The sequence below is a fragment of the Hyla sarda genome, unplaced genomic scaffold (genome assembly GCF_029499605.1).
Source record: "Hyla sarda isolate aHylSar1 unplaced genomic scaffold, aHylSar1.hap1 scaffold_377, whole genome shotgun sequence".
NCBI classification, from domain to species: domain Eukaryota; kingdom Metazoa; phylum Chordata; class Amphibia; order Anura; family Hylidae; genus Hyla; species Hyla sarda.
The window spans coordinates 90466-234644 of NW_026610396.1; the positions used below are offsets into that span (position 1 = coordinate 90466).

The 144179-nt window shown below is 44.9% G+C and overlaps 1 protein-coding gene across 1 annotated transcript; it reads left to right on the forward strand.

The window, feature by feature from the left end:
* Window positions 1–2218: 2218 nt before the first annotated feature.
* GBX1 (gastrulation brain homeobox 1) lies at window positions 2219–102281 on the forward strand. Its single transcript, XM_056553740.1, has 2 exons — window positions 2219–2690; window positions 99679–102281. Exons 1-2 carry the CDS (start codon window positions 2231–2233, stop codon window positions 100188–100190), a joined length of 972 nt encoding a protein of 323 aa, XP_056409715.1. The 5' UTR covers window positions 2219–2230; the 3' UTR covers window positions 100191–102281.
* The last annotated feature ends 41898 nt before the right edge of the window (window positions 102282–144179 follow it).

A 144179-nucleotide genomic window follows, 5' to 3' on the forward strand; every position in this document is an offset into this window, starting at 1 on the left:
CCTGACCCCAGGAGATCACAATCTAATCTCCTATCATACAATGTATCACTCCCATCATCCCTGACCCCAGGAGATCACAATCTAATCTCCTATCATACAATGTATCACTCCCATCATCCCTGACCCCAGGAGATCACAATCTAATCTCCTATCATACAATGTATCACTCCCATCATCCCTGACCCCAGGAGCTCACAATCTAATCTCCTATCATACAATGTATCACTCCCATCATCCCTGACCCCAGGAGCTCACAATCTAATCTCCTATCATACAATGTATCACTCCCATCATCCCTGACCCCAGGAGCTCACAATCTAATCTCCTATCATACAATGTATCACTCCCATCATCCCTGACCCCAGGAGATCACAATCTAATCTCCTATCATACAATGTATCACTCCCATCATCCCTGACCCCAGGAGATCACAATCTAATCTTCTATCATACCATGTATCACCCCCATCATCCCTGACCCTAGGAGATCACAATCTAATCTCCTATCACATACAATGTATCACTCCCATCATCCCTGACCCCAGGAGCTCACAATCTAATCTCCTATCACATACAATGTATCACTCCCATCATCCCTGACCCCAGGAGATCACAATCTAATCTCCTATCATACAATGTATCACTCCTATCATCCCTGACCCCAGGAGATCACAATCTAATCTCCTATCATACAATGTATCACTCCCATCATCCCTGACCCCAGGAGCTCACAATCTAATCTCCTATCATACAATGTATCACTCCCATCATCCCTGACCCTAGGAGATCACAATCTAATCTCCTATCATACAATGTATCACTCCCACCATCCCTGACCCCAGGAGATCACAATCTAATCTCCTATCATACAATGTATCACTCCCATCATCCCTGACCCCAGGAGCTCACAATCTAATCTCCTATCATACAATGTATCACTCCCATCATCCCTGACCCTAGGAGATCACAATCTAATCTCCTATCATACAATGTATCACTCCCACCATCCCTGACCCCAGGAGATCACAATCTAATCTCCTATCATACAACGTATCACTCCCATCATCCCTGACCCCAGGAGATCACAATCTAATCTCCTATCATACAATGTATCACTCCCATCATCCCTGACCCTAGGAGATCACAATCTAATCTCCTATCATACAATGTATCACTCCCATCATCCCTGACCCCAGGAGCTGACAATCTAATCTATCATACAATGTATCACTCCCATCATCCCTGACCCCAGGAGCTCACAATCTAATCTCCTATCATACAATGTATCACTCCCATCATCCCTGACCCCAGGAGATCACAATCTAATCTCCTATCATACAATGTATCACTCCCATCATCCCTGACCCCAGGAGATCACAATCTAATCTCCTATCATACAATTAATCATCACTCCCATCATCCCTGACCCCAGGAGATCACAATCTAATCTCCTATCATACAATGTATCACTCCCATCATCCCTGACCCCAGGAGATCACAATCTAATCTCCTATCATACAATGTATCACTCCCATCATCCCTGACCCCAGGAGATCACAATCTAATCTCCTATCATACAATGTATCACTCCCATTATCCCTGACCCCAGGAGATCACAATCTAATCTCCTATCATACAATGTATCACTCCCATCATCCCTGACCCCAGGAGATCACAATCTAATCTCCTATCATACAATGTATCACTCCCATCATCCCTGACCCAAGGAGATCACAATCTATTCTCCTATCATACAATGTATCACTCCCATCATCCCTGACCCCAGGAGCTCACAATCTAATCTCCTATCATACAATGTATCACTCCCATCATCCCTGACCCCAGGAGATCACAATCTAATCTCCTATCATACAATGTATCACTCCCATCACCCCTGACCCCAGGAGATCACAATCTAATCTCCTATCACATACAATGTATCACTCCCATCATCCCTGACCCCAGGAGCTCACAATCTAATCTCCTATCATACAATGTATCACTCCCACCATCCCTGACCCCAGGAGCTGACAATCTAATCTCACACTAGGGGTAACTCTATTCCCTCCTGGTTGGTCTTCTTTTTGTTGCCCCCCCCCTTCTCCTTGGTCGGGGGAATCTCAGGGGGTTGAGTGCTTCGCTCTGGAGCTTCCTCCCCCACTGTCACCTCCCTGATGAGACTCCAGCTGCTCACATGCTGTCAGTTGCCTCCACAGACGGGGACCTTTTGTATGTTTGCCCCCTTTACTGCCCACTGGAGGGCAACAAGGACAATGCATCGACCTAGTGGGGTGGGCAGCACCTTCTCCATAGACTCTCTGATTGGGACCCCAGCGGTGAGACCGGGGCAGGTTCTGTACACTGGGTACCCCATGTTCATGCCCTACAGACCCCTGGTGATCCCTCAGAGTCTCTCTCCATCCCCGCTGCCCCCCATGGCTCCTATGCCCTCATACTCTGAACGCCTGAATAACACTTTCTGTGCCAGTCTGGGGCAGGGGCTGCCCTCCATGGTTGCTCTCACCACAGCTCTGCCCAGCTTCAGAGACCTGCCCGATGGATTTTACACTCAGGAACCTCAGAGCAGATCCCCCGACTCTGCAGATGGAACCAGACAGCAAGAACCCCACAAGACGGAGGAGAAGAGTCCAGAGCGAGGGAACTACTCCGAGCCCTACCCCAGCCTGACAGGTCAGTGACTAAGAAACCTAATTGTACAGCCACAATGCTGGGGGGGGGAGCTAGGACACAGGTAAGGGTCAGCCAGAAGAGAGGTGAGGGTCAGCCAGAAGAGAGGTGAGGGTCAGCCAGAAGAGAGGTGAGGGTCAGCCAGAAGAGAGGTGAGGGTCAGCCAGAAGAGAGGTGAGGGTCAACTACAAGAGAGGTGAGGGTCAGCCAGAAGAGAGGTGAGGGTCAGCCAGAAGAGAGGTGAGGGTCAGCCAGAAGAGAGGTGAGGGTCAGCCAGAAGAGAGGTGAGGGTCAGCCAGAAGAGAGGTGAGGGTCAACTACAAGAGAGGTGAGGGTCAGCTAGAAGAGAGGTGAGGGTCAGCCAGAAGAGAGGTGAGAGTCAACTACAAGAGAGGTGTGGGTCAACTACAAGAGAGGTGAGGGTCAGCCAGAAGAGAGGTGAGGGTCAACTACAAGAGAGGTGAGGGTCAGCCAGAAGAGAGGTGAGGGTCAGCCAGAAGAGAGGTGAGGGTCAACTACAAGAGAGGTGAGGGTCAGCTATAAGAGAGGTGAGGGTCAGCCAGAAGAGAGGTGAGGGTCAACTACAAGAGAGGTGAGGGTCAGCCAGAAGAGAGGTGAGGGTCAGCCAGAAGAGAGGTGAGGGTCAACTACAAGAGAGGTGAGGGTCAGCCAGAAGAGAGGTGAGGGTCAGCCAGAAGAGAGGTGAGGGTCAACTACAAGAGAGGTGAGGGTCAGCCAGAAGAGAGGTGAGGGTCAGCCAGAAGAGAGGTGAGGGTCAGCCAGAAGAGAGGTGAGGGTCAACTACAAGAGAGGTGAGGGTCAGCCAGAAGAGGTGAGGGTTAGCCAGAAGAGAGGTGAGGGTCAACTACAAGAGAGGTGAGGGTCAGCCAGAAGAGAGGTGAGGGTCAACTACAAGAGAGGTGAGGGTCAACTACAAGAGAGGTGAGGGTCAGCCAGAAGAGAGGTGAGGGTCAGCCAGAAGAGAGGTGAGGGTCAGCCAGAAGAGAGGTGAGGGTCAGCCAGAAGGGAGGTGAGGGTCAGCCAGAAGAGAGGTGAGGGTCAACTACAAGAGAGGTGAGGGTCAGCCAGAAGAGAGGTGAGGGTCAACTACAAGAGAGGTGAGGGTCAGCCAGAAGAGAGGTGAGGGTCAGCCAGAAGAGAGGTGAGGGTCAACTACAGGAGAGGTGAGGGTCAGCCAGAAGAGAGGTGAGGGTCAGCCAGAAGAAAGGTGAGGGTCAGCCAGAAGAGAGGTAAGGGTCAGCCAGAAGAGAGGTGAGGGTCAACTACAAGAGAGGTGAGGGTCAACTACAAGAGAGGTGAGGGTCAGCCAGAAGAGAGGTGAGGGTCAACTACAAGAGAGGTGAGGGTCAGCCAGAAGAGAGGTGAGGGTCAGCCAGAAGAGAGGTGAGGGTCAACTACACGAGAGGTGAGGGTCAGCCAGAAGAGAGGTGAGGGTCAGCCAGAAGAGAGGTGAGGGTCAACTACAAGAGAGGTGAGGGTCAACTACAAGAGAGGTGAGGGTCAGCCAGAAGAGAGGTGAGGGTCAGCCAGAAGAGAGGTGAGGGTCAGCCAGAAGAGAGGTGAGAGTCAACTGCAAGAGAGGTGAGGGTCAGCCAGAAGAGAGGTGAGGGTCAGCCAGAAGAGAGGTGAGAGTCAACTGAAAGAGAGGTGAGGGTCAGCCAGAAGAGAGGTGAGGGTCAACTACAAGAGAGGTGAGGGTCAACTACAAGAGAGGTGAGGGTCAGCCAGAAGAGAGGTGAGGGTCAACTACAAGAGAGGTGAGGGTCAACTACAAGAGAGGTGAGGGTCAGCCAGAAGAGAGGTGAATGTTCAACTACAAGAGAGGTGAGGGTCAGCCAGAAGAGAGGTGAATGTTCAACTACAAGAGAGGTGAGGGTCAACTCTGAGACAGGTGAGGGTCAGGTAGGAGACAGGTGGGGATCAGCTACGAGAGAGGTGAGGGTCAGCTAGGAGACAGGCTACGAGAGGTGAGGGTCAGCAAGGAAAGAGGTGAGGTCAGCTACGAGAGGTGAGGGTCAGCTAGAAAAGAGGTCAGGATCAGTTAGAAGAGAGGTGTGGGTCAACTAGAAGAGAGTTGAGGGTCAAGTATGAGAGAGGTGAGAACCAGCTAGAAGACAGGTGAGGATCAGCTACAAGAGGTGAGGGTCAGCTAGAAGACAGGTAAGGATCAGCTACGAAAGAGGTGAGGACCAGCTATGAGAGGGGTGAGGGTCAGCTGGGAGAGTAGTGAGGGTCAACTACAAGAGTGGTGAGGGTCAGCTACAGCCATGAGACAGGTGAGGGTCAGCCATGAGACAGGTTAAGCTCAGCTATTAGAGAGGTGAGGGTCAGCCATGAGACAGGTGAGGGTCAGCCATGAGACAGGTTAAGCTCAGCTATTAGAGAGGTGAGGGTCAGCCATGAGACAGGTGAGGGTCAGCCATGAGACAGGTGAGGGTCAGCCATGAGACAGGTGAGGGTAAGCCATGAGACAGGTGAGGGTAAGCCATGAGACAGGTGAGGGTAAGCCATGAGACAGGTGAGGGTAAGTCATGAGACAGGTGAGGGTCAGCCATGAGACAGGTGAGGGTCAGCCATGAGACAGGTGAGGGTAAGCCATGAGACAGGTGAGGGTCAGCCATGAGACAGGTGATGGTCAGCCATGAGACAGGTGAGGGTCAGCCATGAGACAGGTGAGGGTCAGCCATGAGACAGGTGAAGGTCAGCCATGAGACAGGTGAGGGTCAGCCATGAGACAGGTGAAGGTCAGCCATGAGACAGGTGAGGGTCAGCCATGAGACAGGTGAGGGTCAGCCATGAGACAGGTGAGGGTCAGTCATGAGACAGGTGAAGGTCAGCCATGAGACAGGTGAGGGTCAGCCATGAGACAGGTGAAGGTCAGCCATGAGACAGGTGAGGGTCAGCCATGAGACAGGTGAGGATCAGCCATGAGACAGGTGAGGGTCAGCCATGAGACAGGTGAAGGTCAGCCATGAGACAGGTGAGGGTCAGCCATGAGACAGGTGAAGGTCAGCCATGAGACAGGCGAGGGTCAGCCATGAGACAGGTGAGGGTCAGCCATGAGACAGGTGAAGGTCAGCCATGAGACAGGCGAGGGTCAGCCATGAGACAGGTGAGGGTCAGCCATGAGACAGGTGAGGGTCAGCCATGAGACAGGTGAGGGTCAGCCATGAGACAGGTGAGGGTCAGCCATGAGACAGGTTAAGCTCAGCTATTAGAGAGGTGAGGGTTACTTTTGAGAAAAGTGAGGGTTAACTATGAGACAGATGAGCATCACATAACCACCAAGAGCAGGATGTCTCCCGCCACTGCTGGGGTGAGTGGTTGTGGCATAAAGAGTGCACACAATAAGACAGAGGCACGAGACAGCGGAGGACACTGGTGTGATAATCTGTAGTCTGGAAAAACACAGGAAGTTTTGGTGCAGTCTGTGGTCAAAATTTTGATGTAGTTGAACCTAACAGGAAATAGCATAATAATGTCAGACATAACATAATAATATTATCAGATACGGTATATTATATAGTAATAGTGTCAGGTATAAAATATAATAATAGTATCAGATATATAATATAGTAATAGTGTCAGATATATAATATAATAATAGTATCAGATATGTAATATAGTAATAGTGTCAGATATATAATATAATAATAGTATCAGATATGTAATATAGTAATAGTGTCAGATATATAATATAATAATAGTGTCAGGGATATAATATAATAATAGTGTCAGATATATAATATAATAATAGTATCAGATATGTAATATAGTAATAGTGTCAGATATATAATATAATAATAGTGTCAGGGATATAATATAATAATAGTGTCAGATATATAATATAATAATAGTATCAGATATATAATATAATAATAGTGTCAGATATGTAATATAGTAATAGTGTCAGATATATAATATAGTAATAGTGTCAGATATATAATATAATAATAGTGTCAGGGATATAATATAATAATAGTGTCAGGGATATAATATAATAATAGTATCAGATATATAATATAATAATAGTATCAGATATATAATATAATAATAGTATCAGATATATAATATAATAATAGTGTCAGATATATAATATAATAATAGTATCAGATATATAATATAATAATAGTGTCAGATATATAATATAATAATAGTGTCAGATATATAATATAATAATAGTATCAGATATATAATATAATAATAGTATCAGATATGTAATATAGTAATAGTGTCAGATATATAATATAGTAATAGTGTCAGATATATAATATAATAATAGTGTCAGGGATATAATATAATAATAGTGTCAGGGATATAATATAATAATAGTATCAGATATATAATATAATAATAGTGTCATATATATAATATAATAATAGTGTCAGATATATAATATAATAATAGTGTCAGATATATAATATAATAATAGTATCAGATATGTAATATAGTAATAGTGTCAGATATATAATATAATAATAGTATCAGATATGTAATATAGTAATAGTGTCAGATATATAATATAATAATAGTGTCAGGGATATAATATAATAATAGTGTCAGGGATATAATATAATAATAGTATCAGATATATAATATAATAATAGTATCAGATATATAATATAATAATAGTGTCAGGGATATAATATAATAATAGGATCAGATATATAATATAATAATAGTGTCAGGGATATAATATAATAATAGTATCAGATATATAATATAGTAATAGTGTCAGATATATAATATAATAATAGTGTCAGGGATATAATATAATAATAGTGTCAGATATATAATATAATGATAGTATCAGGTATATAATTTAATAATAGTGTCAGATATATAATATAATAATAGTATCAGATATATAATATAGTAATAGTGTCAGATATATAATATAATAATAGTGTCAGATATATAATATAATAATAGTGTCAGATATATAATATAATAATAGTGTCAGATATACAATATAATAATAGTATCAGATATATAATATAATAATAGTGTCAGATATATAATATAATAATAGTATCAGATATATAATATAATAATAGTATCGAGATATATAATATAATAATAGTGTCAGATATATAATATAATAATAGTATCAGATATATAATATAATAATAGTGTCACATATATAATATAATAATAGTATCAGATATATAATATAATAATAGTATCAGATATATAATATAATAATAGTGTCAGATATATAATATAATAATAGTGTCAGATATATAATATAATAATAGTGTCAGATATATAATATAATAATAGTGTCAGATATATAATATAATAATAGTGTCAGATATATAATATAGTAATAGTATCAGATATATAATATAATAATAGTGTCAGATATATAATATAATAATAGTGTCAGATATATAATATAATAATAGTATCAGATATATAATATAATAATAGTATCAGATATATAATATAATAATAGTGTCAGATATATAATATAATAATAGTGTCAGATATATAATATAATAATAGTGTCAGATATATAATATAATAATAGTATCAGATATATAATATAATAATAGTGTCAGATATATAATATAATAATAGTGTCAGATATATAATATAATAATAGTATCAGATATATAATATAATAATAGTATCAGATATATAATATAATAATAGTGTCAGATATATAATATAATAATAGTGTCAGATATATAATATAATAATAGTGTCAGATATATAATATAATAATAGTATCAGATATATAATATAATAATAGTGTCAGATATATAATATAATAATAGTATCAGGGATATAATATAATAATAGTATCAAATATATAATATAATAATAGTGTCAGATATATAATATAATAATAGTATCAGATATATAATATAATAATAGTGTCAGATATATAATATAATAATAGTGTCAGATATATAATATAATAATAGTATCAGGGATATAATATAATAATAGTATCAAATATATAATATAATAATAGTGTCAGATATATAATATAATAATAGTGTCAGATATATAATATAATAATAGTATCAGATATATAATATAATAATAGTGTCAGATATATAATATAATAATAGTGTCAGATATATAATATAATAATAGTATCAGATATATAATATAATAAAAGTGTCAGATATATAATATAATAATAGTATCAGATATATAATATAATAATAGTGTCAGATATATAATATAATAATAGTATCAGATATATAATATAGTAATAGTGTCAGATATATAATATAATGATAGTATCAGGTATATAATATAATAATAGTATCAGATATATAATATAATAATAGTGTCAGATATATAATATAATAATAGTATCAGATATATAATATAATAAAAGTATCAGATATATAATATAATAAAAGTGTCAGATATATAATATAATAATAGTATCAGATATATAATATAGTAATAGTGTCAGATATATAATATAATGATAGTATCAGGTATATAATATAATAATAGTATCAGATATATAATATAATAATAGTGTCAGATATATAATATAATAATAGTATCAGATATATAATATAATAAAAGTATCAGATATATAATATAATAAAAGTGTCAGATATATAATATAATAATAGTATCAGATATATAATATAATAATAGTGTCAGATATATAATATAATAATAGTATCAGATATATAATATTGTAATAGTGTCAGATATATAATATAATGATAGTATCAGGTATATAATATAATAATAGTATCAGATATATAATATAATAATAGTGTCAGATATATAATATAATAATAGTATCAGATATATAATATAATAAAAGTGTCAGATATATAATATAATAATAGTATCAGATATATAATATAATAATAGTGTCAGATATATAATATAATAATGGTGTCAGATATATAATATAATAATAGTATCAGGGATATAATATAATAATAGTGTCAGATATAGAATATAGTAATAGTATCAGATATATAATATAATAATAGTGTCAGATATATAATATAATAATAGTATCAGATATGTAATATAATAATAGTGTCAGGTATATAAGATAATTGTTACGCCGAGCGCTCCGGGTCCCCGCTCCTCCCCGGAGCGCTCGCAGCATCCTCTCATTCGCAGCTCCCCGGTCAGACCTGCTGACCGGGTGCGCTGCAATATCACTCCAAGCCGGGATGTGATTCGCGATGCGGGAGGCGCCCGCTCGCGATGCGCATCCCGGCTCCCGTACCTGACCCGTTCCCCGTCTGTCTTGTCCCGGCGCGCGCGGCCCCGCTCCTTAGGGCGCGCGCGCCGGGTCTCTGCAATTTAAATGGCCACTGCGCCACTGATTGGCGCAGCAGGCTTAATCAGTATGTTCACCTGTGCACTCCCTACTTATACCTCACTTCCCCTGCACTCCCTACTTATACCTCACTTCCCCTGCACTCCCTCGCCGGATCTTGTTGCCATTGTGCCAGTGAAAGCGTTTCCTTGTGTGTTCCTAGCCTGTGTTCCAGACCTCCTGCCATTGCCCCTGACTACGACCCTTGCTGCCTGCCCTGACCTTCTGCTACGTCCGACCTTGCTCTTGTCTACTCCCTTGTACCGCGCCTATCTTCAGCAGTCAGAGAGGTTGAGCCGTTGCTGGTGGATACGACCTGGTTGCTACCGCCTCTGCAAGACCATCCCGCTTTGCGGCGGGCTCTGGTGAATACCAGTAGCAACTTAGAACCGGTCTACCAACACGGTCCACGCCAATCCCTCTCTGCCACAGAGGATCCACCTCCTGCCAGCCGAATCGTGACAGTAGATCCGGCCATGGATCCCGCTGAAGTCCCACTGCCAGTTGTCGCCGACCTCACCACGGTGGTCGCCCAGCAGTCACAACAGATAGCGCAACAAGGCCACCAGCTGTCTCAACTGACCGTGATGCTACAGCAGCTACTACCACAGCTTCAGCAATCATCTCCTCCGCCAGCTCCTGCACCTCCTCCGCAGCCAGTGGCCGCTTCCGGCCTACGATTATCCTTGCCGGATAAATTTGATGGGGACTCTAAGTTTTGCCGTGGCTTTCTTTCACAATGTTCCCTGCACTTGGAGATGATGTCGGACCAGTTTCCTACTGAAAGGTCTAAGGTGGCTTTCGTAGTCAGCCTTCTGTCTGGAAAAGCTCTGTCATGGGCCACACCGCTCTGGGACCGCAATGATCCTGTCACTGCCTCTGTACACTCCTTCTTCACGGAGATTCGAAGTGTCTTTGAGGAACCTGCCCAAGCCTCTTCTGCTGAGACTGCCCTGCTGAACCTGGTCCAGGGTAATTCTTCTGTTGGCGAGTACGCCATCCAATTCCGTACTCTTGCCTCCGAATTATCCTGGAATAATGAGGCCCTCTGCGCGACCTTTAAAAAAGGCCTATCCAGCAACATTAAAGATGTTCTGGCCGCACAAGAAATTCCTGCTAACCTGCATGAACTTTTTCATCTTGCCACTCGCATTGACATGCGTTTTTCCGAAAGGCGTCAGGAGCTCCGCCAGGATATGGACTTTGTTCGCACGAGGCGGTTTCTCTCCCCGGCTCCTCTCTCCTCTGGTCCTCTGCAATCCGTTCCTGTGCCTCCCGCCGTGGAGGCTATGCAAGTTGACCGGTCTCGCTTGACACCTCAAGAGAGGACACGACGCCGCATGGAGAATCTTTGCCTGTACTGTGCCGGTACCGAACACTTCTTGAAGGATTGTCCTATCCGTCCTCCCCGCCTGGAAAGACGTACGCTGACTCCGCACAAAGATGAGACAGCTCTAGATGTGAACTCTGCTTCTCCACGCCTTACTGTGCCTGTGCGGATATCTTCCTCTGCCTTCTCCTTCCCTGCTGTGGCCTTCTTGGATTCCGGATCTGCAGGAAATTTTATTTTAGCCTCTCTCATCAACAGGTTCAACATCCCGGTGACCAGTCTCGCCAGACCCCTCTACATCAATTCTGTTAACAATGAAAGATTGGCCTGTACCGTGCGTTACCGCACGGAACCTCTCCTAATGTGCATCGGACCCCATCACGAAAAAATTTAATTTTTGGTCCTCTCCAACTGCACTTCTGAAATTCTTCTTGGATTACCGTGGCTTCAACGCCATTCCCCAACCCTTGATTGGTCCACAGGAGAAATCAAGAACTGGGGTACTTCTTGTCTCAGGGACTGTCTTAAACCGGTTCCCAGTACTCCCTGTCGTGACCCTGTGGTTCCCCCGGTATCCGGTCTTCCTAAGGCTTATATGGACTATGCTGATGTTTTTTGCAAAAAGCAAGCAGAGACTCTACCTCCTCACAGGCCTTATGACTGTCCTATTGACCTCCTCCCGGGTACTACTCCACCCCGGGGCAGAATCTATCCTCTGTCTGCTCCAGAGACTCTTGCCATGTCGGAGTACATCCAGGAGAATTTAAAAAAGGGGTTTATCCGCAAGTCCTCCTCTCCTGCCGGAGCTGGATTTTTTTTTTGTGTCCAAAAAAGACGGCTCCCTACGCCCTTGCATTGATTACCGCGGACTTAATAAAATCACGGTAAAAAACCGCTACCCCTTACCTCTTATCTCGGAACTCTTTGATCACCTACAAGGCGCCCACATCTTTACCAAACTGGACTTAAGAGGTGCTTATAATCTCATCCGCATCAGGGAGGGGGACGAATGGAAAACGGCATTTAACACCAGAGATGGACACTTTGAGTATCTGGTCATGCCCTTTTGCCTGTGCAACGCCCCTGCCATCTTCCAAGACTTTGTTAATGAAATTTTTCGTGATCTGCTATATTCTTGTGTTGTGGTTTATTTGGACGATATTCTGATTTTTTCTGCCAACTTAGAAGAACACCGCCAGCATGTCCGCATGGTTCTTCAGAGACTTCGTGACAATCAACTTTATGCCAAAATGGAGAAATGTCTCTTTGAATGTCAATCTCTTCCTTTCCTAGGATACTTGGTCTCTGGCCAGGGACTACAAATGGACCCAGATAAACTTTCTGCCGTCTTAGATTGGCCACGCCCCTCCGGACTCCGTGCTATCCAACGTTTTTTGGGGTTCGCCAATTATTACAGACAATTCATTCCACACTTCTCCACTATTGTGGCCCCTATCGTGGCTTTAACCAAGAAAAATGCCAATCCTAAGTCCTGGTCTCCCCAAGCGGAAGACGCATTTAAACATCTCAAGTCTGCCTTTTCTTCTGCTCCCGTGCTCTCCAGACCTGACCCATCTAAACCCTTCCTATTGGAGGTAGATGCCTCCTCAGTGGGAGCTGGAGCTGTCCTTCTACAAAAAAATTCTTCCGGCATGCTGTTACTTGTGGGTTTTTTTCTAGGACCTTCTCTCCGGCGGAGAGAAACTACTCCATTGGTGATCGAGAACTACTGGCCATTAAATTGGCGCTTGAGGAATGGAGGCACCTGCTGGAGGGATCCAAATATCCAGTTATTATATACACTGATCACAAGAATCTCTCCTATCTCCAGTCTGCCCAACGACTGAACCCTCGCCAGGCTAGGTGGTCGTTGTTCTTTGCCCGTTTTAACTTTGAAATCCATTTTCGCCCTGCTGACAAGAACATTAGGGCCGATGCCCTCTCTCGTTCTTCTGATGCCTCTGAAGTAGAGGTCTCTCCGCAACATATCATTCCTCCTGACTTTCTGATCTCCACTTCTCCAGCTTCCATCAGGCAAACTCCTCCAGGGAAGACCTTCGTTTCTCCACGCCAGCGTCTCGGGATTCTCAAATGGGGACACTCCTCCCACCTCGCAGGCCATGCGGGCATCAAAAAATCCTTGCAACTCATCTCTCGTTTTTATTGGTGGCCGACTCTGGAGACTGATGTTGTTGATTTCGTGCGGGCCTGTACTGTCTGTGCCCGGGATAAGACTCCTCGCCAGAAGCCTGCTGGTCTCCTTCATCCTCTGCCTGTTCCTGAACAGCCTTGGTCACAGATTGGTATGGACTTTATTACGGACTTGCCCTCATCCCGTGGCAACACTGTTGTTTGGGTGGTCGTTGATCGATTTTCCAAGATGGCACATTTTATTCCTCTTCCTGGTCTTCCTTCAGCGCCTCAGTTGGCAAAGCAATTTTTTGTACACATTTTTCGCCTTCACGGTTTGCCCACGCATATTGTCTCGGATAGAGGCGTCCAATTCGTGTCTAAATTCTGGAGGGCCCTCTGTAAACAGCTCAAAATCAAATTAAACTTCTCTTCTTCTTATCATCCCCAATTCAATGGGCAAGTAGAAATAATTAATCAGGTCCTGGGTGACTATTTACGGCATTTTGTTTCCTCCCGCCAGGATGACTGGGCAGATCTTCTACCATGGGCCGAATTCTCAAACAACTTCAGAGTCTCCGAATCTTCTGCTAAATCCCCATTTTTCGTGGTGTACGGCCGTCACCCTCTTCCCCCCCTCCCTACTCCCTTGCCCTCTGGTTTGCCCGCTGTTGATGAAGTGACTCGTGATCTTTCCACCATATGGAAAGAGACCCAAAATTCTCTTTTACAGGCTTCATCCCGGATGAAAAGATTTGCTGATAAGAAAAGAAGAACTCCCCCCATTTTTGCTCCCGGAGACAAGGTATGGCTCTCCGCTAAATATGTCCGCTTTCGTGTCCCCAGTTACAAACTGGGACCACGCTATCTTGGCCCTTTCAAAGTCTTGTGCCAGATTAACCCTGTCACTTACAAACTCCTTCTTCCTCCTTCTCTTCGTATTCCCAATGCCTTCCATGTCTCTCTCCTTAAACCACTCATCATTAACCGCTTCTCTCCCAAAGTTGTTTCTCCCACTCCTGTTTCCGGTTCATCTGACGTCTTCTCTGTGAAGGAGATTCTGGCCTCCAAAACTGTCAGAGGGAAAAGATTTTTTTGGGTGGATTGGGAGGGCTGTGGTCCAGAGGAGAGATCCTGGGAACCTGAGGACAACATCCTAGACAAAAGTCTTGTCCTCAGGTTCTCAGGCTCCAAGAAGAGGGGGAGACCCAAGGGGGTGGGGGGTACTGTTACGCCGAGCGCTCCGGGTCCCCGCTCCTCCCCGGAGCGCTCGCAGCATCCTCTCATTCGCAGCGCCCCGGTCAGACCTGCTGACCGGGTGCGCTGCAATATCACTCCCAGCCGGAATGCGATTCGCGATGCGGGAGGCGCCCGCTCGCGATGCGCATCCCTGCTCCCGTACCTGACCCGTTCCCCGTCTGTCTTGTCCCGGCGCGCGCGGCCCCGCTCCTTGGGGCGCGCGCGCGCCGGGTCTCTGCAATTTAAAGGGCCACTGATTGGCGCAGCAGGCTTAATCAGTATGTTCACCTGTGCACTCCCTACTTATACCTCACTTCCCCTGCACTCCCCACTTATACCTCACTTCCTCTGCACTCCCTCGCCGGATCTTGTTGCCATTGTGCCAGTGAAAGCGTTTCCTTGTGTGTTCCTAGCCTGTGTTCCAGACCTCTTGCTGTTGCCCCTGACTACGATCCTTGCTGCCTGCCCTGACCTTCTGCTACGTCCTACCTTGCTCTTGTCTACTCCCTTGTACCGCGCTTATCTCAGCAGTCAGAGAGGTTGAGCCGTTGCTGGTGGATTCGACCTGGTTGCTACCACCGCTGCAAGACCATCCCGCTTTGCGGCGGGCTCTGGTGAATACCAGTAGCAACTAAGAACCGGTCCACCAGCACGGTCCACGCCAATCCCTCTCTGGCACAGAGGATCCACCTCCAGCAAGCCGAATCGTGACAGCAGATTTGCTAACAGGGATGTTATCATATGCCAGAGACTTTGGGACTCTAGACCCTAGCGAGCCATGTCTGATCTTATTCTAGACCCTAGCGAGCCATGTCTGATCTTACTCTAGAGCCTAGCGAGCCATCTCTGATCACACTCTAGACCCTAGCGAGCCATCTCTGATCACAAGCTAGACGCTAGCGAGCCATCTCTGATCTCACTCTAGACCCTAGCGAGCCATCTCTGATCACACTCTAGACCCTAGCGAGCCATGTCTGATCTTACACTAGACCCTAGCCAGCCATGTCTGATCTTACTCTAGACCCTTGCGAGCCATCTCTGATCCCACTTTAGAACCTAGCGAGCCATCTCTGATCTCACTCTAGACCCTAGCGAGCCATCTCTGATCACACTCTAGACCCTAGCGGGCCATCTCTGATCACACTCTAGACCCTAGCGATCCATGTCTGATCTTACTCTAGACCCTAGTGAGCCATCTCTGATCACACTCTAGACCCTAGCGAGCCATGTCTGATCTTACTCTAGACCCTAGCGAGCCATGTCTGATCTTACTCTAGACCCTAGCAAGCCATGTCTGATCTTACTCTAGACCCTAGCGAGCCATGTCTGATCTTACTCTAGACCCTAGTGAGCCATCTCTGATCACACTTTAGACCCTAGCGAGCCATGTCTGATCTTACTCTAGACCCTAGTGAGCCATCTCTGATCACACTCTAGACCCTAGCGAGCCATGTCTGATCTTACTCTAGACCCTAGCGAGCCATGTCGGATCTTACTCCAGACCCAAGCTAGCCATCTCTGATCACACTCTAGACCCTAGCGATCCCTCTCTGATCTCTCTCTAGACCCTAGCGAGCCATGTCTGATCTTACTCTAGACCCTAGCGAGCCATCTCTGATCACACTCTAGACCCTAGCGAGCCATGTCTGATCACACTCTAGACCCTAGCGAGCCATGTCTGATCTTACTCTAGACCCTAGCGAGCCATCTCTGATCACACTCTAGACCCTAGCGAGCCATCTCTGATCACACTCTAGACCCTAGTGAGCCATGTCTGATCTCACTCTAGACCCTAGTGAGCCATCTCTGATCTCACTCTAGACCCTAGCGAGCCATCTCTGATCTCACTCTAGACCCTAGCGAGCCATCTCTGATCTCACTCTAGACCCTAGCGAGCCATCTCTGATCTCACTCTAGACCCTAGCGAGCCATCTGTGATCTCTGTCTAGACCCTAGTGAGCCATGTCTGATCTCTCTCTAGACCCTAGCGAGCCATCTCTGATCACACTCTAGACCCTAGCGAGCCATCTCTGATCTCACTCTAGACCCTAGCGAGCCATCTATGATCACACTCTAGACCCTAGCGAGCCATGTCTGATCTTATTCTAGACCCTAGCGAGCCATGTCTGATCTTACTCTAGACCCTAGCGAGCCATGTCTGATCTTACTCTAGACCCTAGCGAGCCATCTCTGATCACACTCTAGACCCTAGCAAGCCATCTCTGATCTCACTCTAGACCCTAGCGATCCATCTCTGATCACACTCTAGACCCTAGCGAGCCATCTCTGATCATACTCTAGACCATAGAGAACCATCTCTGATCTCACTGTATCTTATTCTAAACCTTAGCAATCCACCTTTTATCTTACTGTAGACCCTAGTGAGCCATGTTTGATCTTACTCTAGACCCTAGTGAGCCATCTCTGATCTCACTCTAGACCCTAGCGAGCCATGTCTGATCTCACTCCAGACCCTAGTGAGCCATCTCTGATCACACTCTAAACCCTAGCGAGCCATGTCTGATCTTACTCTAGACCCTAGCGAGCCATGTCTGATCTTACTCCAGACCCTAGCTAGCCATCTCTGATCACACTCTAGACCCTAGCGAGCCCTCTCTGATCTCTCTCTAGACCCTAGCGAGCCATGTCTGATCTTACTCTAGACCCTAGCGAGCCATCTCTGATCACACTCTAGACCCTAGCGAGCCATCTCTGATCTCACTCTAGACCCTAGCGAGCCATGTCTGATCACACTCTAGACCCTAGCGAGCCATGTCTGATCTTACTCTAGACCCTAGCAAGCCATGTCTGATCTTACTCTAGACCCTAGCGAGCCATCTCTGATCACACTCTAGACCCTAGCGAGCCATCTCTGATCACACTCTAGACCCTAGCGAGCCATCTCTGATCACACTCTAGACCCTAGCGAGCCATCTATGATCACACTCTAGACCCTAGCGAGCCATGTCTGTTCTCACTCTAGACCCTAGTGAGCCATCTATGATCTCACTCTAGACCCTAGCGAGCCATCTCTGATCTCACTCTAGACCCTAGCGAGCCATCTCTGATCTCACTCTAGACCCTAGCGAGCCATCTCTGATCTCACTCTAGACCCTAGCGAGCCATCTCTGATCTCTGTCTAGACCAAAGTGAGCCATGTCTGATCTCTCTCTAGACCCTAGCGAGCCATCTCTGATCACACTCTAGACCCTAGCGAGCCATCTCTGATCTCACTCTAGACCCTAGCGAGCCATCTCTGATCACACTCTAGACCCTAGCGAGCCATGTCTGATCTTATTCTAGACCCTAGCGAGCCATGTCTGATCTTACTCTAGACCCTAGCGAGCCATGTCTGATCTTACTCTAGACCCTAGCGAACCATCTCTGATCACACTCTAGACCCTAGCAAGCCATCTCTGATTTCACTCTAGACCCTAGCGAGCCATCTCTGATCACACTCTAGACCCTAGCGAGCCATCTCTGATCATACTCTAGACCATAGAGAACCATCTCTAATCTCACTGTATCTTATTGTAAACCTTAGCAATCCACCTATTATCTTACTGTAGACCCTAGCGAGCCATCTCTGATCACACTCTAGACCCTAGCGAGCCATCTCTGATCACACTCTAGACCCTAGCGAGCCATCTCTGATCACACTCTAGACCCTAGCGAGCCATGTCTGATCTCACTCTAGACCCTAGTGAGCCATCTATGATCTCACTCTAGACCCTAGCGAGCCATCTCTGATCTCACTCTAGACCCTAGCGAGCCATCTCTAATCTCACTCTAGACCCTAGCGAGCCATCTCTGATCACACTCTAGACCCTAGCGAGCCATCTCTGATCACACTCTAGACCCTAGCGAGCCATGTCTGATCTTATTCTAGACCCTAGCGAGCCATGTCTGATCTTACTCTAGACCCTAGCGAGCCATCTCTGATCACACATCACACTCTAGACCCTAGCGAGCCATCTCTGATCACACTCTAGACTCTAGCGAGCCATCTCTGATCTCACTCTAGACCCTAGTGAGCCATCTCTGATCACACTCTAGACCCTAGCGAGCCATCTCTGATCTCACTCTAGACCTTAGCGAGCCATCTCTGATCACACTCTAGACCCTAGCGAGCCATCTCTGATCACACTCTAGACCCTAGTGAGCCATCTCTGATCACACTCTAGACCCTAGCGAGCCATGTCTGATCTTACTCTAGACCCTAGCGAGCCATGTCGGATCTTACTCCAGACCCTAGCTAGCCATCTCTGATCACACACTAGACCCTAGCGATCCCTCTCTGATCTCTCTCTAGACCCTAGCGAGCCATGTCTGATCTTACTCTAGACCCTAGCGAGCCATCTCTGATCACACTCTAGACCCTAGCGAGCCATGTCTGATCACACTCTAGACCCTAGCGAGCCATGTCTGATCTTACTCTAGACCCTAGCAAGCCATGTCTGATCTTACTCTAGACCCTAGCGAGCCATCTCTGATCACACTCTAGACCCTAGCGAGCCATGTCTGATCTCACTCTAGACCCTAGTGAGCCATCTCTGATCACACTCTAGACCCTAGCGAGCCATCTCTGATCTCACTCTAGACCCTAGCAAGCCATCTCTGATCACACTCTAGACTCTAGCGAGCCATCTCTAATCTCACTCTAGACCCTAGCGAGCCATCTCTGATCACACTCTAGACCCTAGCGAGCCATCTCTGATCACACTCTAGACCCTAGCGAGCCATGTCTGATCTTATTCTAGACCCTAGCGAGCCATGTCTGATCTTACTCTAGACCCTAGCGAGCCATCTCTGATCACACTCTAGACCCTAGCGAGCCATCTCTGATCACACTCTAGACCCTAGCGAGCCATCTCTGATCACACTCTAGACCCTAGCGAGCCATCTCTGATCACACTCTAGACCCTAGCGAGCCATCTCTGATCTCACTCTAGACCCTAGCAAGCCATCTCTGATCACACTCTAGACTCTAGCGAGCCATCTCTAATCTCACTCTAGAACCTAGCGAGCCATCTCTGATCACACTCTAGACCCTAGCGAGCCATCTCTGATCACATTCTAGACCCTAGCGAGCCATGTCTTATCTTATTCTAGACCCTAGCGAGCCATGTCTGATCTTACTCTAGACCCTAGCGAGCCATCTCTGATCACACTCTAGACCCTAGCGAGCCATCTCTGATCACACTCTAGACCCTAGCGAGCCATCTCTGATCTCACTCTAGACCCTAGCGAGCCATCTCTGATCACACTCTAGACTCTAGCGAGCCATCTCTAATCTCACTCTAGACCCTAGCGAGCCATCTCTGATCACACTCTAGACCCTAGCGAGCCATCTCTGATCACACTCTAGACCCTAGCGAGCCATCTCTGATCTCACTCTAGACCCTAGCAAGCCATCTCTGATCACACTCTAGACCCTAGCGAGCCATCTCTGATCTCACTCTAGACCCTAGCGAGCCATCTCTGATCACACTCTAGACTCTAGCGAGCCATCTCTGATCTCACTCTAGACCCTAGCGAGCCATCTCTGATCACACTCTAGACCCTAGCGAGCCATGTCTGATCTTACTCTAGACCCTAGCGAGCCATCTCTGATCACACTCTAGACCCTAGCGAGCCATGTCTGATCTTATTCTAGACCCTAGCGAGCCATGTCTGATCTTACTCTAGACCCTAGCGAGCCATCTCTGATCACACTCTAGACCCTAGCGAGCCATCTCTGATCACACTCTAGACCCTAGCGAGCCATCTCTGATCTCACTCTAGACCCTAGCGAGCCATCTCTGATCACACTCTAGACTCTAGCGAGCCATCTCTAATCTCACTCTAGACCCTAGCGAGCCATCTCTGATCACACTCTAGACCCTAGCGAGCCATCTCTGATCACACTCTAGACCCTAGCGAGCCATCTCTGATCTCACTCTAGACCCTAGCGAGCCATCTCTGATCACACTCTAGACCCTAGCGAGCCATCTCTGATCTCACTCTAGACCCTAGCGAGCCATCTCTGATCACACTCTAGACTCTAGCAAGCCATCTCTGATCTCACTCTAGACCCTAGCGAGCCATCTCTGATCACACTCTAGACCCTAGCGAGCCATGTCTGATCTTACTCTAGACCCTAGCGAGCCATGTCTGATCTTACTCTAGACCCTAGCGAGCCATGTCTGATCTTACTCTAGACCCTAGTGAGCCATCTCTGATCACACTCTAGACCCTAGCGAGCCATGTCTGATCTTACTCTAGACCCTAGCGAGCCATGTCGGATCTTACTCCAGACCCTAGCTAGCCATCTCTGATCACACTCTAGACCCTAGCGATCCCTCTCTGATCTCTCTCTAGACCCTAGCGAGCCATGTCTGATCTTACTCTAGACCCTAGCGAGCCATCTCTGATCACACTCTAGACCCTAGCGAGCCATGTCTGATCACACTCTAGACCCTAGCGAGCGATGTCTGATCTTACTCTAGACCCTAGCAAGCCATGTCTGATCTTACTCTAGACCCTAGCGAGCCATCTCTGATCACACTCTAGACCCTAGCGAGCCATCTCTGATCACACTCTAGACCCTAGCGAGCCATCTCTGATCACACTCTAGACCCGAGCGAGCCATCTCTGATCACACTCTAGACCCTAGCGAGCCATGTCTGATCTCACTCTAGACCCTAGCGAGCCATCTATGATCTCACTCTAGACCCTAGCGAGCCATCTCTGAACTCATTCTAGACCCTAGCGAGCCATCTCTGATCTCACTCTAGACCCTAGCGAGCCATCTCTGATCTCACTCTAGACCCTAGCGAGCCATCTCTGATCTCTGTCTAGACCCTAGTGAGCCATGTCTCATCTCTCTCTAGACCCTAGCGAGCCATCTCTGATCACACTCTAGACCCTAGCGAGCCATCTCTGACCTCACTCTAGACCCTAGCGAGCCATCTCTGATCACACTCTAGACCCTAGCGAGCCATGTCTGATCCTATTCTAGACCCTAGCAATCCATGTCTGATCTTACTCTAGACCCTAGCGAGCCATGTCTGATCTTACTCTAGACCCTAGCGAGCCATGTCTGATCTTATTCTACACCCTAGCGAGCCATGTCTGATCTTACTCTAGACCCTAGTGAGCCATCTCTGATCACACTCTAGACCCTAGCAAGCCATCTCTGATCTCACTCTAGACCCTAGCGAGCCATCTCTGATCACACTCTAGACCCTAGCGAGCAATCTCTGATCATACTCTAGACCATAGAGAACCATCTCTGATCTCACTGTATCTTATTCTAAACCTTAGCAATCCACCTATTATCTTACTGTAGACCCTAGTGAGCCATGTCTGATCTCACTCTAGACCCTAGTGAGCCATCTCTGATCACACTCTAAACCCTAGCGAGCCATGTCTGATCTTACTCTAGACCCTAGCGAGCCATGTCTGATCTTACTCCAGACCCTAGCTAGCCATCTCTGATCACACTCTAGACCCTAGCGAGCCCTCTCTGATCTCTCTCTAGACCCTAGCGAGCCATGTCTGATCTTACTCTATACCCTAGCGAGCCATCTCTGATCACACTCTAGACCCTAGCGAGCCATGTCTGATCACACTCTAGACCCTAGCGAGCCATGTCTGATCTTACTCTAGACCCTAGCAAGCCATGTCTGATCTTATTCTAGACCCTAGCGAGCCATCTCTGATCACACTCTAGACCCTAGCGAGCCATCTCTGATCACACTCTAGACCCTAGCGAGCCATCTCTGATCACACTCTAGACCCTAGCGAGCCATGTCTGTTCTCACTCTAGACCCTAGTGAGCCATCTATGATCTCACTCTAGACCCTAGCGAGCCATCTCTGATCTCACTCTAGACCCTAGCGAGCCATCTCTGATCTCACTCTAGACCCTAGCTAGCCATCTCTGATCACACTCTAGACCCTAGCGAGCCCTCTCTGATCTCTCTCTAGACCCTAGCGAACCATGTCTGATCTTACTCTAGACCCTAGCGAGCCATCTCTGATCACACTCTAGACCCTAGCGAGCCATGTCTGATCACACTCTAGACCCTAGCGAGCCATGTCTGATCTTTTTCTAGACCCTAGTGAGCCATGTCTGATCTTACTCTAGACCCTTGCGAGCCATGTCTGATCACACTCTAGACCCTAGCGAGCCATCTCTGATCACACTCTAGACCCTAGCGAGCCATCTCTGATCACACTCTAGACCCTAGCGAGCCATCTCTGATCACACTCTAGACCCTAGCGAGCCATGTCTGATCTCACTCTAGACCCTAGTGAGCCATCTATGATCTCACTCTAGACCCTAGCGAGCCATCTCTGATCTCATTCTAAACCCTAGCGAGCCATCTCTGATCTCACTCTAGACCCTAGCGAGCCATCTCTGATCTCTCTCTAGACCCTAGTGAGCCATGTCTAATCTCTCTCTAGACCCTAGCGAGCCATGTCTGATCTTACTCTAGACCCTAACGAGCCATGCCTGATCTCAATCTAGACCCTAGCGAGCCATCTCTGATCACACTCTAGACCCTAGCGAGCCATGTCTGATCTTATTCTAGACCCTAGCGAGCCATGTCTGATCTTACTCTAGACCCTAGCGAGCCATCTCTGATCACACTCTAGACCCTAGCGAACCATGTCTGATCACACTCTAGACCCTAGCGAGCCATCTCTGATCTCTCTCTAGACCCTAGTGAGCCATGTCTGATCTTACTCTAGACCCTAGCGAGCCATGTCTGATCTTACTCTAGACCCTAGCGAGCCATGTCTGATCTTACTCTAGACCCTAGCGAGTCATGTCTGATCTTACTCTAGACCCTAGTGAGCCATCTCTGGACACACTCTAGACCCTAGCGAGCCATGTCTGATCTTACTCTAGACCCTAGCGAGCCATGTCTGATCTTACTCTAGACCCTAGCTAGCCATCTCTGATCACACTCTAGACCCTAGCGAGCCCTCTCTGATTTCTCTCTAGACCCTAGCGAGCCATGTCTGATATTACTCTAGACCCTAGCGAGCCACTCTGATCACACTCTAGACCCTAGCGAGCCATGTCTGATCACACTCTAGACCCTAGCGAGCCATGTCTAATCTTACTCTAGACCCTAGCGAGCCATGTCTGATCTTACTCTAGTCCCTAGCGAGCCATCTCTGATCACACTCTAGACCCTAGCGAGCCATCTCTGATCACACTCTAGACATTAGCGAGCCATCTCTGATCACACTCTAGACCCTAGCGAGCCATCTTTGATCACACTCTAGACCCTAGTGAGCCATCTATGATCTCACTCTAGACCCTAGCGAGCCATCTCTGATCTCACTCTAAATCCTAGCGAGCCATCTCTGATCTCACTCTAGACCCTAGCGAGCCATCTCTGATCTCACTCTAGACCCTAGCGCGCCATCTCTGATCTCTCTCTAGACCCTAGTGAGCCATGTCTGATCTCTCTCTAGACCCTAGCGAGCCACTCTAGACCCTAGCGAGCCATCTCTGATCTCACTCTAGACCCTAGCGAGCCATCTCTGATCTCTCTCTAGACCCTAGTGAGCCATGTCTGATCTCTCTCTAGACCCTAGCGAGCCATGTCTGATCTTACTCTAGACCCTAGCGAGCCATCTCTGATCTCTCTCTAGACCCTAGTGAGCCATGTCTGATCTCTCTCTAGACCCTAGCGAGCCATGTCTGATCTTACTCTAGACCCTAGCGAGCCATCTCTGATCACACTCTAGACCCTAGCGAGCCATGCCTGATCTCACTCTAGACCCTAGCGAGCCATGTCTGATCTCACTCTAGACCCTAGCGAGCCATCTCTGATCTCTGTCTAGACCCTAGTGAGCCATGTCTCATCTCTCTCTAGACCCTAGCGAGCCATCTCTGATCACACTCTAGACCCTAGCGAGCCATCTCTGACCTCACTCTAGACCCTAGCGAGCCATCTCTGATCACACTCTAGACCCTAGCGAGCCATGTCTCATCCTATTCTAGACCCTAGCAATCCATGTCTGATCTTACTCTAGACCCTAGCGAGCCATGTCTGATCTTACTCTAGACCCTAGCGAGCCATGTCTGATCTTATTCTACACCCTAGCGAGCCATGTCTGATCTTACTCTAGACCCTAGTGAGCCATCTCTGATCACACTCTAGACCCTAGCAAGCCATCTCTGATCTCACTCTAGACCCTAGCGAGCCATCTCTGATCACACTCTAGACCCTAGCGAGCAATCTCTGATCATACTCTAGACCATAGAGAACCATCTCTGATCTCACTGTATCTTATTCTAAACCTTAGCAATCCACCTATTATCTTACTGTAGACCCTAGTGAGCCATGTCTGATCTCACTCTAGACCCTAGTGAGCCATCTCTGATCACACTCTAAACCCTAGCGAGCCATGTCTGATCTTACTCTAGACCCTAGCGAGCCATGTCTGATCTTACTCCAGACCCTAGCTAGCCATCTCTGATCACACTCTAGACCCTAGCGAGCCCTCTCTGATCTCTCTCTAGACCCTAGCGAGCCATGTCTGATCTTACTCTATACCCTAGCGAGCCATCTCTGATCACACTCTAGACCCTAGCGAGCCATGTCTGATCACACTCTAGACCCTAGCGAGCCATGTCTGATCTTACTCTAGACCCTAGCAAGCCATGTCTGATCTTATTCTAGACCCTAGCGAGCCATCTCTGATCACACTCTAGACCCTAGCGAGCCATCTCTGATCACACTCTAGACCCTAGCGAGCCATCTCTGATCACACTCTAGACCCTAGCGAGCCATCTCTGATCACACTCTAGACCCTAGCGAGCCATGTCTGTTCTCACTCTAGACCCTAGTGAGCCATCTATGATCTCACTCTAGACCCTAGCGAGCCATCTCTGATCTCACTCTAGACCCTAGCGAGCCATCTCTGATCTCACTCTAGACCCTAGCTAGCCATCTCTGATCACACTCTAGACCCTAGCGAGCCCTCTCTGATCTCTCTCTAGACCCTAGCGAACCATGTCTGATCTTACTCTAGACCCTAGCGAGCCATCTCTGATCACACTCTAGACCCTAGCGAGCCATGTCTGATCACACTCTAGACCCTAGCGAGCCATGTCTGATCTTTTTCTAGACCCTAGTGAGCCATGTCTGATCTTACTCTAGACCCTTGCGAGCCATGTCTGATCACACTCTAGACCCTAGCGAGCCATCTCTGATCACACTCTAGACCCTAGCGAGCCATCTCTGATCACACTCTAGACCCTAGCGAGCCATCTCTGATCACACTCTAGACCCTAGCGAGCCATGTCTGATCTCACTCTAGACCCTAGTGAGCCATCTATGATCTCACTCTAGACCCTAGCGAGCCATCTCTGATCTCACTCTAGACCCTAGCGAGCCATCTCTGATCTCACTCTAAACCCTAGCGAGCCATCTCTGATCTCACTCTAGACCCTAGCGAGCCATCTCTGATCTCTCTCTAGACCCTAGTGAGCCATGTCTAATCTCTCTCTAGACCCTAGCGAGCCATGTCTGATCTTACTCTAGACCCTAACGAGCCATGCCTGATCTCAATCTAGACCCTAGCGAGCCATCTCTGATCACACTCTAGACCCTAGCGAGCCATGTCTGATCTTATTCTAGACCCTAGCGAGCCATGTCTGATCTTACTCTAGACCCTAGCGAGCCATCTCTGATCACACTCTAGACCCTAGCGAACCATGTCTGATCACACTCTAGACCCTAGCGAGCCATCTCTGATCTCTCTCTAGACCCTAGTGAGCCATGTCTGATCTTACTCTAGACCCTAGCGAGCCATGTCTGATCTTACTCTAGACCCTAGCGAGCCATGTCTGATCTTACTCTAGACCCTAGCGAGTCATGTCTGATCTTACTCTAGACCCTAGTGAGCCATCTCTGGACACACTCTAGACCCTAGCGAGCCATGTCTGATCTTACTCTAGACCCTAGCGAGCCATGTCTGATCTTACTCTAGACCCTAGCTTGCCATCTCTGATCACACTCTAGACCCTAGCGAGCCCTCTCTGATTTCTCTCTAGACCCTAGCGAGCCATGTCTGATATTACTCTAGACCCTAGCGAGCCACTCTGATCACACTCTAGACCCTAGCGAGCCATGTCTGATCACACTCTAGACCCTAGCGAGCCATGTCTAATCTTACTCTAGACCCTAGCGAGCCATGTCTGATCTTACTCTAGTCCCTAGCGAGCCATCTCTGATCACACTCTAGACCCTAGCGAGCCATCTCTGATCACACTCTAGACATTAGCGAGCCATCTCTGATCACACTCTAGACCCTAGCGAGCCATCTTTGATCACACTCTAGACCCTAGTGAGCCATCTATGATCTCACTCTAGACCCTAGCGAGCCATCTCTGATCTCACTCTAAATCCTAGCGAGCCATCTCTGATCTCACTCTAGACCCTAGCGAGCCATCTCTGATCTCACTCTAGACCCTAGCGCGCCATCTCTGATCTCTCTCTAGACCCTAGTGAGCCATGTCTGATCTCTCTCTAGACCCTAGCGAGCCACTCTAGACCCTAGCGAGCCATCTCTGATCTCACTCTAGACCCTAGCGAGCCATCTCTGATCTCTCTCTAGACCCTAGTGAGCCATGTCTGATCTCTCTCTAGACCCTAGCGAGCCATGTCTGATCTTACTCTAGACCCTAGCGAGCCATCTCTGATCACACTCTAGACCCTAGCGAGCCATGCCTGATCTCACTCTAGACCCTAGCGAGCCATGTCTGATCACACTCTAGACCCTAGCAAGCCATGTCTGATCTTATTCTAGACCCTAGCAAGCCATGTCTGATCTTACTCTAGACCCTAGCGAGCCATCTCTGATCACACTCTAGACCCTAGCGAGCCATCTCTGATCACACTCTAGACTCTAGCGAGCCATCTCTGATCACACTCTAGACCCTAGCGAGCCATCTCTGATCACACTCTAGACCCTAGCAAGCCTTCTCTGATCACACTCTAGACTCTAGCGAGCCATCTCTGATCACACTCTAGACTCTAGCGAGCCATGCCTGATCTCACTCTACACCCTAGCGAGCCATCTCTGATCACACTCTAGACCCTAGCGAGCCATGTCTGATCTTATTCTAGACCCTAGCGAGCCATCTCTGATCACACTCTAGACCCTAGCGAGCCATCTCTGATCACACTCGAGACCCTAGCAAGCCTTCTCTGATCACATTCTAGACTCTAGCGAGCCATCTCTGTTCTCACTCTAGACCCTAGCGAGCCATCTCTGATCTCACTCTAGACCCTAGCGAGCCATCTCTGATCTCACTCTAGACCCTAGCGAGCCATCTCTGATCTCACTCTAGACCCTAGCGAGCCATCTCTGATCTCACTCTAGACCCTAGCGAGCCATCTCTGATCTCTGTCTAGACCCTAGTGAGCCATTTCTGATCTCTCTCTAGACCCTAGCGAGCCATCTCTGATCACACTCTAGACCCTAGCGAGCCATCTCTGACCTCACTCTAGACCCTAGCGAGCCATCTCTGATCACACTCTAGACCCTAGCGAGCCATGTCTGATCCTATTCTAGACCCTAGCGATCCATGTCTGATCTTACTCTAGACCCTAGCGAGCCATGTCTGATCTTACTCTAGACCCTAGCGAGCCATGTCTGATCTTATTCTAGACCCTAGCGAGCCATGTCTGATCTTACTCTAGACCCTAGCGAGCCATCTCTGATCACACTCTAGACCCTAGCAAGCCATCTCTGATCTCACTCTAGACCCTAGCGAGCCATCTCTGATCACACGCTAGACCCTAGCGAGCCATCTCTGATCATACTCTAGACCATAGAGAACCATCTCTGATCTCACTGTATCTTATTCTAAACCTTAGCAATCCACCTATTATCTTACTGTAGACCCTAGTGAGCCATGTCTGATCTCACTCTAGACCCTAGTGAGCCATCTCTGATCACACTCTAAACCCTAGCGAGCCATGTCTGATCTTACTCTAGACCCTAGCGAGCCATGTCTGATCTTACTCCAGACCCTAGAAAGCCATCTCTGATCACACTCTAGACCCTAGCGAGCCCTCTCTGATCTCTCTCTAGACCCTAGCGAGCCATGTCTGATCTTACTCTAGACCCTAGCGAGCCATCTCTGATCACACTCTAGACCCTAGCGAGCCATGTCTGATCACACTCTAGACCCTAGCGAGCCATGTCTGATCTTACTCTAGACCCTAGCAAGCCATGTCTGATCTTACTCTAGACCCTAGCGAGCCATCTCTGATCACACTCTAGTCCCTAGCGAGCCATCTCTGATCACACTCTAGACCCTAGCGAGCCATCTCTGATCACACTCTAGACCCTAGCGAGCCATCTCTGATCACACTCTAGACCCTAGCGAGCCATGTCTGTTCTCACTCTAGACCCTAGTGAGCCATCTATGATCTCACTCTAGACCCTAGCGAGCCATCTCTGATCTCACTCTAGACCCTAGCGAGCCATCTCTGATCTCACTCTAGACCCTAGCTAGCCATCTCTGATCACACTCTAGACCCTAGCGAGCCCTCTCTGATCTCTCTCTAGACCCTAGCGAACCATGTCTGATCTTACTCTAGACCATAGCGAGCCATCTCTGATCACACTCTAGACCCTAGCGAGCCATGTCTGATCACACTCTAGACCCTAGCGAGCCATGTCTGATCTTACTCTAGACCCTAGTGAGCCATGTCTGATCTTACTCTAGACCCTTGCGAGCCATGTCTGATCACACTCTAGACCCTAGCGAGCCATCTCTGATCACACTCTAGACCCTAGCGAGCCATCTCTGATCACACTCTAGACCCTAGCGAGCCATCTCTGATCACACTCTAGACCCTAGCGAGCCATATCTGATCTCACTCTAGACCCTAGTGAGCCATTTATGATCTCACTCTAGACCCTAGCGAGCCATCTCTGATCTCACTCTAGACCCTAGCGAGCCATCTCTGATCTCACTCTAAACCCTAGCGAGTCATCTCTGATCTCACTCTAGACCCTAGCGAGCCATCTCTGATCTCTCTCTCTAGACCCTAGTGAGCCATGTCTGATCTCTCTCTAGACCCTAGCGAGCCATCTCTGATCACACTCTAGACCCTAGCGAGCCATGCCTGATCTCACTCTAGACCCTAGCGAGCCATCTCTGATCACACTCTAGACCCTAGCGAGCCATGTCTGATCTTATTCTAGACCCTAGCGAGCCATGTCTGATCTTACTCTAGACCCTAGCGAGCCATCTCTGATCACACTCTAGACCCTAGCGAACCATGTCTGATCACACTCTAGACCCTAGCGAGCCATCTCTGATCTCTCTCTAGAGCCTAGTGAGCCATGTCTGATCTTACTCTAGACCCTAGCGAGCCATGTCTGATCTTACTCTAGACCCCAGCGAGCCATGTCTGATCTTACTCTAGACCCTAGCGAGCCATGTCTGATCTTACTCTAGACCCCAGCGAGCCATGTCTGATCTTACTCTAGACCCTAGCGAGTCATATCTGATCTTACTCTAGACCCTAGTGAGCCATCTCTGATCACACTCAAGACCCTAGCGAGCCATGTCTGATCTTACTCTAGACCCTAGCGAGCCATGTCTGATCTTACTCTAGACCCTAACTAGCCATCTCTGATCACACTCTAGACCCTAGCGAGCCCTCTCTGATCTCTCTCTAGACCCTAGCGAGCCATGTCTGATCTTACTCTAGACCCTAGCGAGCCACTCTGATCACACTCTAGACCCTAGCGAGCCATGTCTGATCACACTCTAGACCCTAGCGAGCCATGTCTGATCTTACTCTAGACCCTAGGGAGCCATGTCTGATCTTACTCTAGTCCCTAGCGAGCCATCTCTGATCACACTCTAGACCCTAGCGAGCCATCTCTGATCACACTCTAGACATTAGCGAGCCATCTCTGATCACACTCTAGACCCTAGCGAGCCATCTCTGATCACACTCTAGACCCTAGTGAGCCATCTATGATCTCACTCTAGACCCTAGCGAGCCATCTCCGATCTCACTCTAAATCCTAGCGAGCCATCTCTGATCTCACTCTAGACCCTAGCGAGCCATCTCTGATCTCACTCTAGACCCTAGAGCGCCATCTCTGATCTCTCTCTAGACCCTAGTGAGCCATGTCTGATCTCTCTCTAGACCCTAGCGAGCCACTCTAGACCCTAGCGAGACATCTCTGATCTCACTCTAGACCCTAGCGAGCCATCTCTGATCTCTCTCTAGACCCTAGTGAGCCATGTCTGATCTCTCTCTAGACCCTAGCGAGCCATGTCTGATCTTACTCTAGACCCTAGCGAGCCACTCTGATCACACTCTAGACCCTAGCGAGCCATGTCTGATCACACTCTAGACCCTAGCGAGCCATGTCTGATCTTAGTCTAGACCCTAGCGAGCCATGTCTGATCTTACTCTAGTCCCTAGCGAGCCATCTCTGATCACACTCTAGACCCTAGCGAGCCATCTCTAATCACACTCTAGACATTAGCGAGCCATCTCTGATCACACTCTAGACCCTAGCAAGCCATCTCTGATCTCACTCTAAATCCTAGCGAGCCATCTCTGATCTCACTCTAGACCCTAGCGAGCCATCTCTGATCTCACTCTAGACCCTAGAGCGCCATCTCTGATCTCTCTCTAGACCCTAGTGAGCCATGTCTGATCTCTCTCTAGACCCTAGCGAGCCACTCTAGACCCTAGCGAGCCATCTCTGATCTCACTCTAGACCCTAGCGAGCCATCTCTGATCTCTCTCTAGACCCTAGTGAGCCATGTCTGATCTCTCTCTAGATCCTAGTGAGCCATGTCTGATCTTACTCTAGACCCTAGCGAGCCATCTCTGATCACACTCTAGACTCTAGCGAGCCATGTCTGATCTCACTCTACACCCTAGCGAGCCATCTCTGATCACATTCTAGACCCTAGCGAGCCATGTCTGATCTTATTCTAGACCCTAGCGAGCCATCTCTGATCACACTCTAGACCCTAGCGAGCCATCTCTGATCACACTCTAGACCCTAGCGAGCCATCTCTGATCACAATCTAGACCCTAGCGAGCCATCTCTGATCACACTCTAGACCCTAGCGAGCCATCTCTGATCACACTCTAGACCCTAGCGAGCCATGTCTGATCTCACTCTAGACCCTAGTGAGCCATCTATGATCTCACTCTAGACCCTAGCGAGCCATCTCTGATCTCACTCTAGACCCTAGGGAGCCATCTCTGATCACACTCTAGACCCTAGCGAGCCATCTCTGATCACACTCTAGACCCTAGCAAGCCATCTCTGATCACACTCTAGACTCTAGCGAGCCATCTCTGTTCTCACTCTAGACCCTAGCGAGCCATCTCTGATCTCACTCTAGACCCTAGCGAGCCATCTCTGATCTCTCTCTAGACCCTAGTGAGCCATGTCTGATCTCTCTCTAGACCCTAGCGAGCCATGTCTGATCTTACTCTAGACCCTAGCGAGCCATGTCTGATCTTACTCTAGACCCTAGCGAGCCATCTCTGATCACACTCTAGACCCTAGCGAGCCATCTCTGATCACACTCTAGACCCTAGCGAGCCATGTCTGATCTTACTCTAGACCCTAGTGAGCCATCTCTGATCACACTCTAGACCCTAGCGAGCCATGTCTGATCTTACTCTAGACCCTAGCAAGCCACGTCTGATCTTACTCTAGACCCTAGCGAGCCATGTCTGATCTTACTCTAGAACCTAGCGAGCCATATCTGATATCATATCCCTGACTATGACCCTAACAGCAGATAATCACCAGCCTCAGGGTATCTAGAGATCTCAAATAACCCTGAGCTAAGTGCGGCACTAGGACCCTGGGACAAGAACAATGCTGAGCAGGAATTGATGAAACTAGAGAAGGTACAAAATCCAGACCCAAAACAGAAGAGAACAACAAAAACTACTGGGAACGCGTCCAAAGCCTTTGATCTGCATATTACTGCCACAGGGAGAGGCTAACCAATCACAGCCTCTGATCTAAATGGGCCCTGAGCTGATCAGCAAGAGAAGCTGATCCAGAGTAAGAATTCAGCTATAGATCAACGGAGGATCCCTGCAATACTTCACAATCACAGCTGCTGGGATATAAAGAGTCCCTAGAATCACTCCCCACTCAGTCCTGCTCTTCACTATAGCTCCCCACTCATTCCTGATCTTCACTATAGCTCCCCACTCCTTCTTGCTCTTCACTATAGCTCCCCACTCATTCCTGGTCTTCACTATAGCTCCCCACTCATTCCTGCTCTTCACTATAGCTCCCCACTCAGTCCTGCTCTTCACTATAGCTCCCCACTCATTCCTGCTCTTCACTATAGCTCCCCACTCAGTCCTGCTCTTCACTATAGCTCCCCACTCATTCCTGCTTTTCACTATAGCCCCCCACTCAGTCCTGCTCTTCACTATAGCTCCCCACTCAGTCCTGCTCTTCACTATAGCTCCTCACTCATTCCTGCTCTTCACTATAGCTCCTCACTCATTCCTGCTCTTCACTATAGCTCCCCACTCAGTCCTGCTCTTCACTATAGCTCCTCACTCAGTCCTGATCTTCACTATAGCTCCCCACTCAGTCCTGATCTTCACTATAGCTCCCCACTAATTCCTGCTCTTCACTATAGCTCCCCACTAATTCCTGATCTTCACTATAGCTCCCCACTCATTCCTGCTCTTCACTATAGCTCCCCACTCATTCCTGCTCTTCACTATAGCTCCTCACTCATTCCTGCTCTTCACTATAGCTCCCCACTCAGTCCTGCTCTTCACTATAGCTCCTCACTCAGTCCTGCTCTTCACTATAGCTCCCCACTCATTCCTGCTCTTCACTATAGCTCCCCACTCATTCCTGCTCTTCACTATAGCTCCCCACTCAGTCCTGATCTTCACTATAGCTCCCCACTAATTCCTGCTCTTCACTATAGCTCCCCACTAATTCCTGATCTTCACTATAGCTCCCCACTCATTCCTGCTCTTCACTATAGCTCCCCACTCATTCCTGCTCTTCACTATAGCTCCCCACTCATTCCTGCTCTTCACTATAGCTCCTCACTCATTCCTGCTCTTCACTATAGCTCCCCACTCAGTCCTGCTCTTCACTATAGCTCCTCACTCAGTCCTGATCTTCACTATAGCTCCCCACTCATTCCTGCTCTTCACTATAGCTCCCCACTCAGTCCTGATCTTCACTATAGCTCCCCACTCAGTCCTGCTCTTCACTATAGCTCCCCACTCAGTCCTGCTCCTCACTATAGCTCCCCACTCAGTCCTGCTCTTCACTATAGCTCCCCACTCATTCCTGATCTTCACTATAGCTCCCCACTCAGTCCTGATCTTCACTATAGCTCCCCACTCAGTCCTGATCTTCACTATAGCTCCTCACTCAGTCCTGCTCTTCACTATAGCTCCCCACTCATTCCTGATCTTCACTATAGCTCCCCACTCAGTCCTGCTCTTCACTATAGCTCCCCACTCAGTCCTGATCTTCACTATAGCTCCCCACTCATTCCTGCTCTTCACTATAGCTCCCCACTCATTCCTGCTCTTCACTATAGCCCCCCACTCAGTCCTGATCTTCACTATAGCTCCCCACTCAGTCCTGATCTTCACTATAGCTCCTCACTCAGTCCTGCTCTTCACTATAGCTCCCCACTCATTCCTGATCTTCACTATAGCTCCCCACTCAGTCCTGCTCTTCACTATAGCTCCCCACTCAGTCCTGATCTTCACTATAGCTCCCCACTCATTCCTGCTCTTCACTATAGCTCCCCACTCATTCCTGATCTTCACTATAGCTCCCCACTCATTCCTGCTCTTCACTATAGCTCCCCACTAATTCCTGATCTTCACTATAGCTCCCCACTCATTCCTGCTCTTCACTATAGCTCCCCACTCATTCCTGCTCTTCACTATAGCTCCCCACTCATTCCTGCTCTTCACTATAGCCCCCCACTCATTCCTGCTCTTCACTATAGCTCCCCACTCATTCCTGCTCTTCACTATAGCTCCCCACTCATTCCTGCTCTTCACTATAGCTCCCCACTCAGTCCTGCTCTTCACTATAGCTCCCCACTCAGTCCTGATCTTCACTATAGCTCCCCACTCAGTCCTGATCTTCACTATAGCTCCCCACTCATTCCTGCTCTTCACTATAGCTCCCCACTCATTCCTGGTCTTCACTATAGCTCCCCACTCATTCCTGCTCTTCACTATAGCTCCCCACTCATTCCTGTTCTTCACTATAGCTCCCCACTCAGTCCTGCTCTTCACTATAGCTCCCCACTCAGTCCTGGTCTTCACTATAGCTCCCCACTCAATCCTGATCTTCACTATAGCTCCCCACTCATTCCTGGTCTTCACTATAGCTCCCCACTCATTCCTGCTCTTCACTATAGCTCCCCACTCATTCCTGCTCTTCACTATAGCTCCCCACTCATTCCTGCTCTTCACTATAGCCCCCCACTCATTCCTGCTCTTCACTATAGCTCCCCACTCATTCCTGCTCTTCACTATAGCTCCCCACTCATTCCTGCTCTTCACTATAGCTCCCCACTCAGTCCTGCTCTTCACTATAGCTCCCCACTCAGTCCTGATCTTCACTATAGCTCCCCACTCAGTCCTGATCTTCACTATAGCTCCCCACTCATTCCTGCTCTTCACTATAGCTCCCCACTCATTCCTGGTCTTCACTATAGCTCCCCACTCATTCCTGCTCTTCACTATAGCTCCCCACTCATTCCTGTTCTTCACTATAGCTCCCCACTCAGTCCTGCTCTTCACTATAGCTCCCCACTCAGTCCTGGTCTTCACTATAGCTCCCCACTCAATCCTGATCTTCACTATAGCTCCCCACTCATTCCTGGTCTTCACTATAGCTCCCCACTCATTCCTGCTCTTCACTATAGCTCCCCACTCAGTCCTGCTCTTCACTATAGCTCCCCACTCAGTCCTGATCTTCACTATAGCTCCCCACTCAGTCCTGATCTTCACTATAGCTCCCCACTCATTCCTGCTCTTCACTATAGCTCCCCACTCATTCCTGGTCTTCACTATAGCTCCCCACTCAGTCCTGGTCTTCACTATAGCTCCCCACTCAGTCCTGATCTTCACTATAGCACCGTACTCATTCCTGGTCTTCACTATAGCTCCCCACTCATTCCTGCTCTTCACTATAGCTCCCCACTCAGTCCTGCTCTTCACTATAGCTCCCCACTCATTCCTGCTCTTCACTATAGCTCCCCACTCAGTCCTGATCTTCACTATAGCTCCCCACTCATTCCTGATCTTCACTATAGCTCCCCACTCATTCCTGCTCTTCACTATAGCTCCCCACTCATTCCTGCTCTTCACTATAGCTCCCCACTCATTCCTGATCGTCACTTTAGCTCCCCACTCAGTCCTGCTCTTCACTATAGCTCCTCACTCATTCCTGATCTTCACTATAGCTCCCCACTCAGTCCTGCTCCTCACTATAGCTCCCCACTCATTCCTGATCTTCACTATAGCTCCCCCAATCATTCCTGCTCTTCACTATAGCCCCCCACTCATTCCTGGTCTTCACTATAGCTCCCCACTCATTCCTGATCTTCACTATAGCTCCCCACTCAGTCCTGATCTTCACTATAGCTCCCCACTCAGTCCTGATCTTCACTATAGCTCCCCACTCATTCCTGCTCCTCACTATAGCTCCCCACTCATTCCTGCTCCTCACTATAGCTCCCCACTCATTCCTGGTCTTCACTATAGCTCCCCACTCAGTCCTGGTCTTCACTATAGCTCCCCACTAATTCCTGCTCTTCACTATAGCTCCCCACTCAGTCCTGCTCTTCACTATAGCTCCCCACTCAGTCCTGGTCTTCACTATAGCTCCCCACTCATTCCTGCTCTTCACTATAGCTCCCCACTCATTCCTGCTCTTCACTATAGCTCCCCACTCAGTCCTGATCTTCACTATAGCTCCCCACTCATTCCTGCTCTTCACTATAGCTCCCCACTCAGTCCTGATCTTCACTATAGCTCCCCACTCATTCCTGCTCTTCACTACAGCTCCCCACTCAGTCCTGATCTTCACTATAGCTCCCCACTCAGTCCTGATCTTCACTATAGCTCCCCACTCAGTCCTGCTCCTCACTATAGCTCCCCACTCAGTCCTGCTCCTCACTATAGCTCCCCACTCAGTCCTGCTCTTCACTATAGCTCCCCACTCATTCCTGGTCTTCACTATAGCTCCTCACTCATTCCTGCTCTTCACTATAGCTCCCCACTAATTCCTGCTCTTCACTATAGCTCCCCACTCAGTCCTGCTCATCACTATAGCTCCCCACTCATTCCTGCTCTTCACTATAGCTCCCCACTCATTCCTGCTCTTCACTATAGCTCCCCACTCATTCCTGCTCTTCACTATAGCCCCCCCACTCATTCCTGGTCTTCACTATAGCTCCCCACTCATTCCTGCTCTTCACTATAGCTCCCCACTCATTCCTGCTCTTCACTATGGCTCCCCACTCAGTCCTGATCTTCACTATAGCTCCCCACTCATTCCTGCTCTTCACTATAGCTCCCCACTCAGTCCTGATCTTCACTATAGCTCCCCACTCAGTCCTGCTCTTCACTATAGCTCCCCACTCATTCCTGATCTTCACTATAGCTCCCCACTCAGTCCTGCTCTTCACTATAGCTCCCCACTCATTCCTGCTCTTCACTATAGCTCCCCACTCAGTCCTGATCTTCACTATAGCTCCCCACTCATTCCTGATCTTCACTATAGCTCCCCACTCATTCCTGCTCTTCACTATAGCTCCCCACTCAGTCCTGCTCTTCACTATAGCTCCCCACTCATTCCTGATCTTCACTATAGCTCCCCACTCATTCCTGATCTTCACTATAGCTCCCCACTCAGTCTTGCTCTTCACTATAGATCCCCACTCATTCCTGCTCTTCACTATAGCTCCCCACTCATTCCTGCTCTTCACTATAGCTCCCCACTCAGTCCTGGTCTTCACTATAGCTCCCCACTCATTCCTGCTCTTCACTATAGCTCCCCACTCATTCCTGCTCTTCACTATAGCTCCCCACTCAGTCCTGATCTTCACTATAGCTCCCCACTCATTCCTGCTCTTCACTATAGCTCCCCACTCAGTCCTGATCTTCACTATAGCTCCCCACTCATTCCTGCTCTTCACTACAGCTCCCCACTCAGTCCTGATCTTCACTATAGCTCCCCACTCAGTCCTGATCTTCACTATAGCTCCCCACTCAGTCCTGCTCCTCCCTATAGCTCCCCACTCAGTCCTGGTCTTCACTATAGCTCCCCACTCAGTCCTGATCTTCACTATAGCTCCCCACTCAGTCCTGGTCTTCGCTATAGCTCCTCACTCAGTCCTGCTCTTCACTATAGCTCCCCCACTAATTCCTGCTCTTCACTATAGCTCCCCACTAATTCCTGCTCTTCACTATAGCTCCCCACTCAGTCCTGCTCCTCACTATAGCTCCCCACTCAGTCCTGATCTTCACTATAGCTCCCCACTCAGTCCTGCTCTTCACTATAGCTCCCCACTCAGTCCTGATCTTCACTATAGCTCCCCACTCATTCCTGGTCTTCACTATAGCTCCCCACTCAGTCCTGGTCTTCACTATAGCTCCCCACTCATTCCTGCTCTTCACTATAGCTCCCCACTCATTCCTGCTCTTCACTATAGCTCCCCACTCATTCCTGCTCTTCACTATAGCTCCCCACTCATTCCTGCTCTTCACTATAGCTCCTCACTCAGTCCTGATCTTCACTATAGCTCCCCACTCATTCCTGCTCTTCACTATAGCTCCCCACTCATTCCTGGTCTTCACTATAGCTCCTCACTCATTCCTGCTCTTCACTATAGCTCCCCACTAATTCCTGCTCTTCACTATAGCTCCCCACTCAGTCCTGCTCATCACTATAGCTCCCCACTCATTCCTGCTCTTCACTATAGCTCCCCACTCATTCCTGCTCTTCACTATAGCTCCCCACTCATTCCTGCTCTTCACTATAGCCCCCCCACTCATTCCTGGTCTTCACTATAGCTCCCCACTCATTCCTGCTCTTCACTATAGCTCCCCACTCATTCCTGCTCTTCACTATGGCTCCCGACTCAGTCCTGATCTTCACTATAGCTCCCCACTCATTCCTGCTCTTCACTATAGCTCCCCACTCAGTCCTGATCTTCACTATAGCTCCCCACTCAGTCCTGCTCTTCACTATAGCTCCCCACTCATTCCTGATCTTCACTATAGCTCCCCACTCAGTCCTGCTCTTCACTATAGCTCCCCACTCATTCCTGCTCTTCACTATAGCTCCCCACTCAGTCCTGATCTTCACTATAGCTCCCCACTCATTCCTGATCTTCACTATAGCTCCCCACTCATTCCTGCTCTTCACTATAGCTCCCCACTCAGTCCTGCTCTTCACTATAGCTCCCCACTCATTCCTGATCTTCACTATAGCTCCCCACTCATTCCTGATCTTCACTATAGCTCCCCACTCAGTCCTGCTCTTCACTATAGATCCCCACTCATTCCTGCTCTTCACTATAGCTCCCCACTCATTCCTGCTCTTCACTATAGCTCCCCACTCAGTCCTGCTCTTCACTATAGCTCCCCACTCAGTCCTGATCTTCACTATAGCTCCCCACTCATTCCTGCTCTTCACTATAGCTCCCCACTCAGTCCTGATCTTCACTATAGCTCCCCACTCATTCCTGCTCTTCACTATAGCTCCCCCACTCATTCCTGCTCTTCACTATAGCCCCCCACTCATTCCTGGTCTTCACTATAGCTCCCCACTCAGTCCTGCTCTTCACTATAGCTCCCCACTCAGTCCTGCTCTTCACTATAGCTCCCCACTCACTCCTGCTCTTCACTATAGCTCCCCACTCATTCCTGGTCTTCACTATAGCTCCCCACTCAGTCCTGGTCTTCACTATAGCTCCCCACTCAGTCCTGGTCTTCACTATAGCTCCCCACTCATTCCTGCTCTTCACTATAGCTCCCCACTCAGTCCTGGTCTTCACTATAGCTCCCCACTCAGTCCTGCTCTTCACTATAGCTCCCCACTCAGTCCTGCTCTTCACTATAGCTCCCCACTCAGTCCTGATATTCACTATAGCTCCCCACTCAGTCCTGATCTTCACTATAGCTCCCCACTCAGTCCTGATCTTCACTATAGCTCCCCACTCAGTCCTGGTCTTCACTATAGCTCCCCACTCCTTCTTGCTCTTCACTATAGCTCCCCACTCATTCCTGGTCTTCACTATAGCTCCCCACTCATTCCTGGTCTTCACTATAGCTCCCCACTAATTCCTGGTCTTCACTATAGCTCCCCACTCATTCCTGGTCTTCACTATAGCTCCCCACTCAGTCCTGCTCTTCACTATAGCTCCCCACTCATTCCTGGTCTTCACTATAGCTCCCCACTCATTCCTGCTCTTCACTATAGCTCCCCACTAATTCCTGGTGTTCACTATAGCTCCCCACTAATTCCTGGTCTTCACTATAGCTCCTCACTCATTCCTGCTCTTCACTATAGCTCCTCACTCATTCCTGCTCTTCACTATAGCTCCCCACTAACTCCTGGTCTTCATGATAGCTCCCCACTCATTCCTGGTCTTCACTATAGCTCCCCACTCATTCCTGGTCTTCACTATAGCTCCTCACTCATTCCTGGTCTTCACTATAGCTCCTCACTCATTCCTGGTCTTCACTATAGCTCCCCACTAGTTCCTTGTCTTCACTATAGCTCCCCACTCATTCCTTGTCTTCACTATAGCTCCCCACTCATTCCTGCTCTTCACTATAGCTCCCCACTCAATCCTGGTCTTCATGGTAGCTCCCCACTCATTCCTGGTCTTCACTATAGCTCCCCACTCAGTCCTGCTCTTCACTATAGCTCCCCACTCAGTCCTGCTCTTCACTATAGCTCCCCACTCAGTCCTGCTCTTCACTATAGCTCCCCACTCAGTCCTGATCTTCACTATAGCTCCCCACTCAGTCCTGCTCTTCACTATAGCTCTCCACTCAATCCTGATCTTCACTATAGCTCCCCACTCATTCCTGCTCTTCACTATAGCTCCCCACTCATTCCTGGTCTTCACTATAGCTCCCCACTCAGTCCTGGTCTTCACTATAGCTCCCCACTCATTCCTGCTCTTCACTATAGCTCCCCACTCATTCCTGCTCTTCACTATAGCTCCCCACTCATTCCTGCTCTTCACTATAGCTCCCCACTCATTCCTGCTCTTCACTACAGCTCCTCACTCAGTCCTGATCTTCACTATAGCTCCCCACTCATTCCTGCTCTTCACTATAGCTCCCCACTCATTCCTGGTCTTCACTATAGCTCCTCACTCATTCCTGCTCTTCACTATAGCTCCCCACTAATTCCTGCTCTTCACTATAGCTCCCCACTCAGTCCTGCTCTTCACTATAGCTCCCCACTAATTCCTGCTCTTCACTATAGCTCCCCACTCATTCTTGCTCTTCACTATAGCTCCCCACTCATTCCTGCTCTTCACTATAGCCCCCCTCTCATTCCTGCTCTTCACTATAGCTCCCCACTCATTCCTGCTCTTCACTATAGCTCCCCACTCATTCCTGCTCTTCACCCAACCCCCCCCCCCCCCACTCAGTCCTGATCTTCACTATAGCTCCCCACTCATTCCTGCTCTTCACTATAGCTCCCCACTCAGTCCTGCTCTTCACTATAGCTCCCCACTCATTCCTGATCTTCACTATAGCTCCCCACTCAGTCCTGCTCTTCACTATAGCTCCCCACTCATTCCTGATCTTCACTATAGCTCCCCACTCATTCCTGATCTTCACTATAGCTCCCCACTCAGTCCTGCTCTTCACTATAGCTCCCCACTCATTCCTGCTCTTCACTATAGCTCCCCACTCATTCCTGCTCTTCACTATAGCTCCCCACTCAGTCCTGCTCTTCACTATAGCTCCCCACTCAGTCCTGCTCTTCACTATAGCTCCCCACTCAGTCCTGATCTTCACTATAGCTCCCCACTCATTCCTGCTCTACACTATAGCTCCCCACTCAGTCCTGATCTTCACTATAGCTCCCCACTCATTCCTGCTCTTCACTATAGCTCCTCACTCAGTCCTGCTCTTCACTATAGCTCCCCACTCATTCCTGCTCTTCACTATAGCTCCTCACTCAGTCCTGCTCTTCACTATAGCTCCCCACTCATTCCTGGTCTTCACTATAGCTCCCCACTCATTCCTGGTCTTCACTATAGCTCCCCACTAATTCCTGCTCTTCACTATAGCTCCCCACTCATTCCTGCTCTTCACTATAGCTCCCCACTCATTCCTGCTCTTCACTATAGCTCCCCACTCAGTCCTGCTCTTCACTATAGCTCCCCACTCAGTCCTGCTCTTCACTATAGCTCCTCACTCACTCCTGCTCTTCACTATAGCTCCCCACTCATTCCTGGTCTTCACTATAGCTCCCCACTCAGTCCTGGTCTTCACTATAGCTCCCCACTCAGTCCTGGTCTTCACTATAGCTCCCCACTCATTCCTGCTCTTCACTATAGCTCCCCACTCAGTCCTGGTCTTCACTATAGCTCCTCACTCATTCCTGGTCTTCACTATAGCTCCCCACTAATTCCTTGTCTTCACTATAGCTCCCCACTCATTCCTGCTCTTCACTATAGCTCCCCACTCATTCCTGGTCTTCACTATAGCTCCCCACTCATTCCTGCTATTCACTATAGCTCCCCACTAATTCCTTGTCTTCACTATAGCTCCCCACTCATTCCTGCTCTTCACTATAGCTCCCACTAATTCCTTGTCTTCACTATAGCTCCCCACTCAATCCTGGTCTTCATGGCAGCTCCCCACTCATTCCTGGTCTTCACTATAGCTCCCCACTCATTCCTGCTCTTCACTATAGCTCCCCACTAATTCCTGCTCTTCACTATAGCTCCCCACTAATTCCTTGTCTTCACTATAGCTCCCCACTCAATCCTGGTCTTCATGGTAGCTCCCCACTCATTCCTGCTCTTCACTATATCTCCCCACTCATTCCTGCTCTTCACTATAGCTCCCACTAATTCCTTGTCTTCACTATAGCTCCCCACTCATTCCTGCTCTTCACTATAGCTCCCCACTCAATCCTGGTCTTCATGGTAGCTCCCCACACATTCCTGCTCTTCACTATAGCTCCCCACTCATTCCTGCTCTTAACTATAGCTCCCACTAATTCCTTGTCTTCACTATAGCTCCCCACTCATTCCTGCTCTTCACTATAGCTCCCCACTATTTCCTGCTCTTCACTATAGCTCCCACTAATTCCTTGTCTTCACTATAGCTCCCCACTCATTCCTGCTCTTCACTATAGCTCCCCACTATTTCCTGCTCTTCACTATAGCTCCCACTAATTCCTTGTCTTCACTATAGCTCCCCACTCAGTCATGGTCATCAGTATATCTCCTTACTCATTCCTAGTCCACAGCATCACCCCACAGTAATTCCTGGTCTTCACTATAGCTCCCCACTCATTGCTAGTTCTCTGCATGACTTTCCACTCATTCGTAGTCCCCAGCATCACTCCCCACTCATTTCTGTTCGTCACTATACCTTCCCACTCATTTTTGGTATTTCCTTTAGTCCCTGGCATCACTCCTCAATTATTACTGGTCTTTCATTAGATCCTTCATGGTGAACAGCACGGCTACTCTTATCATTCCTAGTCCCCAGCACAACTCCCTTCTCATTCCTAGTCCACAGCATGTCTCCCTTTCATTCCTAGTCCACAGCACATCTCCCTTCTCATTCCTAGTCCACAGCATGTCTCCCTTTCATTCCTAGTCCACAGCACGGCTCCCCTTTCAATCCTAGAACACAGAACAGCTCCCCTTCCATTCCTAGTCCATATTACAGCTCCCCTTTTATTACCGGTCCACAAAAGGGCTCCCCTCTCATTCCTAGTCCTCAGTAGGACTCCCCTTTAATTTCTAGTCCACAGCACAGCTCCCTTTTAATTTCTAGCCCACAGCATGGCTCCCATTTCATTCCCTGTCCACAGTATGGCTCTCCATTCATTCTAAGTCCACAGCATGGTTCTTTTTTTTATTCTAAGTCCACATCACGGCTCCCTTTTCAATCCTAGTCCACATCACGGCTCGCCTTTAAATTCTAGTTACAGCACTGCTCCCCTTTAATTTCTAGTCCACAGCATGGCTCCCTTTTACTTTCTAATCCACAGAACGGCTCCCCTTTAATTTCTAGTCCACAGCACTGCTCCCATTTCAGTTTCAGTCCACAGCACGGCTCCTCTTTCATTCCTACTCCACAGCACTTCTCCCCTTCATTCCTAGTCCACAGCACGTCTCCCCTTCATTCCTAGTCCACAGCACGTCTTCCCTTCATTCCTAGTCCACAGCACGTCTTCCCTTCATTCCTAGTCCACAGCATGTCTCCTTTCTCATTCCTAGTCCACAGCACGTCTTCCCTTCATTCCTAGTCCACAGCACATCTTCCCTTCATTCCTAGTCCACAGCACATCTCCCTTCTCATTCCTAGTCCACAGCCCGTCTCCCTTTCATTCCTAGTCCACAGCACATCTCCCTTCTCATTCCTAGTCCACAGCATGTCTCCCTTTCATTTCTAGTCCACAGCACGTCTCCCTTTCATTCCTAGTCCACAGCACGTCTCCCTATCATTCCTAGTCCACAGCACGTCTCCCTTCTCATTCCTAGTCCACAGCACGTCTCCCTTTCGTTCCTAGTCCACAGCACGTCTCCCTTCTCATTCCTAGTCCACAGCACGTCTCCCTTCTCATTCCTAGTCCACAGCACGTCTCCCTTCTCATTCCTAGTCCACAGCACGTCTCCCGTTCATTCCTAGTCCACAGCACATCTCCCTTTCATTCCTAGTCCACAGCACGTCTCCTTTCTCATTCCTAGTCCACAGTATGACTCTCCCTCCTGGTCCCTAGAATGTTTTTTCTTTTTAATCCTGGCCTTCAGCAATGGCTTCACTCTCATTCCTGGTCCTAGCATGACTGCTCTCTTATTCCCAGACCCAAGCAAGCCCCCCCCCCCCCATTCCTAGCATAGCCCCTCACCCTTTCCTTGTCTCCATCATGATTCTCCTCTCATTCGCGGTTTCTAGAGTGGTTACCCATCTAATTCTGGCCTCCAGCACGGCTCACTCTAATTCCTGATTTCTAGTGTGACTTTCCTTTTATTCTAAGACCCAAGCATGGATCCCCCTCTCATTCTTGATCCACACCATGGCTCCCCATCTCATTCCTAGTCATCAGCATGGTTATCTATTCTCCAGCTTAACTACCTTCTCAGTACTGGCCTCTTGCAGTACACCCCTCTCATTCCTTAGTCCCTTGAACGACTTTCCGCTCATTACCAGCATAGTTACCCAACTCTACAGAGCCGAACCCTTGTCCCCACAATGGCTCCACCTTCATTTCTAATTTTCACCATGGCTCCTCACTCATTACTGGTCCCCGCCATGGTTCAATACAGGAACTTAAGTCACTACTGTGGTAGATGTATACAATGAAATTGGCTAACCCTCAACACTGATGTTAAAATTGAGACATTATCGAGTATATTCTTGTATGAACGACATGCCTTAGCCCGCACCAATGACAAGGATTCTCAAGTGGAGGGGGACCTAACACTGACCTACCTGTGCGTGATAAAAACAAGACTTCAAAGGGATACCAGGATTTTCGGCGCTGACCATAGAAAAGGTATCGGAGCCCAGGTAAGAGAAGGAGGTTTATTAGCAACGCGTTTCACTGCGCTTGCGCGGCTTCATCAGGCTTAACACATGGCAGTTGTAACAGGGTTATACACCCACACGGGATTAACCCATGGAGTGCATGATTAAAATATATATTACAAACCATAACAAATGGACAATATAAAATAGGTAGTAGTAGTAGCAGCCCACTATAGGTAGTAGTAGTAGTATTATCCTCCTTTAGGTAGTAGTAGTAGTAGCCCACTATAGGTAGTAGTAGCAGTAGCCCACTATAGGTAGTAGTAGTAGTAGCCCACTATAGGTAGTAGTAGTAGTAGCCCACTATAGGTAGTAGTAGCAGTAGCCCACTATAGGTAGTAGTAGTAGCAGCCCACTATAGGTAGTAGTAGCAGTAGCCCACTATAGGTAGTAGTAGTAGTAGCCCACTATAGGTAGTAGTAGTAGTATTATCCTCCTTTAGGTAGTAGTAGTAGCCCACTATAGGTAGTAGTAGTAGTAGCCCACTATAGGTAGTAGTAGTAGTATTATCCTCCTTTAGGTAGTAGTAGTAGCCCACTATAGGTAGTAGTAGTAGCCCACTATAGGTAGTAGTAGTAGTAGCCCACTATAGGTAGTAGTAGTAGCCCACTATAGGTAGTAGTAGTAGTAGCCCACTATAGGTAGTAGTAGTAGCCCACTATAGGTAGTAGTAGTAGTATTATCCTCCTTTAGGTAGTAGTAGTAGCCCACTATAGGTAGTAGTAGTAGCCCACTATAGGTAGTAGTAGTAGTAGCCCACTATAGGTAGTAGTAGTAGCCCACTATAGGTAGTAGTAGTAGTAGCCCACTATAGGTAGTAGTAGTAGCCCACTATAGGTAGTAGTAGTAGTATTATCCTCCTTTAGGTAGTAGTAGTAGCAGAGCCCCCTATAGTCAGTGATATCATCAGCAACCACACGCATATAGTAGTAGCAGGTTCCCTTTACATAGTAATATCAGCAGCACCTATAGATAGTAATATCAGCAGCACCTATAGATAGTAATATCAGCAGCACCTATAGATAGTCATATCAGTAGTCCTCTTTAGGAAGTAACAGAAGCAGCCAAATTTAGCTAGTAATAACAGAAGCCCCCTTTAGGTAGTAACAGCAGCAGTCCCCTTAAAGGTAGTAGTAATAGCGGAAGCCCCCTTTAGGTAGTAACAGCAGCAGCCCCCGTTAGATAGTAGCAGCAGCCCCCTTTAGATAGTAGCAGCAGTCCCCTTTAGATAGTTGCAGCAGTCCCCTTTAGATAGTAGCAGCAGTCCCCTTTAGATAGTTGCAGCAGTCCCCTTTAGATAGTAGCAGCAGTCCCCTTTAGATAGTTGCAGCAGTCCCCTTTAGATAGTAGCAGCAGTCCCCTTTAGATAGTTGCAGCAGTCCCCTTTAGATAGTAGCAGCAGTCCCCTTTAGATAGTTGCAGCAGTCCCCTTTAGATAGTAGCAGCAGTCCCCTTTAGATAGTAGCAGCAGTCCCCTTTAGATAGTTGCAGCAGTCCCCTTTAGATAGTTGCAGCAGTCCCCTTTAGATAGTTGCAGCAGTCCCCTTTAGATAGTTGCAGCAGTCCCCTTTAGATAGTTGCAGCAGTCCCCTTTAGATAGTAGCAGCAGTCCCCTTTAGATAGTAGCAGCAGTCCCCTTTAGATAGTTGCAGCAGTCCCCTTTAGATAGTTGCAGCAGTCCCCTTTAGATAGTAGCAGCAGTTCCCTTTAGATAGTTGCAGCAGTCCCCTTTAGATAGTAGCAGCAGTCCCCTTTAGATAGTAGCAGCAGCCCCCTTTAGATAGTTGCAGCAGTCCCCTTTAGATAGTAGCAGCAGTCCCCTTTAGATAGTAGCAGCAGTCCCCTTTAGATAGTAGCAGCAGCCCCCGTTAGATAGTAGCAGCAGTCCCCTTTAGATAGTAGCAGCAGTCCCCTTTAGATAGTAGCAGCAGTCCCCTTTAGATAGTAGCAGCAGTCCCCTTTAGATAGTTGCAGCAGTCCCCTTTAGATAGTAGCAGCAGTCCCCTTTAGATAGTTGCAGCAGTCCCCTTTAGATAGTAGCAGCAGTCCCCTTTAGATAGTAGCAGCAGTCCCCTTTAGATAGTTGCAGCAGTCCCCTTTAGATAGTAGCAGCAGTCCCCTTTAGATAGTTGCAGCAGTCCCCTTTAGATAGTTGCAGCAGTCCCCTTTAGATAGTAGCAGCAGTCCCCTTTAGATAGTAGCAGCAGTCCCCTTTAGATAGTTGCAGCAGTCCCCTTTAGATAGTTGCAGCAGTCCCCTTTAGATAGTTGCAGCAGTCCCCTTTAGATAGTTGCAGCAGTCCCCTTTAGATAGTAGCAGCAGTCCCCTTTAGATAGTAGCAGCAGTCCCCTTTAGATAGTTGCAGCAGTCCCCTTTAGATAGTTGCAGCAGTCCCCTTTAGATAGTAGCAGCAGTTCCCTTTAGATAGTTGCAGCAGTCCCCTTTAGATAGTAGCAGCAGTCCCCTTTAGATAGTAGCAGCAGCCCCCTTTAGATAGTTGCAGCAGTCCCCTTTAGATAGTAGCAGCAGTCCCCTTTAGATAGTAGCAGCAGTCCCCTTTAGATAGTAGCAGCAGCCCCCGTTAGATAGTAGCAGCAGTCCCCTTTAGATAGTAGCAGCAGTCCCCTTTAGATAGTAGCAGCAGTCCCCTTTAGATAGTAGCAGCAGTCCCCTTTAGATAGTTGCAGCAGTCCCCTTTAGATAGTAGCAGCAGTCCCCTTTAGATAGTTGCAGCAGTCCCCTTTAGATAGTAGCAGCAGTCCCCTTTAGATAGTAGCAGCAGTCCCCTTTAGATAGTTGCAGCAGTCCCCTTTAGATAGTAGCAGCAGTCCCCTTTAGATAGTTGCAGCAGTCCCCTTTAGATAGTTGCAGCAGTCCCCTTTAGATAGTAGCAGCAGTCCCCTTTAGATAGTAGCAGCAGTCCCCTTTAGATAGTTGCAGCAGTCCCCTTTAGATAGTTGCAGCAGTCCCCTTTAGATAGTAGCAGCAGTCCCCTTTAGATAGTTGCAGCAGTCCCCTTTAGATAGTTGCAGCAGTCCCCTTTAGATAGTTGCAGCAGTCCCCTTTAGATAGTAGCAGCAGTCCCCTTTAGATAGTAGCAGCAGTCCCCTTTAGATAGTTGCAGCAGTCCCCTTTAGATAGTTGCAGCAGTCCCCTTTAGATAGTAGCAGCAGTTCCCTTTAGATAGTTGCAGCAGTCCCCTTTAGATAGTAGCAGCAGTCCCCTTTAGATAGTAGCAGCAGCCCCCTTTAGATAGTTGCAGCAGTCCCCTTTAGATAGTAGCAGCAGTCCCCTTTAGATAGTAGCAGCAGTCCCCTTTAGATAGTAGCAGCAGCCCCCGTTAGATAGTAGCAGCAGTCCCCTTTAGATAGTAGCAGCAGTCCCCTTTAGATAGTAGCAGCAGTCCCCTTTAGATAGTAGCAGCAGTCCCCTTTAGATAGTTGCAGCAGTCCCCTTTAGATAGTAGCAGCAGTCCCCTTTAGATAGTTGCAGCAGTCCCCTTTAGATAGTAGCAGCAGCCCCCTTTAGATAGTTGCAGCAGTCCCCTTTAGATAGTTGCAGCAGTCCCCTTTAGATAGTAGCAGCAGTCCCCTTTAGATAGTAGCAGCAGCCCCCTTTAGATAGTTGCAGCAGTCCCCTTTAGATAGTAGCAGCAGCCCCCGTTAGATAGTAGCAGCAGTCCCCTTTAGATAGTTGCAGCAGTCCCCTTTAGATAGTTGCAGCAGTCCCCTTTAGATAGTAGCAGCAGTCCCCTTTAGATAGTAGCAGCAGTCCCCTTTAGATAGTAGCAGCAGTCCCCTTTAGATAGTTGCAGCAGTCCCCTTTAGATAGTAGCAGCAGTCCCCTTTAGATAGTAGCAGCAGTCCCCTTTAGATAGTAGCAGCAGTCCCCTTTAGATAGTAGCAGCAGCCCCCTTTAGATAGTTGCAGCAGTCCCATTTAGATAGTAGCAGCAGTCCCCTTTAGATAGTTGCAGCAGTCCCCTTTTTGATAGTTGCAGCAGTCCCCTTTAGATAGTAGCAGCAGTCCCCTTTAGATAGTAGCAGCAGTCCCCTTTAGATAGTAGCAGCAGTCCCCTTTAGATAGTTGCAGCAGTCCCCTTTAGATAGTTGCAGCAGTCCCCTTTAGATAGTAGCAGCAGTCCCCTTTAGATAGTAGCAGCAGTCCCCTTTAGATAGTAGCAGTAGTCCCCTTTAGATAGTTGCAGCAGTCCCCTTTAGATAGTTGCAGCAGTCCCCTTTAGATAGTTGCAGCAGTCCCCTTTAGATAGTAGCAGCAGTCCCCTTTAGATAGTTGCAGCAGTCCCCTTTAGATAGTAGCAGCAGTCCCCTTTAGATAGTTGCAGCAGTCCCCTTTAGATAGTAGCAGCAGCCCCCTTTAGATAGTAGCAGCAGTCCCCTTTAGATAGTAGCAGCAGTCCCCTTTAGATAGTAGCAGCAGCCCCCTTTAGATAGTTGCAGCAGTCCCCTTTAGATAGTTGCAGCAGTCCCCTTTAGATAGTAGCAGCAGTCCCCTTTAGATAGTAGCAGCAGTCCCCTTTAGATAGTAGCAGCAGCCCCCTTTAGATAGTTGCAGCAGTCCCCTTTAGATAGTAGCAGCAGTCCCCTTTAGATAGTAGCAGCAGTCCCCTTTAGATAGTTGCAGCAGTCCCCTTTAGATAGTTGCAGCAGTCCCATTTAGATAGTAGCAGCAGTCCCCTTTAGATAGTTGCAGCAGTCCCCTTTTTGATAGTTGCAGCAGTCCCCTTTAGATAGTAGCAGCAGTCCCCTTTAGATAGTAGCAGCAGTCCCCTTTAGATAGTTGCAGCAGTCCCCTTTAGATAGTTGCAGCAGTCCCCTTTAGATAGTAGCAGCAGTCCCCTTTAGATAGTAGCAGCAGTCCCCTTTAGATAGTAGCAGCAGTCCCCTTTAGATAGTTGCAGCAGTCCCCTTTAGATAGTTGCAGCAGTCCCCTTTAGATAGTTGCAGCAGTCCCCTTTAGATAGTAGCAGCAGTCCCCTTTAGATAGTTGCAGCAGTCCCCTTTAGATAGTAGCAGCAGTCCCCTTTAGATAGTTGCAGCAGTCCCCTTTAGATAGTAGCAGCAGCCCCCTTTAGATAGTAGCAGCAGTCCCCTTTAGATAGTAGCAGCAGTCCCCTTTAGATAGTAGCAGCAGTCCCCTTTAGATAGTAGCAGCAGCCCCCTTTAGATAGTTGCAGCAGTCCCCTTTAGATAGTTGCAGCAGTCCCCTTTAGATAGTAGCAGCAGTCCCCTTTAGATAGTAGCAGCAGTCCCCTTTAGATAGTAGCAGCAGCCCCCTTTAGATAGTTGCAGCAGTCCCCTTTAGATAGTAGCAGCAGTCCCCTTTAGATAGTAGCAGCAGTCCCCTTTAGATAGTTGCAGCAGTCCCCTTTAGATAGTAGCAGCAGCCCCCTTTAGATAGTAGCAGCAGTCCCCTTTAGATAGTTGCAGCAGTCCCCTTTAGATAGTTGCAGCAGTCCCCTTTAGATAGTTGCAGCAGTCCCCTTTAGATAGTTGCAGCAGTCCCCTTTAGATAGTAGCAGCAGTCCCCTTTAGATAGTTGCAGCAGTCCCCTTTGGATAGTAGCAGCAGTCCCCTTTAGATAGTAGCAGCAGTCCCCTTTAGATAGTTGCAGCAGTCCCCTTTAGATAGTAGCAGCAGCCCCCGTTAGATAGTAGCAGCAGTCCCCTTTAGATAGTAGCAGCAGTCCCCTTTAGATAGTTGCAGCAGTCCCCTTTGGATAGTAGCAGCAGTCCCCTTTAGATAGTAGCAGCAGTCCCCTTTAGATAGTAGCAGCAGCCCCCTTTAGATAGTAGCAGCAGTCCCCTTTAGATAGTAGCAGCAGCCCCCTTTAGATAGTAGCAGCAGTCCCCTTTAGATAGTAGCAGCAGTCCCCTTTAGATAGTTGCAGCAGTCCCCTTTAGATAGTAGCAGCAGTCCCCTTTAGATAGTAGCAGCAGCCCCCTTTAGATAGTTGCAGCAGTCCCCTTTAGATAGTTGCAGCAGTCCCCTTTAGATAGTAGCAGCAGCCCCCTTTAGATAGTTGCAGCAGTCCCCTTTAGATAGTAGCAGCAGCCCCCTTTAGATAGTTGCAGCAGTCCCCTTTAGATAGTAGCAGCAGTCCCCTTTAGATAGTAGCAGCAGTCCCCTTTAGATAGTAGCAGCAGTCCCCTTTAGATAGTAGCAGCAGTCCCCTTTAGATAGTAGCAGCAGTCCCCTTTAGATAGTTGCAGCAGTCCCCTTTAGATAGTTGCAGCAGTCCCCTTTAGATAGTTGCAGCAGTCCCCTTTAGATAGTTGCAGCAGTCCCCTTTAGATAGTAGCAGCAGTCCCCTTTAGATAGTAGCAGCAGTCCCCTTTAGATAGTAGCAGCAGTCCCCTTTAGATAGTTGCAGCAGTCCCCTTTAGATAGTTGCAGCAGTCCCCTTTAGATAGTTGCAGCAGTCCCCTTTAGATAGTTGCAGCAGTCCCCTTTAGATAGTTGCAGCAGTCCCCTTTAGATAGTAGCAGCAGTCCCCTTTAGATAGTTGCAGCAGTTCCCTTTAGATAGTAGCAGCAGTCCCCTTTAGATAGTTGCAGCAGTCCCCTTTAGATAGTAGCAGCAGTCCCCTTTAGATAGTAGCAGCAGTCCCCTTTAGATAGTAGCAGCAGTCCCCTTTAGATAGTTGCAGCAGTCCCCTTTAGATAGTAGCAGCAGTCCCCTTTAGATAGTAGCAGCAGTCCCCTTTAGATAGTTGCAGCAGTCCCCTTTAGATAGTAGCAGCAGTCCCCTTTAGATAGTTGCAGCAGTCCCCTTTAGATAGTTGCAGCAGTCCCCTTTAGATAGTAGCAGCAGTCCCCTTTAGATAGTTGCAGCAGTCCCCTTTAGATAGTAGCAGCAGCCCCCTTTAGATAGTAGAAGCTGTCCCCTTTAAGTAGTACTTGTAACAGCAGCAGTCCCCTTTAGGTAGTAGCAGCAGAAGCCCCCTTTATGTAGTAATAGCAGAAGCCCCCTTTATGTAGTAACAAAAGCAGTCCCCTTTAAGTAGTACTTGTAACAGCAGCAGTCCCCTTTAGGTAGTAGTAATACAGTAGCTAAAGCCCCCTTTATGTAGTAACAGCAGCAGTCCCCTTTAGGTGGTAGTAATAGCTGAAGCCCCCTTTATGTAGTAACAGCAGCAGTCCCCTTTAGGTAGTAGTAATACAGTAGCTGAAGCCCCCTTTATGTAGTAACAGCAGCAGTCCCCTTTAGGTGGTAGTAATAGCTGAAGCCCCCTTTATGTAGTAACAGCAGCAGTCCCCTTTAGGTGGTAGTAATACAGTAGCTGAAGCCCCCTTTATGTAGTAACAGCAGCAGTCCCCTTTAGGTGGTAGTAATAGCTGAAGCCCCCTTTAGTTAGTAGTAGTAGCAGCCCCCTACCTTCTCCCCCCTTAGGTAGACAGGCAGTCTTCCCCCAAGCCCCGTCCTCCCCTCTCTACCGCGCCCACGCAGAGCCTTTCCATACGTGTCCAAGCCGCACAGAACCTCTAATTCCTGGTAGCACAATGATATAACGTCATGATGATGCCGCCGACATGACAGACATTATGTGCAGGTGCTGGGGTGAGTGACGGGGCTGGGGTGAGTGACGGGGCTGGGGTGAGTGACGTGGCTGGGGTGAGTGACGTGGCTGGGGTGAGTGACGGTGCTGGGGTGAGTGACGGGGCTGGGGTGAGTGACGGGGCTGGGGGTGAGTGACGGGGTTGGGGTGAGTGACGGTGCTGGGGTGAGTGACGGGGTTGGGGTGAGTGACGGGGTTGGGGTGAGTGACGGGGCTGGGGTGAGTGACGGGGTTGGGGTGAGTGACGGGGTTGGGGTGAGTGACGGGGCTGGGGTGAGTGACGTGGCTGGGGTGAGTGACGGGGCTGGGGTGAGTGACGGTGCTGGGGTGAGTGACGGGGCTGGGGTGAGTGACGGGGCTGGGGGTGAGTGACGGGGTTGGGGTGAGTGACGGTGCTGGGGTGAGTGACGGGGTTGGGGTGAGTGACGGGGTTGGGGTGAGTGACGGGGCTGGGGTGAGTGACGGGGTTGGGGTGAGTGACGGGGTTGGGGTGAGTGACGGGGCTGGGGTGAGTGACGGTGCTGGGGTGAGTGACGGGGCTGGGGTGAGTGACGGGGTTGGGGTGAGTGACGGGGTTGGGGTGAGTGACGGTGCTGGGGTGAGTGACGGGGTTGGGGTGAGTGACGGGGCTGGGGTGAGTGACGGGGCTGGGGTGAGTGACGGGGTTGGGGTGAGTGACGGGGTTGGGGTGAGTGACGGGGTTGGGAGCTTAGCTCCTCGGCCATTGCACACAAAGTCCTGACACTAAAGTCGGTGAGTGAGCGGCTGCCGCGTGGTCGCGCGCAGGACGGCCCCTGCCTGGAATTTTCCTGCTATCCCGGTAGGTCAGTTTAGCACTGCCTCTGATCCCTGGTCCTGAGAAAGGCTCCCCATCTCATTTCTGGTCCTTCGAATGTTCCCCCCTTTATTTCCTAATCCCCAGCATGGTTAACCCCTCATCCTTAGTCCCCAGCATGGTTAACCCCTCATCCTTAGTCCCCAGCATGGTTAACCCCTCATCCTTAGTCCCCAGCATGGTTAACCCCTCATCCTTAGTCCCCAGCATGGTTAACCCCTCATCCTTAGTCCCCAGCATGGTTAACCCCTCATCCTTAGTCCCCAGCATGGTTAACCCCTCATCCTTAGTCCCCAGCATGGTTAACCCCTCATCCTTAGTCCCCAGCATGGTTAACCCCTCATCCTTAGTCCCCAGCATGGTTAACCCCTCATCCTTAGTCCCCAGCATGGTTAACCCCTCATCCTTAGTCCCCAGCATGGTTAACCCCTCATCCTTAGTCCCCAGCATGGTTAACCCCTCATCCTTAGTCCCCAGCATGGTTAACCCCTCATCCTTAGTCCCCAGCATGGTTAACCCCTCATCCTTAGTCCCCAGCATGGTTAACCCCTCATCCTTAGTCCCCAGCATGGTAACCCCTCATCCTTAGTCCCCAGCATGGTTAACCCCTCATCCTTAGTCCCCAGCATGGTTAACCCCTCATCCTTAGTCCCCAGCATGGATAACCCCTCATCCTTAGTCCCCAGCATGGTTAACCCCTCATCCTTAGTCCCCAGCATGGTTAACCCCTCATCCTTAGTCCCCAGCATGGTTAACCCCTCATCCTTAGTCCCCAGCATGGTTAACCCCTCATCCTTCGTCCCCAGCATGGTTAATCCCTCATCCTTAGTCCCCAGCATGGTTAACCCCTCATCCTTAGTCCCCAGCATGGTTAATCCCTCATCCTTAGTCCCCAGCATGGTTAACCCCTCATCCTTAGTCCCCAGCATGGTTAACCCCTCATCCTTAGTCCCCAGCATGGTTAACCCCTCATCCTTAGTCCCCAGCATGGTTAACCCCTCATCCTTAGTCCCCAGCATGGTTAACCCCTCATCCTTAGTCCCCAGCATGGTTAACCCCTCATCCTTAGTCCCCAGCATGGTTAACCCCTCATCCTTAGTCCCCAGCATGGATAACCCCTCATCCTTAGTCCCCAGCATGGTTAACCCCTCATCCTTAGTCCCCAGCATGGTTAACCCCTCATCCTTAGTCCCCAGCATGGTTAACCCCTCATCCTTAGTCCCCAGCATGGTTAATCCCTCATCCTTAGTCCCCAGCATGGTTAACCCCTCATCCTTAGTCCCCAGCATGGTTAACCCCTCATCCTTAGTCCCCAGCATGGTTAACCCCTCATCCTTAGTCCCCAGCATGGTTAATCCCACATCCTTAGTCCCCAGCATGGTTAACCCCTCATCCTTAGTCCCCAGCATGGTTAACCCCTCATCCTTAGTCCCCAGCATGGTTAACCCCTCATCCTTAGTCCCCAGCATGGTTAACCCCTCATCCTTAGTCCCCAGCGTGGTTAACCCCTCATCCTTAGTCCCCAGCATGGATAACCCCTCATCCTTAGTCCCCAGCATGGTTAACCCCTCATCCTTAGTCCCCAGCATGGTTAATCCCTCATCCTTAGTCCCCAGCATGGTTAACCCCTCATCCTTAGTCCCCAGCATGGTTAACCCCTCATCCTTAGTCCCCAGCATGGTTAATCCCTCATCCTTAGTCCCCAGCATGGTTAACCCCTCATCCTTAGTCCCCAGCATGGTTAACCCCTCATCCTTAGTCCCCAGCATGGCTGCGCTTGTAGTTCTTCATCTTAATCCTGGACTCCACCATGGTTACACTCTCATTCCTTGTCCCTAGCATGACTTCCCTCTTATTCATAGGCCCCAGAATGGCTCCCCATCTTAATTCTAATCCTCAGAATGGCTCACACCTCATTCCTTGCCCAGTCATGTTTCCCCAACTCATTCCTGGGAGCCCACCATGGCTCCCAATTTTATTATTGTTACGCCGAGCGCTCCGGGTCCCTGTTCCTCCCCGGAGCGCTCGCCTCATCCTCGTTACTGCAGCGCCCCGGTCAGATCCACTGACCGGGTGCGCTGCGATACCGCCTCCAGCCGGGATGCGATTCGCGATGCGGGTGGCGCCCGCTCGCGATGCGCACCCCGGCTCCCGTACCTGACTCGCTCTCCGTCGGTCCTGTCCCGGCGCGCGCGGCCCCGCTCCCTAGGGCGCGCGCGCGCCGGGTCTCTGCGATTTAAAGGGCCAGTGCACCAATGATGGTGCCTGGTCCAATCTTCCCAATTACCTTGATTGGCTTCCACCTGGTCCCAGACTATTTCTGATCTCCTCCCATGCACTCCCTTGCCGGATCTTGTTGCCCTTGTGCCTAGTGAAAGCGTTCCCTTGTTTGTTCCTAGCCCGTGTTCCAGACCTCCTGCCGTTGCCCCTGACTACGATCCTTGCTGCCTGCCCCGACCTTCTGCTACGTCCGACCTTGCTTCTGTCTTCTCCCTTGTACCGCGCCTATCTTCAGCAGTCAGAGAGGTTGAGCCGTTGCTGGTGGATACGACCTGGTCACCACCGCCGCAGCAAGACCATCCCGCTTTGCGGCGGGCTCTGGTGAAAACCAGTAGTGACTTAGAACCGGTCCACTAGCACGGTCCACGCCAATCCCTCTCTGGCACAGAGGATCCACCTCCTGCCAGCCGGCATCGTGACAGTAGATCCGGCCATGGATCCCGCTGAAGTTCCTCTGCCAGTTGTCGCCGACCTCCCCACACTGGTCGCCCAGCAAGCCCTAAAGATCGCCCAACGAAATCACCAGCTGGCATACTTGACCTCCGTGACACTGCAACTTCAGTCACAGATACAGCAGCTGCTGCCGCAGATACAGCAACTTCAGTCACAGACACAGCAGCTGCAACAACCATCTCCTCCGCCGGCTCCTGCAACTCCTCCGCAGCAACCGGCCGCTCCTAACCCCTGCTTGTCCCTGCCGGACAAATTTGATGAGGACTCTAGACTCTGCCGTGGTCTCCTTTCTGGAAAGGCCTTGTCTGGGGCCACACCACTCTGGGACCGCAATGATCCTGCCACAGCCACAGTCCAGTCCTTCTTCGCTGAGGTCCGTGGTGTCTTCGAGGAGCCTGCCCGAGCTTCTTCTGCCGAGACTGCCCTGCTGAGCCTGGCCCAGGGTGTTTCTTCCGTTGGCGAGTACGCCATTCAGTTCCGTGCTCTTGCTTCCGAGTTGTCCTGGAATAGTGAGGCTCTCTGCGCGACCTTTAAAAAAGGCCTATCCAGCAACATTAAAGATGTTCTGGCCGCACGAGAAACTCCTGCTAACCTACATGAACTCATTCATCTTGCCACTCGCATTGACATGCGTTTTTCCGGATGGCGTCTGGAGCTCCGCCTGGATATGGACTTTGTTCGCACGAGGCGTTTTTTCTCCCCGGCTCCTCTCTCCTCTGGTCCTCTGCAATCCGTTCCTGTGCCTCCCGCCGTGGAGGCTATGCAAGTTGACCGGTCTCGCTTGACACCTCAAGAGAGGACACGACGCCGCATGGAGAATCTTTGCCTGTACTGTGCCGGTACCGAACATTTCCTGAAGGATTGTCCTATCCGTCCTCCCCGCCTGGAAAGACGTACGCTGACTCCGCACAAAGGTGAGACAGTCCTTTATGTCTACTCTGCTTCTCCACGTCTTACTGTGCCTGTGCGGATATCTGCCTCTACCTTCTCCTTCTCTACTATGGCCTTCTTGGATTCCGGATCTGCAGGAAATTTTTTTTTGGCCTCTCTTATCAACAGGTTCAACATCCCTGTGACCAGTCTCGCCAGACCCCTCTACATCAATTGTGTTAACTATGAAAGATTGGACTGTGCCGTGCGTTACTGCACGGAACCCCTCCTAATGTGCCTTGGACCTCATCACGGAAAAATTGAGTTTTTGGTCCTCAGGTTCTTTGGCCCCAAGAAGAGGGGGAGACCCAAGGGGGGGGGTACTGTTACGCCGAGCGCTCCGGGTCCCTGTTCCTCCCCGGAGCGCTCGCCTCATCCTCGTTACTGCAGCGCCCCGGTCAGATCCACTGACCGGGTGCGCTGCGATACCGCCTCCAGCCGGGATGCGATTCGCGATGCGGGTGGCGCCCGCTCGCGATGCGCACCCCGGCTCCCGTACCTGACTCGCTCTCCGTCGGTCCTGTCCCGGCGCGCGCGGCCCCGCTCCCTAGGGCGCGCGCGCGCCGGGTCTCTGCGATTTAAAGGGCCAGTGCACCAATGATGGTGCCTGGTCCAATCTTCCCAATTACCTTGATTGGCTTCCACCTGGTCCCAGACTATTTCTGATCTCCTCCCATGCACTCCCTTGCCGGATCTTGTTGCCCTTGTGCCTAGTGAAAGCGTTCCCTTGTTTGTTCCTAGCCCGTGTTCCAGACCTCCTGCCGTTGCCCCTGACTACGATCCTTGCTGCCTGCCCCGACCTTCTGCTACGTCCGACCTTGCTTCTGTCTACTCCCTTGTACCTCGCCTATCTTCAGCAGTCAGAGAGGTTGAGCCGTTGCTGGTGGATACGACCTGGTCACTACCGCCGCAGCAAGACCATCCCGCTTTGCGGCGGGCTCTGGTGAAAACCAGTAGTGACTTAGAACCGGTCCACTAGCACGGTCCACGCCAATCCCTCTCTGGCACAGAGGATCCACCTCCTGCCAGCCGGGATTGTGACAATTATTGGTCCTCAGTATGATTCCCCTCTTATGCCGAGTCCCTTGCATGATTTGTTAACTTATTGCTACCAACACAGCCCCCTCTAATTCCTAAAATCTACCATGGCTCCCCATCTCGTAGTTCTCACATGTATCCTTATCTTTCTGTTGGCCTTCACCATGACCTATAACTCATTCCTGGTCCCTTAAAATGGTCCCAACCTTCATTTTGTAAATGAACTGGATGTGGATCCTCTGTCTGTGTGGCTGAGGACCGTATCGGGGATGCAGAGTCTAAGGTGCCGCTGGTCTTCATCAGGATAGGCTTGCTGCGGCAGGCGCTACGCTTGAAACGGCTCGACCACACAGTGCTCCGGAGCTGAGAGAGTGAGAGAGCTGCAGGACTGGGACTAAGTGAGTAAGGGGGTTAGATTCACATGTGGGCGAATCCTGGCCCCGCCGGCGGTCAGGGACACGGGGACACGGAGACACTGCGCTCCCGGCTGGTGCTTGTAACAGTACCCCCCCCCTTTGGTTTCCCCCTCTTTTTACGGCTCAAGAACCTTTTGAGAAGATTCTGATCTAAGATATTATCCTGTGGTTCCCAAGACCTCTCCTCTGGTCCAAATCCCTCCCAATCTACAAGAAAGAAACGTTTTCCTCTGAGTTTGGAGTCCAGAATTTCTTTGACCGAATATACATCCAAGGTACCCGAGATGGGAGTCAGGGAAACATCCTTTTAAGAAAAGCGGTTATAGATGACGGGTTTCAAGAGGGAAACATGAAAAGAATTTGGGATCCAAAGGGAGGAAAGGAGATGAAGAGAAGAAGCCACTGGATTTAGGCGTTTCTTGACTTTGTAAGGACCCAAATAGCGTGGACCCAGTTGGTACTTTGAAGCGGATGTATTTAGATGATAACCACACTTTGTCTCCGGATGAGTATTCGGGAGGAGGACGCCTTTTCTTGTCCGCTTGAAATTTCATACGGGTCATAGCACGAAGAGACGAGTCTTCTTCCAGATGGAGGAAAAGCTCATCAGCCATAGGGACACCGGAGGGAGACGACAAGGGCAAAGGTGGACGAGGATGGAGTCCATAGACCACAAAGAAAGGTGAAGATCCTGTGGATTCAGTATCCTTATGGTTGTATGAAAACCCTGCCCAAGGTAGTAGATCGGCCCAGTCGTCTTGGCGGGCAGAAACAAAGTGGGGAAGGTAATCTCCCAAGACCTGATTCACCCTCTCAACTTGACCATTAGACTGGGGATGATAGGCAGAGGAGAAAGCCAGCATATTAACTTAAAGATGTGAGCAGAGTGCCCTCCAGAATTTAGAAACGAAGTGGAAGTGGAGATGGAAGATATGGGAAAGGAATAGTTTAGCGAGTTGAGGTGCAGATGGTAAACCAGGCCAGGGGCGGATCCAGAGTCGAGTCTCGGGAGGGGCACTATTAGAGTATTTTGTGTCGGCGGACAGAAAATAAGATGTTGCTTACGGAACTTACAATATTATTAAATGTATCATACAGTCCTAACCTTGTTTAAGACTCTTAGGCCGTGTTCACATGTCAGAATAATTATCAAATATACCAACTGCCGCAGAATGGGAAAGTGCTAAAGAGGTTTTTACCATTTAAAACTACAGCTCCCAGTATGACCTAAGTAGTGGTAAGGGGATGCTGGGAGTTGTTGTTTCACCCATCATTACTGCAGAACTTACAAGTAACTCCAGCTCTGATGGGACACACACAGGAGGATACAGAATGATATCAGTGACTACAGGTGACGTCTTCTCAATAGTGAGGAGAATACACAATGATATCAGTGACTACAGGTGACGTCTTCTCTATAGTGAGGAGAATACACAATAATATCAGTGATTACAGGGGACGTCTTCAGTGATATCAGTGACTACAGGTGACGTCTTATCATTGTGTATTCTCCTCACTATAGAGAAGACGTCACCTGTAATCACTGATATCATTGTGTATTCTCCTTACTATAGAGAAGACGTCACCTGTAGTCACTGATATCATTATGTATTCTCCTCACTATAGAGAAGACGTCACCTGTAATCACTGATATCATTGTGTATTCTCCTCACTATAGAGAAGACGTCACCTGTAGTCACTGATATCATTATGTATTCTCCTCACTATAGAGAAGACGTCACCTGTAATCACTGATATCATTGTGTATTCTCCTCACTATAGAGAAGACGTCACCTGTAATCACTGATATCATTGTGTATTCTCCTCACTATAGAGAAGACGTCACCTGTAGTCACTGACATCATTCTGTATTCTCCTCACTATAGAGAAGACGTCACCTGTAGTCACTGATATCATTATGTATTCTCCTCACTATAGAGAAGACGTCACCTGTAGTCACTGATATCATTATGTATTCTCCTCACTATAGAGAAGACGTCACCTGTAATCACTGATATCATTGTGTATTCTCCTCACTATAGAGAAGACGTCACCTGTAATCACTGATATCATTGTGTATTCTCCTCACTATAGAGATCAGTGACTACAGGTGACATCTTCTCTATAGTGAGGAGAATACACAATGATATCAGTGACTACAGGTGACGTCTTCTCTATAGTGAGGAGAATACACAATGATATCAGTGACTACAGGTGACGTCTTCTCTATAGTGAGGAGAATACACAATGAAATCAGTGACTACAGGTGATGTCTTCTCTATAGTGAGGAGAATACACAATGATATCAGTGACTACAGGTGACGTCTTCTCTATAGTGAGGAGAATACACAATGATATCATTGATTACAGGTGATGTCTTCTCTATAGTCTTTTCTTATCTAATTCAGCTGGTACATACCGCCAGGACTTGCTCCAGCTAAATCTTCTCTCTGCAGAACTTGATGCCCAGACGTCTCCTCACTATGTCAGCGCATTCTGATCCTCTATATGAAAACAATAATTATTATAATACTGCCAAACACTGTATTCTTTGAATATAATACTGGCACACACCCTCTGAATATAATTCTGACACACTGTACCCCCTGAATATACAACACACTGTACCCTCTGAATATAATACCGCCATACACTGTACCCTCTGAATATAATACTATCATACACTGCACCCTCTGAATATAATACTACCACACACTGCGCCCTCTAAATATAATACTACCACACACTGCACTCTCTGAATATAATACCGCCACACTGAACCCTCTGAATATAATACCGCCATACACTGTACCCTCTGAATATAATACTACCACACACTACACTCTCTGAATATAATACTACCACACACTGCACTCTCTGAATATAATACTACCACACACTGCGCCCTCTAAATATAATACTACCACACACTGCACTCTCTGAATATAATACCGCCACACTGAACCCTCTGAATATAATACCGCCATACACTGTACCCTCTGAATATAATACTACCACACACTGCACTCTCTGAATATAATACTACCACACACTGCACTCTCTGAATATAATACCGCCACGCACTGTACCCTCTGAATATAATACCGCCATACACTGTACCCTCTGAACATAATACTATCACACACTGTGCCCTCTAAATTTAATACTACCAAACACTGCACTCTCTAAATATAATACTATCACACACTGTACCCACTGAATATAATACTAGGACACACTGTGCCCTCTAAATCTAATACTACCACACACTGCACTCTCTGAATATAACTTGCTGTGCAGTGCACCCTCTTGAGTAAAATACCATAATGTATTGTAGCCCCTAAAAAACGTACCACCCCATAAATTCCTCATAATATACACTATACTTCTGAAGTGCAAAACACTCTGTGCCTTCACATATAGTAACAATGCCCCATCTTGTGCCCCTACATATAATAATTATGACCTGTCCTGTTCCCCCCCACATATAATGCCCCCTGTGCTGTGCCCTTCACATATAATGCCCCCTGTCCTGTGCCCCACACATTTAATGCCCCCTGTGCTGTGCCCTTCACATATATAGTTTGGAGCACATGACAGGAACATTATATGTGAAGGGCACAGGACAGGGGGCATTATATGCGAAGGGCACAGCACAGGGGGCATTATATGTGAGGGGCACAGGACAGGGGGCATTATATGTGTGGGGCACAGCACAGGTGGCATTATATGTGAGGGGCACAGCACAGGGGGCATTATATGTGAGGGGCCCAGCACAGGGGGCATTATATGTGAGGGGCACAGCACAGGGGACATTATATGTGAGGGGCACAGGACAGGGGGCATTATATGTGAGGGGCACAGGACAGGGGGCATTATATGTGAAGGGCACAGCACAGGGGGCATTATATGTAAGGGGCCCAGCACAGGGGGCATTATATGTGAGGGGCACAGCACAGGGGACATTATATGTGAGGGGCACAGGACAGGGGGCATTATATGTGAGGGGCACAGGACAGGGGGCATTATATGTGAGGGGCACAGGACAGGGGGCATTATATGTGAAGGGCACAGCACAGGGGGCATTATATGTGAGGGGCACAGCACAGGGGGCATTATATGTGAAGGGCACAGGACAGGGGACATTATATGTGAAGGGCACAGGACAGGGGGCATTATATGTGAAGGGCACAGGACGGGGACATTATATGTGAAGGGCACAGGACAGGGACATTATATGTGAAGGGCACAGGACGGGGACATTATATGTGAAGGGCACAGGACAGGGGGCATTATATGTGAAGGGCACAGGACGGGGACATTATATGTGAAGGGCACAGGACGGGGACATTATATGTGAGGGGCACAGGACAGGGGGCATTATATGTGAGGGGCACAGGACAGGGGGCATTATATGTGAGGGGCACAGGACGGGGACATTATATGTGAAGGGCACAGGACGGGGACATTATATGTGAGGGGCACAGGACAGGGACATTATATGTGAAGGGCACAGGACGGGGACATTATATGTGAGGGGCACAGGACAGGGGGCATTATATGTGAAGGGCACAGGACGGGGACATTATATGTGAGGGGCACAGGACAGGGGGCATTATATGTGAAGGGCACAGGACGGGGACATTATATGTGAAGGGCACAGGACAGGGGGCATTATATGTGAAGGGCACAGGACGGGGACATTATATGTGAGGGGCACAGGACAGGGCATTATATGTGAGGGGCACAGGACAGGGGGCATTATATGTGAGGGGCACAGGACAGGGGGCATTATATGTGAGGGGCACAGGACAGGGGGCATTATATGTGAGGGGCACAGGACAGGGGGCATTATATGTGAGGGGCACAGGACAGGGGGCATTATATGTGAGGGGCACAGGACAGGGGGCATTATATGTGAGGGGCACAGGACAGGGGGCATTATATGTGAGGGGCACAGGACAGGGGGCATTATATGTGAGGGGCACAGGACAGGGGGCATTATATGTTAGGGGCACAGGACAGGGGGCATTATATGTGAGGGGCACAGGACAGGGGGCATTATATGTGAGGGGCACAGGACGGGGACATTATATGTGAAGGGCACAGGACGGGGACATTATATGTGAGGGGCACAGGACAGGGACATTATATGTGAAGGGCACAGGACGGGGACATTATGTGTGAGGGGCACAGGACAGGGGGCATTATATGTGAAGGGCACAGGACGGGGACATTATATGTGAGGGGCACAGGACAGGGGGCATTATATGTGAAGGGCACAGGACGGGGACATTATATGTGAAGGGCACAGGACAGGGGGCATTATATGTGAAGGGCACAGGACGGGGACATTATATGTGAGGGGCACAGGACAGGGCATTATATGTGAGGGGCACAGGACAGGGGGCATTATATGTGAGGGGCACAGGACAGGGGGCATTATATGTGAGGGGCACAGGACAGGGGGCATTATATGTGAGGGGCACAGGACAGGGGGCATTATATGTGAGGGGCACAGGACAGGGGGCATTATATGTGAGGGGCACAGGACAGGGGGCATTATATGTGAGGGGCACAGGACAGGGGGCATTATATGTGAGGGGCACAGGACAGGGGGCATTATATGTGAGGGGCACAGGACAGGGGGCATTATATGTGAGGGGCACAGGACAGGGGGCATTATATGTGAAGGGCACAGGACGGGGACATTATATGTGAAGGGCACAGGACAGGGGGCATTATATGTGAAGGGCACAGGACAGGGGGCATTATATGTGAAGGGCACAGGACAGGGGTCATTATATGTGAAGGGCACAGGACAGGGGGCATTATATGTGAGGGGCACAGGACAGGGGGCATTATATGTGAAGGGCACAGGACGGGGACATTATATGTGAAGGGCACAGGACAGGGACATTATATGTGAGGGGCACAGGACAGGGGGCATTATATGTGAGGGGCACAGGACAGGGGGCATTATATGTGAGGGGCACAGGACAGGGGGCATTATATGTGAGGGGCACAGGACAGGGGGCATTATATGTGAGGGGCACAGGACAGGGGGCATTATATGTGAGGGGCACAGGACAGGGGGCATTATATGTGAGGGGCACAGGACAGGGGGCATTATATGTGAGGGGCACAGGACAGGGGCATTATATGTGAGGGGCACAGGACAGGGGGCATTATATGTGAGGGGCACAGGACAGGGGCATTATATGTGAGGGGCACAGGACAGGGGGCATTATATGTGAGGGGCACAGGACAGGGGGCATTATATGTGAGGGGCACAGGACAGGGGGCATTATATGTGAGGGGCACAGGACAGGGGGCATTATATGTGAGGGGCACAGGACGGGGACATTATATGTGAGGGGCACAGGACAGGGGGCATTATATGTGAGGGGCACAGGACAGGGGCATTATATGTGAGGGGCACAGGACAGGGGGCATTATATGTGAGGGGCACAGGACAGGGGGCATTATATGTGAGGGGCACAGGACAGGGGGCATTATATGTGAGGGGCACAGGACAGGGGGCATTATATGTGAGGGGCACAGGACGGGGACATTATATGTGAGGGGCACAGGACAGGGGGCATTATATGTGAGGGGCACAGGACAGGGGGCATTATATGTGAGGGGCACAGGACAGGGGGCATTATATGTGAGGGGCACAGGACAGGGGGCATTATATGTGAGGGGCACAGGACAGGGGGCATTATATGTGAGGGGCACAGGACAGGGGGCATTATATGTGAGGGGCACAGGACATTATATGTGAGGGGCACAGGACAGGGGGCATTATATGTGAGGGGCACAGGACAGGGGGCATTATATGTGAGGGGCACAGGACAGGGGCCCCCCTGTCATGTGCTCTTCACATATAATGCCCCCTGTGCTTTGCCCTGCAGACCCTCATTAAATATTCCCTTTTCTCTGACACCCCCCCCCCCCCCCTCCTAACAGTGGCGCATATCCTATTTCCCTAATCCCCTGGGCCCTGAGCATACGGGTCCTCCAGGCGCCGGCGTGATGATGTGACGTCATCGCACCGGCCTTTAGTGGATCTCGTCCCCGTAGCTCACACACTGTGCACTCACAGCGTGTGTGTAAGGTTAGTGAATGGTGGAGCCGGAGCTTACAGCTTTGGCTCCACCATGCTAGGGAGCGGGGGGGCAGCAATCTCGGGGGGGGGGGGGGGGGGCCCGTTGCCCCGCCCCCCCCCTGGATCCGCCACTGAACCAGGCAAGGGCACAAAGTGAGCCATCTTAGAAAATCAGTCCACAACTACCCAGATGACGGTATTGCCTCTAGAAGGAGGAAGGGCTGTAATAAAGTCCATTGCAATGTTAGTCCAGGGCAGGGACAGGTAACATGGTAAAATAGTTCATAAGGTTGAAAAAAGAGCAGAGTCCATCAAGTTCATCCTATATCCCTAATGAGTCCCTACTGATCCAGAGGAGGCAAAACCCCTCACACTAGAGGTAAAAAATCCTTCCCGACTCCAAATATCAGAATAAATCCCTGGATCAGCGTTCTGTCCCTATAAATCTATTATACATAACCAGCGATGTTATTATTCTCCAAAAATACATCCAGACCCTTTATATTCTATTACAGAGTTCACCATGACACCTCCTCCGGGAGAGAACCCCACAGTCTCACTGCTCTTACAGTAAAGAACCCGTCTGTGCTGGTGTAGAAACCTTCTTTCCTCTAGACGTAGAGGATGCCCCCTTGTTATATATACAGTCCTGATATATTATATATATTATTAGGTCACCTCCTTGTTATATATACAGTCCTGGGTATAAATAGATCATGGAGAGATCTCTGTACTGTCCTGATATATTATATATATTATTAGGTCACCTCCTTGTTATATATACAGTCCTCGGTATAAATAGATCATGGAGAGATCTCTGTACTGTCCTGATATATATATATATATATATATTATTAGGTCACCTCCTTGTTATATATACAGTTCTGTGTATAAATAGATCATGAAGAGATCTCTGTACTGTCCTGATATATTATATATATTATTAGATCACCTGCTTGTTATATATACAGTCCTGGGTATAAATAGATCATGGAGAGATCTCTGTACTGTCCTGATATATTATATATATATTAATAGGTCACCTCCTTGTTATATATACAGTCCTGGGTATAAATAGATCATGGAGAGATCTCTGTACTGTCCTGATATATTATATATATTATTAGATCACCTGCTTGTTATATATACAGTCCTGGGTATAAATAGATCATGGAGAGATCTCTGTACTGTCCTGATATATTATATATATTATTAGGTCACCTCCTTGTTATATATACAGTCCTGGGTATAAATAGATCATGGAGAGATCTCTGTACTGTCCTGATATATTATATATATATTAATAGGTCCCCTCCTTGTTATATATACAGTCCTGGGTATAAATAGATCATGGAGAGATCTCTGTACTGTCCTGATATATTAGATATATTATTAGGTCACCTCCTTGTTATATATACAGTCCTGCTATATTATATATATTATTAGGTCACCTCCTTGTTATATATACAGTCCTGGGTATAAATAGATCATGGAGAGATCTCTGTACTGTCCTGATATATATATATATATATATATATATATATATATATATATTATTAGGTCACCTCCTTGTTATATATACAGTCCTGGGTATAAATAGATCACAGAGAGATCTCTGTACTGTCCTGATATATTATATATCTATATTATTAGGTCACCTCCTTGTTATATATACAGTCCTGGGTATAAATAGATCATGGAGAGATCTCTGTACTGTCCTGATATATTATATATATATTATTAGTCACCTCCTTGTTATATATATACAGTCCTGGGTATAAATAGATCACAGAGAGATCTCTGTACTGTCCTGATATATTATATATATATTATTAGGTCTCCTCCTTGTTATATATACAGTCCTGGGTATGAATAGATCATGGAGAGATCTCTGTACTGTCCTGATATATTTATATATATTATTAGGTCACCTCCTTGTTATATATACAGTCCTGGGTATAAATAGATCATGGAGAGATCTCTGTACTGTCCTGATATATTATATATATATTATGAGGTCACCTCCTTGTTATATATACAGTCCCGGGTATAATTAGATCATGGAGAGATCTCTGTACTGTCCTGATACATTATATATATTATTAGGTCACCTCCTTGTTATATATACAGCCCTGGGTATAAATAGATCATGGAGAGATCTCTGTACTGTCCTGATATATATATTATTAGGTCACCTCCTTGTTATATATACAGTCCTGGATAAAAATAGATCATGGAGAGATCTCTGTACTGTCCTGATATATTATATATATATATTATTAGGTCACATCCTTGTTATATATACGGTCCTGGGTATAAATAGATCATGGAGAGATCTCTGTACTGTCCTGATATATTATATATATTATTAGGTCACCTCCTTGTTATATATACAGTCCTGGGTATAAATAGATCATGGAGAGATCTCTGTACTGTCCTGATATATTATATATATTATGAGGACACCTCCTTGTTATATATACAGTCCTGGGTATAAATAGATCATGGAGAGATCTCTGTACTGTCCTGATATATTATATATATATTAATAGGTCACCTCCTTGTTATATATACAGTCCTGGGTATAAATAGATCATGGAGAGATCTCTGTACTGTCCCCTGATATATTATATATATATTATTAGGTCTCCTCCTTGTTATATATACAGTCCTGGTTATAAATAGATCATGGAGAGATCTCTGTACTGTCCTGATATATTATTAGGTCACCTCCTTGTTATATATACAGTCCTGGGTATAAATAGATCATGGAGAGATCTCTGTACTGTCCTGTTATATTTATACATAGTGTGACGGACTGACTCCGCCAAAAGTGACTTCTCCTTCCGGATGACAAGCCCCAGCCTATCACAGGCAATATCCCCAGGCAGAACTAGAGATTATTGCATCCTTGTACCCAAAGAACCAGGCAACACCAGTGTTCAGGTATAAAATCTGAACTCTTTATTGTGGGACAAGTGTCTTCTTTTATAGGAAGGACATCACAGGGGAAGGGTCAGTAAAGACAATACAGGTGACAGTGAGTCTGGGAGATAATCCAATAAAGGTGATTAGCTCTCCCTATACAGTGCCTTGAGTGCAAAAGGTGGAGGTGTGCAGAAGTTGGACTGTGTGCAAAAAGGAGAAGCATGTGTAGAATTAGTGTATTGTACTAAAGGTGAGCCGTGTGCAAAAAATGGACCGTGTTCAAAATGTGAACCATGTGCAAAAGTTGTATTGTGCACCGAAAGTGGACCATGTGCAGAAAGTGTATGAAAACAGTAAATAAAAGTATTTTAACTCTGAGTATTAGGGGTACAAATAGTGATGTCCTAAAGTCCCTCCAAGTTGGTAGGGTGACTCTGGGATCCGTCACAGTGCTCCCCCTAAAAAAACGGCAGACCCGGTGCGATCCCAACGGACCCACTTGGGGCTGTCCGGGTTTCAACCACCAGACGCAGTTGTCCTGGTTCTTCTCTTGGTTGGGGTGTGCGGTAACATTGTAATCCAATACCTGCAAACCCTGTATGAAGCTTACTGGGGCTCCCCTCAAAAAATGTTTCTGCTTTTCCTCCCCTCCCCGGCCAGGGGAGGGGGAAGGCCTGGCCCGTAGTCTGTGGGAAGGAGGCTATCTTCCGAGACCCTCCCAAGCAACATTTCCCAAAGGAAAACTCCATCTGTCACCAGTTGAAGGGGCAGGGGGCCGACTGCTTCCTCACTCGGTTGCTACTGGGGAGCCGCACCGACTGTGCCAGCCTCTGTACTGTTCCACAGCCGCTGGGGATCCGGGTCAACCGTCTGGGATCCTGACTGGACCGATGAAGGGACCACAGTCCCATCTGTAACTGCAGACCTGCTGGCAGTCTTCAGTGCTAGGCAGATTGTAGCAAAACTCTACCCTGATGCTGGCACTTCAGCCGGAGAAGTGATCACTAGGTGGAGAGGAAGGTCGACTACCTTCTCACCTGTTTGCAATGTCTGGCACTGGGGAGGTAAACCGACCACTCCATCTCCCAATATGGAATTCTGCAGCGGGGGAGCTGCACCAACTGTGCTTTCACCAGTACCGTTAACCAGCCGCTGGGGATCCAGGCCGACTGCCTGCGATACCGGCTGTACCAGTGTAGGGATCACGGTTCCCTCTGTAGCTGCAGTATTCCTTGTTGAGCAGAGTATAGTAGGACTCTGCCCTGAAGCCGACGATCCAGCTGGGGCTGTGCTCAGTAGGTGGCGAGGGAGGTCAACTGCCTCCTTATCCGGTTGCAACCTCTTGCACTGGGGAGATGAGCCGACCGCTCCATCTCCCAGCATAAAATTCTCCATTTTGGGAGCCGCACCGTCTGTGCTTGCTCCTGGGCTGTTAAACAGTCTCTGTGGATCCAGGCCAACTGCCTACGATCCAGGGTGGACTGGTACAGGGATCACTGACTCCTCTGTAGCTGTAGAGCTGGCACTGGTGTCTGATGCTGGACAGAGTGTAGCAGAACTCAGCCCTAATGCCAGCGCTTCCACCCTGGTGTCCTGACCGTATACTGCTGGAGCGACGCGGTCCGGTGTGCAATCCAGGGGAAGGGGAGACAGAGACCAGCCGACTCATCTGTGCTGGTTTCCTCTGCTGTACATGGTTCGTGACCATAGAAATCCCCCTCAAACAAGGACAGGTAGTCTTCCTCGAGATACCATTCCTGATACGTCAGCCAAGATAGATCCGGTTCCAGGTCTGGCACCTCTGACTGCTGCAGCATCTCTCCCCGCTTGTCCTGGATGTCCCAGAGTCTGTATGCCTCGGTACGGCAAAGTCGTACCGCTCCTCGAATGCATCCCACAATAGACCAGGCCAGCCGAAGTCTGTCCCTTCCAGAGCACAGGCTGTGTTTGGCTCCGACTGCCTGCAGCTTGCCCACCAGTACAGGGCACGGTAATGAGCCTCGAGCTCCATATTTTTCTGCACCAATCTGTGCAACTCAACCATTTCGCTGCCCGTGGGTTGCGCTCTGAGGTAGCGAAGCCGCAATTGGACCTGTTCCCTGAAGCGCTGTTCTGGGGTGGGCAGGACTTGTGCTTGGCTTCTCAACGACTCCTCAAGAACAACTTCCCAAATCTGCAAGCGAATTAAGGCTCTCTCTTGCATGGACATCTCTTCCATGGCATACTGCAGCTTCGCTATACGGAGTTGTGTCAGCTGTGTAAGGACCCTGTTCACACTCTCTCGTGGAGGATCTTTGAAGAGACCCAGGAACCATTGCACTTCTCTTTGGAAATCCTCCATCCTTACAGGCTCTTCCTCGCCAGGGTAAGTTGCTGAGACCGGGGTCAAGCCAGCGACTGTATCTCCCCCAGCTGGGCTGGTCTCAGTGTTGATCCTGGAGAAGTCAGATCCCACCGTTGGCACCAATTGTGACGGACTGACTCCGCCAAAAGTTACTTCTCCTTCCGGATGACGAGCCCCAGCATATCACAGGCAATATCCCCAGGCAGAACTAGAGATTATTGCATCCTTGTACCCAAAGAACCAGGCAACACCAGTGTTCAGGTATAAAATCAGAACTCTTTATTGTGGAACAAGTGTCTTCTTTTATAGGAAGGACATCACAGGGGAAGGGTCAGTAAAGACAATACAGGTGACAGTGAGTCTGGGAGATAATCCAATAAAGGTGATTAGCTCTCCCTATACAGTGCCTTGAGTGCAAAAGGTGGAGGTGTGCAGAAGTTGGACTGTGTGCAAAAAGGAGAAGTATGTGTAGAATTAGTGTATTGTACAAAAAGTGGACCGTGTGCAAAATGTGAACCATGTGCAAAAGGTGTATTGTGTAAAGGAGGTGGACCGTGTGCAGAAAGTGTATGAAAACAGTAAATAAAAGTATTTTAACTCTGAGCTTTATGTCACTGGACAACATCAACTGAGGGGTACAAATAGTGATGTCCTAAAGTCCATCCAAGTAGGTAGGGTGACCCTAGGATCCGTCACACATAGTTATTAGGTCGCCCCAAGCCTTCGTTTTTCTAAACTAAATAACCCTAATTCTGATAATCTTTCTGGGTACTGTAGTCCTCCCATTCCCCATATTACTCTGGTTGCCCGTCTTTGAACCCTCTCCAGCTCCACTATATCTTTCTTGTACCCTGGTGCCCAGTACTGTATACAGTATTCTATGTGTGGTCTGACCAGTACTGTACACAGTATTCCATGTGTGGTCTGACCAGTACTGTACACAGTATTCTATGTGTGGTCTGACCAGTACTGTACACAGTATTCTATGTGTGGTCTGACCAGTACTGTACACAGTATTCTATGTGTGGTCTGACCAGTACTGTACACAGTATTCTATGTGTGGTCTGACCAGTACTGTACACAGTATTCTATGTGTGGTCTGACCAGTACTGTACACAGTATTTCATGTGTGGTCTGACCAGTACTGTACACAGTATTCCATGTGTGGTCTGACCAGTACTGTACACAGTATTCTATGTGTGGTCTGACCAGTACTGTACACAGTATTCCATGTGTGGTCTGACCAGTACTGTACACAGTATTCCATGTGAGGTCTGACCAGTACTGTACACAGTATTCCATGTGAGGTCTGACCAGTACTGTACACAGTATTCCATGTGTGGTCTGACCAGTACTGTACACAGTATTCTATGTGTGGCCTGACCAGTACTGTACACAGTATTCCATGTGTGGTCTGACCAGTACTGTACACAGTATTCCATGTGTGGTCTGACCAGTACTGTACACAGTATTCCATGTGTGATCTGACCAGTACTGTACACAGTATTCTATGTGTGATCTAACCAGTACTGTACACAGTATTCTATGTGTGGTCTGACCAGTACTGTACACAGTATTCCATGTGTGGTCTGACCAGTACTGTACACAGTATTCCATGTGTGGTCTGACCAGTACTGTACACAGTATTCCATGTGTGATCTGACCAGTACTGTACACAGTATTCTATGTGTGATCTGACCAGTACTGTACACAGTATTCTATGTGTGGTCTGACCAGTACTGTACACAGTATTCCATGTGAGGTCTGACCAGTACTGTACACAGTATTCCATGTGAGGTCTGACCAGTACTGTACACAGTATTCCATGTGTGGTCTGACCAGTACTGTACACAGTATTCCATGTGTGGTCTGACCAGTACTGTACACAGTATTCCATGTGTGATCTGACCAGTACTGTACACAGTATTCTATGTGTGATCTGACCAGTACTGTACACAGTATTCCATGTGTGGTCTGACCAGTACTGTACACAGTATTCCATGTGTGGTCTGACCAGTACTGTACACAGTATTCCATGTGAAGTCTGACCAGTACTGTACACAGTATTCTATGTGTGGTCTGACCAGTACTGTACACAGTATTCTATGTGTGGTCTGACCAGTACTGTACACAGTATTCTATGTGTGGTCTGACCAGTACTGTACACAGTATTCTATGTGTGGTCTGACCAGTACTGTACACAGTATTCTATGTGTGGTCTGACCAGTACTGTACACAGTATTCCATGTGAGGTCTGACCAGTACTGTACACAGTATTCTATGTGTGGTCTGACCAGTACTGTACACAGTATTCTATGTGTGGCCTGACCAGTACTGTACACAGTATTCTATGTGTGGTCTGACCAGTACTGTACACAGTATTCTATGTGTGGTCTGACCAGTACTGTACACAGTATTCTATATGTGGTTTGACCAGTACTGTACACAGTATTCCATGTGAGGTCCGACCAGTATTGTACACAGTATTCTATGTGTGATCTGACCAGTACTGTACACAGTATTCTATGTGTGGTCTGACCAGTACTGTACACAGTATTCTATGCAGTGGCGTTGCGACCTGGGTGCAGGGGGTGCGGCCCGCACCAGGTGACACCAACCTAATGGGGTGACACCAAGATGCTCCGCAGCACCCCCCCTCCCCTGCTACACAGACATCCCCCCCCCTCCCCCGCTACACAGACACCCCCATCTGTGCCCGACCGGCCTCCCATCCGTCAGCATCCGACACCCCCCGTGCTGTGTGTGCGGTGCGCCCTTCCGTCCGTCAGCAACCCCCCCCCTCTTCCACCTGCACTGTGCGCCCGTCCGTCATCACACATCCCCTCGCCGTCACAAGCACTGTGCCCGGCCTCCGCTCCCACGTCTGCGCCGGCCTGACGTCACACTGCATGGCCGCGCAGGAGGACGTCAGTTACGTCACTCGCAGGGCACCAGGTGAGAAGGAGCGCTGCGCTGGATGGGTGAGTGTGTGTGTCTGTCTCTCTGTCTGTGTGTGTATGTGACTCTGTGTGTGTGTGTGTGACAGTGTGTGTATGTGACTCTGTGTGTGTGACTCTGTGTGTGTCTGTCTGTGAGTGCGTGTCTATCTGACTGTGTGTGTGTTTGTGTGTGTGTCTCCCTGTGTTGTATTTGGTTTTTATGTGTGTGTGTGTGGTGGGGGGGGGGGTTGAACCAGCGATCTAATGTGGGGAGACTTTGACCCATTGTGGGGAACCTGCTGCCTAATGTGGGGAAACTACTACCAAGTGTGCGGAGTCTATGCTACCTAATGTGGGGAATCTGTGCTACCTTATGTGGGGAGTCTATGCTACCTTATGTGGGGAGTCTATGCTACCTTATGTGGGTAATCTGTGCTTCCAAATGAGGGGAATCTATGCTACCTAATGTGGGGAAACTGCTACATAATCTGGGGAATCTGTGCTACCTAATGTGGGGAAATTGCTACCTAATGTGGGGTAACTGGTACCTACCTAATGTGGGGGAACTGGTACCACATGTGGGGAATCTATGCTGCCTAATGTGGGGAAAAGATGCTACCTAATGTGGGGAAACTGCTACCTACCTAATGTGGGGGAACTGCTGCCTACCTAATGCTCCCCCCCTGGCAGTAGCATCCTCATCATCCACCAGGAACACCCACCCCCCAGCAACAGCACCTCCATCAGCAGATCCTGGTGGTGGATGATGGCGGTGCTCCTGCCAGGAGGATGATCCTGCCGATGGATGATGGGGGTGGTACTGCCAGGGGGGATGGCCAGTAGCACCCTCATTATCCTCCAGCAACACCCCCCAGTAGTAGCACCCCCATCATCCACTAGCAACACCAACAATACCCCCCTCCCGTGGTAATAGCATCAGCTAACGGATGTTGAGGGGTGTTACTGCGGTTGTGGTATTATATTCAGAGGGTGCACTGTATGGCAATGTTATTAAGAGGGCGCAGTTTGTGGTAGTATTATATTCAGAGGGCTCAGTGTGTGGTAGTATTATATACAGAGGGCGCAGTTTGTGGTAGTATTATATTCAGAGGGCGCAGTTTGTGGTAGTATTATATTTAGAGGGCGCAGTTTGTGGTAGTATTATATTCATAGGGCGCAGTTTGTGGTAGTATTATATTCAGAGGGCGCAGTTTGTGGTAGTATTATATTCAGAGGGCGCAGTTTGTGGTAGTATTATATTCAGAGGGCGCAGTTTGTGGTAGTATTATATTTAGAGGGCGCAGTTTGTGGTAGTATTATATTTAGAGGGCGCAGTTTGTGGTAGTATTATATTCATAGGGCGCAGTTTGTGGTAGTATTATATTCAGAGGGCGCAGTTTGTGGTAGTAGTATATTTAGAGGGCGCAGTTTGTGGTAGTATTATATTCATAGGGCGCAGTTTGTGGTAGTATTATATTCAGAGGGCTCAGTGTGTGGTAGTATTATATAAAGAGAGTGCAGTTTGTGGTAGTATTATATTCAGAGGGCGCAGTTTGTGGTAGTATTATATTTAGAGGGCACAGTTTGTGGTAGTATTATATTCATAGGGCGCAGTTTGTGGTAGTATTATATTCAGAGGGCGCAGTTTGTGGTAGTATTATTAGAGATGAGCGAACTTACAGTAAATTCGATTTGTCTCGAACTTCTCGGCTCGGCAGTTGATGACTTATCCTGCGTAAATTAGTTCAGCTTTCCGGTGCTCCGGTGGGCTGGAAAAGGTGGATACAGCCCTAGGAAAGAGTCTCCTAGGACTGTATCCACCTTTTCCAGCCCACGGGAGCACCTGAAAGCTGAACTAATTTATGCAGGAAAAGTCATCAACTGTCGAGCTGAGAAGTTCGTGACGAATCGAATTTACTGTAGTTCGCTCATCTCTAAGAATTATATTCAGAGGGTGCAGTGGGTGGTAGTATTATATTCAGGGGTACAGTATGTGGCAGATTTATATTCAGGGGTACAGTATGTGGCAGATTTATATTCAGAGGGTACACTATGTGGCAGATTTATATTCAGGGGGCGCAGTTTGTGGTAGTATTATATTCAGAGGGCGCAGTGGGTGGTAGTATTATATTCAGAGGGTACAATATGTGGTAGTATTATATTCAGTGGGTACAGCATGTGGCAGTATTATATTCAGGGGTACAGTATGTGGCAGATTTATATTTAGAAGGCACAGTGTGTGGTAGTATTATATTCAGAGGGCGCAGTGGGTGGTAGTATTATATTCAGAGGGCGCAGTGGGTGGTAGTATTATATTCAGAGGGCGCAGTGGGTGGTAGTATTATATTCAGAGGGTACAGTGTGTGGCGGTATTATATTCAGGGTTACAGTATGTGGCAGATTTATATTCAGAGTGTACAGTATATGTTGGTATTATATTCAGAATGTACAGTGTGTGGTAGTATTATATTCAGTGGGTATGGTGTATTGAAGGTTTATAATCAAAGAGTATAGTGTATAGTAGTATTATATTTAGAGGATACAGTGTCTGTCAGGTTTATAATAATTCTTGTTTTCATATAGAGGATGAGAATGCGCTGACATAGTGAGGAGATGTCTGGGCGTCACATTCTGCAGGGAGAAGTTTTAGCTGGACCAGGCAGTATGTGCCATCTGAATTAGATAAGGGAAGACTATAGAGAAGACGTCACCTGTAGTCACTGATATCATTGTGTATTCTCCTCACTATAGAGAAGATATCACCTGTAGTCACTGATTTCATTGTGTATTCTCCTCACTATAGAGAAGACATCACCTGTAATCACTGATATCCTTGTGTATTCTCCTCACTATAGAGAAGATGTCACCTGTAGTCACTGATTTCATTGTGTATTCTCCTCACTATAGAGAAGACATCACCTGTAGTCACTGATATCATTGTGTATTCTCCTCACTATAGAGAAGACATCACCTGTAGTCACTGATTTCATTGTGTATTCTCCACACTATAGAGAAGACGTCACCTGTAATCACTGATATCATTGTGTATTCTCCTCACTATAGAGAAGACGTCACCTGTAGTCACTGATATCATTGTGTATTCTTCTCACTATAGAGAAGACGTCACCTGTAGTCACTGATACCATTGTGTATTCTCCTCACTATAGAAAAGATGTCACCTGTAGTCACTGATATCATTGTGTATTCTCCTCACTATAGAGAAGACGTCACCTGTAGTCACTGATATCATTGTGTATTCTCCTCACTATAGAGAAGACGTCACCTGTAATCACTGATATCATTGTGTATTCTCCTCACTATAGAGAAGACGTCACCTGTAGTCACTGATATCATTGTGTATTCTCCTTACTATAGAGAAGACGTCACCTGTAATCACTGATATCATTGTGTATTCTCCTCACTATAGAGAAGATGTCACCTGTAGTCACTGATATCATTGTGTATTCTCCTCACTATAGAGAAGACGTCACCTGTAATCACTGATATCATTGTGTATTCTCCTCACTATAGAGAAGATGTCACCTGTAGTCACTGATATCATTGTACATTCTCCTCACTATAGAGAAGACGTCACCTGTAGTCACTGATATCATTGTGTAATCTCCTCACTATAGAGAAGACGTCACCTGTAATCACTGATTTCATTGTGTATTCTCCTCACTATAGAGAAGACGTCACCTGTAGTCACTGATATCATTGTGCATTCTCCTCACTATAGAGAAGACGTCACCTGTAGTCACTGATATCATTGTACATTCTCCTCACTATGTCCTATCAGAGCTGTAGTCACTTGTAAGTTCTACAGTTATGGTGAGTGAAACTACAACTCACAGCATAACCTCACCACTGCTCAAAGGGGTACTCTACTGGAAAACATTTTTTTTTAAATCAATTGGTGCTACAAAGTTAAACAGATTTGTAAATTACTTCTATTTAAAAATCTTAATCCTTCCAGTACTTATTAGCTGCTGTATAAGTGAGTCACAGGAAGTTCTTTTCTTTTTTAATTTCTTTTCTGTCTGACCACAGTGCTCTGTGCTGACACCTTTGTCCATGTCAAGAACTGTCCATAGTAGGAGCAAATCCCCATAGCAAACCTATCCTGCTCTGGACAGTTCCTGACATGGACAGAGGTGTCAGCAAATAGCACTGTGGTCAGACTGGAAAGAACTACACAACTTCCTGTGGAGCATACAGCAGCTGATAAGTACTTTAAGGATTAATATTTTAAATAGAAGTAATTAAAAAATCTGTTTAACTTTCTGGCACCAGTTGATATAAAAGTAAATGTTTTCCAGTGGAGTACCCCTTTAAGTAATTTTGGGAGCTGTATATTTAAATGGTGAAAACTTCCTTAACACTTTCCTATTCTGTGGCAACTGGTATATCTGATTATTATACTGGAATTTCTCACAATGCGCTACAACAGTGGTGTCTGTCACAACAGGCTAAAAACTTACTGGGGGGGGGGTGGTATGGGGTGACACCATTTTCTACCGAACCGGGTGACACCAACCCTAGCAACGCCACTGATTCTATGTGTGGTCTGACCAGTACTGTACACAGTATTCTATGTGTGGTCTGACCAGTACTGTGCATAGTATTCTATGTGTGGTCTGAACAGTACTGTACACAGTATTCTATGTGTGGTCTGACCAGTACTGTGCATAGTATTCTATGTGTGGTCTGAACAGTACTGTACACAGTATTCTATGTGTGGTCTGACCAGTACTGTACACAGTATTCTATATGTGGTCTGACCAGTACTGTACACAGTATTCTATGTGTGGTCTGACCAGTACTCTACACAGTATTCCATGTGTGGTCTGACCAGTACTGTACACAGTATTCCATGTGTTGTCTGACCAGTAATGTACACAGTATTCCATGTGTGGTCTGACCAGTACTGTACACAGTATTCCATGTGTGGTCTGACCAGTAATGTACACAGTATTCCATGTGAGGTCTGACCAGTACTGTACACAGTATTCCATGTGTGGTCTGACCAGTACTGTGCACAGTATTCTATGTGTGGTCTGAACAGTACTGTACACAGTATTCCATGTGTGGTCTGACCAGTACTGTACACAGTATTCCATGTGTGGTCTGACCAGTACTGTACACAGTATTCTATGTGTGGTCTGACCAGTACTGTACACAGTATTCCATGTGCGGTCTGACCAGTACTGTACACAGTATTCTATGTGTGGTCTGACCAGTACTGTGCACAGTATTCTATGTGATGTCTGAACAGTACTGTACACAGTATTCTATGTGTGGTCTGACCAGTACTGTACACAGTATTCCATGTGTGGTCTGACCAGTACTGTACACAGTATTCTATGTGTGGTCTGACCAGTACTCTACACAGTATTCCATGTGTGGTCTGACCAGTACTGTACACAGTATTCTATGTGTTGTCTGACCAGTACTGTACACAGTATTCTATGTGTGGTCTGACCAGTACTGTACACAGTATTCTATGTGTGGTCTGACCAGTACTGTACACAGTATTCTATGTGTGGTCTGACCAGTACTGTACACAGTATTCTATGTGTGGTCTGACCAGTACTGTACACAGTATTCTATGTGTGTTCTGACCAGTACTGTACACAGTATTCTATGTGTTGTCTGACCAGTACTGTACACAGTATTCCATGTGTGGTCTGACCAGTACTGTACACAGTATTCCATGTGTGGTCTGACCAGTACTGTACACAGTATTCCATGTGTGGTCTGACCAGTACTGTACACAGTATTCTATGTGTGGTCTGACCAGTACTGTACACAGTATTCTATGTGTGGTCTGACCAGTACTGTACACAGTATTCTGTGTGGTCTGACCAGTACTGTACACAGTATTCTATGTGTGGTCTGACCAGTACTGTACACAGTATTCTATGTGTGGTCTGACCAGTACTGTACACAGTATTCCATGTGTGGTCTGACCAGTACTGTACACAGTATTCCATGTGAGGTCTGACCAGTATTGTACACAGTATTCTATGTGTGATCTGACCAGTACTGTACACAGTATTCTATGTGTGGTCTGACCAGTACTGTACACAGTATTCTATGTGTGGTCTGACCAGTACTGTACACAGTATTCTATGTGTGGTCTGACCAGTACTGTACACAGTATTCCATGTGTGGTCTGACCAGTACTGTACACAGTATTCCATGTGTGGTCTGACCAGTACTCTACACAGTATTCTGTGTGGTCTGACCAGTACTGTACACAGTATTTCATGTGTGGTCTGACCAGTACTGGACACAGTATTCTATGTGTGGTCTGACCAGTACTGTACACAGTATTCCATGTGTGGTCTGACCAGTACTGTACACAGTATTCTATGTGTGGTCTGACCAGTACTGTACACAGTATTTCATGTGTGGTCTGACCAGTACTGTACACAGTATTCCATGTGTGGTCTGACCAGTACTCTACACAGTATTCTATGTGTGATCTGACCAGTACTGTACACAGTATTCTATGTGTGGTCTGACCAGTACTGTGCACAGTATTCTATGTGTGGTCTGAACAGTACTGTACACAGTATTCTATGTGTGGTCTGACCAGTACTGTACACAGTATTCCATGTGTGGTCTGACCAGTACTGTACACAGTATTCTATATGTGGTCTGACCAGTACTGTATACAGTATTCTATGTGTGGTCTGACCAGTACTGTACACAGTATTCTATGTGTGGTCTGACCAGTACTGTACACAGTATTCCATGTGTGATCTGACCAGTACTGTACACAGTATTCTATATGTGGTCTGATCAGTACTGTACACAGTATTCCATGTGTGGTCTGACCAGTACTCTACACAGTATTCCATGTGTGTTCTGACCAGTACTGTACACAGTATTCTATGTGTGGTCTGACCAGTACTGTACACAGTATTCCATGTGTGGTCTGACCAGTACTCTACACAGTATTCCATGTGTGTTCTGACCAGTACTGTACACAGTATTCCATGTGTGGTCTGAACAGTACTGTACACAGTATTCTATGTGTGGTCTGACCAGTACTGTACACAGTATTCCATGTGTGGTCTGACCAGTACTGTACACAGTATTCTATGTGTGGTCTGACCAGTACTGTACACAGTATTCTATGTGTGGTCTGACCAGTACTGTACACAGTATTCTGTGTGGTCTGACCAGTACTGTACACAGTATTCCATGTGTGGTCTGACCAGTACTGTACACAGTATTCCATGTGAGGTCTGACCAGTATTGTACACAGTATTCTATGTGTGATCTGACCAGTACTGTACACAGTATTCTATGTGTGGTCTGACCAATATTGTACACAGTATTCTATGTGTGGTCTGACCAGTACTGTACACAGTATTCTATGTGTGGTCTGACCAGTACTGTACACAGTATTCTATGTGTGGTCTGACCAGTACTGTACACAGTATTCTATGTGTGGTCTGACCAGTACTGTACACAGTATTCTATGTGTGGTCTGACCAGTACTGTACACAGTATTCTATGTGTGGTCTGACCACTACTCTACACAGTATTCCATGTGTGGTCTGACCAGTACTCTACACAGTATTCTGTGTGGTCTGACCAGTACTGTACACAGTATTTCATGTGTGGTCTGACCAGTACTGTACACAGTATTCTATGTGTGGTCTGACCAGTACTGTACACAGTATTCTGTGTGGTCTCACCAGTACTGTACACAGTATTCCATGTGTGGTCTGACCAGTACTGTACACAGTATTCCATGTGTGGTCTGACTAGTACTGTACACAGTATTCTATGTGTGGTCTGACCAGTACTGTACACAGTATTCTATGTGTGGTCTGACCAGTACTGTACACAGTATTCCATGTGTGGTCTGACCAGTACTGTACACAGTATTCCATGTGTGGTCTGACCAGTACTGTACACAGTATTCTGTGTGGTCTGACCAGTACTGTACACAGTATTCTATGTGTGGTCTGACCAGTACTGTACACAGTATTCTATGTGTGGTCTGACCAGTACTGTACACAGTATTCCATGTGTGATCTGACCAGTACTGTACACAGTATTCCATGTGTGGTCTGACCAGTACTGTACACAGTATTCCATGTGTGGTCTGACCAGTACTGTACACAGTATTCCATGTGTGGCCTGACTAGTGATTTGTACAGCGGTAGAATTATTTCCTTGGGCATCTATGCCCCTATTGATGCACCCCATGATTCTCCCATTTAATATATAACCCTGTCACAGATTTTTCCTCCCCATGTGTATTACCTTACATTTATCAGTGTTACCTCATCTGCCACTTCTCATCCCAAACCCCCAAACTATCCAAATCCATTTGTAAAAGTCCACTGTCCTCTATTGTGTTATCTACTATATACAGTGCACTGTCCTCTATAGTGTTTACCACTTTACAGAGTTTAGTATCATCTGCAAAGATTGTTACTTTACTATTCAACCCCTCTACAAGGTCATTAATAAATATATTAAATAGAACAGGACCCAAGACGGACCCTGTGGTCCCCACTAGTAACAGTCACCCAATCAGAATAAGTACCATTAATAACCACCCTGTTTTCTATCACTGTGCCAGTTACTTACCCACTTACACACATTCTCCCCCAGCCCCATCCTTCTCATTTTATGCACCAACTGTTTATGTGGCACCGTATCAAATGCTTTGGAAAAATCCAGATATACGACAGCCAGCGATTGCCCCTGGTCCAGTCTGGAGCTCACCTCCTCATAAAAGCTGATCAGGTGACAGGACCGATCCCTCATAAAGCCATGTGATATGGGGTCATACATTTATTTTTATCTAGATACTCCAGAATAGCATCTCTTAGAAAACCCTCAAACAATTTACATACAACAAAGGTTAAACTAACAGGTCTATAATTCCCTGGGTGTCACCTTTTGTCCCCTTTTTAAATATTGGCACCACATTTGCCATGCGCCAGTCCTGGGGAACAGTCCCTGTTACTATAGAGTCCCTGATTATTAAAGGGGTCTGTCTATTACATTACTTAAAGGAAATCTGTCATCAGAATCACCCGCACTTTTTGTGAATAAATACACCCTCCGTCCCTCCCTTCCTCCCACCCCCGGCTTTTCACTTATGCAGCCCGTCTTCTTACTTGTATAGGGCCGCAGCTTGAGTGAAGCCGGGGGGGGGGGGGGGGGGGGGGAGAACGTCGCTTCCGGGTGTATGGAACGCGGCTCATGCGCGGCCCTCCACACCAGACCGAAAAAGAAGAATTAGACCAGGAGGATAAGTTCATGAATATTCATGAGCCGGGCGGCAGCTCCGCCCAGCTAGAATGACGTGTGGCCGAGTCCCAGATGATAAGACCTCCCACTGAGTCCCAAGCCAGGGAATAACAGAAAACTAAAAATATAGATATCTTAAGAAGCGCTGAACCATTTTTAACCAGGTAAGGAGCGTTTTAATCAGGATCACCCGCACTACAAGCCCGTGTAACAGGTTTAGTGCGGGTGATTCTGATGAAAGATTTCCTTTAATTCCTTTAGAACATGGGGGTGAATGCCATATGGACCTGGTGATTTGTCTATTTTGATTTTTTGTAGGCGGCACTGTACTTCTTCCTGGGTTAGGCTGGTGACCTGTACTTCTTCCTGGGCTAGACAAGTGATGTGTACTTCTTCCTGGGTTAGACATGTGTCCTGTACTTCTTCCTGGGTTAGACAGGTGACGTGTACTTCTTCCTGGGTTAGACAGGTGACGTGTACTTCTTCCTGGATTAGACAGGTGACCTGTACTTCTTCCTGGATGAGACAGGTGACCTGTACTGGGGAGTTTACCTTATATCGCTGTATTTCACCTGGCATTTCATTTTCCTCAGTGAATACAGTGGAGAAGAATTTGTTTAATATATTTGCTTTTTCCTGATCCCCGTTTATAATTTCTTCTTTATCATTTTTTAAAGGGCCTACACTTTCATTTTTTACCTTTTTGCTATTTATATAGCTAAAGAACATTTTGGGGTTAGTTTTACTCTCTTTGGCAATGAGTCTTTCTGTCTCTATTTTTGCGGTTTTTATCAGTATTTTACATTTTTCTCTATAGCTTTTTAATGCTTCTTCATTGTCGTCCTGTTTTAGCAGTTTAAATGCTTTATTTTTGTCATTTATTGCCCCCTTAAAGTTCTTATTCATTCATATTGGTTTTCTTTTATTTCTGACTCTTTTATTCCCATAAGGTTTATACATCTTACAGTGAGAATTTAAGATATTTATAAGTCTCCCATTTAGTATCAGTATTCCTGTTTCTGAGGACATTATCCCATTTTATATTGTTGTTATCTCTGAGTGATCGGACTTTTCCTTCCTAAAGTTCATTGTTTTTGTGGCCCCTCGAGAGATTCCCTTATTGAAGAACAAGTTATAATGTATTATATTATGGTCACTATTTCCTAGGTGTCCTTCTACCTGCACATTAGTTACTCTGTCAGGTCTGTTGGTTAATATTAAGTCTAGTAGGGCGCCCCCTCTGGTCAGGTCTGTTGGATAATATTAAGTCTAGTAGGGCGCCCCCTCTGGTCAGGTCTGTTGGGTAATATTAAGTCTAGTAGGGCGCCCCCTCTGGTCAGGTCTGTTGGGTAATATTAAGTCTAGTAGGGCGCCCCCTCTGGTCAGGTCTGTTGGTTAATATTAAGTCTAGTAGGGCGCCCCCTCAGGTCAGGTCTGTTAATATTAAGTCTAGTAGGGCGCCCCCTCTGGTCAGGTCTGTTGGTTAATATTAAGTCTAGTAGGGCGCCCCCTCTGGTCAGGTCTGTTAATATTAAGTCTAGTAGGGCGCCCCCTCTGGTCAGGTCTGTTGGTTAATATTAAGTCTAGTAGGGCGCCCCCTCTGGTCAGGTCTGTTGGATAATATTAAGTCTAGTAGGGCGCCCCCTCTGGTCAGGTCTGTTGGATAATATTAAGTCTAGTAGGGCGCCCCCTCTGGTCAGGTCTGTTGGTTAATATTAAGTCTAGTAGGGCGCCCCCTCTGGTCAGGTCTGTTGGTTAATATTAAGTCTAGTAGGGCGCCCCCTCTGGTCAGGTCTGTTGGTTAATATTAAGTCTAGTAGGGCGCCCCCTCTGGTCAGGTCTGTTGGTTAATATTAAGTCTAGTAGGGCGCCCCCTCTGGTCAGGTCTGTTGGATAATATTAAGTCTAGTAGGACGCCCCCTCTGGTCAGATCTGTTGGATAATATTAAATCTAGTAGGGCGCCCCCTCTGGTCAGGTCTGTTGGTTAATATTAAGTCTAGTAGGGCGCCCCCTCTGGTCAGGTCTGATAATATTAAGTCTAGTAGGGCGCCCCCTCTGGTCTGGTCTGTTGGTTAATATTAAGTCTAGTAGGGCGCCCCCTCTGGTCAGGTCTGTTAATATTAAGTCTAGTAGGGCGCCCCCTCTGGTCAGGTCTGTTGGTTAATATTAAGTCTAGTAGGACGCCGCCTCTGGTCAGGTCTGTTGGTTAATATTAAGTCTAGTAGGGCGTCCCCTCTGGTCAGGTCTGTTAATATTAAGTCTAGTAGGGCGCCCCCTCTGGTCAGGTCTGTTGGTTAATATTAAGTCTAGTAAGACGCCCCCTCTGGTCAGGTCTGTTGGTTAATATTAAGTCTAGTAGGGCGTCCCCTCTGGTCAGGTCTGTTGGTTAATATTAAGTCTAGTAGGGCGCCCCCTCTGGTCAGGTCTGTTGGATAATATTAAGTCTAGTAGGGCGCCCCCTCTGGTCAGGTCTGTTGGTTAATATTAAGTCTAGTAGGGCGCCCCCTCTGGTCAGGTCTGTTGGTTAATATTAAGTCTAGTAGGGCGCCCCCTCTGGTCAGGTCTGATAATATTAAGTCTAGTAGGGCGCCCCCTCTGGTCAGGTCTGTTGGTTAATATTAAGTCTAGTAGGGTGCCCCCTCTGTCAGGTCTGTTGGATAATATTAAGTCTAGTAGGACGCCCCCTCTGGTCAGGTCTGTTGGATAATATTAAGTCTAGTAGGGCGCCCCCTCTGGTCAGGTCTGATAATATTAAGTCTAGTAGGGCGCCCCCTCTGGTCAGGTCTGTTAATATTAAGTCTAGTAGGACGCCCCCTCTGGTCAGGTCTGTTGGATAATATTAAGTCTAGTAGGGCGCCCCCTCTGGTCAGGTCTGTTAATATTAAGTCTAGTAGGGCGCCCCCTCTGGTCAGGTCTGTTGGTTAATATTAAGTCTAGTAGGGCGCCCCCTCTGGTCAGGTCTGATAATATTAAGTCTAGTAGGATGCCCCCTCTGGTCAGGTCTGTTGGATAATATTAAGTCTAGTAGGGCGCCCCCTCTGGTCAGGTCTGTTGGTTAATATTAAGTCTAGTAGGGCGCCCCCTCTGGTCAGGTCTGTTGGTTAATATTAAGTCTAGTAGGGCGCCCCCTCTGGTCAGGTCTGTTGGTTAATATTAAGTCTAATAGGGCGCCCCCTCTGGTCAGGTCTGTTGGATAATATTAAGTCTAGTAGGGCGCCCCCTCTGGTCAGGTCTGTTGGATAATATTAAGTCTAGTAGGGCGCCCCCTCTGGTCAGGTCTGTTGGTTAATATTAAGTCTAGTAGGACGCCCCCTCTGGTCAGGTCTGTTGGTATATATTAAGTCTAGTAGGGCGCTCCCTCTGGTCAGGTCTGTTAATATTAAGTCTAGTAGGGCGCCCCCTCTGGTCAGGTCTGTTAATATTAAGTCTAGTAGGGCGCCCCCTCTGGTCAGGTCTGATAATATTAAGTCTAGTAGGGCGCCCCCTCTGGTCAGGTCTGTTGGATAATATTAAGTCTAGTTGGGCGCCCCCTCTGGTCTGGTCTCAGTCTCCAGTGCGGCCCTCAGACTGGACTTTACATAAAGACAAACTCCTCCCCCTTTCTGTTTTGTCCAATCCTTCCTGAATAGATTATAACCCTGTATGTTACCGCCCAGTCACAGCGATCGTCCAACCAAATCTCTGTTATACCCGCGATGTCATAATCCTCCTCAGACATAACCGCTCCAGGTAATCAGTTTTATTGGTCAGACTTCTGGCATTAGTCATCATGTAATACAATGGTGTATGCAGCCAATCCCTATTAATTATTCTAACTCCCTCCCCCGCTCATATCCCTATTAACTATTCTAACCCCTCCCCTGCTCCTATCCCTATTAACTATTCTATCCCCTCCCTCCGCTCCACCCCCAGGTATATTACTAAATCAACCCCCCTCTATCTACACTATCTTCCCCCTCTATGTTGTAGGTTCCCTCCCCTTCCAGTCCCTAGTTTAAACACTCCTCCACCCTTCTAGCCATCCCCTCCCCATTAAGATGCAGCCCGTTCCTACGGTAGAGCCGGTATCTGACAGCGAAGTCGGCCCAGTTCTCCGTGAACCCAAACCCTTCCTTCCTACACCAGCTTCTGAGCCACTTGTTTACCTCCCTGATCTCCCACTGCCTCTCTGGTGCGGCTCGTGGTACTGGTAGTATTTCAGAAAATATTACCTTGGAGGTCCTTGCCTTAAGCTTGCGGCCCAAGTCACTGAAATCATTGGTGCCAATATGTACCATGACTGCTGGGTCTTCTCCAGCCCCACCCAGCAACCTGTCAACCCGATCCACGATGTGCCGAACTCGTGCGCCAGGCAGACAACACACTGTTCGGCGATCCCGGTCTTTGTGACAGATCGCCCTGTCTGTCCCCCTAATAATAGAGTCCCCCTCTACCAGTACCTGTCTGGCCTGCCCTGTACTCCTCCTTCCCTCCTTACTGGAACAGACACCCCCCTGGTGGTCAGAGGCAGAGTCCTGCTGCAGTTCTGCTAGCTCTGAAATGGCACCCCCCTTATCTGCCAACTGTGCAAAGTGTTGCCAGCTGCTCCTCTAGATCCAGGATCTGGGCTTCCAAATGAGCAACTCGCACAAATCCTGCACAACAATATGCACCTCACACTGCTGGTCAAGGATTGTATACATTGCGCAAGATGTGCACTGGACTGCCTTTTCCAACATGGAGGCCATACTAGATTTGGGGATTGCAAGTGTGATAGCCCTTGGAGGGTGTATGGTAGGGATGGTATGATGTTGGTATATGAGAGGTTAATATTAACCCAGTCACTCGTGACGCCAGGCTGAGGGCTGGTATGCTGAATCTATGTTCCGGCCTATCGCCGCCCTTCCCAGAAGCGATAGGTGCAATGAAATGACTGAAGGTCCACAAGTAGATTTAACTTGAACTTGAATAACTTTACTGCAGTGCTTGCAATATCCAATACGTAGTAACAGTCTCATATAACTCATATAACAGTTGTTAGGTTGCTTAGCGACTGGCAGAAGTTGCGGACCTTGAATGAAACTTATAGTCTCTGAATTTAGGGAATGATGTGCAGATCCGTCCCGATTTAGGGGAAATATTGAGTCCGGTGATACTGCAGAGTGCTTAGACGATTCTAAACTCTATAATTTAGATCATTCAGCCGTTCCCCGCAAGGCTCAGGCCTAACTCACTGCGATATAGGTCTTCTCTCATCAAGAGCCAGGAGAAAGATAGCGATAAGATGGCTGCCGCTCCCTTATATGGGCAGGGGGCGTGGCGATTTTGATTGTTCGAACGTCTGCCTCTCACTTTACATGGTATCATGGGATTGCTTACATTACAGGATCTATATACATTGCAAAACCCAAAATGAGGCTAGAGATACCAAAGTGAGGCCTGGAACGCATGCAGAACGAGGCTTGGAACACATCACATGACCCGAAGGCCCTGCGACACCATGGAAACCAGTAATTAACCATTTATATACAGAAATAATACTATTTACGCTATTCTACGGATAAATTAGGAATATATACACTATAGTAGAGGCGACTATGGGCGGACTGACTAACAGATATTACTAAGTCCTAGGGACTCTGGCTACGGGGACCCATAGATAAATAAGTACCGAATGACATGCGTTACTGGGACACCACAAACCCCCTTACTAAACATAAGTCGGCCCCGACGTCTGTCCCCTAAGACAGAGGGACTAGGACGAGAATTAGAACAGGATGCTATAGAACAGGATGATTTACATTTAAGCTAGACATCCTACTTAGACATTTGAATACTATCTAGACATTTGAATGCTATCTAGACACTTGAATGCTATCTAGACACTTAAAGGAGCTATCTATACTTTAGTTTCTAGCTTCCTATATAACTTTATAAAACTTATTATACATTTTTTAAGCTTACTAGACATTAGTTCAGCTCTCTATACTGTTAGCTTCAAGCTGACTATACATTTTGTTATCTCACACATTTTATGCGAACAATAAGTTAGTTACCTGTTAGTTAGTACACGAAAGGTATACTGGCTAGCCCTAAGCTAGGTCACAGTAAGGGTGGCTGCTAGGGTCTATCGACTACACGCTACTTACCCCTAGAGCACTTTCTCAACAACCTATCCAGGTTATTCTGAAAATTACGTGTTTACTTTTGTACTAGCAAGAGCATCTACTGGCGAGGCAGAGCATCTCACACACGCAATGAATAAAGAAGAGAAGTGTACCTAACAGTGGCAGGAATTGGGCATCAATATGCTACAATTCCTTAAGTGTTTTCTTAAGTGAGATATTTATTTGTTTTTGTGTATGTACTAGAGAAATTTTGAAGTAGTACATTAAGTGAGTAATGTAGGGTACTGATATGTAATTGGCAGAGCATTGAAGTGTGTTATGAGAGGTACCATGTGTGCAGGTACTAAATGTGAGACCTGGTACCTGATGGGTAGTGTGCCCTGTGTAGTCCTTTGAGACCGCCGCAACACCACCTCCGAGTCATCAGGAGTTCCTTCACTTGAGGATTCTTCAAGAGCTTCAGTCCCCGAGGGACCAGCTGGAGGGCTGGAAATGGGAGCAACTTCTTCGGTATAACTGAGTGGCTCTCTCAAGACAGATGGACTGGTGGTTTCAATATCCAGAGCAGTCACTGGAACAGGACTGAGATTGGGTGCTGCAACCAATGGTGGTTGAAATGGGGCAACAGCTACTGGCAACTGATTGGTTGGTGCGACCAGGGTCGGCTGACTGGATGGAGCTGGGAATGGTATGCCCCAATATATGGTAGGCTGCTGAGATGGGAACAAAGGAACGTCCATAGTGGGATGAATTCCTTCTCCCGGCACATACTCTCTCACAGGCCTTGTTGGAGGTGGAGTAGAAATAGCAGGTGGATCAGGAGGAGTAGGAGGCGATGGACTAAGCGTATCCTCTTTCCGGCACACTTTTACCCTATTCCGGTGAACCACCTGTGGCTCGAACCCATCTTTTTGTATCTCATATACGTTTCGGGGTAAGGAACTGCAGTGATGGTGTATGGCTCCGTTTCCCACAAGGAGTCCAATTTATGGGTTCTAGGAAATTTTCTGAGCCAGACTTTATCTCCAAGCTACAAGGGCTGAGCCGAAGCATGCCGATTATAGTCTTTCTGCTGGCGCTCATGAACTTCACCCATTTTCTTCTCAACAATATCCTTGGCTTCCTCAATTCTTCGCCGATGCTCTGACACCCAACCTTGGGAAGCCTGAGGAGAATTGTTGAAAGGTGCCTGTAGCCCAAAGGTTCGATCCTTTGGCAATTGGCCGTGTCTGCCCATCATCAAGAAAAAGGGCCTATACCCCGTAGAGCAGTGAACAGTGTTGTTGTAAATTTCCAGGAGTTCCGGCAGCAGCTGAGGCCACTCTTCGTGTTTCGAGACAGAGGCTGCTCTGAGCATCTGGATGAACACTTGATTGATCCTCTCACAGAGTCCGTTCCCTTGGGGATGGTAGGCGGTTGTCTGGAGCTTCTTGCAATCATGCAGCCGGCAAAGTTCCTGGAACAACTGAGCTTCGAAGGAGGTTCCCCGATCCATGAGGACCGATTCGGGACACCCCAACAGTTGGATCCAATGCCGGTAGAAGAGGAGTTGAGCAGCAGTCTTGGCGGTAAGATCCTTGACAAGGACCACAACCACCCACTTGGAGTAATGATCCACCATTGTTAGAGCATGACAATAGCCAGATCGAGTGGGGGCCAGCTTCACATGGTCCAAGGCAACAATTTGATTCAGTCTTTCTGTACAGATGGGATGCAAAGGGGCTCTTGCGTCCCTCCGGGGGTTCTTTATCACGATGCACACGGAGCACTCGGCACACCATTTCTCGATGTCTCCCCGCATCCCGATCCAGTAGAATCTCCTTCTGACTGTGATCTCCGTCTTTTCTACCCCGAAGTGTCCGGATTGGTCATGATAAGCATTCAGAACCATGGCTGCATCCCTCCTGTGAACCACAATCTGGTGTATACGGTCTCCAGAGACTGGGTCCAGGGAATTTCGGTAGACCAACCCCTTGTGCAGGAATAGGCGGTTCCTCTGCCGCCAAAGTCACTTCAATTCGAAGTCTCCATGGGCCTTGCGCACCCGAGTAGACACTTTCTTGTGGAGGCAATAGTCGAGGAGGTCCCCGATAACTCTGCTCTCATCCTGAAGTGTCTTCCAGGTAGACAGATCTTCAGAGACCTTGGAAGATTCAGGTCCATCACCCGCCTGGGTAGTTAGAGCATTCTGGCTCACGAACCTTCCGTAGAAGGGAGGCATTTCTACATCTTCCCACACATCTTCAGCAGGAGGTGCTTCTCCCGGGGCCATGCGAGAAAGTACATCCGCATTGACATTGGTTTTTCCGCTGCGGTACTTGATGTTAAAGTCATAGTTGGCCAACCGAGAGGCCCAACGCTGTTCAAGAGCTCCCAATTTAACAGTGTTCAAATGGTCCAAGGGGTTGTTATCAGTGTAGACCATGAAGGGAGTAGCAGCCAGATAGTCTTTAAACTTCTCAGTAATAGCCCAAACTAGGGCCAGGAGCTCCAGCTTGAAGGAGCTGTAGTTAGCATCATTCTTCTCAGTACCTCGAAGATGCCGGCTGGCATAGGCAATCACCCTCTCCTTGCCATCTTGCACTTGAGATAAAACCGCCCCCAGACCTTCAAAGCTAGCTTCTGTGTATAAACGGAATGGCAGGCTGTAGTCAGGATACGCAAATATAGGGGGTTCCGTGAGGAGATACTTCAGGGCTCGAAAGGCATCCTCTTGTTCTTCGGCCCACTGGATGGGAAGCCTCCCATTATAATTATCCCGGGCAGTCCCTCTCAGTAATTCGGTCAAGGGTCCGGCAATTTGAGCAAAATGAGGGATGAAACGCCGGTAATATCCAGCAAACCCCAGGAAACTTCGGACGTCTCGCACCATCCTGGGTGTAGGCCACTCTTTCACAGCACTCACTTTGTCTGGATCAGGCTGGACTCCTTGGGCACTGACGACATGTCCTAAGTGGTGCACTTGAGGCTTTAGCAAGTGGCATTTAGAAGGCTTAACCTTGAGTCCGTGTCGGATAAGAACTTGGAAAACTTCTTTCAGATGATCCAGGTGTTCCTGATATGTTCGAGAGTAGACTATGATATCATCTAGATACAACAGAACACTGTGGAAGTTAAGGTGCCCTAAGCATCGCTCCATTAGGCGTTGGAAAGTGGCCGGTGCATTGCACAGTCCAAAGGGCATACTTTTGAACTTGAAGAGACCCATTGGAGCCACAAATGCGGTCTTCTCTCTGTCTGTTCACCCCGGGTCGGGCAAGGCACCAAATAACTTTCTCTGTCTGTGGCTGTAGACTAACGGCTCGGATATCTTGAGTCCTTACTCGGCAGATTTCTCCTTGATGATTCACAAACTTCTGTTCTGCTTGGAGTATCTTGAGGTGGTGTTGGGCTGCTCGCCAGCCTGGGGGTGACAAGTGAGGGAGAGATGCATGCAGTGCACAGACAATATCATCAAAACAGTGCCTCGTAATATTCATGCCTAAAATGAAATCAGCTGCTCTCTCATCCCTAACATTTGTGACAATCACCCCTTGTCTTCCTAACACATGTTTTCCCACCTGCACCGTGGGCTCCCAGTAACCATGTCTGGGTACTGGTTTCCCGTTCCCTGCAATTACTCTAAAGTCCGCTTCCTGAGGATCACACAACCTTTCTGGGCCCCAGTACTTATAGAAAACCCCCTGTAGGATAGTGGATACCTGAGACCCTGTATCTATCAGAGCTTGTAACGGGACACCCTCAATCAGCAGCTACGTACATAGATAGTCCTTTCTTGTCGCTGGTTGATTCTGGACCTTCAATCTCTACTCCTAGGGTGCGGTCCCCGACCCCAGGGGACGCTCATGTAAAGCCCAGCATTGGCTCTTCCAGTGTCCATTCTTGTTACAATAACTGCAAACGGGTCTTTGGCTTCCAGGAGGTCTCACAGGAGGAACACTAGGTGGAGTGACAGGGCGAGGGTCAGCCTTCTTAGGGGGTGGTGTTGCAGATCTGGAAGGGTTTGGTCGTACTGCCATTTCTTTGAAAGCCTTGGCTAACTGTTCAATGTCCTGTTTAATGTCTTGTAAGTCAGCTGTCCAAGGGTTAGAATTAGATGTTGGTGGGGCAGATTGAGACAGGACAGGCTGTTGGGGTGAAGGACCCTGAGAGTCTGTAGTAGGGACACTAATTTCTTCTGTCTGAGGCCCCGATTCTATTACTTTCACCGCTAGTCTCTTAAAGGCTGGGAAGGCCATGTCAGGATTCTGTACGGCCAGCATTCTAAGTTGGGCTTTATCCCATTTGTTTAGCGCCCCCTCTATAAAACGGTCCATCAGTACTCGATTGCCCTGATCGGGCGTGATGCCAACCAACTTCTGTACCACCTCTAATGCGCTCTGCAAAGCCACTGCATATGCTCGTAGGGTCTCACCTGGCTTCTGGCGTCGTTCATAGAGTCGGAGGCGTACCTCTGAGGGGGAGTGAGATTCAAACACTTGAGAAAGTCCTTCAAAAATCTGTCCCACTGTGGCCTTATCGGCCACTGGCCAGGTGCGCAGTTCTTCCAAGGCGGGTCCCTGGAGTTGTCCCAGAAGTAGTTGTACCTGTTGATGAGGGGGAAGTGCATAAAATGAAAAGAGGCTGTAGAATTTCTCTTTAAAGTCTCTTAGTGTAAAAGGGTAACCATTATAGGTGGGAAGTACAGGATTCCCCAAAAAGACAGGTGCAGCAACTGGGGCTCCCAACACATAGGGAGAGACTGAGGGTGGACTGGTTGGGTCCTGTTCTGCCGGTGTTGGAGGTCTTGCCGGCATCATAGGCAGGGCACACCCTTGGGAGGTCGAGAGTGCTGGTGAGGGCGGCAATATTCTTCTAGCTGAGGGTGGAAACCCTGTTGGCTGGGCCGCTAGAGCATCACTGTTCTGGTGGGGACTGTGGGACTGCAGGTTCCGACATTTTCGCATTGGTTGTCCTGGCCCTTTAAATAGACCTAGGATTCCTGGGTCCCAGGGAAATGCGCAATTGTTCTTAAATCTGGAACTTGAGAGCGTAGATTTCAAACTTGAGAGCGGTGACCTGAAACTCAACAGCTTTTAATTGAAATTTGAGTGCGTTGATCGGCAGCTGGAGCGATTCTACGCAGGACTTCAATTCGGTGATCTGATGTCTCAGAGTCCCGTACTGCTCTGGTTCTTCGCAGCTTCTAGCCCGTTGGCGCACTCTGCGCCTTTTTCCGCGCTGGGCTGTCTCTCTTTGCTGGTTTCTGGCCTTAGGCTCCGACAACATGGCCGCCGCGGCACCGAGGGCTTCGGTGGGCGGGGTCTCTGGATCACGTGCGCTGATATGTCCCGCGCTGACTTGTAACTCTGCAGTACTGTTCACCTCCCCCCTTACTTTACATGTGCACTTCCTCCACACAGCACCATGCGTGCAACCCCTTACTCCGGAGTATAAGTCACAGTACATAAATAAAGTTCACTCCTTAGGGGGGAGGACACTTTCACTAGTGGCAATGGTAGGCACACACCCGAATCCTGTTCGTGCAATGCCAAAAAGGCTTTGTGGTACCCCTTGGGGGGTGTATGGTAGGGATGATATGATGTTGGTATATGAGGGGTTAATATTAACCCAGTCACTCGTGAAGCCAGGGTGAGGGCTGGTATGCTGAATCTATGTTCCGGCCTATCGCCGCCCTTCCCAGAAGCGATAAGTGCAATGAAATGACTGAAGGTCCACAAGTAGATTTAACTTGAATAACTTTACTGCAGTGCTTGCAATATCCAATACGTAGTAACAGTCTCATATAACAGTTCTTAGGTTGCTTAGCGACTGGCAGAAGTTGCGGACCTTGAATGAAACTTATAGTCTCTGAATTTAGGGAATGATGTGCAGATCCGTCCTGATTTAGGGGAAATATTGAGTCCGGTGATACTGCAGAGTGCTTAGGGGATGACACACTCTATAATTTAGATCATTCAGCCGTTCCCCGCAGGGCTCAGGCCTAACTCACTGCGATTACTGTGATATAGGTCCTCTCATCAAGAGCCAGAAGAAAGAGAGCGATAAGATGGCCGCCACTCCCTTATATGGGCAGGGGGCGTGGCGATTTTGATTGGTCCGAACGTCTGCCACTCACTTTACATGGTATCATGGGATTGCTTACATCACAGGATCTATATACTTTGCAAAACCCAAAATGAGGCTAGAGATACCAAAGTGAGGCCTGGAACGCATCCAGAACGAGGCTTGGAACGCATCACATGACCCCAAGGCCTTGCGACACCATGGAAACCAGTAATTAACCATTTATATACAGATATAATACTATTTATGTTATTCTATGGATAAATTAGGAATATATACACTATAATAGAGGCGACTAGGGGCGGACTGACTAACAGATATTACTAAGTCCTAGGGACTCTGGCTACGGGGACCCATAGATAAATAAGTACCGAATGAAATGCGGTACTGGGACACCACACAAGTATTAACAGTAAAAAAAATAAAAAATCTAATATTTCAATTAAACTTCCTGAATTTAAAGTCCCTTCAATTTTAAGTCCTCTCACTTTTATACTTACTCACTTGTATACGTCACACTCTTGTATACAGACACACAATCACTAGCTCAGACAACCGCTAGATATACTTGGTTTTATAGTTACCAAACAGCACCTCTCTCTTCACAGTCCGGAAGTGAATGCAAGGGTAGAGGATGTAGAAGACCGGCAGGCTTGGCGCGTGGTGTTTTGTCCCAGGCACAGACTGAACAGGAACTAACCAAGTCTGTGACATCCCGTTTCAGAGTGGGCCACCAATATTGTCGGGATATTAGTTGCAAGGATTTACGGATAACGGCATGACCAGCCAACAGAGAGGAATGACCCAATTTCAAGATTCGGAGTCTCAGAAGAGGAGATACATAAGTCATCCCTGGGGACAGATGCTTAATACTTGGTGGTGCTGTAGAAATAAGAAGATCAGGAGGAACAATATGTTGAAGATGTGATTCCAGGTCTTGTACTTCAGAAGATCTTGATAGAGCGTCAGCCCGAAGATTCTTCTCTGCTGGACAGAAATGAATAAAAAAGTTAAACCTGGAGAGGTACACTTTTCAAGTTTTGCATAGAGTTGGTTGTCTCGGAGACGCTGTAAAACTTGACAGAGATGGAGATGATGAGTGTGGAGATTGGGCGAATAAATGAGAATGTCATCCAAATAGACAATGACACAGGAGTAGAGAAGGTCCCGAAAAATATCATTGACAAACTCCTGGAAGACTGCTGGAGCATTACAAGTCCGAATGGCACTCAAAATGTCCGTCACTAGTAATAAACACAGTCTTCCACTCGTCCCCTTCTCTTATACGAATCAAATTATAGGCACCACGGAGATCCAGTTCGGAGAAAATCCTGGCACCTCGCAGCCGATCAAAGAACTCCGAGATTAAAGGAAGGGGATGACGATTTTTTACTGTAATTTTATTCAGTCCTCGGTAGTCCTTTTTTTTTTTTTCCACGAAGAAGAACCCGACTCTGGCAGGAGAAGATGATTTCCTGATTGGGATTATAATCCCTTCTGAAGATTATCCTGGATGTAAATTGACATGGCCTGGGTTTCAGGAACTGACAAGGGATAGATTCGGCCCCTGGGAGGTGTGGTGCCAGGCAGTAAATCAATGGGACAATTGTAAGGACGATGTGGAGGCAAGACTTCAGCTTGCTTTTCACTGAAGACATCAGCAAAGTCCTGGAGGAATGAAGGTAAACCTGGCAGAGGACTAGATGAAGATTTCAACTTGGTCACACGTATATGTATACAGTGGTAGTTGCAGTACGGGCCCCAGCGAAGAACTTCTCCAGTTTTCCAATCAAGCTGCGGAGCATGGAGTTGTAACCACGACATGCCAAGCAATAGAGGTGAAGTACAATGTAGGAGAACGTAGAAAGAAAAGTCCTCCCTATGGGAGATTCCGACTTGCATAGATAATGGCGGATAGCTGGTTAAGCTGCCGTGCTTGCTGGGCCAACTGCTGTGACTGAAGTGCCACGATAGAAGCAAGATCCGTGTTTTCAGGCAGAGGAACCCCAGTGAGATCCATGGCCGGAATTGGATGTGGATCCTCTACCTGTGTGGCTGATGACTCGGACCGTATCGGGGAGTGGAGTCTAAGGTGCCGCTGGTCTTCACCAGAGCCCTGCCGCAAGGATGGGCTTGCAGGATGGGCTTGCTGCGGCAGGCGACACCCAGGTTGCTACCCCCGACACGGCTCGACCACACAGGTAACTGGGCAAGGCGAGGTACCGAAGGGGGAGGCTGTAGCGTAGTCAACATAGCAGAAGGTCAAGGTAGGTTGCAAAGGTTTGTAGGGAAAAAACATAGCAGGAAGGTCTAGCTACACGGGTATGATAAAACAGGCAATAGGGAATACTTTCTCAGGCAATAGACTGAAGATCTGGCAGGGGTGTGTGGGCGGTGCAACAACTTATAATGTGCTGTCAGGTGCTTTTACTAATTATGGGGGTACTCTCCCTTTGAATTTCAAAGCTCCGGCGCGTGCCCTAAGGGACGGGGACACGCATGCCGGAGCTGAGAGAGTGAGAGAGCTGCAGGAGCGGGACTAGGTGAGTGACGGGCCGGGATTCGCATGCGGGTGTATCCCGCAATGCGAATCCTGGCCCCGCCAGTGGTTGGGGACACTGCGCTCACAGCCGGAGCTTGTGGCCGGAGCGCAGTGTATAACAAATGTTAGCATTCAGCATGGCTTTACTCGTATTCTCAGCCACTGGCATGACTCGCTTCTTAGTACTAATTTCCAGTATAGCTCCCCATTCTCTTTCCTGGTCCACATCCTGGCTCCCCATCTCATACCTAGTCCTCTGCATGTTTCCCCATCACCAGCATTGCTTCACCATCATAAGTGTTCCTGAGTAGCACAGTTCTCTCATTCCTAGTCCTAGTATGGTTCACCAGCTCTTTCCACCTTCTCAGAATGGCTCGCATCATAGTCAGCCATGTTGGTTGTGGATTAGGAATATCTCATTTCTAGACCCTGGCATAGTCCCAGTCTCATTGCATGTCACCAGCATGGCTCAGTATTTTATTCTTAGTTCTCACCATGGCTCCCTCTCATCGTGTTTGAGCATGTCTTGGAACTTTACATCTTCTAATCTGGTCAATTTATAATATACAAAGCTTTTGTGTAAAATCCGTCTCTTAGGGAACCCTCTACAAGCATCTGCCCAGAATGTTCTGAATTTCTGACTCCATAGACAGCAATGGCCCAGGAAGTGGTTGTCTGCTGTTATAATCCATCCATGTGGACATTGTTAGACATCAGAGTTGTGTTTGGCTGGTGTTACTGGACTATGATTCCTGATCCTCTTCTGACCCCTATGGGGATGAGCTGTTTCAGTCCTTTTTGCCATTATATGAGAAATCCCACAAGGTTAGCAGTGAAATCCTGGCTCTGGCTAATCTCAGATCGCTGGATTTGTCCATGTTATGTGGATTTACATGAAGACCCAGAAAACTGATGACTGGATTTTATGCTGCGTTCGTGTCACAAGTCTATTATCCATACAGGAAAGCTCCAATGGTGGCACAGCTGCGGGCTCTAATAAAAGTCTAGCCAAGAAGATCAGCGCTGAGCCAAGGAGCCCATATATCGGTGACAAATCAGATATTCTCTAGTGTAGGACAATCTGAAATGACAGACCAAAAAGAAAATCTATTAGAGGATAAGCAATATGAGAATGAGGAACGAGGTCTAGACATTAGCTTCAGAAATTTTCCAAAATCTCACGCCTGTAGTTTTCTTAAGAATTTTCTTGTGCTTTGTTGTATTCACCAGTTGTGTCTGTTTTTACAGGAGACTCCAAGCTATACAGCTCAGATGAAGAGAAAATGGGAGGAAAAGCCTCTGAGCCGGGCTGCAGTGACCATGAAGAAGAGGAGACCTCTGGAGAAAGCTGCGATGAGAACCTTCCAGATCAGGGGCACAGCCCATCGCGGGGCAGGGTTAAGGGGAAGAACGCCTCTCAGGACCCAGGTAGAGATGGAGCAGGGACTCCTGGAAAAAGCCGAAGACGCAGGACAGCGTTCACCAGCGAGCAACTCTTGGAACTTGAAAAAGAATTTCACTGTAAGAAATACCTTTCCCTCACGGAGAGGTCGCAGATCGCTCACACTCTTAAACTCAGTGAAGTGCAGGTGAAAATCTGGTTCCAGAATCGCAGAGCAAAATGGAAACGCATTAAAGCTGGGAATGTCAGCAGCCGAGCAGGGGAGCCTGTCCGTAACCCAAAAATTGTGGTACCGATCCCTGTGCATGTCAACCGCTTTACTGTCAGGACCCAACAGATGGATGGTGCTCGGCCATAAAGCTGAAAAATGACTCAATTTAGAGAGGTGGAAAGTATTGCAATAATTATGTAATGCAACAGAATCCCTAATTGTTAACTCATGAATGACCTGAAACAAGGACAATGGTATTGGCGTTAGGGTTACCCCTTACCATTATCATCATCAGGATAAATATCCAGCACCTTATGACCAACTAGAAAACTGATGTAAAATACAATCGGTGGTAATATTTACGTGTATCAATAATCACAGTTTTCTATATGAGGTTCTCTGGCACTGCCTGTCTGAACTGGAGCGACTGACTGGAATGGGGCATTTGTCTGGACTGGTGGGATCGTGTGGACTGGGGCAACTGACTGGATTGGGTTGACTCTGGTCTGGGGCCACTGACTGGGGCGATTGTCTGGACTGGTGGGATTGTCTGCATTGGGGCGACTGTCTGGTGCGATTGTTTGGACTGGTAGGATTGTCTGGACTGGGGGGGACTGAATGGACTAGTGAGATTGTTTGCACTGGTGGGATCGTCTGGACTGGGGTGAATGACTGGACTAGTGAGATTGTTTAGTCTGGTGGGATTGTTTGGACTGGGGGTACAGTTTGGACTGGGGCGATTGTCTGGACATGGGAGATCATCTGGACTGGGGGTACTGTCTGGTCTTGGGCGATTGTTTGGACTGGTGGGATTGTTTGGACTGGGGGGACTGACTGGACTCGGGCGAATGTTTGGACTGGTGGGATCATTTGGACTGGGGCGAGTGAGTGTAGGTTCTTAACTTTGAAGGACGCCTGGACAAAAACCACAGCTTTACTCGTAGCTAAACAAATGGCGCCTTTTGCACAAGTTGTACTTTAAAGGGTTTAATAAACATCATTTTTTAGTTCTTTAAGATGCTGGATATTTGATCTTTGTCACATTATTCTCCTTACGTGGCCACCAGGCCATCCACGTATCACTGGATATATGAGGATACAGACGCACAAGGAGCACAAACCAACCTGCCTCGTCGAGACAGGAGCAGTCAAGTAATCCCCCGTGGTGGCCCGGGTGGGGGGAGGAAAACCTCAAATCTGTTCTATTCCTTGCACTAATTTTTTTCTGCATATTCACAGATCTTCGTTTTGTTGCACATTCCCCACAATGATACCATGTCCACCAGTAGTGTCCACCAGTATGTGTGTGATTATAGGACAACTCAAAGGTGACTTAAAGGAGTCAATGGTATTACACAAATAAAGGCCATACTTGCTGCACTGACACGGTTTGACTAGAATGACTCCATTTTGTCTTTCCTTCAGGCTGACCATTGAACATTTGACTTGTTAACTGGCCCACAATGAATGCACATGAATATCTTCTGGCGTAACAGGTCACTTCTCTGGTAGTTAGTGTTAGGAAAGAGGCAGGAAGACTTTGTATAGAAAATGATATTGGCATAAAGCTTCATAAGTAAGAGATCCTCGGGGGGATTTAGGAAAACCAACGTAAAGGAAGAGTGGTGCAGTAACCAATAGCAACCAATCAGATCGCTTGTTTTATGTTTAAGAGGCCTCTTTAAATAAATCAGATTGGTTGCTATGGGCAACTGCACACCTCCCCCTCTACACAAGTATTTATAAATCTCCCCCCACAGATAGAGGGGCTTGTTGGGAAAGTTCAAAAAGGTTTGGGCATAAAGCGTATGCAGTCCTGCTGTCTGACCATGCCTGGAATCTGGGAGGAAGCTGCCAGGAACATCAGTGCCTTCAAACGCTTGGACAAGTTTTCTCTATTCTCGACTATAGAAAGAAGCTGTGATGTCAGGGTACTGCTGTTTCCTTCCATACATGAAACTATGGGGATATTGAGCAGTAACAAAGTGATGGTCATTCTCTGACTGGTCCTTGACTTGATCTCACCAGGTCTGTAGAACAAAACTGCTTCTCTGCTATGAATACGTAAGATCAGTGGGACCTGAAGACTATCGGGGACATTTATCATCGTTGCTTTCTTGCTGCGTTGCTGCGTTGAGTTCTGTAGGCATTTTTTTTCTTGCTTTTGCTGATGACACATTTATTATACTATCATGGAGGGTTGATAAATTTGGCTTACATAAGCAAAAACAAATAAATCATTTTTGAATACCATTTTTTAGCATACATAAGCAAAAAACAATAAACGACTTCAGAACACAAATTAGCAGCTTTGAAAAAAAAATGTGTGATATATATGTTGTTTTTTTTTTTTTTTTACATTTTTTACCTCTTTTTTTCCCCTAAATGTACTAACTCATTTTTTTTCTTCTCATTTCAGATCTGTGTATCTTGTGGATTACTTTAGATTAAGGGGAGTACAGTGATCAGCATTTTTTTGGTTTAATGTTAATAAAATGGTTAATGAGGACTTTTGGGGGAGTGTTTTTTTTTATTACATTTTTTTAAAAATGTGTTGTTTTTTATTTATTTACTTGACAGGCTTAGTAGTGGAAGCTGTATTATAGATAGAGCCCATTACTAAGCTGAGGCTTAGAGTTAGCCCTCAAAACAGCTAGCGCTAACCCCTAATTATTACCCCGGTACCCACCGCCACAGGGGTGTCGGGAAGAGCCGGTACCAACAGGCTCAGAGCGTCAAATATGGCACTCCTGGGCCTAGGTGGTAACAGGCTGGTGATATTTAGGCTGGGCAGGGCCAGTAACAATGGTCGCCTACCCTGGTAACATCAGGCTCCTGCTGCTTGGTTGGTATTTGGCTAAAAATAGGGGGAATCTTATCTTTTTGCATAAATAATTATATATATATATATATATATATATATATATATATAAATAAAACAACACAAAGGGTTCCCCCTATTTATAATTTCAGCCATATACTAACCAAACAACAACAGCCTGACGTTACCAGGGTGGGCAACCATTGTTACTGGCCCTCCCCAGCCTAAATAACGCCAGCCTGTTACCGCCTAGGCCCAGGAGCACCATATTTGACGCTCCAGGCTTGTTGATACCGGCTTTTCCCAGCACCCCTGTGGCAGTGGGTACTGCGGTAATAATTGGGGGTTAGCGCTAGCTGTTTTTGGGGGGCTAACACTAAACCCAGGCTTAGTAATGGATGCCGTCTATTAGACAGCTTCCAATACTAAGCCTGTCAAATAAATTAAAAAAAACACAACATGTTTCCCAAAAATTTATCCCAAAAAACACTCCCCCACAAGCCCTCGTTAACCATTTTATTAACATTAAACAGATAAAAAAAATTTAAATAAAAAAAACGCTGATCATTGACGCAGTCCACTGAATCTGAAGTATTCCACAGGATACATGGATCTGAAATGAGAAAAAAAAAAAGAAAAGAAAAATAGGTTAATACATTTAGTCACCCGTCTGCGCATGACTACAACTCCCAGCATGGCCTTACAATAAGGATATGCTGGGAGTTGTAGGGGGGCGGGTGACAAGCCTGTCGCCCGCCCCCTGCCGCACAACTACAACTCCCAGCATGCCCTTACAATAAGGATATGCTGGGAGTTGTAGGGGGGCGAGTGACAAGCCTGTCGCCCGCCCCCTGCCGCACAACTACAACTCCCAGCATATCCTTATTGTAAGGGCATGCTGGGAGTTGTAAGGGGGGGTGACAAGCCTGTCACCTGCTGCACAACTACAACTCCCAGCATGTCCTTACATTAAGGACATGCTGGGAGTTTTAAGGGGGGTTGACAATCTCCCACACCACCTGACTACAATTCCCAGCATGCCCTTACTGTAAGGACATGCTGGGAGTTGTAGTTATGCGGCAGGGGGCAGGTATCAAGCTTGACACCCGCCCCCACAACTCTCTCAGCATGCCCTTACTGTAAGGACATGCTGGGAGTTGTAGTCATGTGGTGCGGGAGATTGTCCTCCCTACAACTCCCAGCATGTCCTTACTGTCAGGACATTCTGGGAGTTGTAGTCGTGCCAGCCAGGGAAGCGGGTGGTAATGCGCTCCGCTCCCTGGCTGCAGTGATCAGAGAATCACTGTAATTTCATATTTCCCGCCGGGTCACGTGACATGGTACCTGGCGGGAAATTTGAAATTACACTAAACTCTGCTGCGCTGTGGTAAGGAGCCCGGCCTGACATAATTCTGCAGCCGCCCGGGCAGGGAGATGTGTAGGTGCCGTCCCTGCCATCTCTCGGCGTGTACCGCAGGGGCAGGGACGGCACCTACACATCTCCCTGCCCGGCTGTGGGAGTCCCGGGCGGCTGCAGAATTATGTCAGGCCGGGCTCCTTACCAGGCACTGCGGAGATAATAGTTGACAGAGCCCGGGCAGCTGAAGTGAGGCTAGTCCGGGCTCCTTACCATGGTGCCGCAGGATATATGAGGAGCCCGGGCAGCTGAAGTGAGGCTAGTCCGGGCTCCTTACCAGGCACTGCGGAGATAATAGTTGACAGAGCCCGGGCAGCTGAAGTGAGGCTAGTCCGGGCTCCTTACCATGGTGCCGCAGGATATATGAGGAGCCCGGGCAGCTGAAGTGAGGCTAGTCCGGGCTCCTTACCACTGTGCCGCAGGATATATGAGGAGCCCGGGCAGCTGAAGTGAGGCTAGTCCGGGCTCCTTACCACTGTGCCGCAGGTTATAAGAGGAGCCCGGGCAGCTGAAGTGAGGCTAGTCCGGGCTCCTTACCACGGTGCCGCAGGATATATGAGGAGCCCGGGCAGCTGAAGTGAGGATAGTCCGGGCTCCTTACCACTGTGCCGCAGGATATATGAGGAGCCCGGGCAGCTGAAGTGAGGCTAGTCCGGGCTCCTTACCACGGTGCCGCAGGATATATGAGGAGCCCGGGCAGCTTTTAACATCTAGCGGAGCTTTTTGTCACTAATGTAATATCAAATTTCCCGCCGGGTCCTGTGATCGGCTGCTCGGTCCTGGCAAATCACGGGACCCAGCGAGAAATATGAAATTACAGTAGGGAAATAGAAACTCTGCGGCGCCGAGGTATGTTACATGAGCCCGGCTGACATCACTCTGCAGCCGCCCGGGTCCTCTGATTCTATCCCCGCTACCCTAATATAATGAGGGGGACACTGCTGTACATACCCCCACCCCCCCCTTGTCTTCCACCCGCGCCGCACATTGTCCGCCCGCTACAATACTACAACTCCCAGCATGCCCTCGCTGTATGGACATGCTGGGAGTTGTAGTCTTGCAACAGCTAGCAGACAGATGGGAGATGTGCGGCGCAGGCGGGTGGGAGACAAGGGGGGGGGAGGGGTTAGAATCAGACAGATGGGAGATGTGCGGCGCAGGCGGGTGGGAGACAAGGGGGGGGGAGGGGTTAGAATCAGACAGATGGGAGATGTGCGGCGCAGGCGGGTGGGAGACAGGGGGGGGGGAGGGGTTAGAATCAGACAGATGGGAGATGTGCGGCGCAGGCGGGTGGGAGACAAGGGGGGGGGAGGGGTTAGAATCAGATAGATGGGAGATGTGCGGTGCAGGCGGGTGGGAGACAAGGGGGGGGAGGGGTTAGAATCAGACAGATGGGAGATGTGCGGCGCAGGCGGGTGGGAGACAAGGGGGGGGGAGGGGTTAGAATCAGACAGATGGGAGATGTGCGGCGCAGGCGGGTGGGAGACAAGGGGGGGAGGGGTTAGAATCAGACAGAGCGGGGCGGCTGCACAGTGATGCCAGCCCGGGCTCCTTTGTACAGTTGTAATATATTTCCCGCTGGAGCTGTGATCTCGGCTGCGCGCGGGAAATAAAAAATTTGCTCTCAGAAGCCGTTCTGTGCGCCGGCTCCGGGCTGACTTACATTTACACAGTTTTTGAGGGCTTGCAACTTTTTGTGCGACTTTCGCACTTGATAAATCCCTGACCACTGCCAAGTAACAAATATAATTGACTTTCGTACGCTCTTTTGTAGCTTTTTGCTTACAGCCAAAAGTCGCACAAAAAATTGCTTAAGTGCTAATGCGACTTTTGTAAGCAAATAAAAAAAGCTCTAAATCCCTTGATAAATGCCCCCATGTCCGGACCACGTAACCCCCGTCTGGCCCCTGTAAGTAAAATGACAAATCCTGTGAAGCAGACGTGGAGAACAAGCTTCTGCCTCCTACTCACAAGGGTCCAGTATCCAGAAAAACCATCAGACATATTGGGGAATTCCCATCTTCTGACATTAATTGAGTTTTATCTACAAAAGAACCAATAAGGCGACAAGGAAAATAAGGAGCCATCGCGCGCGAATCCTTTACAAGCAGTCTAGGCATTCCTTCTGGTGTTATATACAGTCATATAGGGGTTATATACAGTCATATAGGTGTTATATACAGCCATATAGGTTTAATATACAGCCATATAGGTGTAATATACAGTCATATAGGTGTTATATACAGTCATATAGGTGTAATATACAGTCATATAGGTGTTATATACAGTCATATAGGTGTTATATACAGTCATATAGGTGTTATATACAGCCATATAGGTTTAATATACAGCCATATAGGTGTAATATACAGTCATATAGGTGTAATATACAGTGATATAGGTGTTATATACAGTCATATAGGTGTTATATACAGTCATATAGGTGTAATATACAGTCATATAGGTGTTATATACAGTCATATAGGTGTTATATACAGTCATATAGGTGTTATATACAGCCATATAGGTTTAATATACAGCCATATAGGTGTAATATACAGTCATATAGGTGTAATATACAGTCATATAGGTGTAATATACAGTCATATAGGTGTTATATACAGTCATATAGGTGTTATATACAGTGATATAGGTGTAATATACAGTGATATAGGTGTTATATACAGTCATATAGGTGTTATACACAGTCATATAGGTGTAATATACAGTCATATAGGTGTTATATACAGTCATATAGGTGTTATATACAGTCATATAGGTGTTATATACAGCCATATAGGTTTAATATACAGCCATATAGGTGTAATATACAGTCATATAGGTGTAATATACAGTCATATAGGTGTAATATACAGTCATATAGGTGTTATATACAGCCATATAGGTGTAATATACAGTCATATAGGTGTTATATACAGCCATATAGGTTTAATATACAGCCATATAGGTGTAATATACAGTCATATAGGTGTTATATACAGTCATATAGGTGTAATATACAGTCATATAGGTGTTATATACAGTCATATAGGTGTTATATACAGTCATATAGGTGTTATATACAGCCATATAGGTTTAATATACAGCCATATAGGTGTAATATACAGTCATATAGGTGTAATATACAGTGATATAGGTGTTATATACAGTCATATAGGTGTTATATACAGTCATATAGGTGTAATATACAGTCATATAGGTGTTATATACAGTCATATAGGTGTTATATACAGTCATATAGGTGTTATATACAGCCATATAGGTTTAATATACAGCCATATAGGTGTAATATACAGTCATATAGGTGTAATATACAGTCATATAGGTGTAATATACAGTCATATAGGTGTTATATACAGTCATATAGGTGTTATATACAGTGATATAGGTGTAATATACAGTGATATAGGTGTTATATACAGTCATATAGGTGTTATACACAGTCATATAGGTGTAATATACAGTCATATAGGTGTTATATACAGTCATATAGGTGTTATATACAGTCATATAGGTGTTATATACAGCCATATAGGTTTAATATACAGCCATATAGGTGTAATATACAGTCATATAGGTGTAATATACAGTCATATAGGTGTAATATACAGTCATATAGGTGTTATATACAGTCATATAGGTGTTATATACAGTGATATAGGTGTAATATACAGTGATATAGGTGTTATATACAGTCATATAGGTGTTATACACAGTCATATAGGTGTAATATACAGTCATATAGGTGTTATATACAGTCATATAGGTGTTATATACAGTCATATAGGTGTAATATACAGTCATATAGGTGTAATATACAGTCATATAGGTGTTATATACAGTCGTCACCTTCATATACAATCATATAGGTGTTATATACAGCCATATAGGTGTAATATACAGTCATATAGGTGTAATATACAGTCATATAGGGGTTATATACAGTCAGATAGGTGTAATATACGGTCATATAGGTGTAATATACAGTCATATAGGTGTTATATACAGTCATATAGGTGTAATATACAGTCATACAGGTGTAATATACAGTAATATAGGTGTTATATACAGTCATATAGGTGTAATATACAGTCATATAGGTGTTATATACAGTCATATAGGTGTAATATACAGTCATATAGGTGTTATATACAGTCATATAGGTGTAATATACAGTCATATAGGTGTAATATACAGTCGTCACCTTCATATACAGTCATATAGGTGTTATATACAGTCATATAGGTGTAAGATACAGTCATATAGGTGTAATATACAGTCATATAGGTGTTATATACAGTCATATAGGTGTTATATACAGTCATATAGGTGTAATATACAGTCATATAGGGGTTATATACAGTCATATAGGTGTCATACACAGTCATATAGGTGTTATATACAGTCATATAGGTGTAATATACAGTCATATAGGTGTAAGATACAGTCATATAGGTGTAATATACAGTCATATAGGTGTTATATACAGTCATATAGGTGTTATATACAGTCATATAGGTGTAATATACAGTCATATAGGTGTTATATACAGCCATATAGGTGTAATATACAGTCATATAGGTGTTATATACAGCCATATAGGTGTAATATACAGTCATATAGGTGTTATATACAGTCATATAGGTGTTATATACAGTCATATAGGTGTAATATACAGTCATATAGGTGTTATATACAGTCATATAGGTGTTATATACAGTCATATAGGTGTAATATATAGTCATATAGGTGTTATATACAGTCATATAGGTGTAATATACAGTCATATAGGTGTAATATACAGTCATATAGGTGTTATATACAGTCGTCACCTTCATATACAATCATATAGGTGTTATATACAGTCATATAGGTGTAATATACAGTCATATAGGTGTAATATACAGTCATATAGGTGTTATATACAGTCATATAGGTGTTATATACAGTCATATAGGTGTAATATATAGTCATATAGGTGTTATATACAGTCATATAGGTGTAATATACAGTCATATAGGTGTAATATACAGTCATATAGGTGTTATATACAGTCGTCACCTTCATATACAATCATATAGGTGTTATATACAGTCATATAGGTGTAATATACAGTCATATAGGTGTAATATACAGTCATATAGGTGTTATATACAGTCATATAGGTGTTATATACAGTCATACAGGTGTAATATACAGTCATACAGGTGTAAGATAGTCATATAGGTGTAATATACAGTCATATAGGGGTTATATACAGTCATATAGGTGTTAAATACAGTCATATACAGTCATATAGGTGCAATATACAGTCATATAGGGGTTATATACAGTCATATAAGTGTCATATACAGTCATATAGGTGTCATATACAGTCATATAGGTGTTATATACAGTCATATAGGGGTTATATACAGTCATATAGGGGTTATATACAGTCATATAGGTGTAATATACAGTCATATAGGGGTTATATACAGTCATATAGGTGTTAAATACAGTCATATACAGTCATATAGGTGTAATATACAGTCATATAGGTGTTATATACAGTCATATAGGTGTAATATACAGTCATATAGGTGTTATACACAGTCATATAGGTGTTATATACAGTCATATAGGTGTAATATATAGTCATATAGGTGTTATATACAGTCATATAGGTGTTATATACAGTCATATAGGTGTTATATACAGTCATATAGGTGTAATATACAGTCATATAGGTGTTATATACAGTCAGATAGGTGTCATATACAGTCATATAGGTGTTATATACAGTCATGGCGGTATAATGAAGTATTCCTCACAGGAAAGGATTGCAGTAACACAGGTTTATTCCCTTTGTGTATATATATATAGATCTCCTCTCCTCTGTATATATATATATAGATCTCCTCTCCTCTGTATATATATATATATATATATATATATATATATAGATCTCCTCTCCTCTGTATATATATATAGATCTCCTCTCCTCTGTATATATATATAGATCTCCTCTCCTCTGTATATATATATATAGATCTCCTCTCCTCTGTATATATATATACATAGATCTCCTCTCCTCTGTATATATATATATAGATCTCCTCTCCTCTGTGTGTATATATATATATATAGATCTCCTCTCCTCTGTATATATATATAGATCTCCTCTCCTCTGTATATATATATATATATCTCCTCTCCTCTGTATATATATATATAGATCTCCTCTCCTCTGTATATATATATAGATCTCCTCTCCTCTGTATATATATATATATATATATATATAGATCTCCTCTCCTCTGTATATATATATATAGATCTCCTCTCCTCTGTATATATATATATATATATATAGATCTCCTCTCCTCTGTATATATATATATATATATAGATCTCCTCTCCTCTGTATATATATATATATATAGATCTCCTCTCCTCTGTATATATATATATATAGATCTCCTCTCCTCTGTATATATATATATATAGATCTCCTCTCCTCTGTATATATATATATATCTCCTCTGTATATATATATATATATAGATCTCCTCTCCTCTGTGTATATATATATATAGATCTCCTCTCCTCTGTATATATATATATAGATCTCCTCTGTATATATATATAGATCTCCTCTCCTCTGTATATATATATATATATAGATCTCCTCTCCTCTGTATATATATATATATATAGATCTCCTCTGTATATATATATATATATATATATAGATCTCCTCTCCTCTGTATATATATATATATATATATAGATCTCCTCTCCTCTGTATATATATATATATATATATATATATAGATCTCCTCTCCTCTGTATATATATATATATATATAGATCTCCTCTCCTCTGTATATATATATATAGATCTCCTCTCCTCTGTATATATATATATATATATATATATATATATATATAGATCTCCTCTCCTCTGTATATATATATATATATATATATAGATCTCCTCTCCTCTGTGTATATATATATATATAGATCTCCTCTCCTCTGTATATATATATATAGATCTCCTCTCCTCTGTATATATATATATATAGATCTCCTCTCCTCTGTATATATATATATATATATATATATATATATAGATCTCCTCTCCTCTGTATATATATATAGATCTCCTCTCCTCTGTACATATATATATATATATATATATATATATATATCCTCTCCTCTGTATATATATATATATATATATATATATATATATAGATCTCCTCTCCTCTGTATATATATATAGATCTCCTCTCCTCTGTATATATATATAGAGATCTCCTCTCCTCTGTATATATATATAGATCTCCTCTCCTATGTATATATATATATATATATATATATATATATATATATATATATAAATATAGATCTCCTCTCCTCTGTATATATATATAGATCTCCTCTCCTCTGTATATATATATATATATATATATATATATACAGATCTCCTCTCCTCTGTATATATATATATATATATATATATATAGATCTCCTCTCCTCTGTATATATATATATATATATATATATATATATATATATAGATCTCCTCTCCTCTGTATATATATATATATATATATATATATATATATAGATCTCCTCTCCTCTGTATATATATATATATATATATATATATATATATAGATCTCCTCTCCTCTGTATATATATATATATATATATATAGATCTCCTCTCCTCTGTATATATATATATATATATATAGATCTCCTCTCCTCTGTATATATATATATATAGATCTCCTCTCCTCTGTATATATATATATATATATATAGATCTCCTCTCCTCTGTATATATATATATATATATATATAGATCTCCTCTCCTCTGTATATATATATAGATCTCCTCTCCTCTGTGTATATATATATAGATCTCCTCTCCTCTGTATATATATATATTGCAGTAACACAGGTTTTGCTATACACATGTTTATTCCCTTTGTGTATATATATATATATCTCTCCTCTCCTCTGTATATATATATATATATATATAGATCTCCTCTCCTCTGTATATATATATATATATATATATATATATATATATAGATATCCACTCCTCTGTATATATATAGATCTCCTCTCCTCTGTGTATATATATATAGATCTCCTCTCCTCTGTATATATATATATATATATATATATATATAGATATCCACTCCTCTGTATATATATAGATCTCCTCTCCTCTGTGTATATATATATAGATCTCCTCTCCTCTGTGTATATATATATAGATCTCCTCTCCTCTGTATATATGTATATATATATATATATATATATATATATATATATATCTCCTCTCCTCTGTATATATATATAGATCTCCGCTCCTCTGTATATATATATAGATCTCCTCTCCTTTGTATGTATATATATATATATATATATATATCTCCTCTCCTCTGTATATATATATAGATCTCCTCTCCTCTGTATATATATATATATCTCCTCTCCTCTGTATATATATATAGATCTCCTCTCCTCTGTATATATATATAGATCTCCTCTCCTCTGTATATATATATATAGATCTCCTCTCCTCTGTATATATATATATATATATATATAGATCTCCTCTCCTCTGTATATATATATAGATCTCCTCTCCTCTGTATATATATATATATATATATATAGATCTCCTCTTCTCTGTATATATATATATAGATCTCCTCTCCTCTGTGTATATATATATATATATCTCCTCTCCTCTGTATATATATATATATATATATAGATCTCCTCTCCTCTGTGTATATATATATAGATCTCCTCTCCTCTGTATATATATATAGATCTCCTCTCCTCTGTATATATATATATTGCAGTAACACAGGTTTTGCTATACACATGTTTATTCCCTTTGTGTGTATATATATATAGATCTCCTCTCCTCTGTATATATATATATATATATATATATATATATATATATCTATAGATCTCCTCTCCTCTGTATATATATATATATATCTCCTCTCCTCTGTGTATATATATATATATATAGATCTCCTCTCCTCTGTATATATATATATATATATATATATATATTGCAGTAACACAGGTTTTGCTATACACATGTTTATTCCCTTTGTGTATATATATATATATATATATATCTCCTCTCCTCTGTATATATATATATATATATATATATATATATAGATCTCCTCTCCTCTGTATATATATATATATATATATATATATAGATCTCCTCTCCTCTGTATATATATATATATATATTGCAGTAACACAGGTTTTGCTATACACATGTTTATTCCCTTTGTGTGTATATATATATATATAGATCTCCTCTCCTCTGTATATATATATATATATATATATATATATAGATCTCCTCTCCTCTGTATATATATATATTGCAGTAACACAGGTTTTGCTATACACGTTTATTCCATTTGTGTATATATATATAGATCTCCTCTCCTCTGTATATATATATAGATCTCCTCTCCTCTGTATATATATATAGATCTCCTCTCCTCTGTATATGTATATATAGATCTCCTCTCCTCTGTATATATATATATATATATATAGATCTCCTCTCCTCTGTATATATATATAGATCTCCTCTCCTCTGTATATATATATATATATATATATATATATATAGATCTCCTCTCCTCTGTATATATATATATATATATAGATCTCCTCTCCTCTGTATATATATATATATATATATATATATATAGAACTCCTCTCCTCTGTATATATATATATAGATCTCCTCTCCTCTGTATATATATATATATATATATATATAGATCTCCTCTCCTCTGTATATATATATATATATATATATATATAGATCTCCTCTCCTCTGTATATATATATATAGATCTCCTCTCCTCTGTATATATATATAGATCTCCTCTCCTCTGTATATATATATATATATATATATAGATCTCCTCTCCTCTGTATATATATATATATATAGATCTCCTCTCCTCTGTATATATATATATATATATATATCTCCTCTCCTCTGTATATATATATATATATATATATATATATATATAGATCTCCTCTCCTCTGTATATATATATATATATATATATATAGATCTCCTCTCCTCTGTATATATATATAGATCTCCTCTCCTCTGTATATATATATATAGATCTCCTCTCCTCTGTATATATATAGATCTCCTCTCCTCTGTATATATATATATATAGATCTCCTCTCCTCTGTATATATATATATATCTTCTCCTCTGTGTATATATATATATATAGATCTCCTCTCCTCTGTATATATATATATATATATATATATATATATATATAGATCTTGTTACGCCGAGCGCTCCGGGTCCCCGCTCCTCCCCGGAGCGCTCGCTACACTCTCTCCGCTGCAGCGCTCCGGTCAGATCCACTGACCCGGGGCGCTGCGATTCTGCTGCCAGCCGGGATGCGATTCACGATGCGGGTAGCGCCCGCTCGCGATGCGCACCCCGGCTCCCGTACCTGACTCGCTCTCCCTCGGTCCTGTCCCGGCGCGCGCGGCCCCGCTCCCTAGGGCGCGCGCGCGCCGGGTCTTTGCGATTTAAAGGGCCACTGCGCCGCTGATTGGCGCAGTGATTCCAATCAGTGTCTTCACCTGTGCACTTCCCTATATCACCTCACTTCCCCTGCACTTCCCTGCCGGATCTTGTTGCCATTGTGCCAGTGAAAGCGTTCCTTGTATGTTCCTAGCCTGTGTTCCAGACCTCCTGCCGTTGCCCCTGACTACGATCCTTGCTGCCTGCCCCGACCTTCTGCTACGTCCGACCTTGCTTCTGTCTACTCCCTTGTACCGCGCCTATCTTCAGCAGCCAGAGAGGTTGAGCCGTTGCTAGTGGATACGACCTGGTCACTACCGCCGCAGCAAGACCATCCCGCTTTGCGGCGGGCTCTGGTGAAAACCAGTAGTGACTTAGAACCGATCCACTAGCACGGTCCACGCCAATCCCTCTCTGGCACAGAGGATCCACTACCTGCCAGCCGGCATCGTGACAGTAGATCCGGCCATGGATCCCGCTGAAGTTCCTCTGCCAGTTGTCGCTGACCTCACCACGGTGGTCGCCCAGCAGTCACAACAGATAGCGCAACAAGGCCAACAGCTGTCTCAACTGACCGTTATGCTACAACAGTTACTACCACAGCTTCAGCAGTCATCTCCTCCGCCAGCTCCTGCACCTCCTCCGCAGCGAGTGGCCGCTCCTGGGCTACGCCTATCCTTGCCGGATAAATTTGATGGGGACTCTAAGTTTTGCCGTGGCTTTCTTTCCCAATGTTCCCTGCATCTGGAGATGATGTCGGACCTGTTTCCCACTGAAAGGTCTAAGGTGGCTTTCGTAGTCAGCCTTCTGTCCGGAAAAGCCCTGTCATGGGCCACACCGCTCTGGGACCGCAATGATCCTGTCACTGCCTCTGTACATTCCTTCTTCTCGGAAGTCCGAAGTGTCTTTGAGGAACCTGCCCGAGCCTCTTCTGCTGAGACTGCCCTGTTGAACCTGGTCCAGGGTAATTCTTCCGTTGGCGAGTATGCCGTACAATTCCGTACTCTTGCTTCAGAATTGTCCTGGAATAATGAGGCCCTCTGCGCGACCTTTAAAAAAGGCCTATCCAGCAACATTAAAGATGTTCTGGCCGCACGAGAAATTCCTGCTAATCTACATGAACTTATTCACCTAGCCACTCGCATTGACATGCGTTTTTCCGAAAGGCGTCAGGAGCTCCGCCAAGATATGGACTCTGTTCGCACGAGGCGTTTCTTCTCCTCGGCTCCTCTCTCCTCTGGTCCCCTGCAATCTGTTCCTGTGCCTCCCGCCGTGGAGGCTATGCAGGTCGACCGGTCTCGCCTGACACCTCAAGAGAGGACACGACGCCGCATGGAGAACCTCTGCCTGTACTGTGCTAGTACCGAACACTTCCTGAGGGATTGTCCTATCCGTCCTCCCCGCCTGGAAAGACGTCCGCTGACTCCGCACAAAGGAGAGACAGTCCTTGATGTCTACTCTGCTTCTCCACGTCTTACTGTGCCTGTGCGGATGTCTGCCTCTGCCTTCTCCTTCTCTACCGTGGCCTTCTTGGACTCTGGATCTGCAGGAAATTTTATTTTGGCCTCTCTCGTCAACAGGTTCAACATCCCAGTGACCAGTCTCGCCAGACCCCTTTACATCAATTGTGTAAACAATGAAAGATTGGACTGTACCATACGCTTCCGCACGGAGCCCCTTCTAATGAGCATCGGATCTCATCACGAGAGGATTGAACTTTTGGTCCTCCCCAATTGCACCTCGGAAATTCTCCTTGGACTTCCCTGGCTTCAACTTCATTCCCCAACCCTGGATTGGTCCACTGGGGAGATCAAGAGTTGGGGGCCCTCTTGTTCCAAGGACTGTCTAAGACCGGTTCCCAGTAACCCTTGCCGTGACTCTGTGGTTCCCTCAGTAACCGGTCTCCCTAAGGCCTATATGGACTTCGCGGATGTTTTCTGCAAAAAACAAGCTGAGACTCTACCTCCTCACAGGCCTTATGATTGCCCTATCGACCTCCTCCCGGGTACTACTCCACCCCGGGGCAGAATTTATCCTCTCTCTGCCCCAGAGACTCTTGCCATGTCTGAGTATGTCCAGGAAAATTTAAAAAAGGGCTTTATCCGTAAATCCTCCTCTCCTGCCGGAGCTGGATTTTTCTTTGTGTCCAAAAAAGATGGCTCCCTACGTCCTTGCATTGACTACCGCGGTCTTAATAAAATCACGGTTAAGAACCGCTACCCCCTACCCCTCATCTCTGAACTCTTTGATCGCCTCCAAGGTGCCCACATCTTTACTAAATTGGACTTAAGAGGCGCCTATAACCTCATCCGCATCAGAGAGGGGGATGAGTGGAAAACGGCGTTTAACACCAGAGATGGACACTTTGAGTATCTGGTCATGCCCTTTGGCCTGTGCAACGCCCCTGCCGTCTTCCAAGACTTTGTCAATGAAATTTTTCGTGATCTGTTATACTCCTGTGTTGTTGTATATCTGGACGATATCCTAATTTTTTCTGCCAATCTAGAAGAACACCGCCAGCATGTCCGTATGGTTCTTCAGAGACTTCGTGACAATCAACTCTATGCCAAAATTGAGAAATGTCTGTTTGAATGCCAATCTCTTCCTTTTCTAGGATATTTGGTCTCTGGCCAGGGACTACAAATGGATCCAGACAAACTCTCTGCCGTCTTAGATTGGCCACGCCCCTCCGGACTCCGTGCTATCCAACGCTTTTTGGGGTTCGCCAATTATTACAGGCAATTTATTCCACATTTTTCTACCGTTGTGGCTCCTATCGTGGCTTTAACCAAAAAAAATGCCGATCCCAAGTCGTGGCCTCCTCAAGCGGAAGACGCCTTTAAACGACTCAAGTCTGCCTTTTCTTCGGCTCCCGTGCTCTCCAGACCTGACCCTTCCAAACCCTTCCTATTGGAGGTTGATGCCTCCTCAGTGGGAGCTGGAGCTGTTCTTTTACAAAAAAATTCTTCCGGGCATGCTGTCACTTGTGGTTTTTTTTCTAGGACCTTCTCTCCGGCGGAGAGGAACTACTCCATCGGGGATCGAGAGCTTCTAGCCATTAAATTAGCACTTGAGGAATGGAGGCATCTGCTGGAGGGATCAAGATTTCCAGTTATTATTTACACCGACCACAAGAACCTCTCCTACCTCCAGTCTGCCCAACGGCTGAATCCTCGCCAGGCCCGGTGGTCTCTGTTCTTTGCCCGATTTAATTTTGAGATTCACTTTCGTCCTGCCGATAAGAACATTAGGGCCGATGCTCTCTCTCGTTCCTCGGATGCCTCAGAAGTTGAACTCTCTCCGCAACACATCATTCCACCTGACTGCCTGATCTCCACTTCTCCAGCCTCCATCAGGCAAACTCCTCCAGGAAAGACCTTTGTTTCTCCACGCCAACGCCTCGGAATCCTCAAATGGGGTCACTCCTCCCATCTCGCTGGTCATGGGGGCATCAAGAAATCTGTGCAACTCATCTCCCGCTTCTATTGGTGGCCGACTCTGGAGACGGATGTTGTGGACTTTGTGCGAGCCTGCACTATCTGTGCCCGGGATAAGACTCCTCGCCAGAAGCCCGCTGGTTTTCTTCATCCCCTGCCTGTCCCCGAACAGCCTTGGTCTCTGATTGGTATGGATTTTATTACTGATTTACCCCCTTCCCGTGGCAACACTGTTATTTGGGTGGTCGTTGATCGATTCTCCAAAATGGCACATTTCATCCCTCTTCCTGGTCTTCCTTCAGCGCCTCAGTTGGCTAAACAATTTTTTGTACACATTTTTCGTCTTCACGGGTTGCCTACGCAGATCGTCTCGGATAGAGGCGTCCAATTTGTGTCTAAATTCTGGAGGGCTCTCTGTAAACAACTCAAGATTAAATTAAATTTTTCTTCTGCATATCATCCCCAGTCCAATGGACAAGTAGAAAGAATTAACCAAGTCTTGGGTGATTATTTGCGACATTTTGTTTCCTCCCGCCAGGATGACTGGGCAGATCTCCTTCCATGGGCCGAATTCTCGTATAACTTCAGAGTCTCTGAATCTTCCTCCAAATCCCCATTTTTCGTGGTGTACGGCCGTCACCCTCTTCCCCCCCTCCCTACCCCCTTGCCCTCTGGTCTGCCCGCTGTGGATGAAATTTCTCGTGACCTTTCCATTATATGGAGAGAGACCCAAAATTCTCTCTTACAGGCTTCTTCACGCATGAAGAGGTTCGCAGATAAGAAAAGAAGAGCTCCTCCCGTTTTTTCCCCTGGAGACAAGGTATGGCTCTCCGCTAAATATGTCCGCTTCCGTGTCCCTAGCTACAAGTTGGGACCACGCTATCTTGGTCCTTTCAAAATTTTGTGTCAAATTAATCCTGTCTCTTACAAACTTCTTCTTCCTCCTTCTCTTCGTATCCCTAATGCCTTTCACGTCTCTCTTCTTAAACCACTCATCCTCAACCGTTTTTCTCCCAAATCTGTTCCTCCCACTCCTGTTTCCGGCTCCTCGGACATCTTCTCTGTCAAAGAGATCTTAGCCTCTAAAAAGGTCAGAGGGAAAACTTTTTTTTTAGTGGACTGGGAGGGTTGTGGTCCTGAAGAGAGATCCTGGGAACCTGAGGACAACATCCTAGATAAAAGTCTGCTCCTCAGGTTCTCAGGCCCTAAAAAGAGGGGGAGACCCAAGGGGGGGGGTACTGTTACGCCGAGCGCTCCGGGTCCCCGCTCCTCCCTGGAGCGCTCGCTACACTCTCTCCGCTGCAGCGCTCCGGTCAGATCCACTGACCCGGGGCGCTGCGATTCTGCTGCCAGCCGGGATGCGATTCACGATGCGGGTAGCGCCCGCTCGCGATGCGCACCCCGGCTCCCGTACCTGACTCGCTCTCCCTCGGTCCTGTCCCGGCGCGTGCGGCCCCGCTCCCTAGGGCGCGCGCGCGCCGGGTCTTTGCGATTTAAAGGGCCACTGCGCCGCTGATTGGCGCAGTGATTCCAATTAGTGTCTTCACCTGTGCACTTCCCTATATCACCTCACTTCCCCTGCACTTCCCTGCCGGATCTTGTTGCCATTGTGCCAGTGAAAGCGTTCCTTGTATGTTCCTAGCCTGTGTTCCAGACCTCCTGCCGTTGCCCCTGACTACGATCCTTGCTGCCTGCCCCGACCTTCTGCTACGTCCGACCTTGCTTCTGTCTACTCCCTTGTACCGCGCCTATCTTCAGCAGCCAGAGAGGTTGAGCCGTTGCTAGTGGATACGACCTGGTCACTACCGCCGCAGCAAGACCATCCCGCTTTGCGGCGGGCTCTGGTGAAAACCAGTAGTGACTTAGAACCGATCCACTAGCACGGTCCACGCCAATCCCTCTCTGGCACAGAGGATCCACTACCTGCCAGCCGGCATCGTGACAGATCTCCTCTCCTCTGTGTGTATATATATATAGATCTCCTCTCCTCTGTATATATATATATATAGATCTCCTCTCCTCTGTATCTATATATAGATCTCCTCTCCTCTGTATATATATATAGATCTCCTCTCCTCTGTATATATATATAGATCTCCTCTCCTCTGTATATATATATATATATATAGATCTCCTCTCCTCTGTGTATATATATATATATATATATATATATAGATCTCGTCTCCTCTGTATATATATATAGATCTCCTCTCCTCTGTATATATATATAGATCTCCTCTCCTCTGTATATATATATATATATATATATATATATATATATATATATATAGATCTCCTCTCCTCTGTATATATATATTGCAGTAACACAGGTTTTGCTATACACATGTTTATTCCCTTTGTATATATATATAGATCTCCTCTCCTCTGTATATATATATATATATATATATATATATATATATATAGATCTCCTCTCCTCTGTATTTATATATATATATATATATATAGATCTCCTCTCCTCTGTATATATATATAGATCTCCTCTCCTCTGTATATATATATATATATATATATATATATATATATATATATATATAGATCTCCTCTCCTCTGTATATATATATAGATCTCCTCTCCTTTGTATATATATATATATATATATATATATATATATATATAGATCTCCTCTCCTCTGTATATATATATAGTTCTCCTCTCCTCTGTATATATATATATATAGATCTACTCTCCTCTGTGTATATATATATATATATATATATATATAGATCTCCTCTCCTCTGTATATATATATATATATATATAGATCTCCTCTCCTCTGTATATATATATAGATCTCCTCTCCTCTGTATATATATATATATATATATATATATAGATCTCCTCTCCTCTGTATATATGTATATATATATATATATATATATAGATCTCCTCTCCTCTGTATATATATATATATATATATATATTTGTGCTCGGGGCCACAAATAGCGAGCCTACCTACTTAATACTAACTCAACTATGGCTAGGCAGTCTGAACTGTGCCATATACTGCCGCGTAAGGGTACACCTTGTAAAATAAGAGGGCATACCTTAGAAGAAGTAAAAGAAAAGAAGGGAGGGCAGGGTGGGACAACGCGAGAGCCGCGGCGCACTGAACACAGGGAGCCGCGGCTTTTAAGCGCAAGTACCGCCCCTCCCACAAACACAGGTTAAGTGACTCAGTCAATTAACCTTCGCACTTGTGCTCGGGGCTACAAATAGCGAGCCTACCTACTTAATACTAACTCAACTATGGCTAAGCAGTCTGAACTGTGCCATATACTGCCGCGTAAGGGTACACCTTGTAAAATAAGAGGGCAAAACTCAAACCAAACAGGCAACTCAGAAATCAAAACAAGCTTTATTAGTAATTACAACACAAGCGATTCAAAAGCACACTGCATCTCCAATTTGGGGTTTGGAACATAACGTATGTACGCACTGGACTTCCAGCGACCTAACTTCCTGATAACATGAGCAGGAACACCATGACGAGAGGCAGACGCGGCTGCCCCTATGCGTAGAGAATGACCGGATATGACCGAAGCATCATGGCCTAAGGACTTAACTAAAACACGTAAATAACGAACAAAAACTGAGGAAGTAAGAGCCATGTTATTAAACAACAACAAAGGACATTCTGGACTGTCATGAACATGAAGAGCAAGTAACGAGTTAAAGACCAAGACCGGACACCATTTGTGAGAGGTTTTAAAATATTTGACGTGCACCTTCTGACCGGGAAGTGATGTCTTAGTGTCGTTCAGGACGAGAGTGAAATGATCCGTGGCTCGCTGCAATTGCCCCAACTTGAGAAATGGAGCGGTACTAGTTCTACTCGTGAACTCGCCCGGCCTCAGAAAGCCATAGAAACCTAAGAAGAGGGCTGCTTTTAGCGTTAAACTATTACCTAGACCAAACGGGGAGTGATCCAGGGCATCTGCCAGCTCCCTAAACAGCGACCCCGAGATGGGCTGCCGGCCTGGCGGCTTTGGTACTCTACTTTTGGCAACCCCCTTAAGGGCAGCCTTAATTGCATGCATGGTAAACAATGATGCCCGATCCGGGAACTTCAAAGTAACAAAGTGTTGTATGCCTGCTAAATAAATCTTTATGGTGTTATATGCTAGCCGTAAGGAGGAGTGGCAAAACCCTATAAAGGCTAAAATAAAAGATACTGAAAGGACATCGTTATGCGGGTGAGACTGACAGAACTTAGTAAACAGATTAAAGGCCGTACGGTAAACTTTCTGAGTGTTACGGGAAAGTGAACTATTAATCAAGTCCTGACCTACAGACAAATAGGCATTTAATTCAAAATCAAATCGTGGAACGCTGGAACCATGCATCCTGATGGATCGGCCTCTGGCATTACCTGGAAGAAAAGTGCAAATTGAGCCTAGACAGTGCATCAGCAGCCGTGTTCCTAACACCATCTATATGAGCACTAGAGAAGTGAAAATTATGTAACAAAGATAACCATACCAGTTTACGCATCAAAGACATGACCTGTGGGGACGAGGATCTACCTTTAAGCAGAATATACACCGTAGCTTCATTATCAGAAACAAACAGTACTGACTTCCTGAACCATAGGTGACCCCACACACTGGCAGCTGCAACTATAGGGTACAACTCAAACAATGCTGAGGACCTGCTAAAACCCGGAGACTGAAATACCTCAATTGGCCAAGCACTGGCCAACCAATGATTCTCCCAAATGGCTGCAAAACCCACTGAGGAGGAAGCATCGGAAAAACTAAAGGAGAAGCATTATCGATACCAGGGGTGAAAAAGGATACCCCATTCCAGTTAGTCAAAAACGTATGCCACATAGCAAAATCGGCAATTGCTTGTTTATCAAATATGACTACGTCGCTTTGGCCAGGCACAGAATTCATAGCGTCTAACAACCTGGAAACAAAACTCCTACCTTGTGGAATTACACGCATGGCAAAGTTCAGCATGCCGAGAATGGATTGCAGCTGTACCTTGGTCACCCGGGGTGAATTGACAAGATCATGCATGGCCTGTCTAATACGTGAGAGCTTGTCGAGCGGTAATCGGGCTTCCATGACCTGTGTGTCTAGAACAATACCTAAGAAAGTCAGTGACTTGCAAGGGCCCTCAACTTTATGGTCTGACACCGGAACCGCCAGTTGCTGGAATACTGCTAACGAGGTTGTCAAGTCCCTGGGGCACACGTTACCTGGCTCAATAAACAAAAAATCGTCCAAGTAGTGGATGACATGGGAACAGTCAAACCTGTTTTCCAGGAGCCAGTGTAGGGATTGCGCAAATTTATCAAATAACCAAGGACTACTCCTGGAACCAAAAGTTAACTTAACAGCAAAATAATACTTGTCGCGCCATTTAATACCGTGCCACTTCCATAGCTGAGGCATAATAGGCAGGAGCTTAAAGGCATCGGAAATATCGATCTTGGACAGCCACGCGTTACCGCCCATGCTCAGTATGACCGCTATTGCCTCATCTATGGAAGCATATTTCAGGGAGAACTCTTCAGCGGGAATAAGAGAGTTTAAACTAGGTGTGTGTGCAGAGTAAGGGGCGGACAAATCATAAATTAAACGAAGTTTATTACTGAATTTCCCAGCCACCAACCCCAATGGACTAACTCTCCAAACGTCAAAGGGGGGCTCATCAAACGGACCAATAACAAAACCCTTGTCTATTTCAGCTTGTATCAGGGTATCTACAGCCCTAGGGTCCCTTAGAGCAGAACGTAAATTGTCACACTCATACGTAGCAGAGGGTAAAGTAATGAAACCTGTGTGGAAACCTGACCGGAATCCATTAATCAAAAACTGAACAAAACACCTATCTGGATGATCAGCAAGAAAATGTTCTAAACACAACACGTCTATCACTGCTAGTCATGCTTTCGACTTCTGTGGACAACTGGCCTTAGGATGGGCCCTGAAACAGAATGCACAGACATGTAAAAGTCTACACTGGTTATAATTGCAAGACCCAAAATTGAAATTATTGCAAATTTGAGATTTACCAAGATACTTGATGGGCCTACCTAACTTGTCAATCAAGCCCGAGTGTTTCTGATTCCTAGGCTGAAATGTGGGTGAAGACGTGCCGGGATTTACCTCGGATGGGGAATTAACAGTATTGCACCATTCTGTGGTATGGGCGATGGACTGACACCGAGAGCAAACGGGGCTTTAAGACCTGCAAAATGATTGCAGAAAATCTCGGTGTCAACCAACGCCCAATTAACTGTATAGTTGTACTGCACTAGAGCTGCCGCCGCCTTAGCTGAAAATGACTTATGATAATCATAAAACGTGAACCCACCATATTTATGAGCTAACTCTGTGACTTTGTACAGATACATGTCAAGCTCTTCACGTCTTTCTGGCTTGACTGAGCATAAAACGTCACGATAAATGGCGAACGCCATACTGAATTCAGCTAATGTAAGCTTGCGACTAACCTTACATCTTTTGCTTTCAGAATGACCGACACCTCACCGCAAGCAATAGTCTTGTTCTCGGAAACATCATGAGACGCAATAAGCAAGGAAGCGAGATTAACATCCTTACCATCAAGAATGTCCTTCTTCAGATTAGTCGGGATAAAATGAGCTGGCGCGACATTTGGCACGAGCATATTAAGTCCAACCGGTAATACTGAAGCCTGCGGGGTAGCAGAAACCTGAGGGGGAACGGAAGAGTGTGGAATGGCCGAAGTCAAACCCACCACTGGGGCCGGAGCGGGAGCCTCCGAACTCTTACATTCCAAGGTATCAACTCTAGAGCATAGCGAGTTAATTAACGTATGCAACTGCAAGATGGACGTATTGAGTGTCTGCATGGACACTTCTTCACTGCTAGGGCCTGCTTGATCGCAGGGTCCCGAGTGCTCAGAGACCAATAAACGATAAAGTTCCGCCTTGCGGGCAGTAGCCGGGAACGGGATGCCTTTGCGGACGAGTTCAGCCGTCAGTTTAGGAATGGTCCAGTTACGAAGAGATGGGACGCTACCCAGATCCGATGTTCTAGCGACATTGTCCAGAACAGAAGCTGCATCTTCAATGTCTGATGCGTGAGACATTTCTGAAAATTAGATATACAACAATCAAATCCTAACCCAAGGGACAACCAAAAAACGAAATACACCTGTCAGAGCAAGACTAACCCGGAAATCAAAACCACTGCCACCACAGAATCGGACTAGAAAGTGAAGAGTACCGAGTGGTGACTAGACACATGCTAACAGCGTGACACGTAAAGTTACTCGTGACTAACGAACCCCTTGGCCCAAAGACGTGATGAGCAGGGGATAAAGAGTACACCCAAGGACGTGATGGGTAACGAACTAAGACATGAATACCTGGACTTCCTGAAGCCTAAAACAGACCGCACCTTGACAACTGGGTTATGACGGTCAATCTCGACACGAACAGGCGCTGGAACAACGTAGAAGCTGAAATGAGGCGAGACCACCAGGATGAACACTGCGAGCCAAAAGGAGAACCGTATGAAGAGAATGTTTACTATAACTAACCCAAAAATGGACTGCACATACCTGTACCGAGGGTGGTAAGCCAACACGAAGTTCACGACAGCAGACGTTTAAGCCACAAGAGCGTGCGTGGACAACTGCTGAATAAACACACAGGCATATAACTTAACAACACATAGGCTAAGGCAGATCCACACGAGGACCCAAAGACGAGTTGAGTCGGTGGAAAGGCTGGAATAACGTAGAAGCTGAACCGAGGCGAGACCACCAGAATGAACACTGCGAGTTAAAGGAGAACCGTATGAAGAGAATGTTTACTGTAACTAACCCGAAAATGGACTGCACATAGCTGTACTGAGGGTGATAAGCCAACAAGAAGTTCACGACAGCAGACGTATAAGCCACAAGAGCATGCGTGGACAACTGCTGAGTAAAACACACAGGCATATAACTTAACAACACACAGGCTAAGGCAGATCCACATGAGGACCCAAAGACGAGTTGAGTCGGTGGAAAGGACATGAACCGAGCCCCAAAAGGGGCGAGTTGGGGGAAGAGAAAACAACTTGCATAAACATAAAAAATTTTTTTTTTTTTTTTTTAAATTAACACCTATATACATATATGCAAAATTCCAAATATACTCTTTTATCTCTTTTACCTAAAAAACGACCGGACAAGGGCAAAGGTAAACCCACCACATAACTGAACAGGTACAGGTGTGGATCAACACCTACAAGGCGCTTAGTGAGGCTATGACGAAGGATTTAGCTAGTAACATGACAAAAACACTTAACCAGGTAAAAGAGTAACCATAGGAGCACAGGAACAACAGAACAGCAGCGCACATTGAAGACCATGCTACAAGCCAGGCAGACTAATTTAGGAACAACCGCCTTATTCACTACCACAACAAGATAGAGTAAAACGGTACCAAACAACGAGCAAAGTAAATAACTACGACTAGCAATAAATACCATGAAGCAATAAATACCATGAAGACAGGACAGAGGCGAAACAGCGGAAGGCAAATAGACCATGTGAGAACAGAATTATAGTACCAGACAATAGCGGAGCATATAATGGAAGTGTATCAGCAGCGTATGCAACAGACTCATGAGTTAAAACATGACTAATACGGACCAATGTATGCGGCCGAAGTGTAGATACGAGAAGCAACAGTGTAAAACACATGGAATATGAAACAGATTAGGTATATGAGAAGCAACTGCGGAACAAGCGCGTCAACAAGTGAAATACACAGCAGGGACATCTGTGACACATTAACGAAGCGTCCTGACCAGTAGACAACGTGTACTGACACCAAGACTAACACCTGGAACTACAAGACTATAATACCTACAGTATATAAACAAGCACCCAGCACGCAGAGCTGAGCCGCAGGAGGTGTGTAACGAACTGGCTGCCGGCTGAGACTGGTGACCGAATAAGAAAGCCGGCATGCGTAAGGCAGCGGAACGGGACGGGAGAATACCGCGGAGCTCCGAAGGACATATGCTCTGAAAGGTAACCCCCGCTGTCACCTCCCCCAGCCAGCACCAAACATCTGAAAAGAAACCCCCCGACATGCGCCGGAAGCGCACAACGAAGCTCAGCAGCCCGCTACGGCTGCTGAACAACAACATCAACATGCTAAAGGCAGGGCACGGGGGACTCATACGAGACACGAGCCCCCAGACTCCTGCAGTCACTCCCCGGACCTGAACTAACCTGAAATGACGTGCACAGCAGAGCACAGGAACGAACACGAGGCTGGAGAGACTCCCCACGGCGTCTGACGTCACGGACTCCAAACAACGCGAGAGCCGCGGCGCACTGAACACAGGGAGCCGCGGATTTTAAGCGCAAGTACCGCCCCTCCCACAAACACAGGTTAAGTGACTCAGTCAAATAACCTTCGCACATATATATAGATCTCCTCTCCTCTGTATATATATATAGATCTCCTCTCCTCTGTATATATATATAGATCTCCTCTCCTCTGTATATATATATATATATATATATAGATCTCCTCTCCTCTGTATATATATATATATAGATCTCCTCTCCTCTGTATATATATATAGATCTCCTCTCCTCTGTATATATATATATAGATCTCCTCTGTATATATATATAGATCTCCTCTCCTCTGTATATATATATATATATATATATAGATCTCCTCTCCTCTGTATATATATAGATCTCCTCTCCTCTGTATATATATATATAGATCTCCTCTCCTCTGTATATATATATATAGATCTCCTCTCCTCTGTATATATATATATATATAGATCTCCTCTCCTCTGTATATATATAGATCTCCTCTCCTCTGTATATATATATATATATATAGATCTCCTCTCCTCTGTATATATATATATATATATATCTCCTCTCCTCTGTGTATATATATATATATAGATCTCCTCTCCTCTGTATATATATATATATATATATATATATATATATATAGATCTCCTCTCCTCTGTGTGTATATATATATAGATCTCCTCTCCTCTGTGTATATATATATATATATATATATATAGATCTCCTCTCCTCTGTATCTATATATAGATCTCCTCTCCTCTGTATATATATATATATATATATAGATCTCCTCTCCTCTGTATATATATATATATATATATATATATATAGATCTCCTCTCCTCTGTATATATATATAGATCTCCTCTCCTCTGTATATATATATATATAGATCTCCTCTCCTCTGTATATATATATAGATCTCCTCTCCTCTGTATATATATATATATATATAGATCTCCTCTCCTCTGTATATATATAGATCTCCTCTCCTCTGTGTGTATATATATATATAGATCTCCTCTCCTCTGTATATATATATATATATATATCTCCTCTCCTCTGTATCTATATATAGATCTCCTCTCCTCTGTGTATATATATATATATATATATATATAGATCTCCTCTCCTCTGTATATATATATAGATCTCCTCTCCTCTGTATATATATATATAGATCTCCTCTCCTCTGTATATATATATATATATATAGATCTCCTCTCCTCTGTATATATATAGATCTCCTCTCCTCTGTATATATATATATATATATATATATAGATCTCCTCTCCTCTGTATATATATATATATCTCCTCTCCTCTGTGTATATATATATATAGATCTCCTCTCCTCTGTATATATATATATATATATATATATATATAGATCTCCTCTCCTCTGTGTGTATATATATATAGATCTCCTCTCCTCTGTATATATATATATATATATATAGATCTCCTCTCCTCTGTATATATATATAGATCTCCTCTCCTCTGTATATATATATATATATATATATATATATATAGATCTCCTCTGTATATATATATATATATATATATATATATATATATATAGATCTCCTCTCCTCTGTATATATATATATATATATATATATAGATCTCCTCTCCTCTGTATATATATATATATATATATATATATATATATATATATATAGATCTCCTCTCCTCTGTATATATATATATATAGATCTCCTCTCCTCTGTATATATATATATATATATAGATCTCCTCTCCTCTGTATATATATATATAGATCTCCTCTCCTCTGTATATATATATAGATCTCCTCTCCTCTGTATATATATATATATATATATAGATCTCCTCTCCTCTGTATATATATAGATCTCCTCTCCTCTGTATATATATATATATATATATATATATATATATATATAGATCTCCTCTCCTCTGTATATATATATATATCTCCTCTCCTCTGTGTATATATATATATAGATCTCCTCTCCTCTGTATATATATATATATATATATAGATCTCCTCTCCTCTGTGTGTATATATATATAGATCTCCTCTCCTCTGTATATATATATATATATATATATATATAGATCTCCTCTCCTCTGTATATATATATAGATCTCCTCTCCTCTGTATATATATATATATATATATATATATATATAGATCTCCTCTCCTCTGTATATATATATATATATATATATATATATAGATCTCCTCTCCTCTGTATATATATATATATATATATATATATATATATATATATATAGATCTCCTCTCCTCTGTATATATATATAGATCTCCTCTCCTCTGTATATATATATATATATATATATATATATAGATCTCCTCTCCTCTGTATATATATATATATAGATCTCCTCTCCTCTGTATATATATATATATATATATATATATATATATAGATCTCCTCTCCTCTGTATATATATATAGATCTCCTCTCCTCTGTATATATATATAGATCTCCTCTCCTCTGTATATATATATATATATATATATATATATATATATAGATCTCCTCTCCTCTGTATATATATAGATCTCCTCTCCTCTGTATATATATATATATATATATATAGATCTCCTCTCCTCTGTATATATATATATATCTCCTCTCCTCTGTGTATATATATATATATAGATCTCCTCTCCTCTGTATATATATATATATATATATATATATAGATCTCCTCTCCTCTGTGTGTATATATATATAGATCTCCTCTCCTCTGTATATATATATATATATATATATAGATCTCCTCTCCTCTGTATCTATATATAGATCTCCTCTCCTCTGTATATATATATAGATCTCCTCTCCTCTGTATATATATATATATATATATATAGATCTCCTCTCCTCTGTATATATATATAGATCTCCTCTCCTCTGTATATATATATATATATAGATCTCCTCTCCTCTGTATATATATATAGATCTCCTCTCCTCTGTATATATATATATAGATCTCCTCTCCTCTGTATATATATATAGATCTCCTCTCCTCTGTGTGTATATATATATAGATCTCCTCTCCTCTGTATATATATATATATATAGATCTCCTCTCCTCTGTATCTATATATAGATCTCCTCTCCTCTGTGTATATATATATATATATATATATATATATATATAGATCTCCTCTCCTCTGTATATATATATATATATATAGATCTCCTCTCCTCTGTATATATATATAGATCTCCTCTCCTCTGTATATATATATATATATATATATATATCTCCTCTCCTCTGTATATATATATACACATAGATCTCCTCTCCTCTGTATATATATATAGATCTCCTCTCCTCTGTATATATATAGATCTCCTCTCCTCTGTATATATATATATATATAGATCTCCTCTCCTCTGTATATATATATATATCTCCTCTCCTCTGTGTATATATATATATATAGATCTCCTCTCCTCTGTATATATATATATATATATATATATATATATATATATATAGATCTCCTCTCCTCTGTGTGTATATATATATAGATCTCCTCTCCTCTGTATATATATATATATAGATCTCCTCTCCTCTGTATCTATATATAGATCTCCTCTCCTCTGTATATATATATAGATCTCCTCTCCTCTGTATATATATATATATATATAGATCTCCTCTCCTCTGTGTATATATATATATATATATAGATCTCGTCTCCTCTGTATATATATATATATAGATCTCCTCTCCTCTGTATATATATATAGATCTCCTCTCCTCTGTATATATATATATATATGTATATATATAGATCTCCTCTCCTCTGTATATATATATATTGCAGTAACACAGGTTTTGCTATACACATGTTTATTCCCTTTGTATATATATATAGATCTCCTCTCCTCTGTATATATATATAGATCTCCTCTCCTCTGTATATATATATATATATAGATCTCCTCTCCTCTGTATATATATATATATAGATCTCCTCTCCTCTGTATATATATATATATATCTATATTGCAGTAACACAGGTTTTGCTATACACATGTTTATTCCCTTTGTGTATATATATATATAGATCTCCTCTCCTCTGTATATATATATATATAGATCTCCTCTCCTCTGTATATATATATATATAGATCTCCTCTCCTCTGTAAATATATATATATAGATCTCCTCTCCTCTGTATATATATATATATATAGATCTCCTCTCCTCTGTATATATATATATATATATATATATATATATATAGATCTCCTCTCCTCTGTATATATATATAGATCTCCTCTCCTCTGTATATATATATAGATCTCCTCTCCTCTGTATATATATATTGCAGTAACACAGGTTTTGCTATACACATGTTTATTCCCTTTGTGTATATATATATATATATATATATAGATCTCCTCTCCTCTGTATATATATATATATATATATATACATACAAAAGATATTGCAGCACAACTCAAAAAAATATAGTGGGTGCCAAGCAACCCAGGCCCGATCAAGGCCAACCAGATACTAAAACAAAGCAATGGTGCAGCACTCCAATTCCGGTAAAAAAAGATTTGTGTATTTATTCACCACATCTCAAAAATCCAGCAACGTTTCAGCTCAACAATAGAGCCTTTCTCAAGCTTAGTGACAACTGCTAGGTAAGGGGTTTTTATCCCCAATCAAGTGTTTACAATCAACAAATAATTAAAACAATCCAAAGTGTATAATCCATAATCAATACAGTGCAGTGTATTAATAAAGTGCTCATTCAAAGTATCACAAAGAGTAATATTATAGTACATAAAGTGCTAGATGATTAACAACATATACATAGATAAAAATGCTTGAAACTCTAGACTCATAATTAATAACATAATTAATAATATGCAAAACATCTGTAGTAAACATGATTATACATCATAGTCGCATGGAAGAACTCACCCGCTCTGTATGCGTCCGGCGAGTTAGTTCGAGCCAGCCGCGTCAGGAGGTTGGCGCATGCGCACAGCCGAACACCACAAGCCGTCAGCGCCATTAGACATACAGAGCGGGTGAGTTCTTCCATGCGACTATGATGTATAATCATGTTTACTACAGATGTTTTGCATATTATTAATTATGTTATTAATTATGAGTCTAGAGTTTCAAGCATTTTTATCTATGTATATGTTGTTAATCATCTAGCACTTTATGTACTATAATATTACTCTTTGTGATACTTTGAATGAGCACTTTATTAATACACTGCACTGTATTGATTATGGATTATACACTTTGGATTGTTTTAATTATTTGTTGATTGTAAACACTTGATTGGGGATAAAAACCCCTTACCTAGCAGTTGTCACTAAGCTTGAGAAAGGCTCTATTGTTGAGCTGAAACGTTGCTGGATTTTTGAGATGTGGTGAATAAATACACAAATCTTTTTTTACCGGAATTGGAGTGCTGCACCATTGCTTTGTTTTAGTATATATATATATAGATCTCCTCTCCTCTGTGTATATATATATATATATATATATATATATATATAGATCTCCTCTCCTCTGTATATATATATATAGATCTCCTCTCCTCTGTGTATATATATATATATATAGATCTCCTCTCCTCTGTATATATATATATATATATATATATCTCCTCTCCTCTGTATATATATATATATATATAGATCTCCTCTCCTCTGTATATATATATATATATATATATATATATATATAGATCTCCTCTCCTCTGTATATATATATATATATATATATATATATATAGATCTCCTCTCCTCTGTATATATATATAGATCTCCTCTCCTCTGTATATATATATATATAGATCTCCTCTCCTCTGTATATATATATATATATATATATATATATATATCTCCTCTCCTCTGTATATATATATATATATATATAGATCTCCTCTCCTCTGTATATATATATATATATATATATATATAGATCTCCTCTCCTCTGTATATATATATATATATATATATATATAGATCTCCTCTCCTCTGTATATATATATAGATCTCCTCTCCTCTGTATATATATATATATATATATATATATATATATAGATCTCCTCTCCTCTGTATATATATATAGATCTCCTCTCCTCTGTATATATATATATATATATAGATCTCCTCTCCTCTGTATATATATATATATATATATAGATCTCCTCTCCTCTGTATATATATATATATATAGATCTCCTCTCCTCTGTTATATATATATATATATATATAGATCTCCTCTCCTCTGTATATATATATATATATAGATCTCCTCTCCTCTGTATATATATATATATATATAGATCTCCTCTCCTCTGTATATATATATAGATCTCCTCTCCTCTGTATATATATATATATAGATCTCCTCTCCTCTGTATATATATATATAGATCTCCTCTCCTCTGTGTATATATATATATATATAGATCTCCTCTCCTCTGTATATATATATATATCTCCTCTCCTCTGTGTATATATATATATAGATCTCCTCTCCTCTATATATATATATATATATATATAGATCTCCTCTCCTCTGTGTGTATATATATATAGATCTCCTCTCCTCTGTATATATATATATATATATATATATATATATATAGATCTCCTCTCCTCTGTATATATATATAGATCTCCTCTCCTCTGTATATATATATATATATATATATATAGATCTCCTCTCCTCTGTATATATATATATATATATATATAGATCTCCTCTCCTCTGTATATATATATATATATATATATATATAGATCTCCTCTCCTCTGTATATATATAGATCTCCTCTCCTCTGTATATATATATATATATATATATATATATATATAGATCTCCTCTCCTCTGTATATATATATATATATAGATCTCCTCTCCTCTGTATATATATATATATATATATAGATCTCCTCTCCTCTGTATATATATATATAGATCTCCTCTCCTCTGTATATATATAGATCTCCTCTCCTCTGTATATATATATATATATATATATATAGATCTCCTCTCCTCTGTATATATATAGATCTCCTCTCCTCTGTATATATATATATATATATATAGATCTCCTCTCCTCTGTATATATATATATATCTCCTCTCCTCTGTGTATATATATATATATATATAGATCTCCTCTCCTCTGTATATATATATATATATATATATATATATATATAGATCTCCTCTCCTCTGTGTATTATATATATAGATCTCCTCTCCTCTGTATATATATATATATATATATATATATAGATCTCCTCTCCTCTGTATATATATATAGATCTCCTCTCCTCTGTATATATATATATATATATATATATATATATATATAGATCTCCTCTCCTCTGTATATATATATATATATATATATATATATATATATAAAGATCTCCTCTCCTCTGTATATATATATATATATATATATATAGATCTCCTCTCCTCTGTATATATATATAGATCTCCTCTCCTCTGTATATATATATATATATATATAGATCTCCTCTCCTCTGTATATATATATATATATAGATCTCCTCTCCTCTGTATATATATATATATATATAGATCTCCTCTCCTCTGTATATATATATAGATCTCTCTCCTCTGTATATATATATAGATCTCCTCTCCTCTGTATATATATATATATATAGATCTCCTCTCCTCTGTATATATATATATATATATATATATAGATCTCCTCTCCTCTGTATATATATATAGATCTCCTCTCCTCTGTTATATATATATATATAGATCTCCTCTCCTCTGTATATATATATATATATATATATATATATAGATCTCCTCTCCTCTGTGTGTATATATATATAGATCTCCTCTCCTCTGTATATATATATATATATATAGATCTCCTCTCCTCTGTATCTATATATAGATCTCCTCTCCTCTGTATATATATATAGATCTCCTCTCCTCTGTATATATATATATATATATATATATATATAGATCTCCTCTCCTCTGTATATATATATAGATCTCCTCTCCTCTGTATATATATATATATAGATCTCCTCTCCTCTGTATATATATATAGATCTCCTCTCCTCTGTATATATATATATATAGATCTCCTCTCCTCTGTATATATATATAGATCTCCTCTCCTCTGTGTATATATATATAGATCTCCTCTCCTCTGTATATATAATATATATATAGATCTCCTCTCCTCTGTATATATATATAGATCTCCTCTCCTCTGTTATATATATATATATATATATAGATCTCCTCTCCTCTGTATATATATATATATAGATCTCCTCTCCTCTGTATATATATATAGATCTCCTCTCCTCTGTATATATATATATATATATATATAGATCTCCTCTCCTCTGTATATATATATATATATATATATATATCTATATATATATAGATCTCCTCTCCTCTGTATATATATATATATATAGATCTCCTCTCCTCTGTATATATATATATATATATATATATAGATCTCCTCTCCTCTGTATATATATATATATAGATCTCCTCTCCTCTGTATATATATATCTTATATATATATAGATCTCCTCTCCTCTGTATATATATATAGATCTCCTCTCCTCTGTATATATATATAGATCTCCTCTCCTCTGTATATATATATATATATATATATATATATAGATCTCCTCTCCTCTGTATATATATAGATCTCCTCTCCTCTGTATATATATATATATATATAGATCTCCTCTCCTCTGTATATATATATAGATCTCCTCTCCTCTGTTATATATATATATATAGATCTCCTCTCCTCTGTATATATATATATATATATATATATATATAGATCTCCTCTCCTCTGTGTGTATATATATATAGATCTCCTCTCCTCTGTATATATATATATATAGATCTCCTCTCCTCTGTATCTATATATAGATCTCCTCTCCTCTGTATATATATATAGATCTCCTCTCCTCTGTATATATATATATATATATATATATATATATAGATCTCCTCTCCTCTGTATATATATATAGATCTCCTCTCCTCTGTATATATATATATATAGATCTCCTCTCCTCTGTATATATATATAGATCTCCTCTCCTCTGTATATATATATATATATAGATCTCCTCTCCTCTGTATATATATATAGATCTCCTCTCCTCTGTGTGTATATAGATCTCCTCTCCTCTGTATATATATATAGATCTCCTCTCCTCTGTGTGTATATATATATAGATCTCCTCTCCTCTGTATATATATATATATATAGATCTCCTCTCCTCTGTATCTATATATAGATCTCCTCTCCTCTGTGTATATATATATATATATAGATCTCCTCTCCTCTGTATATATATATATATATATATATAGATCTCCTCTCCTCTGTATATATATATAGATCTCCTCTCCTCTGTATATATATATATATATATATATATATATATATATCTCCTCTCCTCTGTATATATATATACACATAGATCTCCTCTCCTCTGTATATATATATAGATCTCCTCTCCTCTGTATATATATAGATCTCCTCTCCTCTGTATATATATATATATATAGATCTCCTCTCCTCTGTATATATATATATATCTCCTCTCCTCTGTGTATATATATATATATAGATCTCCTCTCCTCTGTATATATATATATATAGATCTCCTCTCCTCTGTGTGTATATATATATAGATCTCCTCTCCTCTGTATATATATATATATAGATCTCCTCTCCTCTGTATCTATATATAGATCTCCTCTCCTCTGTATATATATATAGATCTCCTCTCCTCTGTATATATATATATATATATATAGATCTCCTCTCCTCTGTGTATATATATATATATATATATAGATCTCGTCTCCTCTGTATATATATATATAGATCTCCTCTCCTCTGTATATATATATAGATCTCCTCTCCTCTGTATATATATATATATATGTATATATATAGATCTCCTCTCCTCTGTATATATATATATTGCAGTAACACAGGTTTTGCTATACACATGTTTATTCCCTTTGTATATATATATAGATCTCCTCTCCTCTGTATATATATATATATCTCCTCTCCTCTGTATATATATATATATATAGATCTCCTCTCCTCTGTATATATATATATATATAGATCTCCTCTCCTCTGTATATATATATATATATCTATATTGCAGTAACACAGGTTTTGCTATACACATGTTTATTCCCTTTGTGTATATATATATATATAGATCTCCTCTCCTCTGTATATATATATATATAGATCTCCTCTCCTCTGTATATATATATATATAGATCTCCTCTCCTCTGTAAATATATATATATAGATCTCCTCTCCTCTGTATATATATATATATATAGATCTCCTCTCCTCTGTATATATATATATATATATATATAGATCTCCTCTCCTCTGTATATATATATAGATCTCCTCTCCTCTGTATATATATATAGATCTCCTCTCCTCTGTATATATATATTGCAGTAACACAGGTTTTGCTATACACATGTTTATTCCCTTTGTGTATATATATATATATAGATCTCCTCTCCTCTGTATATATATATATATATATATATATATATATATATATATATACATATAAAAGATATTGCAGCACAACTCAAAAAAATATAGTGGGTGCCAAGCAACCCAGGCCCGATCAAGGCCAACCAGATACTAAAACAAAGCAATGGTGCAGCACTCCAATTCCGGTAAAAAAAGATTTGTGTATTTATTCACCACATCTCAAAAATCCAGCAACGTTTCAGCTCAACAATAGAGCCTTTCTCAAGCTTAGTGACAACTGCTAGGTAAGGGGTTTTTATCCCCAATCAAGTGTTTACAATCAACAAATAATTAAAACAATCCAAAGTGTATAATCCATAATCAATACAGTGCAGTGTATTAATAAAGTGCTCATTCAAAGTATCACAAAGAGTAATATTATAGTACATAAAGTGCTAGATGATTAACAACATATACATAGATAAAAATGCTTGAAACTCTAGACTCATAATTAATAACATAATTAATAATATGCAAAACATCTGTAGTAAACATGATTATACATCATAGTCGCATGGAAGAACTCACCCGCTCTGTATGTCTAATGGCGCTGACGGCTTGTGGTGTTCGGCTGTGCGCATGCGCCAACCTCCTGACGCGGCCGGCTCGAACTAACTCGCCGGACGCATACAGAGCGGGTGAGTTCTTCCATGCGACTATGATGTATAATCATGTTTACTACAGATGTTTTGCATATTATTAATTATGTTATTAATTATGAGTCTAGAGTTTCAAGCATTTTTATCTATGTATATGTTGTTAATCATCTAGCACTTTATGTACTATAATATTACTCTTTGTGATACTTTGAATGAGCACTTTATTAATACACTGCACTGTATTGATTATGGATTATACACTTTGGATTGTTTTAATTATTTGTTGATTGTAAACACTTGATTGGGGATAAAAACCCCTTACCTAGCAGTTGTCACTAAGCTTGAGAAAGGCTCTATTGTTGAGCTGAAACGTTGCTGGATTTTTGAGATGTGGTGAATAAATACACAAATCTTTTTTTACCGGAATTGGAGTGCTGCACCATTGCTTTGTTTTAGTATATATATATATAGATCTCCTCTCCTCTGTGTATATATATATATATATATATATATATATATATATATAGATCTCCTCTCCTCTGTATATATATATATATAGATCTCCTCTCCTCTGTATATATATATATATATATATAGATCTCCTCTCCTCTGTATATATATATATATAGATCTCCTCTCCTCTGTATATATATATATAGATCTCCTCTCCTCTGTATATATATATATATATATATATATATATATATATATATTGCAGTAACACAGGTTTTGCTATACACATGTTTATTCCCTTTGTGTGTATTGGAACTAAACCAAAAAAGGAGGAAAAAAAGCAAATTGGACATAATGTCGCCAAACTCCAAAAATGGTCCGGACACAATTATTGGCCCCTTTCATAATTGTGGATAAATAAGATTGTTTCCAGCATGTGATGTTCCTTTATACTCACCTGGGGCAAGTAACAGGTGTGGGCAATATAAACATCACACCTGACAGCTGATAAAAAGGAGAGAAGTTCACTTAGTCTTTGCATTGTGTGTCTGTGTGCGTCACACTAAGCATGGACAACAGAAAGAGGAGAAGAGAGAACAGAAAGAGGAGAAGAGAACAGAAAGAGGAGAAGAGAACAGAAAGAGGAGAAGAGAGAACAGAAAGAGGAGAAGAGAACAGAAAGAGGAGAAGAGGAGAACAGAAAGAGGAGAAGAGGAGAACAGAAAGAGGAGAAGAGAACAGAAAGAGGAGAAGAGAGAACAGAAAGAGGAGGAGAGAGAACAGAAAGAGGAGAAGAGAGAACAGAAAGAGGAGAAGGAGAGAACAAAAAGAGGAGAAGGAGAGAACAGAAAGAGGAGAAGGAGAGAGAAGAGAGGAGGAGAGAACAGAAAGAGGAGAAGGAGAGAACAGAAAGAGGAGGAGAGAACAGAAAGAGGAGGAGAGAACAGAAAGAGGAGAAGAGAACAGAAAGAGGAGGAGAGAACAGAAAGAGGAGAAGGAGAGAACAGAAAGAGGAGGAGAGAACAGAAAGAGGAGAAGGAGAGAACCGAAAGAGGAGAAGGAGAGAACAGAAAGAGGAGAAGGAGAGAACAGAAAGAGGAGAAGAGAACAGAAAGAGGAGAAGAGAGAACAGAAAGAGGAGAAGAGAGAACAGAAAGAGGAGAAGAGAACAGAAAGAGGAGAAGAGGAGAACAGAAAGAGGAGAAGAGAGAACAGAAAGAGGAGAAGAGAGAACAGAAAGAGGAGAAGAGAACAGAAAGAGGAGAAGAGGAGAACAGAAAGAGGAGAAGAGAACAGAAAGAGGAGAAGAGAGAACAGAAAGAGGAGGAGAGAACAGAAAGAGGAGAAGAGAACAGAAAGAGGAGAAGAGAGAACAGAAAGAGGAGAAGGAGAGAACAAAAAGAGGAGAAGAGAGAACAGAAAGAGGAGAAGAGAGAACAGAAAGAGGAGGAGAGAACAGAAGGAGGAGAAGAGAGAACAGAAAGAGGAGAAGAGAACAGAAAGAGGAGAAGAGAACAGAAAGAGGAGAAGAGAACAGAAAGAGGAGAAGAGAACAGAAAGAGGAGGAGAGAACAGAAAGAGGAGGAGAGAACAGAAAGAGGAGAAGAGAACAGAAAGAGGAGAAGAGAACAGAAAGAGGAGAAGAGAGAACAGAAGGAGGAGAAGAGAGAACAGAAAGAGGAGAAGAGAACAGAAAGAGGAGAAGAGAACAGAAAGAGGAGAAGAGAACAGAAAGAGCAGGAGAGAACAGAAAGAGGAGGAGAGAACAGAAAGAGGAGAAGAGAACAGAAAGAGGAGGAGAAGAGAACAGAAAGAGGAGGAGAAGAGAACAGAAAGAGGAGGAGAAGAGAACAGAAAGAGGAGAAGAGAACAGAAAGAGGAGAAGAGAACAGAAAGATGAGAAGAGAACAGAAAGAGGAGAAGAGAACAGAAAGAGGAGGAGAAGAGAACAGAAAGAGGCGGAGAAGAGAACAGAAAGAGGAGAAGAAAACAGAAAGAGGAGAAGAGAACAGAAAGAGGAGAAGGAGACAACAAAAAGAGGAGAAGAGAGAACAGAAAGAGGAGAAGAGAGAACAGAAAGAGGAGGAGAGAACAGAAAGAGGAGGAGAGAACAGAAGGAGGAGAAGAGAGAACAGAAAGAGGAGAAGAGAACAGAAAGAGGAGAAGAGAACAGAAAGAGGAGAAGAGAACAGAAAGAGGAGGAGAGAACAGAAAGAGGAGGAGAGAACAGAAAGAGGAGAAGAGAACAGAAAGAGGAGAAGAGAACAGAAAGAGGAGAAGAGAACAGAAGGAGGAGAAGAGAGAACAGAAAGAGGAGAAGAGAGAACAGAAAGAGGAGAAGAGAACAGAAAGAGCAGGAGAGAACAGAAAGAGGAGGAGAGAACAGAAAGAGGAGAAGAGAACAGAAAGAGGAGGAGAAGAGAACAGAAAGAGGAGGAGAAGAGAACAGAAAGAGGAGGAGAAGAGAACAGAAAGAGGAGAAGAGAACAGAAAGAGGAGAAGAGAACAGAAAGAGGAGGAGAAGAGAACAGAAAGAGGAGGAGAAGAGAACAGAAAGAGGAGGAGAAGAGAACAGAAAGAGGAGAAGAGAACAGAAAGAGGAGAAGAGAACAGAAAGAGGAGGAGAAGAGAACAGAAAGAGGAGGAGAAGAGAACAGAAAGAGGAGGAGAAGAGAACAGAAAGAGGAGGAGAAGAGAACAGAAAGAGGAGAAGAGAACAGAAAGAGGAGAAGAGAACAGAAAGAGGAGAAGAGAACAGAAAGAGGAGAAGAGAACAGAAAGAGGAGATGAGAACAGAAAGAGGAGGAGAGAACAGAAAGAGGAGAAGGAGAGAACAGAAAGAGGAGAAGGAGAGAACAGAAAGAGGAGGAGAGAACAGAAAGAGGAGGAGAGAACAGAAAGAGGAGAAGAGAACAGAAAGAGGAGGAGAAGAGAACAGAAAGAGGAGGAGAAGAGAACAGAAAGAGGAGGAGAAGAGAACAGAAAGAGGAGAAGAGAACAGAAAGAGGAGAAGAGAACAGAAAGAGGAGAAGAGAACAGAAAGAGGAGAAGAGAACAGAAAGAGGAGAAGAGAACAGAAAGAGGAGAAGAGAACAGAAAGAGGAGGAGAGAACAGAAAGAGGAGAAGAGAACAGAAAGAGGAGGAGAGAACAGAAAGAGGAGAAGAGAACAGAAAGAGGAGAAGAGAACAGAAAGAGGAGAAGAGAACAGAAAGAGGAGAAGAGAACAGAAAGAGGAGGAGAGAACAGAAAGAGGAGGAGAGAACAGAAAGAGGAGGAGAGAACAGAAAGAGGAGGAGAGAACAGAAAGAGGAGGAGAGAACAGAAAGAGGAGGAGAGAACAGAAAGAGGAGGAGAGAACAGAAAGAGGAGAAGAGAACAGAAAGAGGAGAAGAGAGAACAGAAAGAGGAGGAGAGAACAGAAAGAGGAGGAGGAGAGAACAGAAAGAGGAGAAGAGAACAGAAAGAGGAGGAGAGAACAGAAAGAGGAGAAGAGAGAACAGAAAGAGGAGAAGAGAGAACAGAAAGAGGAGAAGAGAGAACAGAAAGAGGAGAAGAGAGAACAGAAAGAGGAGAAGAGGACAGAAAGAGGAGAAGAGAATAGAAAGAGGAGAAGAGAGAACAGAAAGAGGAGGAGAGAAGAGAAAGAGGAGAAGAGAGAACAGAAAGAGGAGAAGAGAACAGAAAGAGGAGGAGAGAACAGAAAGAGGAGGAGAGAACAGAAAGAGGAGAAGAGAACAAAAAGAGGAGAAGAGAGAACAGAAAGAGGAGAAGAGAGAACAGAAGGAGGAGAAGAGAGAACAGAAAGAGGAGAAGAGAACAGAAAGAGGAGAAGAGAACAGAAAGAGGAGAAGAGAGAACAGAAAGAGGAGGAGAGAAGAGAAAGAGGAGAAGAGAGAACAGAAAGAGGAGAAGAGAACAGAAAGAGGAGAAGAGAACAGAAAGAGGAGGAGAGAATAGAAAGAGGAGGAGAGAACAGAAAGAGTAGAAGAGAACAGAAAGAGGACGAGAGAATAGAAAGAGGAGGAGAGAGAACAGAAAGAGAAGGAGAAGAGAACAGAAAGAGGAGGAGAAGAGAACAGAAAGAGGAGGAGAAGAGAACAGAAAGAGGAGGAGAGAACAGAAAGAGGAGAAGAGAACAGAAAGAGGAGGAGAGAACAGAAAGAGGAGGAGAGAACAGAAAGAGGAGGAGAGAACAGAAAGAGGAGAAGAGAACAGAAAGAGGAGAAGAGAACAGAAAGAGGAGAAGAGAACAGAAAGAGGAGAAGAGAACAGAAAGAGGAGAAGAGAACAGAAAGAGGAGAAGAGAACAGAAAGAGGAGGAGGAGAGAACAGAAAGAGGAGAAGAGAACAGAAAGAGGAGAAGAGAACAGAAAGAGGAGGAGAGAATAGAAAGAGGAGGAGAAGAGAACAGAAAGAGCAGGAGAGAACAGAAAGAGGAGAAGAGAACAGAAAGAGCAGGAGAGAACAGAAAGAGGAGAAGAGAACAGAAAGAGGAGGAGAGAACAGAAAGAGGAGGAGAGAACAGAAAGAGGAGAAGAGAACAGAAAGAGGAGAAGAGAACAGAAAGAGGAGAAGAGAACAGAAAGAGGAGAAGAGAACAGAAAGAGGAGGAGAGAACAGAAAGAGGAGGAGAGAACAGAAAGAGAAGAAGAGAACAGAAAGAGGAGAAGAGAGAACAGAAAGAGGAGGAGAGAACAGAAAGAGGAGGAGAGAACAGAAAGAGGAGGAGAGAACAGAAAGAGGAGGAGAGAACAG

Coding starts and splice junctions, on each gene's coding strand:
- GBX1 (XM_056553740.1), top strand. CDS start 2,231: ATGTTTGCCCCCTTTACTGCCCACTGGAGGGCAACAAGGACAATGCAT. Junction 2,691..99,678: donor GCCCTACCCCAGCCTGACAG/GTCAGTGACTAA, acceptor CTGTTTTTACAG/GAGACTCCAAGCTATACAGC.